Raw genomic sequence first — 121,896 nt, forward strand, 5'->3', positions numbered from 1 at the left:
TGGGTTTGCTTTATTCTTCACATGACTTGTCATTGCATGAAATATCAAGAATGCATCCTGTGTCATTCTTTACCTTCCTCAGGCCTGGCCTGTGGTCTCGGGGGCAGGCTGAGGTAGGACAGGAGGACGTATTTGGTCTCGTAGTGGAATCCTTCCGGCACATTGCTGGTGGAGCCAGGGGCAGCCATTGAAGAGAAATGTTACACTCACAGGGCACATACACTACTGAGTTCTGTGGGAGTTAAGCACACACATAAAGAAGCACATGAATTTATAATTTACACCTTGTGAGCTATTCATACAGTAAATCACAACAAATTCATACAATAAATCATAACTGCACCTAAGCTGCACATAAGCTTTCATTCATTCACTTGTCCATAGAAACGCCTGAGAGGAACTTAAGTCGAATAAAGAAGTTTAAAAAAAAAAAAAAAAATCCAAGCACGAGCAACTTGTTTATCTTACTCAAAGACACATGCAGGAGATTATTATTTATTTATTTTTTAACCTTTTAGCACTGCACTGCTCCTCTCTCCAAACTGCAGATCATTCATTAGAACCTTGTGTACAAGGGCGCGCGCTGTGATCTTCTCCCACAGACCACTCCTCCTACATTAGCATGCCTCAACACAGCTAGCTAACCACTCACTCAGTCACAGCCACATACCTTCCCGCACCGACACACTGTTCATAATAAAGTAATAAAACCAAAAGAAACGGACTTACCTTACTGTCACACACACTCCCGTTACTGAACGTGTTGTTGAAAATGTGTACCTAGCACTGTCTGCTTGTCAAGTACTCCAGTGCTAGTTAGCTACGTGGTTAGCCGCTAACTTCAGGCTGCTATGTTATGCGTGTTCCTCAGCCTGCCCCCTGTTCCGTCCCCTAATAATGTCGTGCTTCACACACACACACACACACACTCATTCACTCTCTGTAGACACGAGAACCGCTATTCTAAATGGTTACAAACTCCTAAATTTAGCGTTTTACTTCACACAGTGCCCTACAGGTGACTAGGATCATGTTTTAAAGCAACAGATACCACAATTAGTCTTCACCTGTTGATTGGTAATATTCTCACAAGTGCTTTTATATTTGAATTTTTCTTAAATTCATTTTTACTTCATTGATGTGTAAATTTGCATACTTAAAACAAAAGTCTAGTGTTTGGAGGATGTTAGAATATAACTGTTTATTTCACTGTGAATACACCCTGTTAAAAAAACAATAGAAACCCTCATACAATGGTTTTAATGGTTATAATGGAAATTGTACTGGTTTTAATGGAAACTCTAATGGTCCCTGTGGGTCTCTACTGGTAATTTGTTGCCTTCTGTTGGTGGCATGTTATGTCTAGTGGATACCATTAAGGACCAGTAATGGTAATGGTTTTAATGGTTAGCTGATGGTTTGTAATGGTTTTGTAGTGGAAACCATTATAATTTCTGTGATGGTTTCTACTGTTTTTTTTTTTTTTTTTTTTATCAGAGCAGTCTCAAGAAAAAGAAGTGTATTGAAATATCATTTCTTTCTTGTTTGATAAGTTAAACACAATAAAATGACTTTTAAATGTCATTTTCAGTATAAAATCTAACATAAATCCTACAGTAATATAACATGTTGAGACTTTCCTCTGTAATATCCTTCTGAATATGAATAGGAATAAACATATACAATTTCATGAACATCTGGAAACATCTGGTTTTAATGTTTTGTTTCCACTGTAGTTAGTAGGCTTTATAAAAGCTATAAAGGAAATTGGCATGTATATCATAATGACACATACTTTGAAATACTTCAGGCTTTTCTGGGACATGTATTTGGCCACTTTTATAGGAACAGCTGTACACTGGCTCATTCATGCACTTATTCAGGGCAGTGGTGGTTCAGTGGGCAAGGCTCTGGGTTACTCATCAGAAAGTCAGGGGTTCAGGCCCCAGCATTACCAAACCTCACTGTGGGGCCCATGAGCCCTTAACCCTCTCTGCTACAGGGCGGCTGTATCATGGCTGACCCCAACTTCCTAACAAGCTGGGATATGAAAAGAATTTCACTGTAATGTATGTGTGATAAATTAAGGCTTATGCTTTCTCTTATTCAGCCATGTGGAAGCAGCACAATGCATAAAATCACACAGATTACAGATCAAGGGCTTCAGATAATGTTCACATCAAACATGTGGGTAAGAATGGGGGAAAATGTGATCTCATTTTTGATCTCACGGGCAGGTTTTAGTATTTCAGAAACTGCTGATCTCCTGGGATTTTGACACACAACAGTCTTTAGTGTTTACACAGAATGGTGCAAAACTAAAAAAAAAATCCAGTGAGCATCAGTTCTGCAGGTGGAAACTCCTTGTTGATGAGAGAGGTCAGAGGAGAATGACCAGACTGATTCGAGCTGACAGGAAGTCTACTGTAAATCAAATAATCAGTGTTTACAACCATGGTGAGCAGAAAATCATCTCAGCATGCACAACATGTCGAGCCTTGAGGCAGATGGTCTACAACAGCAGAAGACCACATTGGGTTCCACTCTTCCAGCCAATTACAGGAATCTGAGGCCTGCTGAAGCTGAAGAGTTGAAGATTGGAAAAAGACCAGGCAACATTTGTCCATTCGTCAACTGTCCAGTTTGGTGAGCCTGTGCCCACTGTAGCCTCAGATTCCTGTTTTGGCTGACAGGACTATAACCCCCTGTGGTCTTCTGGGGTTTTGCATTCTGAGATGCCTTTCAGCTATCCATGGTTATAAAGACTGGTTATTTGAGTTACCGGAGACTTCCTGCCACCTTGAACCAGTCTGGCAGTTCTCCTCAGCTCTATCTCATCATTAACTGAAGCTCTTGACCTGTATCTACCTGATTTTATGCAATGCGCTGCTACCACATGTTTGGCCGATTGGATAACTGCATGAATGATCAGGTGTACAGCTGTTCCCATTACAGTATTTCTCAGTTGCTTTGGTGCATTTCTCAGATCACAGCTGAAATTCTCAAAACTACTTGTTCAAGGTCTACATCATCTAGTCACTTGTGCACACCATAAAAGCAATTTCTCATTCTTTTGAACAAATTGCAAATGCTTTGGTACATTCATGCAATTGATTATGTTCAAGTGTCTGCTGTTTCCAATATATAGACAGAGCACAACACAGAGTTACAATTTCTGACAATGGATGAACAACCAGGAAACGAAGAGGGTCAACAGCCGAGAGTAAGAAGAGGAGTACGGATGCATGGTGGAAGGGTGAAGAGGCAGAAGAGGCCAAGGACATAGACTCGTATCAGATGAAATAAGGGCCACTATTGTGGACCATGTTGTCAGTCATGGCCTTACAATGGCTGAAGCAGGTTGAAGGGTGCATCCGAATATTGGGAGATCGACAGTGTCCTCAATAATTCACACGTTTCATAGAGAGAACATGTATGTCCACCTGCTGATGGAATTCCTCCCACCTTATTCCCCATTCCTTTACCCAATTGAGGAGTTCTACTCAGCATGGAGGTGGAAGGTCTATGATCGCCAGCCACATTCTCAGATGACCCTGCTGGCTGCCATGGATGCAGCATGTGAGGACATCACAGAAGATGCCTGCAGAGGCTGGATAAGACATTCCAAAAGATTTTTTCCACATTGCATTGCAAGGGAAGATATCCGTTGTGATGTGGATGAGAATCTGTGGCCCGACAGACAGGGACGTCAGGAGGTGTAGACAGACTGCACTGTAATTCCTCATACAGTGCTGCATGCAAATGCTAAGTTCTTCCTAAGGGGTGTTTCCAGTGTTTACCGTTCTAATTTTGTATTTTCCCCTTTGTGCCCCTTGTCTTTTTCTTTTCTATATCACAATCACATTGTAATGTAATTTTTTTTGTCAGACCACAGGTAAAAGCGCAACTGTGAATCCTGTCCAGTCTCTTTCAATCAATATCCCACATACAGTAATGTGTAAATTTGTACTGTAGAAATTGATATATGCCATACAGAAGAAGTGCAACCTTGTGCATTTTCAATACAGTAACTGTCATCCAAACTGCAGCCTTGTGCATTTTCAATACAGTAACTGTCATCCAAACTGCAGCCATAGTTCACATCAGTACACTGTTGTATTGACAACATGACTAAGCATTTTGACTATCTTGTTTGAACAATGACGCAAGGACTTTTCATTCTGATGGCATAAATACTTACTTTTGAGAGATGAACTAAAGATTTTGAGCAAGTTACAGGCTTTTGCAGGTAATCCATTGTGTGGTGCTGTTTGTAGGAATTGTTTTGAGATATGCACATACTTCCTTGGAAATATTAAGGATGATTCGAGAAATGTACCAAAGCAACTGAGAAAAACTGTAACGTGACCAGAGCTTACGCCTTCTTTCAGATAATGCAGTGGTCGCGAGTGGATAAAAACAGTGAAATAAACATTTTCTAGGGGGATTTGACATTTTATTACTACAACTTAAGAGAACATATGTTATAGATTTTATCTAAAAAAAAAAAAAAAAAGTAAAAAAAAAAATGATGTGGCCAAAATTGTCTACCTGCCTTAATGCCACCTCATAAAACAATCAATAATTGAAAGACAAATTAATTGCCTTATTATTATTATTATTATTATTATTATTATGTTATTTTCTTTAAAAAATTAGAGGTAATTCAGAAACTGTTTCCTTGGAGAACTATTATGACTTTATTTATAGGTATTTGTCATTCATCAGGACATATATAAACATAAACAATCAACAAACCAAACCATGTGTAAGTAGACATATGAAAAAAAAATACAGAAGATAAGAAAATATAAGGGAAATGCTTGGCCTGTGTTTTGAGAGCTGGTCAGACTAAACTAGATTTTTTTTTTTCAGAGAATAATTGGCTGGCGATGATTTAATATTTGTCAAATAACTAAATTCTTTAAACAATCACAGAGAGCTTGATTAAATACAAAATAAGCATATCTCAATAATCTGTGATTACAAAAGTAGTACTAGTCTGAGTTAGTGGACACTGACCAGCTCTTTTGCTGCCCTCTAGAGGTAAAAAGCACAATAGTAGGTCACATTAGTAAAGATTTTCCTTACATACAGCATACCCATAATTTTAAATATTGAATCAAGTTTTCAGAGAAGAATCCCAGTCTTCCTAAGATCACCTTTTTTCCCCTAACCAACCTTGTTTTCTCCACTCTGCATCCCAGATTACTTTGTACTTGCTATAGGCTTCTACAGCCTATTACCCTCACTTAGTACTTTCTGCCTGAATGTTTAGAAATTAGCAAAGAATTCTTTATGAGAAATTAGCAAAACTTGCCATATCTGTTAGAGCAATAGTCTAAAATATGTGCTGTATTCTGGTGGTATGGTGCAATCTCACCCACCACCATCAGAGCACAATCATAAATATATATATAAATAGAGTAGAGATAGATCAAGATATTATTTGGTTGGTGAATCCTTCTCAGCACAGTATGAGTGTACTGTATGAGGCACAACAGCACATAGTGTCACTGCTGGATAGACAGACAGTTCACCAACCAAAAATATCCAGCTAACAGCTGTGCTGTGATCAGAGACTGACACTGGTGAAGCGTGGACGATTAACACATCTTGAATTTGGAAAAAGATGAGCTAAACCCTCTAACTTACCTTGGCCCAACAAGTCAAATAAAATGGTCAGTAGGTCAGTGCTCTTGTTTAAAAAGCTCAACAACACTCCTGCACCTGATTCACTCATATTTTGGCATGAAACTGATTTGATGCTAATTAGTGGTCATTACTTGTTTGCTACAGGATGTTAGCATCACTGGATCCAGTGCAAACCTAAAGAAGCGACATTTGGACACCAAAAACTGTCTTGGCATAAGTTAAGTGGAAGATTTGTGTAAACATCAGAATTACCCCTTATTTTACTGGGATTCTGGATAAATATCCGATCTGATCAGAATAAGAATAAAACACTCATCAGAAATGCATATACATGTAAGCTTTATTTTAAATAATGCATAGCTTGTATTTACATTTCAACATTTATAATGCTGAAGATAATCACTCTTGATACAGCACATAATAAATACATTTAATACGTTAAAAGGAACAACAAAAAGATGTTTAAAAAAAGGTGTAGGATTTCTAAGACTTTAAACCTAGTGTACATACAGATAAGTATGTTGTCTTTTAGAGTCAGGTGTTGTCGGCTATTACTTTAACCAATATCTTGAAGCCTTCAGCTCCTTTATTTCGTCCTAGTTTCTAATGATTGGTTCTAATATCAGACCCCAAAGCCTTAACTGATATGGCTAAGATTTATAAAGTATAATAGTATGTGTGCTGAATTAGGGTGCAGTTCCTCACCTGCACTGGGATAGCCCTTATGAACAATAACGCTAGTCACAAAACCTGATCCTGGATCAGTCCCGTGCTACAAAGAGATGCTTTGTGAATACCAGCATATGTCTCTCATGACTGTGGTTGACAGTGGTCATGATTGGGCTTTGCATGTGTGGACGTCCACCTCTTCGTGACAGTCTCTGCAGTGGACAGCGCAGCACCAGTGGAACTTGCACTCGCACTTAGTGGTGCGGCTCACTCGGGAAGTATCATAGCCCCGCCCACAGCACATGACCTCACAGCTGTCGGCCCCGTGTGAAGTCCGGTTGCACACACGCCCGCCCGTGCCCACTGACCCTTCAAGAGAAGAGACAGAGACACTCAACACAAGTGTGAACAATGTACAGTGTCATATTTGAACCCATTTTGATTCAAAGACTTTTTTTATGTTACTGATCTTAATTAAACACGCAGTTCAAGCCTACCACTCAAGGCATTTACATTCAACACACTTCATTATAACGTATCTCAGTAGTTAATATCAGAAGGAGTTTATGTACAGCTTGCTGGTACAGTTACTTGAGATGTGCAATGCTGGGCTGAACAATCTGGTTTTGCTGCCTGTCAGACGTCTGGCGCTCCTGAAGAAGCAGCAGAGCAGACTGTGCTGGGTAAGAAGATGACCGCTTGGTCCTTCATAAGATGAGGGACTGATGATAGGACCTATCAGCTGCAGCTGCAAGTCTTCATCGCGTGCTCATTTCAACAGCCCTAATCTAGACAACCCCGCCCGGCGTGGAGACTGGTGCGGCACTGATCGACCGCTGATATCGAAATTGTTAAAGACCTTGTATCAACCCTAGCTTTCATGTGGCATCCTGGGAAAATTCTCAGGGCTTTGTGCATGAGGGCCCTCAGACTGATGGCTCAACATAGCACTGGGAAAACAATCATGGACTATGAACACACTGATGTTAACCTTTACAAACACAACAGGAGATTAATGTCAGCTGTCTTACGTAACCCCAATTTAGCCTTTGAATTTCCAACTTGGATCATGAATAGATAGGTTTTGAAGGTTCATTTAATTGGTAGACCTGACACTGATTTGTCACTGCTGGTGTCTTGCACGCGATTGTGAGATGTGTCTGGGCATGACCCAGGAGCCACCATCCCCCATTCAACCGTCCAAATGGCTGGTATGCCAGGACGATTTTGGTTACATCATCACCTGAGGTGCATCTGCTTACTGAATTAAGATGTGAGGCGTGCCACAAGATGACTTTAGCATGTGCGGTTGCTGGAATTGATTTCACACTTTCAAAGATGAAGAGCCCTAGCTGCTGCATCTTGGGATTGCCCTCGAACAAACCTCTTCTCTGAGTCTTTCTCATGCTGAACTGCACTTAGATCAACATGAATACACTGTGCCATTTCACTTCAGCCATGATGTCTCAAAACAATCCTGCCACCATTTGTGCCAGGACACAAACTTCAAGGTGCATATGACTAATGGTACTGGAATAGCATAGAATTTCTGCATATCGGTATATCATTTGATCATGCATTTTATTTATACATGGTCCTCTATTCTTTCGGGAAAACATAATTCACAGTTCAGAAGTTTAAAAAACATGGGCCGAAAGATTTTTCAGAGAGATCATCATGCACCCTGTGGGAAGTTATGAGACATGACCTACGACTCTAAATATTTCTGCCCATTCAGGGGCAGACAGAAGAGAGGTGTGCTGGTGAGGCCAGTAATTTATAGTGGTTGAGAGCAGGGATCATGTTTCAGCTCCTGTGCTGTCCACAGATCTGTGGTAATGTGTCTTAAACGCAGTGTTACTTGATAGCCCAGGATCATCTGCAGCCTGACAGGCACCTCTACCCCTCCCGCACTCCACACAGGCACACCTGGTGCTATTCAGTACACTTCAACACACTCACACATACAAGCACGCGCACACATGAAAAGGTAGAGAGAGATAGTCTCTTGCCTTGCAGGGACACTAGCCAACTGCATTCAGATTTCTACTGAGACTACTATGACTATTGTGGATGTAATAGGCAGCTAAATGGCTTCCATTCTCTGGTTACATTCTCACTGGCTTCAGGGGCAAGACTAATGCTTTACAGATTGCTAGTAGAGCAGCACAGCTGGTGGAGGAATACGCCAGGACTAACAAGGGCGTGTGATACAGGCTGGCAAACTCGGGTTTTTCCTCAGCGGCTGTCATACTTGTGCCTTCTCTTGCAGATAAAAGAATGCATGAAATTTATACACACACAAAAAAAACTGCAGTAGGTATGCACTGGCTTGAGATATGTACAGTATGTATAGTACAGTATGCAATGCTCAGCAAAGCTCACCAGATTCATGATCCCATATGCAGTAGTCAGGTGAGTCCTCAAAGTAGACCAGATCATTCTTTGTGGGCTTCCTGAACTTCCTGTGGGCCATGGTGAAGCCTGTCCCATAGCGGTTCATCACCACCTGGGTAGCGCTGTTGTACTTCTTGCGCAGGTAATCACCCGTCTGTCTGAAGTCGCCCATGGCCAGCCAGCATGTCCGAATGTTGCAGGACCCACTCACACCATGGCATTTACATTCCAGAGTCATGAAACGTTTCACTGCCTGGATAATGAAGGAAAGAAAAAAAACTTGGATTTAGGTGGTCCATATTGTGAGTAAGTCAGTTATCATGGCAGATTTTGCACTTGTGTTTTCTTTGTCAATGGATTGCCTTAGATTAGTGTTTACTCTAAGTCATACTCAAGCTATGTTAAATGGTGCTATACCTAGCTCTTATAAAAACTGCTAGGAAGCAAAGTTAATATTGAGCTGAGACATTTGAAAGTCGCTGCTAAGGGTCTAAGAACAATAATGTAGGGAAGTGGAAGTGGTACTTTATCATCTGTTACAAGCCAGCTGAGAATCTGCATTGGCACATGCTGCTTGCCTGTTTAAAAATATGCCTTTGCAAGCTTCGTGCATATAGGAAGAGGCATGTGCAGTCTTTACAGTGACAATTCACTTCAAATCGTTTTTATTTGTATAGCACTTTTAACAATAGATATTGTCATGAAGCAGCTTTAGATCCCTAATGAGCAGGCCAGAGAAAACAATGGCAAAAATCTCCCTCAGGCAACATGAGGAAGAATCCTCAAGATTTCCTTTCTACAATTGTGTACTATAAACTGTTGAAAGAATGTTCAGCATGAACATATTGTTAATAAGAGCCCCTGAAGAATTTTTTTATGACTACATCATCAGTTCTTGGGTGAGATTATCTAGTGAAGCAAGGGTGAGACTTGAGCATGAACTGTTTTTTTGAGTGGAGAGATGAGAAACTTACTGTTTTATGATTTTCCAGGAAAAATAAAACACTGATGATACCACCAGTAGTATTGCTCGTATGAATAAAGCCATAAACAATTACCCTCCTTCCTGCACGATTGTTGTGCAGGTTCATGAGTGCTCGTGCATCCCTCTCCTTCTTCTCCTTGGCATCAACAAATGCCTGGGTGAACTTGATGGCGTGGTCCACATGGTCACTACAGCCGCCCCAATCAAAGGGTCCATTGGGATCATGTGATGAGCCCTTTTTTCCCGGGTCGCAGGAGCAAGAGTCCAGCTCGCCCTGACTACAGGCTCTGGTCAGCGTGTGGACCATGCCTGCTGAGGAGATGGCGTACACAAAGGCAGCCTCACGACTGCCTGAGCATACGCACAGATGAAACGTGAAATACAGAAGTGCAGGTAAGCATGCACATGAACTCAGCACATACAATGTAGAAAACTAGTATATTCAATTAACTGACAAATATTGGTGCTTGACAAGCACAGACACAACACTTGCCAAACAGTAGAGAAGCTTACGAAAGAACACTTGCTATTGGTTTGTCTTCAAACATGTCATGTATTTTTTTTTTTTTAGGATCAAAGACTCTCTAAATCCAAACGATCAGGATGTGGATCATGAGTGAGAGTGATCTTTGTGTGTATGTGAGAGGAACGATGGAATAAGTAACATTAATGTTTTGTGAGTGCATGAGAGAGAGAGAGTAAGAACAAAAGCAACCAATTCAGCAGAACAGCAGTGGAACAGGAGCAGGGGTTATGAGCTTTAGCTTTTCATTTGGGAGCTTTGTCAGTATAAGGGAAGATCTGTGCCAAAATCCCTGCAATTGTCCTAAATTAGTGCACTGACATTGACATTAAGTAGATTCTCACAATGCCACTGAGAAACCCTCTCTATAATGCCCTATGATGGGTCTGTGGCCTTTCTGGGAGGTCTGAATACCAAAGGGAAAGATTAAAGACAGAGATTTAACTTAACTTCAATGTGTAGACCAGCTGAAAGGGCCTGGGAGACTGGCCCTGAGTGTCTATATGGATGTTCCCATTAATATGATTTTACAACAGGAGACAAGAGAGAGAACTACTTAAACCTCATGTCATGCACCGGGTATTTTTTCATGCACACTTATAAAGAGCCGCACAGAAATTCACAAAACTCATGGATTATGGAATCAATCTACACACATTTATTTATATATACGTGCTTGACTGAGCACACTACCTTCATAAAGCGATGATTTATATCAACTATCTGTTTTCACAGGCAGAAGACTGATTAACTGAGGAGTGCTCCATGGAGCAAACAAAAGAAATTTAATCTGCTATATCAGGTGTTAGCATTTCTGTAATAGACCCATGACATGATTATGGATGAGGAATTTCACTGTGGGTGCAGAGTCAGTGCAGTCCCAATGCTATTATTTAGCTCAACAGTTTAATTAGGTGTCTTAGGAAATTCCAGAAACAGTGTAGGATATTGAAGATATGCATCTTGAATGGACACTCGTACCACCAGCATAAACAGGCATAAACATTTTTAGTGAGTTTGGTAGTCACGAAATATTCTCAGTTGGTGTTATAGCAAAATTGATGGCAATAAAATGAGAATTTAGGTTTAAAAAAAAAAAAAGCACTGCTGTGTACACTTGTGTCTGTCAACCGGGCTATTGTTAACCCTTTACTGGAACATTATTTTGCTGCTATATGACATTCTCACTCAAAATGGCTATCACGTTAGGCTACATTACAGCGTGCAATTGTAGCAAAAAAAAACCAGTTCTTTTAATATTATAAAAACACTGTATGGCTAAGTCAGTCTATTTTTTATTTTTTAAAGGTGACATTCAGTCAGACAGACTATTTCCGAAATAGCCGAATGGGTTAACTGTCCACGTCTTTACTGAGCTCGCTTATGTCATGTGAAACAAATATGGCTATATTCAATTTTATTTTATTTGCAATTCATTTCAATTCTATTATTAAAAAGTCTGCACACCTTAATTATTATTGTTTAATGTGATTCCTCCATGTATTTTTTTTTTTTACTAGAATTATTTCAAAATCACTGTGAGCAGATCACGTAATAGCTTACATACATCAACTCCAAAGAAAAGAGTATAGGGGAGAAGACATCATATTATAGAAACACATTCAATAGGTTATCCTACATAGGTTATCCACAAAAAAAAAAAAAATCAATAATCATAAAAAATGTATTAAAAAATTTATTAGTTCACTTAAATTTCATAACCTTATCAGGTAGAAGAGATCTCTTAGAAGTTGTTTTGTTGTAATTGATGTTAGTCATGAATAAGCAGCTTTAAAGGGAGTCATGAAGCAGCTTTAAATGTACAATAAATAATCTAAGATTAAGTTTGGAGGAGGTTATTTCGGCTTTATGCAAGTGAAATCCCCCCAGTAGAGATATTAAGTCTTATGGAATCACCAAGAGAGAAAAAAACCTGAGAAAAACTCATCAAGATAAAATAATTTTTTGGAAAGTTTGAAAAATCAGTGATGTTTCTTTCCAGACGTCTGCTGAATAAACACAAGAAAAGCGCACAGTTGTTTCTGGTTTCCGTTCACATGGATATTGAACTTTTGAAGCTAATTTATGTGTAAAGCGTGAGATATATCCTGAGGTGGGTTTCCTTCACCCTAATATTAGTCACAAAATGTGTATGAATTGTCTGAGAGTTGATATATAGGTAGGTGAGGAAAATTTCCTTGCTATTTGAGAATGTTATTGGAAAACAGCTCTGATCTGATTCCTCTGTAAATGCCAGACTAACTCCGTGTGAAGTCCACCTCAGAGCCTGTTGATGGAGTGGTTATGGATTTACGAGCCTCAGGTCAAAGCTGTAAAGTTCATTTTAAATTAGGCTACTAGTTTTGTTTAATGAGCTAAGACATTAGTGGCATTGAGTTGGTAAAACAATACCTAATAATGTTGATAATATTCCTGGTAAGCAAGGCTAATAAAGACTTTACACATGAGATAATGAAGGATTTATGTGTTTAAACTGATGTAGTCTAATCCAGAGCAGGACTGGAGCTCAGAACAGCTCTACATAATAGCTTTAAACAGTGGGATTGCAAATGTCTGAGCTACACAGCGGAGTTTTCTTATGGTTTGCGTGCGTGTGTGTGTGTGTGTGCGCGTGTACATGCGTGTGTATGTGTGCGCCCGTGCGTGCGCGTATGTATGTGTGTATATGTGTGCGCCCGTGCGTGCGTGTGTGTGTATGTGTGCATGTGTGTGCGTGTACGTATGTATGTGTGTATGCGTGTGCGTGCGTGTGTAAGTATATGTGTGTGTGTCTGTGTGTACCTATGTATGTGTGTGTGCGTGCGTGTGTATGTGTGTGTATGCATGTGTGCATGTGTGTGAGTGTGTGTACGTATGTATGTGTGCGTGTGTGTGTCTGTGTGTGTATCTGTGTGTATATGTATGTGTGTGTGTGCGTGTCTGTGTGTACCTACGTATGCGTGTGCGTGCGTGTGTGTATGTGTGCATGTTTGTGAGTGTGTGTACGTATGTATGTGTGTGTGCGTATATCTGTGTGTATATGTATGTGTGTGTGTGTGTGCGTGCGTGTGTGTATCTGTGTGTATGTGTGTGTGTGTGTGTGTGTGTCTGTGTCTACCTACGTATGCGTGTGCGTGAGTGTGTGTACGTATGTATGTGTGTGTGCGTGTATCTGTGTGTATATGTATGTGTGTGTGTGCGTGCGTGTGTGTATCTGTGTGTATATGTGTGTATGTGTGTGTGTGTGTGTGTGTGTGTGTGTTTACTCACTGCGGTGCAGGAGTTTGCCGAACACACTATGGTCTCTGGCCACAGTGTTGCAGTTCCAGCGGTGATGGCGGAACTGGTGCTGGCACTCGCTGATCCACTCGTTCACTCCGCCGCTGATCGCCTGCATGACCCCGGGATGCTGCCTGCACATCTGCCGCTGTTTACTCACCAGCCCCGGGATGTTGTCGCACATCACCTGCGAGCCCAGCGTGCCCATGTACCTGCGAGCAAAATGCACATTATACACCCATATCTTCCTAAAAAGCCAGTGTTGAAATAAGTGCTCCATACTGGCAAATGATAACAACACAAGAGCACAATCCCAAGACTCTGTAAGTGATAGAAACACTTTACTATTACAGTAAGGACTTTACAGGAATGAAAGGGCATTACTCTAAAACACAATCACGCTCCACATCTGCAGATGAAAGAGACAGTAAAGATGAAGGTAGTACACTAGACCCCAGACACAGGGAAAGGTGGATTAGGGGACAGTTTTGCATGCAGAGAGTAAAATTTACAGTAAGAGTAAAGAATTTGCTGCTCTTCCTGAGATACCCACCACCAGGATGAGTCGACCCTTGATGTGAACCAGCAGGTTGCCACAGACAGATATAAACATATTCCACTTGGCAGAAAGTTCATATTACTAACTCCGGATTGGTGTGCTCATTCGTTCACACGCTCGCCTTCAGCAGAACAGAAAAGGAGAAGAGGTGATGACTGAGAAGTGCGCTGGAGCTGGTCCACTAATCCTTCATCCGCAGACCATCCTGAAATCAGACATGTCCCGGGTAGAGACGCTGAAGTGGCGAGATCAGGTCGCTGATGGTGCGCTATCAGGTCTGAGACTGCTGAGGAGTAGAGAAGGGGAGGGAGCAGCGCGCTGGAGGGTGTGAAGGGCAGCAGTGAGATGGCTGAGTGGAAGCGGGTTATCTGTTCAGGCTGGTTTTACACACACACATACACGCCCGCGTGCGTGCACACACACACACACACACACACACACACACACACACACAGACACAAACCTCATTTCCAACCCTAGATGTGCAGAATGCAGTCTAACGGGATTATGGCTGTCCGGATGATTTTAAAAAGCAGGGTTTAAGCTACTGGAGAACTGAAGAGTTCTCTACTGAAGAGTTCTCTACTATACTAACTGAAGAGTTCTCTGCTGATGAGCTCTCTACTATACTAACTGAAGAGTTCTCTACTATACTAACTGAAGAGTTCTCTACTATACTAACTGAAGAGTTCTCTACTATACTAACTGAAGAGTTCTCTGCTGATGAGCTCTCTACTATACTAACTGAAGAGTTCTCTACTATACTAACTGAAGAGTTCTCTACTATACTAACTGAAGAGTTCTCTGCTGATGAGCTCTCTGCTGATGAGCTCTCTACTATACTAACTGATGAGCTCTCTGCTGATGAGCTCTCTACTGAAGAGTTCTCTACTGAAGAGCTCTCTACTATACTAACTGAAGAGTTCTCTACTGAAGAGCTCTCTACTATACTAACTGATGAGTTCTCTGCTGAAGAGTTCTCTACTGAAGAGTTCTCTACTATACTAACTGAAGAGTTCTCTACTATACTAACTGAAGAGTTCTCTGCTGATGAGCTCTCTACTATACTAACTGAAGAGTTCTCTACTATACTAACTGAAGAGTTCTCTACTATACTAACTGAAGAGTTCTCTACTATACTAACTGAAGAGTTCTCTGCTGATGAGCTCTCTACTATACTAACTGAAGAGTTCTCTACTATACTAACTGAAGAGTTCTCTACTATACTAACTGAAGAGTTCTCTGCTGATGAGCTCTCTGCTGATGAGCTCTCTACTATACTAACTGATGAGCTCTCTGCTGATGAGCTCTCTACTGAAGAGTTCTCTACTGAAGAGCTCTCTACTATACTAACTGAAGAGTTCTCTACTGAAGAGCTCTCTACTATACTAACTGATGAGTTCTCTGCTGAAGAGTTCTCTACTGAAGAGTTCTCTACTATACTAACTGAAGAGTTCTCTACTATACTAACTGAAGAGTTCTCTACTATACTAACTGAAGAGTTCTCTGCTGATGAGCTCTCTGCTGATGAGCTCTCTACTATACTAACTGATGAGCTCTCTGCTGATGAGCTCTCTACTGAAGAGCTCTCTACTATACTAACTGAAGAGTTCTCTACTGAAGAGTTCTCTACTGAAGAGCGCTCTACTATACTAACTGAAGAGTTCTCTACTGAAGAGTTCTCTACTGAAGAGCGCTCTACTATACTAACTGAAGAGTTCTCTACTGAAGAGTTCTCTACTGAAGAGCGCTCTACTATACTAACTGAAGAGTTCTCTACTGAAGAGTTCTCTACTGAAGAGCGCTCTACTATACTAACTGAAGAGTTCTCTACTGAAGAGTTCTCTACTGAAGAGCGCTCTACTATACTAACTGAAGAGTTCTCTACTGAAGAGTTCTCTACTAACTGAAGAGTTCTCTACTAACTGAAGAGTTCTCTACTAACTGAAGAGTTCTCTGCTGATGAGCTCTCTACTGAAGAGTTCTCTACTGAAGAGTTCTCTACTAATGAGCTCTCTACTGAAGAGCTCTCTACTATACTAACTGAAGAGTTCTCTACTGAAGAGTTCTCTACTGAAGAGCTCTCTACTATACTAACTGAAGAGTTCTCTGCTGAAGAGTTCTCTACTAACTGATGAGTTCTCTACTAATGAGCTCTCTACTGAAGAGTTCTCTACTGAAGAGTTCTCTACTAATGAGCTCTCTACTGAAGAGTTCTCTGCTGAAGAGTTCTCTACTGAAGAGTTCTCTGCTGAAGAGTTCTCTACTGTACTAACTGATGGTCCACTAACCAACTAACCAGTCCACTAACCAGTAGAGAACTCCACTGATAAATCCTCTGCTGATGAGTTCTCTACTACCAATTTCAGATAAAAAAGATCTTTGAAGTTCAATTTACTGAAGAGCTCAATCATTATTGTGAGCCCACATGTGTTCTCACTACTCCACAGTTTTAAAACAGAAATTTTGTCTTTCTTGGTGATATGCTCCAGGGTTATTACAGCAGGAAGAAAACATTGCACCAATAATTTAAACAAATCGTTCCTCTTTTGGCTGCTCCTGTTAGGGGTCGCCACTGCAGCTCATTGGGCCATGTATTTGATTTTAGAACAGTTTATATATATATATATATATATATATATATATATATATATATATATATATATATATAATTATAATTCCCTTCAGGGACCCAAAAAATTAAACAAATATAAAACCTAAATTGCAATCACACTGACACTCTGCCAAGATCCTTCACTAGCAATAAATTAGTTATAACATTCACAAAAATCATATGCTGCATGCCTACTACAGTAATGCCTACTCCATGGAAAAGCATAGAGAGCTTTCATGCTGCTGTACACCCTGCTATTAATGAGTCCTCATTAGCCAGAAAGACTGTTTTATTGATGTTTATAGCCTGCAAAATGAAAAGTCTATTTCATCTACTTGGTTACCTGCATTTTCAACAGAAATTGAATCATAATATACTATTAACAAGTTTCAACTTTTAGCAAAACCTCAAAAACTGAAAAGAGAATAATTCTCAGAGAGAGGCTTTAAAGTGTGTTGCTTGTGAGAACTTTAGCAGTAATCCTGCTCCAAGCACAGCCGTGAGCTGGTGTGGGAACTGAGCAAAGGAGGATAGAAGGTGTAATGAGTGGGATCCGTCTATAGGGCAGCATCACAAGGTTAAAATGGTCAGTCACAATCACTGGTCTGTTTTCATCAGTTGGTTTTCAGAAAGGTACCAAAAAAAAAGTTTTCACACTTAGCTAAACCTACTGACTCTCTGTGCACACGGCACTGGACTTGAAAAAGAGCTTAAATATGTAAACAGCCAAGTGTCCTATGCAATGCATTTTTGTTTTACCAGACAGTCTGTTTCCCAGAAGTACAGCATAATGAATTACAATCTGTTTATATTCCTCAATATTTATCATTCCATTGTTTTTAACAGGACCCTCTACATCACTGACAGGAATTCACACTTAGACAATGCCAGAACAGTCACCGTGGACTACACACAGGCAGACTTTACTTCTTGTTCTGACAAAAAGAAATGTGTATTCTAACAGGCTATAGGATTTTTCTGTAAAACCCTTAGATATGGCCATATAACACCAGAAATATGAGGCAACTGACAAACAGAAATGGTGACATTGTCGTATCTCACTTCCTGAAAGGGACCGTACTGATCAGAACTACACCTAAATTGTCAGACAACACAGATCACAGGTTCTCAACCGTGGTCCTGGAGTACCCCCTATCCTGCATATCTCAGTGTTTTCTCTACTTCCAAAACATTCAACTAATCAGATGAATGACGTATATTATTGGGCTTTGTTACTTAGATTGTCAATGTGTTCAGTTAACACTCATGTAAGCTGAATTAGTAGATTAGTTTTTATTGTATCTGTGGTTAAATAGGACATAGTTAGCACCACCACTAACCCAGACAAGCCAATCAACACCATCGTTGCACAACGTACTGCCTCCGTGAGAGCAGGGTGCTAATGGTAGACTTTAAGCTAAAACAAGGTGACGTAGTGTTGCTAATTATTTCTGGCGTTATACCTCCATCCTGACCTATTTAATGGTGAAGCATTGCTGTATTTGTAGTAACTGAGACTGCTGAACAAGTGTACAGAGAGTATAGAAAGCTTTTCTCAGAAAGGCCATGAGAAAAGCTATATGGTGAAGCTAGACTTAAGTGTGGCGCTGATTACAGACATTTTAAATGACAATGCCGATGATGGGGCATGAACACTCTACGCTGTGAAGATGTCCCTCTGCTTAGTTGTGTTTTTACACATGATGAAGTTGGTAAATTGCTTACTCATGAGCTTTATCATCCTCAGTGGTTACTTGACTTGTACCAGAGAGCTCTACAAGTATATACATAAATAAATTTCCATCACAGGCACTTTACTATATTTTAAAATAAAGCAAAAAATAAAACTTTAGATAGAAGTAGGCAAAAGTAATGGAGGGAGAGGTGTGTGAAGACGACGATGATGGATTAGAGAAATCAAACATATTTTTAGTCAACCAATAAAAGGCATTTCAGCACCATAGACAGCAGCTTGTATGTGCAATCGCTACTACTTCACAGAAAACAAAAACAAACAAACATGATTTAATGACTATTACACCCACACAGCAGTGCCTATAAAGTTTATGAAAGTAAGGACAGATTTGAGTCTATCTATTATTGCAACATTTAGTGGAAAGAATTTTAATGAGGTGGTGCAAAATGGTTATACAGAACGAAAAGCCTGTGATCTTGATCAGCTGCATTTTCAACATAAAGCAAGCCATCACAAAATACCAACTTTGAACTTTGAGGAAAAACACTGAAATGAGTTAATGACAAAAGAAATAAAAGGAAGGGAAAACACTGATGGCAACAAAACTGAAAACAGAATAATTCTCAGATGTAGGCTTTGAAGTGTCTTGCTTGTGACAACAGTAGCAGCAATCCTGCTCCAAGCACAGCCACTGCAAGCTTCTTTATAACTCGTCTCCGCATGCTGCTGTGGGAACTGGGCAGAGGAGGATGGAAGGTGTAATCAGTGGGATCCAACTAAAGGAGAGCATCACAACGTTAAAATGGTCAGTCACAATCACTGGTCTAATGTTTTCATCAACATTTATTAGTAGGGTTTGTGAAATGTTTTCATGGTTAACTGAATGCAGCTCTTAATGCAAATGGCAATGGCAATATATATATATATATAAACAGCATGTTCTATGCAATGTATTTGGGTGACAGTTGTAATGCTGACAGCAAGGTTTTAGCAGATGTCTGTTTTCCAAAAGTACAGCATAATGAATTACAATCTGTTTACATCCCTCAGTATTTATCATTCCATTGTTTCTGACACGATCCCATGCATCACTGACTGGAATGCACCAGCCAATGCCAGAACAGTCACCGTGGGCTACAGACACACTGAATATACTTCTTGTCAGCTCTACTCGTTATACATTGGTGACTTTAAGAATTAAGAATCTGAAATGTAGACTCATCGTTACTCATTGGACCTCCATCCTTCAGTCGCTGCACCAAGGTTTATAGTATTTAGCGTACTGGAATCTTTGCTTATTGCCGTTCTTAGCCACGACTCATCCTACAAGGCGACTTTTTTTATAAGACGACTTCTCACAGCAGAAGCAATGACTTTGGGGTAAGACGATGCTGAGCAAGCTTTTGAAGGCAGCTCTTTATGTCTCACAAGGAAATGACCTTCAAGATGTTTTGAATATTCCACTGCATTTTCTATCCTGTATGTTTTCTTCTGTTTTCGTGAATTTTGTTCTCCCAGTTTGGCCATTTCCCGCCCACTAGCCGGTTCTTCCAGATCACACAACAGCTACCAGCCAGGCAGGGTGAGGACAAACATGCGCTTTCCCCAAGACATGAGCAGCAGTGCCAGGTATCTTTTTTCTCATGCAACATCATAGGGCAGGTGAACTTGGCGGGGATGCTACTTGCCCTGACAGATGAGCTGGCTAGTGTTCCTCTAACCAACAGGGCTGAGAGTAATGCTATACTTTTCACTAGAAGAGCAGCACCAATTATGCTCTCCCAACCATAAACGACTGTGGGATCTGCAAGATTCAAACTAGCCATCTCCCAACAACCAGGCAAATGCCATCATGTGCCATCTTTACGATAGTTTTACAGCACTCTCTGAAAGTCTACTTTGGGCTTTGGAATGGCTCAACAGAAAAGCGCTCACCCTCTCGCCGAGAGATCGCAAGTTCGGATCTCAAAAATGCCACAGCCATCCAAGGTCCGGGAGTCCAAGTAGCATGTGAAGCAGCATGAGCAGCTGTTTGGAAAAAAAATATTAGCTGGCTTCATGTGCTAGACTTCACCCTCTCCTGTTTGGTAGCTGTTGTGTGATAGGTGAGAGCTAGCTAGTGGTTGGGAAGTTTGCGAAATGACCAAATTGTGAGAAAACTGGGCAGAAATCCCCTGGACATAATTACTCTATGCTCTGTGTCAAAGTGTGTCAGCCATTTACAAACCTTTTCTGAAAACGCCTGGTTTTTGTAATTACAATCCTGTTTGCTAAACTCCACATTGGAACACTTGGTTTAGCTAATGAAGGTCTAAGCTGAATCAGATATGCTGGTAGGAGAAGTTAAAGGATACGCAGGAATGGAATAACCCAGAAGCTTCAAAAAAGGGAATAACAAGGAGCTTCACAGCGAGATTTGAAATCCAAGTCTATATTCAGTCTATATTTATCAGTCACAAAATAGCAATAACCATTCAAAAACTTGAAAAAATGTTACTTTTATTGTAGTAATCAAGTTTTTTGGATGGTCTAATCTTTGAAAACTACTGCACATGCAGCTGACTAAATAACGAAGTTAATTAAGTCAATCAATAAGGAACATCAAGTTCCTCATACATCAACCACCTTGTGGTTTTTTTCCTATACCAATTCAACTGTGGTGTGATTAGGGAGACCTGTAGAAATGCTTGGCTCTCTCCCTGAAGAGCGTTAAAAGATAAGATAAACCACATCGGTTGGGTCTTCCCTCAGCACATGGCCTCCATTCACTGTCAGATTCCAGCCTGACACAGAGGGCACGCTGGCTGCCCTCTACGCTCCAATCCTCTACACGAGACTGCACTGCTTCTGAGTTATGAGCTGCGAAAGTTTCTGCCGTCATACTCTGTCCTGAGTGGATTCTCAATTTAGGCAGATTATACAAAGAAACGTGAAAATGCTGCTGACCTTGCTGAGGAGGTCCCTGAGACAGACCACTTCTTTCTGCAGGTCTCCGGTCTGAGCCACTAGCTCTGTGCATATGGCCTGAGCCTCCTTCTTTGGATCCCATGTCAGAACAAGCTGCCGGAACAAATAAACTTTGAAAAAGTGGTTCAACATCGGAAAACTGTCTTTAGTTTTGGTTTGGTATTTTAGAATCTATATGGCAAAAAAATAATAATAATTTTTTTTTTTTTTTTTTTTTTTTTTTTTAAATAGGATAGCTATTAAGCCGGAAGTTGGAGTGATGTACTGAAAAAAAAAACTCAGAAAATACTAAGCAGCAAAAAAAATTTGCTTCAGTATTATTCCATGTGAAAACACCGCTTAGCAATGTAGGAAACTACAACAAAATAATTCAATTACAACACAATTCAGTTACATTATTTATGAAGAGAATTTTTGTTGTTGATCATTTAAGAGAGATGCAAGTCCGTTTGATTTAGGAATGCATAAAAATATCAGAACTACATCAGAACTACATCAGAACTACATTACTCACAGGCAAAGATGCACCTTTCCTGTAGTGGGTCAATATTCAGTATTAGAATTTAATGCTTACCTAATGTTAAACCTTTAAAGCAAGTTCCAGATAATTTTTTTGTTCCCATTTTGTGCTATGAATTAGAAAGGTTTGTTTTTGACTGCAGTGCTTAGGCTATACAATGGGCTTGGTAATCAGTCATGATGTGGGAAGTGGAAGTCTTAAGGGAGTCTTAAGGGAGTATGTGTATGCAAACCTGTGAGGTGCTGCGGGGGAACCTGCTGATGACATCCTGCACCATCTCAGTTAGGTAACAGCACTGCTGCCTCAGGCTGATCAGAAAGTTATATAGCTCCTCACTCCTGCAAAACAAAAACACAGTAGCAAAAACTGGCACAAGTTCCTGTGAATAAAACAGGATGAGACTCAAATGAAGAGGGATGGAATGTGCACAGAAATTCTCATTTTTAGTATTATGTATTATTATTAAGTATTATGAGGATTACAGAATATATTATGAGGATTACGGAAGTCATTACAACAATATCAAGCAATATAAAACAGTAATCTTGCAATCTATGCAAATACTTTCTCAATGATTCGTAGCATTGTTTGGTGATAGAATTCTTGAAGCACTTCTTCCATCACTTAGCATGTCAAACTCCTGTAATGGCTGACAGACCAAGTAATGCTGATAGTGCTATCTTAACAGAGAATCTCTCCAAGCAGCCGTTTTCTTCTCCTAACAGTCTGTCAGAGGCTGTGGTAAACACTGTCAGACTCTCTGGAGTTACTATCTCTGCCAGAATGAAGAGATGGATCAGAGTGTTGCTTTGTTAGTTTTTCTTTGACCAGATGAGTGATAGGCTTGTGCTGGACGACTAAGTGGCTGGTAAGAGCCACTGTGCCAACACACACCACGAGCAGATCCATCATCTTACAGTCAGGCAATAATCCAAAATCCACCTATCATAGCAATGTTCCTGAATTCAATCCATCAAGTAAATGTTTTTGCTCTGGCATCATTTCACATATTTTCTACCTATTCTTCATCATTTTTTAGCTTTTAAAAATTAATTACAGAATTAAATATTCTAAATTACTGCAGGGAAATGACATGTCCAATCATGCATTGTACAAACTTAAAATGACAAAGTATGTGTTCCTGCACATCCCATTAGCCAGGAAATCAAGCGTTGCCATGGATTTCTGTCTAACCCGACATCCCTTTAGTGTGTGTTTATACACTACCTATCAGGACAGGATTAAATGTGGAATTTACTGGATGACCCCATGCCCTCAGGGAAGCCCCTTAGCTCTGAATAAAGAAAATCACAGACTGATCAGCTTTGTTAAGGTAAGACATGGCATATGAGCAAACTGCTCAGAACCATCCGTCAAAACATGAGCATGGAGAAACCGCACTCACTCATTCCTCACTTCACAAATCATTATTAGAGCTTAAACCATTAAGACAGGTTTGTCTGGAAACCTTGTGGACACAGCGGGTCGTCCTACTTCAAACAATGGTAATCTTACTAGATGCCATAAAGGTGGAGTTCAAGTCTGTGAGTACATTTTCCTTTTGGTCTGAAGAAAGACACTGAGTGTCTCAGCCTCAGATTAAATGCAGAGAGATCTCTCTCTTTTTTTTTTTTTTTAAGTCACAGTGATCACATTTTTTCTTCATTCTGATGTTTGACGTGATCGATAATTGAAGCTTTTGACCTGTATCTGCATGATTTTATGCATTGTGCTGCTGCCTCATGATTGGCTGATTGGATAAATGCATAAACGAGCAGGTGTACACGTGTTCCTATTAAAGTGGATGATGAGTGTATTTCACAAGTACAAAATCTGCTAGTGGGTTTTTTGATGAGTTGACTAATTAAGGCTTGTATAAAGACCTGTATAAGTAATTAGTCATGTAACGCTGACCAGACAGATTTTAAACTTTTTTTTGTGTGTGTGGTCGCAACAGACAGCCTTTTAATAACTAGCACAGACTGGACGCCTCACAGCTCAAGAATACTCAGTTCAATTCTGAGCTCATGTTACTGTCTGTGTAGCAAAGATGAAATCATCTCTTACTAAAGATGAATTAATGAATGAAATATAAACTTCTACTGCACCAAAAACATCAGTAATTATATGGTCAATTATATGACTAAACTAACTGTGGCTGCTTTGTGAGATCTAAAAGGTGTTTAAAAATCCAACTTACAGTTTCCTCTGAAATTAATTACAAGAGCAAAATGAGATATAAGTAACTGCTTACAAGACTGCTTTATTTTGTGATCATGATTTAAGTTATTTAACACAATGATCCTTAAATCCTTTTGCTGTGTACAGTGCTGCTTGTCTGCTTGTCTGACATTTACCCTACCATCACCTGACAGATCCATGCCATGATCAAAGTCACAGAGATCACACTTTTTCCTTCATTCAACTCAAACTTAGAAAATGACTAATCCACTGCTGGACAACTAATCACAGAACCCATGATTCATAACTCTCTCTTAAAAAAAATAAAAAATAAAATAATAAAAAAAACCTTACCCACTGTCTATGTTATCAAGCTGGCTCAAGGTGTCCAGATCCACTCTGTCAAGGTGAATCTCCTGAACTGCATTAAGAATCTTCTTTTGGTCTTCAGGGTCTGTTACTCCAATCTACACAGATTCATTGGGACACCAGGATTAGTCCTTATTCATCATAGCTGTGTAAAACTATGGTATAAGCTGTGATTTGAGCTGCATGAAATAAGCTCCTGCCCATTAGTCCCTTATTTCCATGTCATATGCATACAGCGCATTCCTATTATCCCTCTTATACAGCTAATGTACATGAAATGTCCTAATTATGTAGTTATTGCGATAGTGAGCCAATTAAAAATAAAAAAATAAAAAAATGCATTCAGCAGCCTACATTCAGAGACAGAGTGGAGAAAAGTCAATACATTTCAGTGAAGCTGAGTTAGTGCTTGTGTCCAGAGGTTGTTGAAAATAAAGATAAATAAAGATTCTTGGTATAATAAATGTTCCTCAAAATGGCATAAATGGTGTGCACAAAATGAAAACTAAAACCTACTATTAACACAGTTTAAGGAAAGGAAGAAAGAATGGTCCAATAGGTTTCTCTTTTGCAATCATTTGATTTTATTGAAATTAATATAAGCGTACTGTATATAGACAGTTTTTTTATAATGCGGTTTAAGGTCAAATGTTTAAGGTATGCATATGTGTCTATTAGTCAAATGAACGACTAATGAGCCGAAAAAGTTCCATGTCTGTGGAATTCGGATTCACGTGAACCAGAGTGGACCCTTCTTAATAACAGAGTATCACAACTAGCATACCCTCAAGACAGTTAAACTTAATATAAATATAAACCCAGAGGGCAGAGCTACAGAAAATGCTGGAAAAGCACAAACTGAAAAGACCGTACAATTACAGTGGGTGCCTTAGTCACCCCCATTATTGTAACGCTCCATCAAGGAGCCCGCATAACAGCAGGTCTTTGCACTGGCTTTGTCCCAGAAACTTTTTAGGGCAGTTCATAACATGCATTATTATATGGCATGAGCTATTTTGCCAACTATTTTTAAATGTTTAAGTGTTAGCGATGAGCTATTTATCTTCTGTTTAGGCATCATCTCATTCATTTTAATGTTACCTTTACTAAGTCTTCTTTTTCAATCGTCAACAAGTGGCTCCAGGTGATGTCATTTTCCTGATCAACATATACAGAAATGAGAAACTCTTTTAGAATAAACTCCATACCACCAAACCATAATACCCTGCAGGTCAACTACATTTGTTCATGTATCTACACACCGTGCCTCACCTGTTTTAAGTGTAAAATAGGCTAAAAATTCTGAACTGTTTAAGTCTGCTGACATGATCTGTGATCCAGTCTGTATATGAAAGTTTCCTCACCATTATGATATCAGAGAGGTACTCCAGATTCAGCCCGTGTAGTAGTAGCTCAATATCACATAGTTTAGCAGAACTGCAAGCAAAACCAAATTTTTGTGTATCCATGTTACATTATAACATTATATATATTATAGCACCAGTTTTCCTCATCACCACTAGAGGGCATGCTAGCCACAGTCTGCGAGAACTAGGCTGGAATGTACCTCTTCTTTGAGACAGATAGAGGCTCAGGGTTTTGGTTGAGAAGTTTAAACACTGTTTCAGCTTTGGAGGGCAGTGGACCATTAACAATGGAGTCACTTGGAGAGTTGAGAATCCTGCAGATCTGTGGAGAGATTGGTTTAATATGAAATTGAACCACTTTCAAAATTCTGAACAGTAACAATAATGCTCATGTCTAAATATCTTACACCTTCAGAAACATACAATACTGCAAACCGCTGCCAGACACCTACAGCCCTGGTTCTCAAACTGGGCTTCATGAAGAAAAGGCATGATTTTTCAATTTTGATACAATGGTGCAACCACAATAAAGCCATCATATTTTCTGAGTTCTTATTTGACTGCTCACTTGAATTGAAGGAGTTTAATCCAAACCTCAAAAACAAGTACGTCTATAAATAATCTTGAATTTAATGACAATCTCAATAAAAATGTGCACTGTGAACGAAACATACAGGAATATGAAGCTCTATGCATCCAAAAAAATAACAAAAATGTTATTGCGCACATTTAAATAATGAGCTAAAATTTGATTACGTTCATAAAAATAAAAATATACTGATGGAGCCCACATAATTTATTTTAGAATTAAAGGGTTCTCTGGTTGCAAACATGTTTGAGACCCCCTGACGTACAATATAAATCCCCAAACGTGTCACAAGAAAGAATAACACCATCTTAAATAACTCCACTTCACAAGTGCCTCATACAATGTTGCACATCTGTGACGATTCTTTAAACACGAAACATACAGCAGAGTTTTTGTTTGTCCTTCTGTGGTAATGGCTGATAATGGGTAATTCCTTACATGTAAAACCCCACATGACTGATAAGGTCTTTAACATCTGAGGTCATAGGTCACATACCTGCAGGTGTTTGAATGATTTGGCCAGGTCAGCTGCTGTATTCCCTGCCTTGCTTTTAATGGACTTGTCGGCTCCGAGCTGTAGTAGTTTCAGAACTGCAGCTTCATGCCCATACTGCACAGCTAACATGAGTGCCTAATTTTACCAGAGAGTCGCATTTGTTATTCCTGCAAGCACCACAATCCTGGCCTTATATTTCTAAAGAAAGGTGCTTGTCAAGTGTGACACCACTTAGACCTGCTGGCAGACATGAGGCATATTGTGTTTAAATCACTCCATATACGAATGACTGACCTGCTAGGCAAACTTGAAACATTTAATTTACTTTAGAGACAAGAATTCAAAAGTTGATTGGGAACCGTGACTGATGTGTGAAGAGTACCGTGTGGCCGCTGTCATTCTGAAAGTTCAGCTCTGCTCCATGGGACACCAGCAGATTGATCACCTGAGAGTAACCGTCCCTGGCAGCCAGCATGAGGCACGTCATACGACTCCTGGGCAAAAGGAAAAATGGCGCAAGTCAAAGCATTCTTGCGTTTACTGTTTTGCTGACTTTCACAGTAGAATGGTAGTTCATGGGTTAAGTCCAAGTCCGTTCAGGTACAATTTAACACAAAGTTAAACTATAAACTAGTGACAAATAGTCTGACCTGTGAAAGGTGCTGTACTGAAAGAAAAGGTTAACAGGGTGAGACTGTTTAAAATCATTTTGGTAAAATATTTGACATACTCTGACATAAATGCCTATAATCTAGCTGAAACCTTTTATTGTATTGTATTTAGAGCAAACTGAGAAAAACATTGAACTGATGAACACAGATGGTGAGAAAGAAAGTACTACTGTCTCATCTTGCTTCACCTGGCACCTCAAGTTCCATCACAGGGAAAGTATATTAGCTAATCTCATTGCTCGTGTGGTCACTGAAACCAGAATGTGACTCATATTTATGGAACTGCAACGGAAAGCAGAAGCTCTTGTCAAACATTACACAGCATGGTGAGGTGTGTGTGTGAGATTGCAGCATGGGTTTATGGGAAAATCCTTAAGCCATTTATCACAATACCTGACATTTCCCAGAGAACTGGGATCCAAACTTCAGCACTACAACGTCATGTACAGGTGACGGAGGCCACATTTATTCCTCAACATGACACTATCTACGCATGTTCTCGTGACAAACTGTGTGATGGCTTACATCCACCTTTTCCCAGGGTAGCATAACAATAATCAGGAAGTTTGCTGAATCAATTCAGGAAGTTTGCTGAATCAGATCAATCAAATGATTCAAAAACATTACTGCCAATATTGGCGAAGTTAAAAATTGACCTTCGCCAACTTTTTTTGGCGAAGGTAATAGTGAATGATGTGTTACAGTTACTGGAGAATGTAAAAGCCGTTTATCTAGAGAAATTTTACTTCATGAAATAGCCCATTAATTATGTCCAAAACACTCAACGGTTATTTTTACTCATCTTGATTTTGATGAGATTTTTCCACAGTTTACTATAACAAAATATTTATCAAAATAGGATGGGTTCGAGTCTTTTGTCCCTTGCAGACAGGCATTTAGTCCAGAACAGTTAGTTCTGGTCCACTAATTTGATTGGGCTAGTGGTCCAAGAGAGCTGATATTTAGCATCATGTGATAAGTATAAAAGCAATGGTGCGTTGTGAATTGCTCACACGGCGCTGCAAAGTACATTTACTCTGTTTATTCATTAATTTCTAGTAAATGCTTTACTCTGCTCAGGGTGGTTTAAATGAACAATTTGTGTATACTTTGGGAAAACATTGACTAAATTCATTAGAAAATATCGTGGTCAGGTACAAACAACAAATAAAAACTGCGAGAGAGGATGGAATTAGTCAAACTTTCTGTGGAAGCAGGGCGCAGTGGGATTTCAAAAAAAAAGAAGAAGAGAGGAGAAAAAAAAAAAAAAAAAAAAAAAAAAAAACACCTCTATGCCAAATTGTCTGTATGAGATATGTAAAACCATCATGATCAGCCAGCCAATCTTCATACAATCCAAGACATAGTTTTGTATAGCTTTAAAAATATTTGTGTCCCCCTATATGTTTAAGGCCAAAATATCACTAAAAATCAATTGTGTTATTCTCCTGAAGGGTACAAATAATTCTGGAGTTAATTGCACAGCCCGTTCCTGGGTTACTGGAACAGCAAGTAGAACAAGGGTGAGTAGAACAGCTTGTGCAAAGTAGTTAAAAAGTGCACTAGGGTTAACTCTCATTCTCCTCGATAGAACTGTCAATGAGCCATGGGAGGGTGTTTTAATTTCACACAATCCCCCAAGCCTACTAAATACAGAATAGTACAGAATACACACTTCAACGTAATTAGAAACATTGCAATCCATTAATGGAAAAAACTGATTTTTTAGAGGATTATGCACTGTCTGAACAATAGTGACTTCAATGTGCATACACAACCTCATTTTAGATTTTCATCCCCCAGAGTGGCACAAAAATCAAAAACATTTGCAAAGCTGGTGTATGAGCGCAACTCTAAGACTTCGTTCCCCACAATCCCTAAGTTGTGTGTTATGTGTACACTTCAGATTTCCACCATTTATGGAAGAAAATCCTACAGGAAATGCTACAGACATGCAGCATATCAGTAATGTCGTGACTACGTATTTGGTTTACTAAACCTGTTATTGGTATGCAGCTGTCAAGTGCCAGTCAAGTTCAGGCTTCAAAAGACTAAGAAGAAGGGCAGTGCTTCACAACTGTCATCTCATAGCCACTTCCCTCTGCATCTTGTTACCACTTTTCAAATATTGTGTCTGGACAGGATACAACCACTTTCATACCAGTCAACACAGCAAAGTGCTTGTTGATACTGGGTCGTGTGCACAGCTTGGGCTGCAGATGATGTGCAGCTGGGGGCCGGTGGACGAGCTACTTAGTGCCTGTGGTTGCAGTACAAGTGCACAATCACCACCCTGACTCCTACATCAAGCAGTGTTTCCATCCTAATGTTTCCGAAAAGTCAGCAAAAGAAAGTGCAAATCATTGTGAGTTTCCACTGCATATCGGTATGTGAATACATTGTTTAGGGTGCAATAAAATTACATATTATGACAGCCAAATATAAACACTTACGGGTTACGACTAAAGCCAAACTGAATGGCATTTCAAAACAGTCGCCCACTTGAACATACGTGATTGTCCAAGAAGTTATGGCACACATTTTAACCAGCAATTTGTCCTGACAAATTGTGTCTGTGGTGTGATATTTACATAGCTTTCAAACAAATTGTGCAGTTCAACCTAAAATAGCCCCCCGAAAACCCAATGATAATCAAGGTGCAAACTGCATGTGGCTGTTAATCACTCCAAACTGGCAATTCAAGAGTATGGCAGGAAGTTCATCAGTCATGACCTTGCACCACTCTTCATTATCAGGTCAGTTGAATTTTCCTGAACAAAAATACTGATCAGAAGCATTTATTCAATTACTTCTTCAAAGCCAAATGCACACTACATGATTTTAGCCATGATTTCCCTGTCACAATTTTGAGGATCTGCAACAAGTTTCTTCTCTTGAATTTCTTTTCACCATACCTCCAGTTCTCTTTGCACAACAGACAATCCTTACTGCTCCTGTCTTCGCAACCAATACTTCCTGCACAGTTTTCTCTTATTTATCTTTTCTCTTGTTTCTAAACAAAATAGCGCAAATAGACATGACAGACAGCTCTCACATTCATTTTTGTGAGATTTAAGGATCGGGTGCCTCATCTGAAGACCCACCTCTTCAACAAGCACTTGATTTAGCACTTATGTCATTTATTTTTGAAAGTCCTTTGACTTGTGTCCTTTCTTTCATGCTGTTCTAACTGCCTTCTAACAGGGTTTTATGTCGATGGACTACTTTAAGAATTACTATAAGTCACTCTGAATAAGATGCTGTAGGTGTAAATATAAAATGTAAATGAATTGAAAAGAGCGTTGGGAAATGCTTGTTGACAATGAACAAGAACATTGTGTTGGTTTGAGCTTAGTTTTGTGGAAAATAAGAATTTTGAAAACATTATGCCAGAACTTTCTAGACCTTATACAAAGCATTTTTAGCTGGCTAGAGAAGCATTTAGCAATAACAAACCATTTCATGTTACCATGTCAACTGACCACTGCTTGTGGTTATATCCAAAATGGCATTCTGTCCTAATTGTAAAATAGTTCACCACCATAAGATAGTTATTAAAGGGAGCATACTGTTGTGAAGGTTAGTAACAAGATTAAATAATATGCTTGGAAAACAAACACTCATAGGCTATGTTTGAAATGTTGGCATGCACTTTGGCATTGTTTACTTGAAAAAATTTGTATCTGTATTTCACTTAATATCATCTTCACAAATTATTTAGGCATTTCTGGCATCTCTGTTTGGGAATTTTAACCATAAATTTAAAATCTATGATTCCATATTTCTCTTAAATGGGCTTTTGACAAACGTTAAAAAAGAATCTTCATTAAAGCATTTCATGCATGCATATATGCACACAGGTATATCTTACAATCCTTCTGACATAATTATTAATGCAGCTAGTTAATACTATGCCTACATCAAAATCTAACCTAAACCTCAGTAACAAAAAGGAAATCTTTTAGTTCTTTTTAGGTTTTTAAATAAAAGCAGTTTTTCTATTTAAAAAAAAAATGCTGTTTTTCTTATGGGGAACACAAAACTATCAGATATTCCTATCCTTGTAGGGACATCTGATCCCATCCACAAATAAAAAAAAAAACACACACACACACACACACACACACACACTTTACCTGTTGTAGACATTTGGGTCAGCGTTGCGACTCAGCAGTAGAGCCACACACTTGCTGATGTTCTCTTCAGTGGTAGAATTTGCAGTGCAAGCTGCCATTAGCACAGTATAATGATCTGAGTGCAAGCAAAAAAGAGAGAGGTAGGGAAAACAAGCTCAAGATAATAGTCTGCAAACTGTGGCAGTAACAGAGTACTTAAAGTCCTTTTGATAGTACAGTTGAGGTAACAACTGTATGTTTTGCAATAACATTGAATATGATATCATGAAGAAACAGCAACCATGGAACTCCATTAACAATAACTAACATGATCGCATTTGCATTAAGTGTGAAATCCACTTGAAAGCGCTTTTCCAAAGGCCCAACTGTGTACACAGTTGTGTGCCAATGCAGTGTGTACACACAGTCGTGTTGCAGACGTACTTGCTCTGATTAGAGGCAGGTTTAGGCTACATGAGCAAGTCTGGTTGAGGGTAGGATGCAGACTTAGAATGGTTGTGTCTGCAGTGGAGCAGGAAAATAAATAAAGCACCGGTGTTGGGCCAGCGCAATGACGCCAGCATCACGCTCTGTGTACTGGCATTATCCATCACTGCTGCATTCTTCTCCCTCTAAGCAGAACATAAGCTACGAAGCAGCGGCTGGTTACACATTTAATTATTTCCTTCCAGAGCCCCCAAACACACAGACATTCATATACACACACAGACTGGACATGGCGGAAATGTCTAAATTACTTCACTCATTCTTCCCACCAGCGTGTAAACTCAACCCACACCAGCAGATTAATTGGATGTTTTCAATAACCCTGTTTCTGCGTCACAACTATTAAGTAAAGTCAAATGAAACAAGCTGAAAAAGCTCTGGGCTAAAATTAAAAGATATACATACACACAGCTCAATATAAATTGAAATGATTCATTCTAGCCTTAGAAGCATTAGAAGTAGCTATAAACAGTTAAAATGTGTCACTCACGCTTGTCACTCACGAAGATGACACATAGCCTACACTATATGGCCAAAAGTTTGTGGACACCCAACCATTACACCCATATGCGCTTGTTGAACATCCCATTCCAGATTTAGTCCCACTCTGCTGTTATAATAACCTCCACTCTTCTGGAAAGGCTTTCCACTAGATTTTGGAAGGTGGCTGTGGCCATTTGTGATCGTTCAGCATCAACAGGATCAGTGATGTCGGAAGAGGCAACCTGGGGTGCATTTGGCGCTTAAGTTCATCATGTTCAGTGGAGTTGAGGTCAGAGATCTGTGCACGCTACTCACGTTCTTCCACACCAACCTTGTCTTTCTGAACAAACCATGTCTTTATCGATGTCGCTTGTGCACAGAGGCATGGTCAGAGTCAGTATACAAAGACATTCTATACAACTGCATACTTCCAACTTTGTGGCAACAATTTGAGGAAGATGCACATATGGGTGTGATGGTCAGCTGTCCACAAACTTTTGGCTATATAGTGTATATGGGCCATGTGACCCATGGATCGATGTAAAGCTTGTCACTGCATTCTCCAGAAACATATCCTCAGTCTTTACTTCTAAGTCAATTTCTTCCACCTCAGTACTGGATTCCTTGGGGTTACTGCCGGCCTCAGAGTGACATCTTGGACATAATTTCATTCCAGGTTTCAGAGCTGTGTCCATTCTTTTCGCCAAGAGATCAGCCAGCTCAATTGTAACAGCACCAGCTCTTACAGGTTGTTGTTTTTTTTTTTTTGTGTTGAAGGGATCACAACATTTTCTCTGGTATTCTTCAAATCAGTCGAGACAAGCCTTTTTATGATGAACACAAATATAATCTTTGGCACCACGTCCACATAAAAACTCTGTTCTCCATGGAAGAGAAACCCATTCAGTGTTAAGTGCTATGGGTTTTGCCCTTAAAAGTGTTTAATTGTTCCAACCTTATGATTATGGTTTAATTTGTGGCAGTCTGCTTCAGAATATAAGAGCACACAAACAGAGCAAGGCAAAATGGATGCCATAATGACTACTGCACTAAACAAAAAGATAATTTTTTTATAGGCTTTTATATGCACACAAGAATGAGCAATCCCAAAATCACTGTGACATCAGATTTTTAATTAAACAATACTTCTAGAGAGCAGAACATTTTACTGATAATTGGCCTGTGGAGCATTCTAGGAACCCAGGCTTCCATATTGATGTTGTCAGCAATACTTTAGATATATGGTTTTACTCAAGTAAAGACACATGAAGACAGCCCTGTTGGTACATGGCATAAAAGTAGAAACAATATCTGGTGTCCACAATGGTGTTACTGTCCAGCAATCTTGAAGCATCTGAAAAGTGCTTCAGAATGACTGTTTTGTGCACGTAGTGACTTCCGGCCATTTTGAAGAGGGGGAAAAAAGTCAGATACAGCCTTGCTATAATCTGGACTGCCTGAGAAGTACACTGACACTGGCCAGAAATATTTACGAGATCACAACTTTGTAGGGTTATCAGAATTGAAGCAAACAAAAATGAAGAAAGATTAATTTGTTCAAAACAACTGTTAACGTAATTTTATTATTAATTTATATTATTAAAACTGATGTCCAGATCACTATAATATTTGAGATTTGTCAGTCCTTTGTACCAAACTTTATCTATTAAAAGTTTGAGCAAATTCTGAGATCATGGTGCAACCACCTCCGAGTTGATATGGAATGATATAGTAACAGTGTGTGGTTTAGGACGCATCCACAGTGAAATGATGACAGGACATTGACCACGAGGTTGCTTATGACCCTGTTCGAACTTGGTTTTAACATCTGTCTCCGGATAGACCACAGCATCATTATCACACCATCATCAGTGTGATGGTTATAAAAACCACAATGCCAACTGACAGACTGCATGGTATTCACACTACAAAAAATGATATCTTAGCAAGTGAAAATAGCTTAATATAGTCCAATTTATCTAGTATTTTCTGTTGGTAGATTACAAGAACCCAAATATAAGATTATGAAAACCTATTTCTAGACATTTTACTCATTTCTAACTTCACATTTTCTTGTTCCACAGGCAGATAATTTTGCTTCTTTCTAGAAATAAATGCTTAAAATTAGCAAACTTATCTGCCAATAGAACAAGACTATTTCAAGCTTGAAATCAGTAAACAAAAAAGTCTAGAAATAAGTAATCTTATATTTGGTTTGCTGCAATCTTGTAATAGGAAATACTAGATATATTTGAATATATTCAAAATATTTTTTGCATTGCAGTGCAGCTTTAGCTTAACCATATCTGCTTCATGTGCTTTTACACAATCACAGCTCTTCATTTACAGAGAGAGATATAGAAACTGAAGTAAAATGCGTCTTGGGGCTATGTGTCAGTGATTAGTGAGAGCGGGTCTTGTCGAGAGTTTGGAGATTAAAACAAAAACAGTCCCTTGTAAATATCTGCAACAAAATAATGATCACAAAAACAAACGAATGAACTCGGCTCACAGTCCATGCCAAAGTCACCATTACAAAGGAGCTTTCAAAATCCCTGAAGTAGACAGTGAAAACTCAGTCTTGTTCTATTTTTCCATTTAAATGATTGCTGTTACACGTCTTCAAGAAGGATCAGATTTGGTAAAGCATACAGCTACAGATTCCTCTTCAAACTCTGTCTAAATATAATGAAAGTGTTTCTGTATTGTAGCTGTACACGTACACACACACACACACTTGTGTGTACACGTACACACACACACACACACTTGTGTGTACACGTACACACACACACACACACACTTGTGTGTACACGTACACACACACACACACACTTGTGTGTACACGTACACGTATACACACACACACACACACACACACACACACTTTTGTATACACAGACACACCCATTGGCAGACAGAATGTTTCTGTAGACTTCTGAATTCATTCTGCTACCATCATGAGTTACATCATCAGTGAGCCTGTTCAAGAAGCAGCCATGCAAGCCCAAGCCATGACACTACCTCCACCATGACTGAATGATGAACTCGTATGTTTTGGATCATGAGCAGATCCTTTCTTTCTCCACACTTTGGCCTTTCCATCACTTTGGAAGAGGTTAATCTCGGTTCCAGAACGTTTGTGTCTCATCACTGTATTTCTTTGCGAATTCCAAACTAGCCTTCTGATGAGTGGTTTGCATCTTATGGCAAAACAATGAGCAAATGGTGTATAGTGTAGATGGGGTACACTCACCGACCATTCTATCATTCATGCAATCATCCAATCAGCCAAGCAGGTGGTAGATACTGCTCGAGAGCTTCAATGATTTTTTTCAAGCCAGTCTAGCAATTTTTTATCTGACTTCTCTCATCAAAAAGGCATTTCCACCCACAGAGCTGCTGCTTACTGGATGGTTTTTTTTTTTGTTTGTTTTTGCCCTATTCTGTGTTAACTCTATAGACTGTTGTGCATGAAAATCCCAGATGAACAGGAGTTTCAGAAATACTTAAACCAGCCCATCTGACATCAAACACGGTCAGAGTCAGTGACATTTTCCCTATTCTGATGTTTGATGTGAACATTAACTAAAGCTATACCTTGACCTTGACCTATACCTGCATGAACTGCATGAACGAGCATCATGCTACCGCCACATGAATGGCAGACTGGAAAACTGCATGAATGAGGTAGAGGTGTAGCTAATAAAATGGTTGGTTAGTGCATAGTTGTGCAATACTACCATGCTTCCTTATTAGTCTTGGGCGTTCCTAATCTCCATGTAATAATTAATAGAGGATTGATTTTTAATTTACACAGAGTTTGGCATACTCTTGAGTGACTTTCTGCACTGATGAATTGCTGGAATAGGATAGGTCAGTGTATAGAGCCAGGGTAAATAAAGTACAGTAGTGTGAAGATTAGAGGTGCCTTTTATGGTGCACCATTAGTGTCCATTTAAGCGCTTATTGAAAAGATGAGTCTTGAGCCTGCTTTGAAGACTCTTCTGTTCAGACAGTATCCCACTCCCAGGTGTAAGTGAAGAGTGTAAGTGACTTCTCCCAGTGGACTGCTGCTTTTTGATGTAGCACACATTAAACAGAGAAAAATTCGATTAATAAGAATATTTTACTAATTAATGTACACAAACGTGTACAACTCATCATTTAAATTTGAATATATAAACATCATTGAAAATGCACCACTATTTGGTACATTTGTCTAAGCAAGTGCTTATAGTAAACTGTGTTCAGGCAGTTGTTTCCAGCTGTACAAGAGCAGGGTTCTATCTAACTGAATGGGGAGTCCCATAAACCTGAAACAAATCTGATCTGAAATCAATGTTAAAATATGACAAAAACTGTTTAATAACTTGGGTTTTTTGTTGCCATTAATGCCACAAGAGGATTAGTAAGGACAGACACTGATGTCTGGTGAGGAGGCCTGGAGCGTAGTCGGTGTTCCAGTTCATCCCAGTTGTGTTCAGTGGAGTTGAGGTCAGGGCTCTGGGCAGGCCACTAGAGTTCTTCCACCCCAACTTTGGCAAACCATGTCTTCATGGAGCTCGCTTTGTGCACGGGGGCATTGTCATGCTGGAACAGGTTTGGGCCTCTTAGTTCCAGAGAAGGGAAATCTTAAATCTACAGTGTACAAAGACATCCTATACAGTTGTGTGCTTCCAACTATGTGGCAACAGTTTCTATACTTTTACACATACCTTTGGCCATATAGAGTATGTGTACTACAGATGGAAAAACATATTGTCTTCTGCTCCCTTGAACATTAGCTAGTCCGGCTTTTATGGTTTAGTTTCTTTACAAATAAAAAATTTTCACTTTTTAGGGATGAAGCTAAAGATGTAATAGCAATGTATTAGCCAGTAATGTATTGCCTTATATATTGAGGAATCAGGCTCTTATTTATAGCTCCTCAGTTTTTATAGATATGTCCATGTAGCTAATCGACAATAAACGTACAGCTGAATTGCATTCTGAAACACTGAATTCAATGTGTGTTAACTCCACTACCCCTATACTGGATTTCACGTTAATATGACATTATACATTGCTGGAATATGGACAATGAGAAAAGAAGTTTTTGCTCTTGTTGTCTCTAGTTTTTCCCCTGCCACATCAGCACTACAGACAACCTGCAACTTCTTACAGGAACAACAAAAATACAGCACCAACCAACAAATGAATATCAGAGACATTTCAATATATATTTCAGGTGGAAGTCATGATCATTAAAGGCCATCTGAACTTAAAGAGACAGCTGCCTGACACCTTTACTTTCCAAAAAGCAAAATTAGAAGTGGCATGAAATAATATTTGGATTTTAGATTGAATTTTAGGGGCAGTGGTGGCTCAGTGGTTAAGGCTGTGGGTTACTGATCAGAAGGTCAAGCCCCAGCACTGCCAAGCTGCCACTGTTGGGCCCTTGAGCAAGGCCCTTAACCCTCTCTGCTCCAGGGGCGCTGTATCATGGCTGACCCTGTGCTCTGACCCCAGCTTCCTAACAAGCTGCGATATGCAAAGAAAAGAATTTCACTGTGCTGTAACGTACAGTACTGTGCAAAAGTCTTAGGCACATGCAAAGAAATGCTGTATAGTAAACATGCCTTCAAAAATAATGAAACTAAATGTTTCTACATTAAAAAATACTATAAAGAGCAGTGAACAGTAATAAATAAAACAAAGTCAATATTTGGTGTGACGATCCTTCACATAAAAAAAAAATAGTAGTCTCAGGTACAGTGTGTGCAGTTTTATAAGGAAATGAGCTGTAAGTGTTACTGAGCATCCTGCAGAAGCAGCCACAGTTCTTCTGGAGACTTTGACTGTCGCACTCGCTTCTTATTTTTGCAGCAAAACCCAGCAGCCTTCATTATGTTTTTTTGTCTGAAAAGTGTCTCTTATGTAATATGCTGCTTTCTTTACTGACATACAAACATTTTTCTGTAACATTTAATTTTGTGCTGAAAAACTAATGTTTTGAATATAAAATGTTTTTGTACGGAATCAGTAATGTAGAAGTCGTAAAATAAAAATCTATAACAAAGTTTGTACTAAAAAAAATAAAAATAAATAAAAAATGGGTGTCTAAGACTTTTGTACAGTACTGTATATGTGACAAATAAAAGGCTTCGGCTTCTTCTTTCCTAGGTTTCGAGCTTTTCAACCTTCCTCTTTACCTCTGCTGAAGTTGGCACTGGCTCCGCGGTCCAGCAGCAGCTCGGCCAGCTCACAGTGACCAACATGGACAGCACACATGAGAGGAGTCCACTCAAAGCCCAGATATGTCTCTACGTCCACACCTAAACACAGAAACAGAAACTGAGACACTCCTGGCTTTCAGGAAACCCAAATATGCAACATACAGTACCTCCTTCACATCAAATACAGCACTGGCCTCAGTTTATTCCAAATAAAGCTAGCAAAGCTACACACCACTGTCCAGCAACTGGCGCACGAGATCGACGTCCCCTGCTGTAATGGCTCTTTTCAGGACAGACACATTGTCTTTAGGGGGGAATGATGTCGCCTTCGACACCTGCCAAACAAAACCAGCATTAGATAACTAATACATGCTCTACAAGTGGATATTCACATAAAAGCGGGTTTTAAAGACAGTATGTGGGGAGAGAGAACTGAAAAAAACACAGCTTAGCTACCGCTAGTTATTTAGCTAGCGTGTTTTTAAATGTAATTTTACCTCAGGCTCGAGTTTCTTGCTATCACTAGCATACCCAACATCCCATTCGTCACTACTTCCATCACTTTCATCTCCAGCAGGAAAGGCATAGTCAATGTTATCCAGCATGGCTGTGTCCGTGTGCTGTACCTGTTCAATTCACTAACACCTACAAACACATCAGCTAGCATTACAGCACAAACATGTCCGCTGCGCGCTGGGATTACACACAGCAACAGTTCAACATGGCTCTTACAAATGAACGAAGGCGTCTTCTCGTTTTAGCTCTTATTTCCTCGACTTGTATACAATTCATTAGCATTACCATGTACAAAACAATTGCTTGAACTTCTACGCCTCCCCAGCACGTTTTGGTGAGTTTCAGTAGCGCCCCCATGCGGCCAAAAGATAAGCTACATTTAAAAAGGCATACAAGCGGAGAAAGGTCTATCGGCGTCCTGCAAGAGTACAAACCACGCCCATTGCAAACCACGCCCACTACAAGGAATGCCTACTAGGAAATCAAACTACACAACATTTCCACGCCCACTACACAACATTTCCACGCCCACTACACAACATTGCCCGTTTAACCCTAACCCTAATCCTATGTTTACTGTATTTGTTGAGGGCGTAACTTCTAATAGTGGGCGTGGTTTGTAATACTGCAGGACGCAGACAGATATACTTGGATTAGCAATTGGAATATTTTCTGACATCTGTCTTATTCCAGTATAAACTTAACACATTCAGTCCACAAGATGGACCTTTCTAAAATCCCTAAGAAGTTTACTAATCACATAAAAAGATCAAATGTAGGTATCTCACTCAGAGGACCTATATCTTACAGTTTTAGTATTTGTGTATTTGATAATTTGGGAAAACGCACTTCAATATGTGGGACATGTTTATTAGGTTTAGAATATTATGAATGCTGATAAATCACCCTAACTTGTGCAGCCCAGGCCTCTCTGACCAAACAAAAGTAAATGGATGTCAATTAAATTTTTTTTAATTATTGTTTTGTATAATAAAATATTATTTTACTTTATATTTTATTTAAAAGTTATTACGTGTCTTATTTCTCACTGGTTCAGATAACGTAAGCATAATTTTAAAAATAATAAAACCATATTTTTCAATAGAGATCCTCTGAATGCATAGAGTAGCATGTGGGAGAAGCAGGTAGCAGCGCTGCTTTACAGGTCCAGGGTCCCCGGCTTGATCCTGAGCTTGGTCTGGGTGTAGTTTCATATGTTCTGTCCATGGGTTTCTTGCAGGTTTTTCCTCCTATCTAACAAAAAACATGCCCATAGGTGGATTGGCTATGCTTTTCCCTAGGTGTGAATGTGTGTACATGGTGTCCTCGCATTGTGCCCAGTGTTCCTGGCATAGACTCCGGATCTTCTGCAACCCTGACTAGGGTAAAGTGGATATTAAGGATAAATGATCGAATAATTCAGCATAAGAATAGTGTTACATGTATTAGTGTATACACACTGAACATTAGAACCAGGCTAAATATAAGTGAATCAGGCTAAACATAAGTCTCACAGATTAACCCTTCCTAAGAAAAAAAAGCTAGAGATATATTGAATCATTGATCACACCATTAACCTCTGCACATGTTTTGTGAAACCAATCCCTGATCCACTGATTTAACTTCCTAGCTGTCTCTGTTATCTTTTTCCCACTTTGTCAATCTCTTTGTAACCTTCTCTTTGAATTACCCTTTGTTCCCACTCTACTCTGCAATTCATTTCAGCGAGTTATTACAAGTTGTGTATATTTTCATCAGTATTTGGTGGCCAATAACAGGTTTTATGCACAGAATGCACTGTTATTTAAAATGAATATGAATATTGAATGAATATTGCTTTTGTTTGACTAGGAAATCTAGCTAGGCATTCTGGCTAAAAAATATTTTGAAGAAGTGAAGATACTATATTAAGTTACACTCTTAAAAAAGATCCTTAAGTGAGTCTTCTGTTGTAGGGTTCTACATAGAACAACCAAAGAGCCCTTAAGGGTTGTACATTTTCTAAGAGTTTATTAACTGAGGATTCAATTATCAATCAATCAGGTTTGAAGCTTCAGGATTTCACTAAATGCATACTACCCGCAAACAACCTCTATGACAGTCCCAGAAATCAAATAGTTTTAAAAAGTGGGACAGAGCACTTTGTCCCACTTTTTAAAACTATTTGATAAAGTGGGACAATAAAAAACAAAAATACTTTCACACCTTGAATGCATACTTTGTTGCCTGAATATGTCACAATGTTGTTTTATTCATACAGAATTTATATTATATCGTGGTCAAAAGCTATGCATGCACCTTTTCTGGGGAGCTTCCTGTGTAAGGATTCGCCTGCCCTCCAATGTGACATGACACTCACGAAATCATGTGAATTCAGTCACATAACAACTCTGCTAGATTGTTTAGCAATGTAGTTGATTATAGCTTTCGAACAAGAATAAACACACCAGATCCTAGGTGTCCCACTTTACCAAATGTCACCAGATTACCATAATTCACACTTTGTGAAAGTAGCGTAGGTGAAAAATGCTCTGTTTTAATTTTGTTTTGACATCTATTAAAGACCAGACTGTAGCACTTAAACTCTACCAAACTATATGTATATAGCCTTTATAATTACTTTTGACCAGAAGTTGAATTCTAAGCAATTGATTCACTTATAAACATCCTTCTTTATCCTGTAATCCAGTGTCAATCACAGTTAAAATGAAACAACGATTCCAGTACAAATGTATAATTAATTTGATTTGTAAGAATGATCAATCCTGACAACAGACATGCCAGTATGGGCTCATTTAAAGTGTTGTGTAAAATGTTGAAATTGTTGTAACTTGGACCTTATTCATAACTCTCAGAACGAACTTTCAGTTGTTTCATCTGCATTTGCAGTTGTTTATGTATACCATCCTATGAATATCTACTACGAAGATCTCGTGCATACTGTAGCTATAATTTTACGTGGACCTATTAGAATGATGGACAGGTGGTGCAGCAGGTAGCGTTGCACCATCACAGCTCCAGGGTCTCTGGTTCTACTCTGAGCTTGGGTTAGTGCCCGTGTGATGTTTCACATGTTCTCTTTGTGTCCATGGAAGTTTCCTCCAGGTTCTCTGATTTCCTCTCACCTCCCGAAAACATAGCAGTATGTAGACTGGCATGCCATCCAGGATGTATTCCCACCTCATACCTTATGTATCCAGGATCTGCTCTGGATCCACTGTGACCCTGAAAGCATTTACTGAATGAATGAGTGAATGAATGAGTGAATAATACTGATATGCTGTTGGTCACTACCAGGGGGCACGGTGTCTTAGTGGTTAGTATGCTTGCCTCACACCTCTAGGGCTGGGGGCTCGATTCCCACCTTCGACCTTTGTGTGCAAAGCTTGCTGCGGTGGTTTCCTCCCCCAGTCCAAAGTGTTGTAGGATTGGCATTTCCAAATTGTTCGTGAATGTGTGTGCAATTGTGCCTTGGATGGCACCCCATCCAGGGTGTTCCCTGCCTTCTGCCATGAGTTTCCTGGGTTAGGCTCCCCTATGACCCTGTGTAGGACAGGCAGTACAGAAGATACATGGATGGATGTTGTTTACTGCCCATTTGCATTTGAAGCTCCTGCTTATATACAGTTAACATTTTCTTAGTCTTAAGAGACTTAAGCCTCAGGGGCCTTAATATTCAGAGCACCAAACATTGCATGCCTTGCCTGTCCTGTCCATCGCCTCAGCTAAGGTGTGTTATATTTTGAAACTCATACATATGAAGTTTACATTATTAATCATATGAGGTGGCTCATATTTACTTATTTTTTCAAATTATTTTTAAAGTTGTTGTCTACCTAAATTCCTAAATTCATTCCTAATCCCATGATTAAATTCATCTCTGATGGATTTGGACAGGATTTAAGAATGAACTTGCATGTAGCCTACAATATATCCATGATGCAAAATATTCATCTCGTCCATGCTTTGCTTTTTTGATATTCATAATGCATAAGAGTGAATATCCTCACGTGTACGATGCCTCACGTGTTTGTCTACAGTTTTCCCACAATATAATCAGCCACCCCCCACCCCACACACACACACACAAACACACACACACACACACTTTTTTTTTTTTTTTTTTTTTTTTGTGGTGGTCACCTCTTTATAAGCTGCCCGTGTAGGAGTGACATGACAGTAGGATGTGTGACTGAGAGCTGGAGAGTGTGAACCTCTCACTAGCTCCTGGGACTCAAGCGCGCGCGCTCACTCGACGACGCTGCTCAGTGTGGTGACGGACGCGATCCTCGCGCGCGCGCGCTCGCTTTCGCCTCATTCACGCAAGTGATTGCTCGGCGAAGAGCTCTTTAATAACACACTCAATCTGAAAGTGGACAGTTTGTGAAGGCATTCCTCATGCATAAGCGGCACGGCTTCCATGGTTAGCAGACGCGCTCCCGGGCTTGTTTTAGGATGCAGAGATCACCTGTGGATGATGCCGGCTTCCTTTCGAGATACTTTTTCTGGTAAGGACCAACTGCAATGTTCACACAGCAGCACAAAGTGTCGACTTCTTTTAATGCCTACAGTATTTCATTAACATCTACTGTCTCATTGGACACTCGAACACATGCTCTTAGTCTACACACTCTCAGAAAAAAGACTACTGTACAATACACTGTAAAGTCAGTGTGTATCCTTTACCTAAACAAGATGCATGTGCTGTACCTTTAAAACTGGCCTCTATAAACTACTGACTAAAAGACTACTGTACAATACACTGTAAAGTCAGTGTGTATCCTTTACCTAAACAAGATGCATGTGCTGTACCTTTAAAACTGGCCTCTATAAACTACTGACTAAAAGACTACTGTACAATACACTGTAAAGTCAGTGTGTATCCTTTACCTAAACAAGATGCATGTGCTGTACCTTTAAAACTGGCCTCTATAAACTAATTATATCTGTCTAATTATATCTGAATCTATTCACCTCCCTTAACTTTTAAATACCTAAAGGTACAAGATATCCACATTTCCAGGTGAAAGATAACAAGGAAACAAGCAAAGTACAATTTAGTACTAGGTCTTGTCAGGAAGAAATTTTCTATCAGTTTGTTGTATCAATAACCTGCTAAAAACAACCCTTTCACATTCATTCATCAGCTCACATCAAATGTAGTGTAACCACATCATCATTAAACCACACTGAATTAGACTTCATGTGAGTGTTTTAAGAGAGCTGGTGCACAGAGAAGTTGCCAGTGTTAGATTAAAAAAAATGTTCAACTGAACATGAGGATTAATTCAACACTTTCATGTTGCTGTGCGAAAAAAAAAATCGTGTAACAGATTTAGAGTCCGGACAGCAGAATCTGTCACTATCTTCAAAAAATGGCTAAAGACTCACCTTTACACTTAACTAACCTCTAACTTGTATGGTAGCACTATTTATTGTATTGTTCTCTGCTTGATATATTGCTTTGCTTATTTCAAGAGTTTCCTCATTTGTAAGTCGCTTTGGATAAAAATGTCTGCTAAATGAATAAAAGTAAATGTTTTTGTGTTTGTAAATGTAAATGCGAGTTTTGCACTCAGGTGTCCATCAGTGGACAGTGGATAGGAAACTGTAATGAATTTACTGGTTGCATAACTGCACTATTTGTCCATATAGTACACAGTCATAAAAGGGATTTATTTATAATTGCACTATCCGTTATCACCCAGATAAGAATGGGTTCCATTTTGAATCTGGTTCCTGTCAAGGTTTCTTCCTCATATTGTCTCAGGGAGTTTTTCCTTACCATCACCTCTGGCTTGCTCATTAGGGATAAATTCACATATTTACAATTTATTCTGATTTAATTTAACTTGAATGTATTTATTTCTGTAAAGCTGCTTTGTGACAGTGTCCACTGTTAAAAGTGCTATACAAATAAAATTGAATTGAATTGAATTAAATGTAGAGTTTAATGTCTGAATGATACATAAACAAACCTCACCGAAGCAGCTACAGTTATCAATAATGATGACGTTGAGAAACTAGTGTGAAAAAATGGGCCTTGTTGTAAATAACGGACTCTTCTGGCTGTTTGCAGGTGGACAAGCCGTATTATGCGAAAGGGTTTTAGGGAAAAGCTGAAGCCATCAGATGTGTATCAGGCTCCATCGCAGGATGCTGCGGACGTGCTTGCAGAACGTCTGGAAAAGTTTGTATTCTCAACACACCATGCTTGCATGCCGGGCTCATTTAAATGTGGGGAAAAGTGCACTAAAGTGCACTGCATATATAATGTATAGATCATTGACTATGTGTAGCATGTGTTCAACACCTTCATATCTAATTCTCATTAGAGTAAACCACAACACCTTCTTTGCAGTTGTAATTGGATCAAGCACAGGCTGAATAGTACATATTAACCTCTTAGAAAAATTAAATGTGCACTAAGAGGACAAAAGTGGGATTTCATGGTACAAACAAACATTTGTTACTGGGGTGGTTCCTATAACAGCTAGAGGAACAAAACTGTAGCAGAACAGCGTTAAGGTACATTACAGGACCTTGTGAATCACTGTTGTACCTTTGAGGGTACATGTATGATGGTTTCAGGCATAGTAGTGCAACAGACAGCATTGCCACCTCACAATCCCAGAGTTCTCGGCTCGGTTACCATTTGTGTGGGAAAAAATGTGTTTTTGAAAGTTTTGTCTGAAAAATTTTTAAACATAAAAGTGCTCTTTTTCCATACACATTGTTATTAAGACACTCCGACTCTAAGAAGGGGTTTTGTGTGAAATATTATTCTGTAATTTGCAACCTTTAGTGTCGAGGTGCTGTTAGTATCCTTAGTGCCTCTTCATTCAGTGATGGGATGAATGACTGGAGGTGTGACTCAAAACTTAAACATGACCATATTTACACCACGAAGAGCTGCTAACAGGCCACATTGCACCAGTTCCTATTGTCTACCCCAGAGGTATAAAGGCTTAAATGTCACGCCTTTGAGTCAAAGTATTAATGTGGTGTTTCAGGGTAACAGGGTAAATGCCACCTTGCTTCTTCCAGTAAAACCCATTGCATGCCATGTTTCACATAGCCAACAATATGTTTGCTTGGGTTGGGGTGCCAATTTAACGGGCATCAAACATGACCTTTTAAAGTGCCAGGCCCCTAGTGGGTGATAGATGGTGTGCAGTATTTTTAAGTCCTCAAACACACGTGTCTTCTGGGAATTTGAACTTTTTCTACAATGAAGAGCTTGGAGCAGTCTCCTGTTTGTGAAGGGCTCTTTGCCTTGTTTAATAAGTGAGCAAAATCACCGTGGTTATATACGAGTGTCCTGAACAATGTGGACTCCACCATTTTTACAGTGGATGGGAGGATGTGGAGAGCTGTTTAATTGTTCTTTTTGGGCTTGCTCTATCTTCACACACAGAGAATGGGACAGAGAAGTTGTATCTGCAAAGAAAAAACCCAGTCTCCTACGAGCACTTTCCCGATGCTTCATTCGACCCTTTATCTTATTTGGAGTCCTCCTCTATTTTGGGGTAAGTGTCTAAAGGTCTAATTATGCACAAATTTGTGCTTAATATTTTTGCCCTGTCACTTTCTGTCTGAAATGCAGCAACTTGTGCATGTGCTTGTACATGTGCTAAAACAAAAAAGACTAGAAGTCTGAATATATCTACATATTATGAGTGCTAGCTTGTGGCTGGCAACCTGCTGCTCCTCTGTGGTTACATCAGAGTAGTCGGGCTATTGATGGTGCAGCTCACATGCATGTGTGACTCTGCTCTTGTGTCTAACATTAACTTCAATGGGGTGATCCTGCTGTTGTCATTGGTCATGTAGAAAATGCCACAGTTTGTGTAAAAATACAGTAGCAATATATTCACTGTTCAGCACATAATGATATGTATGTATTCTGGTAGTGGAGTATCCACTAGATATCCTGTGTGTAAAGTTTGTGTTATATTGTCTAATTGTTTATTGTAGAAGCATTATGTGGTTAGCTATCACAACACATGTATTTTGTTATGCATTATGAGAATTAGCTCATTATGTGGAATCAGGTTGATATTAGTCTCACGTTCCCGTATTTCTTGCACAGGAAGCCACAAAAACTGTGCAGCCACAACTCCTGGGCCGAATCATCGCCTCATTCGACCCCTACCATGAGCCAGAGCGAGAACAGGGCTACTTCCTGGCCTTAGGCCTAGGCCTGCTGTTTATCACCCGCTTCCTCCTGCTGCAGCCCGCCGTGTTTGGGCTGCACCACCTGGGCATGCAGATCCGCATTGCCCTTTTCAGCTTAATTTATAAAAAGGTGTGCTGCAGTAAGCAGAAATGTTGTTGAATATAAGTATGTATTTGTATTTAGGATTTGCTGATTCATTGTTAAGAAAGTATGTTGTTAGGTTAAAGTCTAAAAGATTTTTCTTTATTCTTGGTCCTAAGACACTAAAGCTATCCAGCAGAGTGTTGGACAAGATCAGTACAGGGCAGCTGGTCAGCCTGATGTCAGCCAACTTGGGCAAGTTTGATCAGGCAAGTAGCATTTTTTTCTGTTTATATACATATATAACACTTATGCAATCACTTTTGTGCCCTGCTTCATTTATATTCTTATATACATACACACACACACACACACACACACACACACACACACACATATATATATATATATATATATATATATATATATATATATATATATATATATATATATATAAACACTTATGCAATCACTTTTGTGCCCTGCTTCACTATAGTCAACAACTACCACACATTTTGACTCCTGAAAGCTTCTTTTATCTTATTTAAAAGTCAATAGGTACAACATTTCCTATCAGATTTTCCTGTGGTGGCTGAGCATCACTGTGCAAGTGAAGCAAAGGAGCTTGAACTTTAGAACCCTTCAGGAAAGTTGAGCCAGGGTGATGAATTCTGATACACTTTGCAAGTTCTCTGAGGCAATTATCACCCGTATTAAATGTGGTGGGTGTGAAACATTTTGTCTCAGAGAACATACGCAAATTCTGCCTTCTTTAAGTGTGGCTCTATGGGAGGCCAAATGCCCCACCATTCCCCTAATGATGTACTGAATGTGACGGGAGTGTCATTTTTGTAGATTTGTGTGTTTTCTTCTTGCTAACGACCACTCTGACCTGTCCTTGCTTGTGTGTATTTATGTGTCTAAAAGGTAATTGTGTTGCACTAAGGTGCATTGTGAAGTCACAGATAGACAATCTTTTCTTTTGTATTTTAATTTTGTGGCAGCCAACAAAATGGAATAAAGCCACAGGTGCTTTATTACACACTATATTTCTCTGTACATAATATTCTCAGTCATGTGACCATTATATGATTTGACTATTTAAACTGTTTTTGAGCTTCAAATACAATTATGCACTTACCAGCGAAATAAACTGAACAAGTAATTATATTTCATAATTCTGTTCACTTATTTATTTCTCACTTGAACTGTGTTTTAGACATACTTCTGGTAAATTTGAATGCAACTTACTGTTCCCTTACTTTTGCCCGTGAGACTGTATTGACTCTTATATGTGTGAAATTATATAACCTACCTCAAAGTATGATGAAAATTAACCAGAAACTGTGTTTGCTGTACAGAGCCTGGGCATGGCCCACTTTGTATGGATTTCACCTTTGCAGTGTATCCTGTGTGTGGGACTAATTTGGGAGCTCATTCAATTCAACAGCTTCTGTGCCCTTGCTGCAATCTCCCTGCTAGGAGTCATCCAGGCCTGTCTTTCTCATAAAATGGGACCTTACAAGTAGGTTTTTGCCTTTTCATATTTGCAGTACCGCATAGATTCGTGCTTTGAATTTGTACATTTTTTCCTCTACCTCAATATATCACTCCCACCAAAACCCACATTCCACCCGAGTCTGCTGCTTGGGCTTTTTGATGAGTTAGAACAGGTAGCTCAGATCTTGCGCTCTAATCAGGACCTTGGTTTGCCTTGTGCTTTTGAGAAATGTAAACATAGCTGGGAAGAGCTTGTGCTGGCATCTTTTCAGCTTTGCTCAATTCAGACAGCATGCTTCCTGTATTTATAATCGCATATGAATTTCCCATGTTCCCAAGTTTCCCATCTCTGTGCAATCTCAGTTCAATCTCTGTGCCCAGCCAGATGACCAAAAAAAAAAAAATCATTTATCCTCTCCATCCTGAATGTATTCTCTCTTTGTGTCTTTTTAAAAAAGAGCACAAAGGATACTGCTTACTAATAAGCGTCTTGCCCTGACCTCGGAGATTATGGAGAATCTGCACTCAGTGAAAGCCTATGGCTGGGAGGAGATCATGGAGACCATCATCAAGAATATCAGACAGTAAGATACAATGTGACCAGAACAGTATTTCCTACACTGCAAAGGAGATGTTTTAGAATATGAAAATGCCTTGTAAGCAAGAAACTATTTCTTTTGCTGACATAGTTGCAGCCTTTGTTTATTACACCATGGTATAATTATTGTATTTTTTTTCAACTCTGCACCTACTATGCCTTTGTACTTTTATTATCGGTTGTGAAAAATATGATGCCATGTGGCTCATTTCCTGTTAAACAGGATGCTAGCTCTCTTTTCATACTCATTTTTTGAAATTTAAAGCATTTAGTTTTGCTTTCATCCTGGCTGGCTTTCAGAGATGAGGTCAAGCTGACCAGGAAGATCGGCTCCCTGCGCTACTTCTACAGCTCTGCCTACTTCTTTTCTGCTATATGGGTGATCACGGCAGCAGTGGTGCCCCAAGCCCTCACAACGGGCATCACCTTGCGACGCATCTTTACCACTCTCTCATACTGCATGGTGCTGCGCATGACCGTCACACGCCAGCTACCTGCTTCCATCCAGATGTGGTACGACACCATCAGGCTTATATGGAAAATTGAGGTAAAGAATTTTCATCTAATATGACATGTATGTCAAGCTCAATTATCCGTGCTTTAGCTGTGGCATGGTTGGTATGAATAGCATTGGTTTATGGTTGTTGTTTGAGGCCTAACTTATGAGATGTTGTGGAATAAATACATCAAAGAAGTAAGCAGTTGTTTTCAATATGCACTGTCTTCATAGTGTAAGGCTACCTATCAAAATGAGAACACAGAAAAAGGGATAGTTATAAGGATTTCTGCAGTGATTCCAAGACCAAGCAAAACTTATAAAAGCCATCTTAGCTTGGAATGTCTGACAATGCGTTTTCAAAAGTGCCTAAACTGGCAGCTGTTATTCACACCACAACCCTTTAACCAAAAAGACATGAACTGTTGTGCTGTGGTTCAGCACTGCTCGAAACTGCACGGCATGGTGGATTCTTTGTATCATTGTATAACTGTTTGTACTGTCCTGAAACAAGGCCCAAGGTAACTGTTTCTATCTCAGAATGTATCCAAAAATGTGCCTCAAAACTTATTGACTTTTCTTTGTTTTTGTCCACTGTGGCTTTTAGGATTTTCTTAGCAAAGAAGAATACAAACTGATGGAGTATGACCTCAGCATTACAGACATGGAACTTGAAAACATTACAGCTTCCTGGGATGAGGTAGACTTTTCAGTGAACTGTTCTCTCCATCTGCATATTTAAAAACACTTTAATATTTTGCGGGCCTTATGCCATCCCTGAATCTGATGCTTTTGTGGATAGTGTTTTTTTTTTTTTTTTAAAATATATATTAATCGACAAGCCTTGAATGTCATAAATTAGTCTGGAAATTTAAAAAGAAATGGAAATCCAAATACTTTGGAATTTTTTTAATGACAAAATCAGACATTTATTAAAAATATGACTCCATGTGTTATTTTACACATGCCTTTGTAGTGAAAATAACTTTGGTCTGAGTGACAATGTGAATGGTGGGGGTCTAATTCTCAGACTGTCTGCCTGTAAGCAGTGCGAGCAGGTCCTCACTGAAACTCAGTTTAAATGGTGGGAAGAGACGGTTAATTGCTGTGTCCTTTTGTCAGCTGTTTTCTCACTCCATTTGAATAAGAAATGCATGCAGAAATTAATCAGCGAGCTGCTGTCCAACAAAGCCTGACAGAAGTGAATGATTAAACCAGAGTCACACCCACTTCTCTATTCCAGGGCAGTTCTCACTCCCCTGCTCCAGTGAAAATACACAGAGCAATAGCACAAGCTTTTTGTGTGCTTTTGTAGGATGTTCCTCCTTGCCTGCGACAATAAAAATGAAATAAACAGTTCAATCTATCCATGACTATCACAAACCATCATATTTAACATGATCTTTTTACAGTTGCTGTAGCAATCCTGTTATATTTGTCAGATAAGCTTTCAGTATGACTCAGTCACAGGTTGGGATAACAGCTTAATTAGTTAGTTAGTAAATCTCATTTGTCAGTCCTGGACGTGACATGCTGTGCCATGGTCTCATTGACTCCTTTTAACACCCTATGAAAAAAATTCCGCTGGTTTTAACTACAGTAAAAGCAATCTCTGTCAGCTGGACACAGAATTATAATAATCACAAAGATATTATAGGGACATACATATTAGAGTGCTGTGATTGAGAGACTTTCTGTTATGGCAGGGAATTGGCGAGCTCTTTGAGAAGATTAAGCAAGAGAACAAAGCGAATGGCTATCCAAACGGAGATGGACTCTTCTTCACCAACCTCTACATAACACCTGTGCTTAGGAATATCAGCTTGCACTTGGAGAAGGGTGAAATGCTGGCAGTGGCTGGATCCACAGGATCCGGAAAGGTAAGATTACACTCTTGATTCATTTTTTTTTTATTATTAAATAGTCTAAGTAAGACACTAGATGCTTTATGCAGAGACAGAAACACTACACCTACTTCATGAGTGTTCTACTGTCTGAGGTGACCAAGTAAAACACCTCAATCTTTGACCTGTCCTGTACTGTCTTCTGTATGGGTAGAGCTCTCTGTTAATGACCATCCTGGGCGAGCTGGTCCCTTCCTCAGGAAAAATCCGACACAGTGGCCGTGTCTCCTACTCCTCCCAGACTGCCTGGATCATGCCTGGTACCATCCGAGACAACATCCTGTTCGGGCTGACCTATGAAGAATACCGCTATAGCAGAGTGGTTAAAGCATGCCAACTAGAGGAGGTAATTCATATCTTTTGATTAATTCGCTTAGTTTTAACTTTCTGTCTTTTTATTTCTCTTACTCCCACTCTTTCTCATATATTCGTCCTTGTGTCTGTTATGTTATCCCTGCTCGTAATTCTCTTTTCGAACCTCCCACTTTCTGTCTATTTGGTTACGTTTTTTAAAGCCTTCACTCTCTGTCTGTCTCTCTCACTCTGTCTCACTAATCTCATGCCACTCGGAATGTTCAGCTGGCAGTTGAACTGAGAATCTTTGTTAGATACAATGCTGCATTACTGTGTCATATTACTCAATATGGCTCACCCCCCTCACCTGCAATCTCTTGATACCAAAACAGCCAATCATATGCAGCCAACAGCCATGTTGAGTGACAGCGCCCCAGTTTAATCGCGTCTCTTGTGAAAAGAGGCTCACAGATCTGAAATGCTTCATAGGCTGCATAGTCACATTCAGTCCTCGACAAGCTGCTTATCTCACACCAAAATCTATGTGACCGTCGCGACCAAATTTCCATAGGGGAAAAAAAACCCTGTTCGTTTTGTTTTACTCTTTTTATTAAAGTGTTACAATTTTGGAGGAGCAAGAACTTCACTAATACAATTATTTAGGTTGTATCACTATGGTGTATGGTGTGTATGATGTACACATGTATGTTCTCTTTAATTTTTTTAAGTTCATCTCATAATAAATGATAGACAGATAATAATACACATCACTCTTGGAAATTGAAACTTTTGGCTCAGAAATGCAATATGAAATGTAAGGAAAACTGGATATATACTGTATATACACTAACTGGGGATGAAACTGACGAGACAGAAATGAATAGTAGGTTGGATGGTAGGTTAAATGACTCTAGTGTAGCTTCCTTGCAGTGCAGGTGCATTCTGTTGTTTAGATATGTAATCAATGATGAGGTGGTGTGATTCCAACAAAAGTACATTCAGAAGTGTTTTATTCCTTGTATACATTGCAATTTGCCAACGATTAGAATTTTTAATTTGTTAATGAATGACATCATGCCTTTTATCCTTTTATAGTTACATTTAATAAAACAAGGTAGTTCGTCTAACCACTTACATTATAGCTGTTATAAACCGTTTTTTTATTCACTGCATGCATGTCATGTTACCGAGAAACCGGAGAGCTCAAAGTCCTCTGTTCTGAAGACTCTCCCATGGCGGAAAACACACTGACCGTTGCAAAGTAGTGACACTCGAGACTCCTTCCATAAATGCTAAATAAATGTCTATTACTAAATGCTTTACAGAAAGCTTCTCCATATCAAAATTATAATTTTTTTGTTAAATAAGAACACTTTTTTGTGTTTGTCTATTATTAGGCATAGATTATATGGAGCATCTGCCATACAGATTCCTGTGACTAAGCTGTTGCTATTAAAACAGTAACCTATTATAACAAGCACATTAATATAAACCTACCATTTGAATTATACAGCAATATTATACATAGAGCTGCAGTTATAGAAAATTAGTGGTTGGAAAATTGTGGTATAAAAGAAGTTTTCCTTCCAGGAAAAGTGAGGCAGGTTAACGTATAATGAGTGCAATATTTACACTTTCTTGTTAATGACACTGTTTTAACAGTACTACTGAGATGACAGTGGCTCATGCTACCATATTGCCAAAGCCGTCTTTTATTCATTGTTTCATTTTGACAAATTTCTAAAGAAAGATGGTTTCTCTGTATGCTAAACGAAGGGAATCCACATCATGGCATTTTCACAATGCTACACTTAAAGTTCTATATATTAATGATCTGGTGTTGACAACCTCATAAACATATTTGTGGCTTCTTTAAACCGTAAAAACAAACATCCATTAACTCAATTCGCTTTTTCACAGCTGACTTTAGTGGGTTTGTGTTGGGTAGTCCATCTCACTTTTATTGTCACACAACATTTCAGACTTTATACATGTCATGTCTGAAAGTTTCCGCCTAAACTACAGCAAAATTACTATTCCAGGCAAAATCAGTTCATTGTCTCAATGAAGCTCTTTTACAACTACTGATATATTTATTTCCCCTGATGCTCCAAAATTGGACAAAAGTTGTCAAGGAGGTAAGATAACTCTTTATTAATCGTTACAATGTCATAACTGTATTTACTTATTCCTTATTTGTGTCTCTATTTTCATGATCTGTTTTATTTGCTGAGAAGCAAAACTGCCAAGACAATTTTCATATTATCTTTATATCACATGTAATGTTGAATAAAAGTGAATCTAAGTCAGATTTATCTGTGTGTAGAGATTTTGCCTTACCTCTGTGTCTTATTATCTCTGTGTCTGTGTGGAATGTTTACAGTTTGAGCTAATAGTGTGTGTTTGCATATCCTAAAGTAAGATCATCATTCATGGTGGTATTTTATGACATATTTTGCCTCATCGTGTGTGATGTCTCTGTACAGTATATTGTGTCCCATTCATATGTCAGGTGGTCATACGTCAGTGTTCTTTTCCCTGAATCAATGAATTATTTTTCCCAGTGTCAAGTGTGTTCTTCTGAGCTTGTCAGAACTAATCATGAGATTAAATGAATTACGCACTATGCTCAGCTGAATAGAAATTAATACAGCTTTCTCTTGTGCTTTGATCTTTAGGACCTGGCTGCGCTTCCTGAGAAGGATAGGACGCCTTTGGCAGAGGGGGGACTGAACCTGAGTGGGGGACAGAAAGCACGGGTCGCCCTAGCCAGGTACATGCACAAAAAAGGAAAATATTCCTAATTTTACAGTATATCTGCAAAGAAATAAAATTCTAAGATTTGTAATGTGAATAATGTAATTCTAAGAATGTAATATGGTTGTATCTTATCCGTGACGGGATTAAAAACAAGACAAAAGTTCTACAATGACCATCTTGGTATATAGATCTGATGTGAATATATTTCAAGAATTTTTCAAGAATTATTTAACAATTTCAATATTTCAAGGATAACGAGGGTGAGCAGTTGGACTATTATAACCAAGGGGATCCAAAAGCTGTTTAGAGGGCAAACAAGTTATTAGAGAATATTTAGAAATCGTTCAGAAATGGAAATGCAGACTTTTAAACTGGTATCCAGTTTTTCAGTAGTTATATCTTAACATGCACTATTGGCTACTGGTGATAGAGACAGAACATCAAACATGAAACCTAACAAACTAAATATCTGGTCGCTATATAAAATATAATATATATAAAATTTTTGTCTTCTTTATTTTCTCATAAGTTTATGTAATCTTTTGTTTTTATCACTTTTTGCATTACTATGAAATTGTTTATAAAGAGTAAATATGCTTTGAGTGAAAATGTATTTTTCTTGGATTATGTTTGTGTACAAGATACACTGACAGATTCTCCACTTGTGTCTAATGTAAAGATTAATTTACAAAACTGAAAGTTATGTTTTGTTTTAATCTCTTAGGGCTGTGTACAGAGATGCTGATACCTACCTGCTGGATGCACCTTTCACACATTTGGATATTGCTACAGAGAAAGAGATATTTGACAAGTACGTATATCAAATATGAAAACTGTCACATGCAGTATGAAGTGATTATGGTGGTCCTTTCATGAGTTGACTGCTGTACTATATGACCTGAAATATTGTGTCATATTTCATTGAGTTTATTAAGTATCTGTTTAGTTTTAAACCACTTGTCTTTCTCCCAGGTGTCTGTGCAGGCTCATGGCCTCCAAGACCCGCGTTGTGGTCACCAACAAGATTGAACACCTAAAGCGGGCCGACAAGATCCTGCTGCTGCACAACGGTGAGTGTTTTTTTTATGGCACGTTCTCAGAGCTGCAGTCACGACGGCCTGACTTCAGCTCTTTGTTGCTGGGTCTGGAGGCCTATGACAACGTTACTGCCGAACGCCGCTGCTCCATCCTCACTGAGACACTACGCAGAGTATCTGTGGATGAAACCTCAGGGATACGTCCCGATCGTCCGTCCTACCGGCAGGTGGCTCCTCCCACCTACAAAGACGAGAGGAAGGCGTCAGTGATCGTCAACCCACTGGCGGCCGACCGTAAGGCTTCCTTCATCCAAGTGATCGAAGAGGAGACCAAGCGGCCACTGCCTGACCGCAAGTTCTCCCTGGTGCCTGAGAATGAGCTGGTGGACGAGTCGTTCATGGGGAATGATATGTATCACAACCACGGCGTGCACATGGCAGGCCAGAGAAGGCAGTCTGTGCTGGCCTTTATGACCAACACACAGGGTCTAGGTAGACGTGACCAGCTCCAGACCTCCTTCCACAGACGCCTGTCCATTGTGCCCCAGAGTGAGCTGGCCTCCGAGCTGGACATCTATACCCGAAGACTGTCCAAAGACAGTATCTACATCACCGGAGAAATGGAGGACGAGAATATTGAGGTAAAAGATGTCAGACACGATGGTACTTTCATAGTTCCATAGGCCTCGGAAACTAGCCCTTCTCTTGATTCCCCCTGTTTACAGTTTACAGTTTAAAGCCTAAGCTTAAAGACACAAATCATATGATCTTAATAAAATGCCTAACCCAAGGGTCATCAACTATTTTCATAAACCCAGCTGAAAAATACTGTAGCAGAGCTGTTCAGTGTATGAAAAAATGGAATGAGATTCTAGTTTTCTAAACATCAGCCAGCACAACTTCTTATCCTATTATCCAGTCACATGCATTTTTGTAAATTGAGTAACCTTTACATAACTCAGATGTAAAACTCATTGGACAAGAGACATTAAGTCAGAAAGGGAAGAATTTTCACAGATTTTCTTTTTCCATTTCATTTATTTTCGCCAGTCTGGTTAGTGAGGTTAAAAAAAAAAAACACAGAATTGGACAGTGAAGTATGTGTTTATTCTCTGCTTTAAGGTCAAAACAGATGTATCTCCATGGCACTAGTCAAAAGTGGTAACATGAACTACTTGATGTCTTATTTAAAGCCACAAACTAACAATCATTGGATAAGCATTAAAATGTAACTATTGTCACCATTCAGTCAGGTTAGTTGCATATCCGGATTTTTGTAAGGGAAGAATTTTATGAAACTGGACCTTCACACACTACACAAGAATACTATACTATGTAGAGCAATAGGAATTTAGTGCTTAGTGATAATGACAGGAAGGTGAGTTTAAATTGCCAGATCTGTCAGGTACTCAGTAGTAGCACTATGCCAGTCCGTATGGGAACCATGCTCACTCATTCAGACCTCACGGCAATTTAGCATAACCAGGAGTAAGAGGGTGGAGGAAACACACATACAGACACAGGGAGAAAATGCAAAACTCCTCACAGTCAGTAACCCAAGCTCAGGATTGAACTGGGGGATGCTGGAGCTGTGAGGTGACAAAGCTACGCACTGTACCACCATATAAGACTTAATATCTTAGAAAAGAGTGAACATGCTTAATTGTGACACCTACATAATTTCAAATCCATGCTGTTGTTGAATAATTAGCACTGTGTTTTTCACAGGCATGCTTTGCAGATGAACAAATAGAGGATACTTTTGAAACCACAAAATGGAACACGTATGTCAGATATGTGTCGACCAACAAAAGTCTCACATATGTTCTGATCTTCATCCTCATCATTTATGCTATTGAGGTAATCATTGCTAATCATTATTCATCTTTGCAGTGTTTATCTTATTGAACTCGGATTATCAATCAGTGTTTATCTTATTGAACTCAGATCTTCCAAAAAAAAAAAAAAAAAAAAAAGTGAATGTAATCACTCACCACTAGTTAGCTGTGGGTAGAATTCAAATGTCATATTGAATATAACACTTTTTGAAATTTGAAAAGCTGGGTTTTGTCTCTCTGTCGGTTGTTTGACTACCTAACTGAGGCCAGCTGTGATGATGGGCACAACAAAATTATTTACAAACATGAAACTGGTCTATTTGGCAGAAACACTTGAAAGAAGTTCAGTGGTTCAAAGCCCTGAAAAAGAATCAAGAGTCTTTTCCTCAATCTGAAGATTGCTTAAATTTCTGTTTATAGGTGGCTGGATCTGTTGTTGGGATTTTTCTGATAACTGAGTGAGTGTAAACTAAAGCCCTCCTACTTTATCATATACAGATCTTCTTTTTTCCCAACAAATCTCTATTTATTTAGAAAAAAAAGCTCTATTTATTTATTTATTTATTATGCTTAATGTATTTCTTTCTTTCTTTCTTTCTTTTTTTTTTTTTACTTTTTTAGCAAAATATACTAAATTATGTATGGTGGTCTAACAGTAGTCTTTACTCTAAATAGTCTTAACCCATGCATCCTCCCCATTCTTTTTCAGTGAGATCTGGAAAGAGGAGCATCCTAGCCCAAATGCCACCAAGCAAACCAACTTATCACTATCTGGTACACAGTATGCTATCACTGCCCAACCCAACAGCAGCTATTACATCATTTACATCTATGTAGCAACGTCGGAGAGCATCTTAGCTCTGGGCTTTTTTCGGGGTCTACCTCTGGTCCACACCATGATCACCATATCCAAGAAACTGCATCAGAAAATGCTGAGCTCTGTGTTAAGGGCACCAATGTCTGTCCTCAACACCATGAAGACAGGTGTGTGAGATACAAACGCAGCAGCAGTATGCTTATATTTTCATGTGATGCAGTGCGTGTTGTCAAACTTTGCACTCTGTTTTCATTTTCAAAGGTTGCATCATGAACAGATTCACTAAGGACATGGCTACTATAGATGACATGTTGCCTCTGCTGATGTTTGACCTTGTCCAGGTTTGTAGCCACAATGAGTTTCAAAACTTGTGTGCCAAAATATTAAAAAATAAAAAAGAGCTACAGCACTGAGAAGTATGACAAACCAATTAGTCCGTCCTTGATTTCACCTGCCTGAATTAAACATTTTCTATCCTCTATACAGCTGACCCTGGTGGTGCTGGGATGCATTCTGGTGGTGTCCATCATGCGGCCATACATATTCCTTGCAGCTACACCCTTGGCCTTAGTCTTTATTGTGATGAGGAAGTACTTCCTGCGCACAGGTCAACAGCTGAAACAAATGGAGACAGAAGGTGAGAAGTAACAGATACTGTATGTGGGTGCCAATCTTTGCATATACACATTGTCAATCAGGGGCAAAAGTGTTACAGTTTCCTTGACGTGTTCCCTCACTTGAGCAATGTGTTTATATAATAACCAGTGGTGCCAGCTTTGTATCAGAGGCAGACACACAATGATGGTTAGGAACAATGTAAGGATCAGAAAGAATCCTAAGAATGAGCACTGCATTCCAGCAGAGGTTATAGGGATGGCTAGAGGGGAAGCCTAGGGCTCATAGTTTAAGACAGATCTCTGACTGTACATGGATCAGGCTGGGATGTGACACTCTTTCAGGGGAGAGCCAGAAATTTTGACAAGGCCCTGGCAGAAGGTCAGCAGCACGGCAGAAAACAGGAGAGGAGGAGAGGATGAATGAGTCAGGCAGGAGGAGATGGGATATCTCAGAGGAAGCAGCATGGGCAGAAGACAGAATTTGGCCTCTTTGTTTGTCTTTGTTATTCTGCAGTGTGATATGTCCCAAGTGACGCTGTAACCCCACTGCTGACCCAGTCTGTCCAGATCACTTCTCACCCTGCTTCATGAACAGGAAGCAGAAATGTGTTATCCTCAAACGCTGATGGCTAGTTTTTATGCCAGTCTTTATAAGGTCACCCAGAGAGCAGATGAGGATTTTCCACACTGAACTGGTACAGTTTTGGAACAACTCAACAAGAGATTTCCTCCTGACTCTGCTATCATCATTCATTGAATTGGGCAAACTAAGCAGGACAGGGTTAGTGTTTGTGAAAGGGAATTAGGAATGTTTGCATGCTCTAATGAATGTTGATAATGTGATGATTAATGAATCGTTTGGGAATGGCTCATGCTACACACAGTTCTTTTGTATATGTGCTGGTGAGGCTGGCATGTTCATGAGTAGGGGACTGATAACACAAGGGCAGAGGACAGACTTTTATTTCTTCCTTCCTTTTCCTGGCTTCCTTCTTGGTGGGGCCAGGTGTGATAGGTTGTATAAAAAGACTCAGACCTTTTAGGAGCACAAGGTTATATTTAAGAATGCAACCAATCAAGAGTCAGTATGCTTGATTCTACTGTTGTGTCAGATTCACAAGCAATAATGGAATATATAATAGATCCTTACATTTGAAGGGATGAAGGAAGGATATTCTAGAGGCAGCATTGTATAATAATCAGCATTGTCCTGACTAAAAGCTTGAACAATAATTACTTTTAAAATTAATACTCTCTCTCTCTGTCTCTCTCTCTCTCTTCTTCCAGCTCGAAGTCCCATCTTCTCCCATCTCATCATCTCACTAAAAGGACTGTGGACGATCCGGGCCTTTGACCGGCAGGCATACTTTGAAACTCTGTTCCATAAAGTCCTCAACACACACACAGCCATCTGGTTCCTCTACCTTTCCACCCTGCGCTGGTTCCTCTTCCGCGCTGACATCATCTATTTCTTCTTCTTCACGCTCGCTGCCTGGATTGCAGTAGGAACCAACCGTAAGCACTCTCTTCTATTTTCTACTCTAAAGCTATCCTGACTGCATCCAGATTATTGCTTATGCACCCTCTAGAGTGCACTCTATGTGAACTAGTGAGCTTTATGTATGTGGCCATGCTAGTTGGAGCTGAATGCTGGAAGTTGCAGAGGTTGTAGACAGTGAGCAGATGCTTGAATGCTTGATTTGGCTGGTTTCACAGACAATTTCACTGAGAGGTAATTGCTAGCAGTGTTTGGGAAAATGCCTTTGAAGTGCATTTAGAGGTCATTGTATGCACTGTTGTGCTTGATGTTTACTCATGTGCTTGTGTGTTATTCCACAGAGGACAAACCGGGTGAGGTTGGTATCATTATAGCTCTGGCGATGCTCATTCTAGGCACCTTCCAGTGGTGTGTTGTCACCAGCATTGCAGTGGATGGAATGGTATGTCCCCCCTCAGTCTCTCTCTCTCTCTCTCTCTCTCGCTCAGATACACACACACACACACCAAAACACACATATTCATTCATATTCATTCATTCATCTTTGTAACTTTACTTATTCTTGCCATTCCCTTATGTAAAGTTGCACCCTATTTTGTCTTTGACTGTGGCTGAAAAGCAGAAGTTGTCCTGTTTTGTAATGGTGTGGAAGAGTTTGTGTGTGAAGTTGAAAATGCAGAGATTTTTTTTCTGCACAAAGTCTGTGTTATTAGTCTTATCAGGGTGAAGAACATTATGTTCTTCCACAGCTCTTCAGAGCAAGTGGTGAAATGTGTTGTTGATATTCATAAAACGTCTGCCCATACAAACGTCTGCACATTTGCAGATATTCACCCTGAAAGTCATGGATACAATTAGACTTACCTCCTTTAGCCTGCACTCAATCAAAAGTACAAGACATTCAAGCATCATTTGGAAGCTAAACAAACCAACATTCATGTTTAGGCAATTACCTGACTTGCTTACATCATTGCTCTTATTCTCACCTCCAGATGCGTTCTGTGGAGCGCGTCTTTAAGTTCATCGACCTGCCGTCTGAGGAGCCCAAACCTAGGCTGGGCAAGAGAAAAGCCTCGACCCTGGTCATTGAGAACCCGGAGGCCTGCACTGACACTTGCTGGCCCATCCATGGGCAGATGGACATACGCAACTTAACAGTCAAATACACTGAGGCGGGACATGCCGTGCTCAAGAACCTCTCTTTCAGCGTGGAGGGTGGACAGAAGGTATGTGTAGGGGCCAGTGCAGTTGATCATTAGAGTTCACAAACCAAAATTTCTCATAAGGTGATGGTAGTTTAAGAAAGGGTTCTGTTAGACCCCTTTATGAAGCTCAAGCCATCCAATGAACCCTTGAGGAATGCTATTTTCTACAGCTGGAATACCTAAGACAATATTATGAAAAGCTTTAAATATTTTCTACTGCAGCACTTTGATTTCCTATTTAGTTTTTTAAGTTAAATTAAATTAAATTCAACCCCCAAATTCAACGCTTTTTCTTAACAAAATGTCTCCATGCTTCCAGCAACTGACACTGAAAAAATCTACTGGTAAAGCACAGAACAAACAAAATTATGTAGGTCACTAAAGCTTTTTCTGAATCCTGGCCAGACCACTATTTTAAGCCTCAAAAAGAGAACATGTCTGACGAAAAGGACATTGGGTCATCCTACTGTAAATCTGTTATTGTGTGTCTCACTTTAATGGCAGTCTCCACCTTTTTTCTAATTTTAGAGGATCTGTCTCAGGATACAGTGAACAATTATGTCCCATCAAACAAATATCTTGTTAGTGGGAGTATCAATGACCAAAAAAAAAAAAAGTGTCATGGAAACAATTTCTGTTATTGTATTTCTATTATTCTACTATTGTTTTAGCCAGAGGAGATTCTTTTTCAAACATGGCAGTAAGCAATAAGATAAGAGCAATATCAGTTTCTTATCAAAAACAATAACTAAAGTAACAAATGATACTTTTCTGATGATCAAATTCATTCAGGCCTTATAATCAATGAGTCCTCAAATTTTCCAAAAAAGGAAAAACACATCATAAAGTTTATCATTCAGCAGCGATTCGTTTAAGCAATATTGAACGAACAAGCATGCTGTTGTAGTGAATGTTAGCACAGCTGTGATTACTTGCGGCCTCGTCTCTATGGCACAATCACAGCCATGCTGATATTTAGTACACCACCATGATTGCGAGTGTGATATTTCTTTTATACAGTTCTTTAAACAAGAAATTAATATTGAGGAACTGACATTTCAGACACAATATGGCCAAATATTTTGTTTGTTTATCCGTCAGTGAAAATACTTTCCAAAGAAGCCACAGCTGGATAGGGCATTGTGTGACAGCACGTAGTGAGTGTAGTAACGGTTTTAATTTTGTAGCAAACACAGACAAGCGGAGTGATACAAACAGTGAAATGTCCCAGGGCTGTTATACTAAATATCAGCACTCTTGGAACACCACTTTTCCAATCAGAATAGTGGACTGGAACTAACTGTTGTATATTATGGATTAATACAGCTTTAGGACTGTTGTGTTGTGAAAAAATCTAATCTAATTTTGGAGAAAGTTGTTCCCCAGCAGCTCTGTTCTTTTATTTAAGTAGGAATAAGCATTATGTATTGTTTACTTAAGCATCATATTATAGTATCAGCATATGCTAAAGTAGTTAATGACCAACTGCTGGCCTCAGATAGTGGATATGTTTTGGCACTGTTGGACTTGAGTGCAGCCTTAAACAAGTTTTCAAGTTTAGGAGGAAACTGCCTTCCTAGTTTAGTTATTACTTGACAGAGCTTTAGCAATTTATTAGCATTATTTTTCAAAATTTGCAAAATGGTGTCCTGCAAGGTTCTGTTTAAGGCCTTCTATTTTCCCCTTTATATACAGCACCTTGAACATGTTTTTCACATCACACACTGCACACCTATACTAAACTTAAGACTTTGCTAAAGACATAACATCTTGGATGAACAGACGTTTCCTCCTCCTCAATTCTGATGAAAAAGGAGCACAGATATTAGGTACTATGTCTGCTCAAAATAAGGATTCTGATTTTACCACATACCTTGATGACTATACTACAACACCAAAACCTACAGTTAATAAACATGGTGGTGTCACATTTGATGGTGGTCTATTATTTGGGTCCCACATATGTAACATCTGTCAAATTACATATTATCTTTTAATAAACAAATAAAGAAACAAATTTTTAAAAAAAAATGTTGCTATCAGAGCTTTCAGCTAGTTCAGAATATGTGTTCTTAATAAGATCTGTGTTCTTAATAAGAAAAGAAAACCAGAGGGAATTACCCCAGTTGGCTACTTTTTAAGTTTTGCTTTAACTACAAAGTCCAGCTTGTGATGTTTAAAGCCCTATATGGTTTAGCCATAGCTTAACTCTTGAAGCAGTATAACCCATTACGACCACTCTGCTCAGCCAAGACAGGCTTACTGTTAATCCCAGGGATCACTTACAGCTCAGCCTCTAGAAGATGTTTTTCTTATATCATCCCTGAATTCAGGAATAGTGTTCTTTTAGCAGCAAGGGACCCCTTCAGTATAGATGTATTTTCTGAACATATTTCTGTTCAATATTCAACTATTCAAATACACTCAGTATTTAAACGTGTCCAATAATATTTTGGCTATTTGTTGGAGCCTTAGAGCAATTCTTTCTGACCTTTATATTCACAGAACACAGTTTCATTAAAAGTGCTATTAGATCTACCTTAACATTATTTATAGGCATTATTGACATTATTTATTACATGACATTATGTATATGTTTGAGTTATTGAGATTCAACTCATTCATTTCAAGTGACCAGTCAAACAGGCTAATAATTCTAAAAATTAAATAGTAATAACTTTGTTAATGGTAGATTTTGATTTTCACCACAGTAACAAAATAGAAAAATTCACACTCCCCCTGCCTATGCTTCACCCCTGGGGTCCTCAGACCCCATTTTGAGAACCACTGCTCTAGAGAATATGAGGAACATAATGTTTATAGGTGTTTTTATAACAGATTGAAACATACTTGTTCAGCCTTTTATTTTATTACAATTTTATTTTCTATAATTTTTTATAATTTCTATAATTTTTCATAATTTCATAATCTTCATAGATTATTAGTTATTTTTGTTAATGGAGAGTATTGAAGGGTATTATATTTATGTTTTATCGTGATTTTTTTAATGTAAATCATTTGCAAAATGCATGGTAATTATTATTATTATTATTATTATTATTATTATTATTATTATTATTATAGCAATGGAATGCACTAACAAGCTTGTGTATAAATGTAAATAACTGAATTAAGAACTTTTTTTTGGTTTTTAGGTGGGCATACTGGGCAGGACAGGTTCTGGGAAAAGCACACTATTCAATGCGCTCCTGCGTCTGGCCTACACAGATGGAGACATGTCTATTGACGGCGTCTCTTGCTATAACATGTCCCTGCAAAAATGGAGGAAGGCTTTTGGTGTGGTGCCTCAGGTACGTCCACAGCTCTGAATGACACAAATTTGTATTGTTCTTACAGAATTATATAAGCCCTCTCATTTTGGCTTTGTAACTCCTCGGCTGCTACAGAAAGTTTTCATCTTTACTGGGACATTTCGGATGAACCTGGACCCATGTGGATGCCACAGTGACAAGGAGCTGTGGAGGGTTGCTGAGGAGGTAAGTCTCATTGCTGTAACACTCACTATGAACAATTTGTTCATAGTGCACTTTAAAGACACATCCTAATTGCTTGTCAAATAACAGGCAAGTCTGCATTGTCCATCAATCGACCAACATTCAAGTTTTTGTTTTTTACCATTCTTGTATACTTGAATAATTGGTAATGGAAAGTATGTAATTTTGTTAAAATATGCTACATGGATATAAGTGTGAGTTACGGATGTGCTTCTTACTGTTATTTGCAATGAGAAATGTCAAATTCTGAGAAATGTGTAATTCCTGTGTGGATAGTTTTAATTTGTTTTTTTTTTTCAGGTGGGGCTTAAGTCAGTGATTGAGCAATTTCCAGATAAACTGGATTTCCAGCTGGAATACGGGGGTCATGTGCTCAGCTACGGCCACAAGCAGCTGATGTGTCTGGCTCGATCCATCCTCAGTAGGGCCCGAATCTTGCTGCTGGATGAACCCAGTGCCCACCTTGACCCCATGTAGGTGAACCACCATCATAACCATAGCACATAGAAGATGGCTAACATTGTTCTGTGATCTGTGCTAAGAGAAATCCTTGTTGGTAGAAACAAGAACTTCAATTTGAGATTAAATTGCTACACTGGTTTTTGTTATGGTAACTGATGAGTTGTGTTATGCTAACTGTGATGGATTACAGAACTGTGAAGGTACTGAAGAAGACGCTCAGGCAGTCCTTCTCCTCCTGCACTATCTTACTGTGTGAACACAAAGTGGAACCGCTGCTTGAGTGCCAGTGCTTCCTGGTAAAGCTCTCTCTGTCATCACTTTTATTTCACCAATTAGGAAACCCAGCAGCCATGCTACTGAAGTTGGCCCCAATATAAAAATCAATTATATAAAACTTAAATAAGTCATTTTTTTGTGCTGTGAAATGATAGTGTGTATTGGTTTTGTTTTTGAGATATTATAGCATTATATGTAATGAATAAAACATGCTGTTATAAGAAAATCAGCAACAAGGGGGTCTGATGTGGCCAGACACAAAGTGGTGTTACTGTTACCACTGTGAAGTTTCCAAATAACGGCATTTTGTACGTTTTAACAGATTGTAGTTATATTTAATGTTGTGGAATGTCTGTGGTTTTAAGTTAGTTCCTGTTATCACTTGTCACAGCATGCTATTAACAGTTGCTCCCTCACCAGCTCTTTTTTCACTCTCTTGAAGACAAAAAAAACATAGCTTGTCATGTTAAAGAAGAAACAGAAAGTGCAAAGCCCTCTGTTCTGTGAAGGAAAAGTTTACCTCTTAACTGTTACAAAGTGCTAACACTGGACACTCCTTCCAAACATGTTACATAAATGTCTCCAGACAGAAAACTTCATCATACCAACAAGTACACATTTTTTTTAATCTGTTTATGTGGAGTATGTGCCATACAAGTCCCTATTTAAGTTGTTACTATGAAATGATTATGGATTAGAATGAGCACATTAATATAAACCTTACAGCCAGAACTACTGTCTGAGCTGCTGTTATAGAAAATTAATCAACACCTTTTGGTCTAAATTAAAGTCAGTGAATTGAACCCGTAATATGTGGAAAAACTTAAATGTGCTGTTTTTGTACAGAAAAAACAACAACATATATTAATAACAGTAATTTGGTTGGATTTTTTAAAGTAAAAAGCGTCTCTGAAGTAACTATAACATCTGTATTTAAAGTGAAATACAGCTGTTGAAATATCTCAGCAATCAAACCAGCACAAACAATCATTTTTGCAGCACAGCACAAATACATTACTTAAGTGTTATTCCATTTCTTTGTCATTTGGGGTGCCAGTTGCAAGTAGGTTATTTAGACATACTGTCATGATTATCAGCAATAATGTCATATTAGCATTCACAAATTTGTAAGATAGCATTCATAATATGAGCTAGATAATAAAATAACCTGTTTGCACAAAACCTGCTTTGCAACAGATGGCATTCATTTCAGTGCTGACTATTGAACTGAGCCTAATTGTTGGAAACTTGGGCAAAGTGGGAGGATGTTGGCTAATGTAAATGCATGATGAGACAGAAATGATCAGTGGTGGATTTTTGTCACAGTGAACTCCTATGCAAACATTACATTTGGGCCCAACTCATGTTACCTTTAAAAAAAAGCATGTACACACTCCCACATACAGTCAGGTCCATAAATATTGGGACAGTGACACAGTTTTGGTAATTTTGCCTCTGTACACCACCACAGTGGATTTGAAATGAAGCAGTCAAGATGTGACTGAAGCGTAGACTTTCAGCTTTAATTCAAGGGGTTTAACAAAAATATTGCATTAACCGTTTAGGAATTACAGCCATTTTTTACAGAGTTCCTCCATTTTCACAGGCTCAAAAGTAATGGGACAAACTAATATAATCATAAATATTAGGATTATTTTTATTACTTGGAGGTAAATCCTTTGCAGTCAATGACTACCTGAAGTCTGGACCCCATGGACATCACCAAATGCTGAGTTTCCTCCCTTGAGATGATTTGCCAGGTCTTTACTGCAGCAATCTTCAGTTGCTGCTTGTTTGTGGGTCATTCTGCCTTCAGATTTGTCTTCAGTAAGTGAAAAGCAGCTCAGTTGGGTTGAGGTCAGGTGACTGACTCGGTCATTTAAGAACATTTAATTTCCAAGCTCTTGGGCTGCTTTCACAGTATGTTTTGGGGTGTTATCCATCTGTACTGTGAAGCGCTGTCCTATCAGTTTTGCAGCATTTGACTGAATCTGAGCAGAAAGTATAGCTCTGTACACTTCAGAATTCATCCTGCTACTTCTATCAACAGTCACATTATCAATAAACCCCAGTGACCCAGTTCCATTGGCAGCCAAACATGCCCATGCCATAACACTGCCTCCACATGTTTGACGGATGATGTGGTATGCTTTGGATCATGAGCCCTTCCTTTCCTTCTCCATACTTTTCTCTTCCCATCATTCTGGTACAAGTTAATCTTGCATCAGAACTGGTCAGGCTTTTTTTAGAGGTTTTTTAGCAAAGTCTAATCTGGCCTTTGTGTTCTTGAGTGTTACCAGCGGTTTGTATCTTGAGGTAAACCGTCTGTATTTACATTCATGAAGGTGGCTCTTGATTGTAGACTTTGACAATGATAGGCCTACCTCCTCCAGAGTGTTCCTGACTTGGCTAGATGTTGTGAAGGGGTTGTTCTTCAATAAGAAAAGAATTCTGCAATCATCCACTTTAGTTGTTTTCTGCGGTCTCCCAGGCCTTTTGGTGTTTCTGAGCTCGCCAGTGCATTCCTTCTTTTCAAGAATGTACCAAATTGTTGATTTGGCCCTCCTAAAGTTTCTGCTATCTCTCTGATAGGTCTGTTTTGGTTTTTCAGCCTAATGATGGCCTCCTTCACTTGCATCAACACCTCTTTGGACGGCATATTGAGAGTTCCCATGAACAGCTACCAAATGTAAATTCAACACTTGGAATCAGCTCCAGACCTTTTATCTCCTTAATTTATCATGATATAAGGAGGAAACAGGCCACAGCTGGCCATGAAACTGCTTATCAGTCAATTGTCCCATTACTTTTGAGCCTGTGAAAATGGAGGAACTCTGTAAAAAATGGCTGTAATTCCTAAACGGTTAATGCAATATTTTTGTTAAACCCCTTGAATTAAAGCTGAAAGTCTACGCTTCAGTCACATCTTGACTGCTTCATTTCAAATCCACTGTGGTGGTGTACAGAGGCAAAATTACCAAAATTGTGTCACTGTCCCAATATTTATGGACCTGACTGTACTTAATATAACATGAACAGTCAGTAACCTGGTAGCCCTGTTATGCCATGTAGTACTGTCTATACCTGCTTAACTGCTTAAAACAAGCATGGCTTCTAAGTCATTTACATCCACTGCAGTATTTTGGCACTGCTGCCTGAATTCACAGCTTTTATCTGTGATAATCACAGCATTATATGCAAATACTGAGATGGCAGCCATGACCAAATAACAACAAAGCCAGATAGGTTGCTCACTCATTCTGGTGAGAATTTGACAGGCTTTCATTTCAGCAAATAGGTGAATTTGAATACACTACAAGACAGATCAATATGCCATAACTTGCAGCTGTTAGCTAACTATATAGTATGTGCATTAAAAAGTACCAAACCATTAGCATTTGCTAATGTGGTTATGACGTTTACCACTTAACAGTGGTAAGCTGTTAAGTTTGTTGTTAGTTGTTAAGGAAGGAGACAAGCTGCCATAAAGACCACATGTAAAAATGGATCCAATCCATTTACCTTTACCTTTGCACTACGTGGCCAAAGGTATGTGGAAACCTGATCAATCGCATCCATATGTACTTATTGAACATCCCATTATAGATTATAATGGGTCTGAACCTCACTTTGTGCACAGGGACATTGTTCTGCTGGAAAAGTAAAGGGAAATCCTTATGTTAAAGCATACAAAGGCATTCTAGACAATTGTGTACTTCCAACATTGTGGCAACAGTTTGGGGAAGACCAATATACGAGTATGATGGTGAGGCGTCCACATACTTTTGGCCATATAGTATATGTAAGCAAAGCGATGTAACCTGATCAATCATTAGTGACTTCTTATACATTCCCTATTACATACAATACACATTTTCAAGATCTCCCAGATCTTTAAAAGTTGGGAAAACCATGGATTATCTTTCAAATTCCACAAAATTAGCACAAAATAATGCATTAATATTGTATAGTATTAGATGTAATAGAAAAGCAAATTGTAACAGTGAAACATCTTTCATTGTCTACTTCCAAAAGGCGGAAGGCGTGAGTGTACTTTAGCTTGAATTAACTTGGATGTTATTCATGCTTTCACAATTATTCATGCTTTCACAGTTTGAACACAGTGATATCAGCAGCTGGGTCCATCTGGATCACGGTCCTCAGTGGGGCAGACCCCTCAAGCTATTATTATGATCAGTCATATTGGAGATTAACAATGTCATTTTGTTATACTAGCTATATTTAATATGAGCAGTCATATTGGAGATTAACAATGTCATTTTGTTATACTAGCTATATTTAATAAGAGCAGTCATATTGGAGATTAACAATGTCATTTTGTTATACTAGCTATATTTAATAAGAGCAGTCATATTGGAGATTAACAATGTCATTTTGTTATACTAGCTATATTTAATAAGAGCAGTCATATTGGAGATTAATAATGTCATTTTGTTATACTAGCTATATTTAATAAGAGCAGCCATATTGGAGATTAACAATGTCATTTTGTTATACTAGCTATATTTAATATGAGCAGTCATATTGGAGATTAACAATATCATTCTGTCATACTAGTTATATTTGATATTATGATATTATGTTTGAGATTAACAATACAGTTAATTAGAGTGGTACTAAAGTTTTTCTGTGATGTATGTTCACCCTCTTGCTATAGATGATGGAGCAGGGCAAGGTAAAGACTTATGAGTCAATCCAGCGCCTGCTGAACGAGACCAGCCAGCTGAAACAGGCCATGAGTCCAGCCGAGCGCCTCAAACTGTTCCCACGCCGCAACTCTAGCATGCGTGTGCCGCAGCCCAAACTGAGTTCCGTCACACTTACACTACAGGAGGAGACTGAGGACGACATCCAAGACACTCGTCTCTAAGCCCCAGGCAATCAGACACTAACAGAGACTCTGCCTTCATGAGCTCCTGCTAACTTAGGACTACTCATGTCCTATACAATATGTCCTCATTTTACACACTCATTCTGAACTGTACTTTTTCATCATGTGCTGATGATCTGGAATACGATTGTGGTACAATAAATGAACATCTTTTTTATACATGCAATAAATATAATTTAAGGTACTTTATAGACTTTCATAACAGGAGACAGTGGGACCAGGAAATGATCATCCCACTGTAAAAAGTCAAAAAGACACTTTTATCATGTTCTTCTTCTTGGTGGCCTTCACAGATCATTTTTCAGAACAGTTGTAAATCTTCTCAACTTATTTATTGAATTGTCAGTCCACAAGCCTCAAACTTGTTCCTGTAAAAGTACTGCAAAATGTGCTTTTGTAAAATGCATGCACAACTTTTACTTTTATTTTTTTTATTTAGGAATTTTATTTAACTACTAACAAATTAGGCCCGAAATGAAATGCAAAGTGTTAGTACTATGGATTTTTTTTTTTTTTACACTACCGGTCAGAGGTTTGAAAACAAAGCTAACTTTGTGAAAAAATAAACATGAAAAATTTATTTTTTCAAGAGATAATGAATTGTAAATCTTTATTGTGTCAAAACTTACATTCTCTATTCATCAAACTATTCTATTGTAGCTTTAATTCAAGGCACCTTTTCAAGAAGTTTCAGCAGATATGTTGCTGAAATGCCTTTTATAACGTACAGTGTGTGCATAATTATTTGGCAAGTCTGTATTCTGATCATATATTATTTCTAGACACATTTTTCCAACTCTAAACCACGAACGTGAATTTACTGGGTAGAATCATTTTCAGGGGTTATTTAGTTGCATCATGAGGGAGGGCATGGCTTAAAGCGATTAAAATCTTACATCCAGGTGTGCAAAAATTGTAAGATGTCTATCAGCAGGAAGCAACACTCGAGATTGGCAAACTACTGAGGCGTGACAACGTGACAATCAAATGCTTTGCTGATAATCATCAGCAGGTTTGCTGCAAAACTAACTTCAAAAGACTTGCGAAGAATGAAACATGAAACCACCAGAAACCTGTTAGCCTCCAGCGCCACCATTTTCCAGAACTGCAACCTACCTGGAGTCTTCCAAAGTAGAAAGTGTCAGGTGCTTACATGCATTACTAAAGTAAAGTGATTTTTCAAAAGTTTTAAGGACAGATGATATGATAGCAACTCTTGATGGACCAGATGCGTGGGCCTGAGGCTGGATTGCTAATGGAGATGGTGCAGCAGTTCGAGTCCGGTGCCAGCAAGGTGGGGGAAGGGTAATAGCGTGGGTTGCTATCATTAAGGATACGCTAATTGGACCTTTTCAGGTTGAAGATGGACTGAAATTCAGCTCCCAAAACTATCGCCAGCTTGTGGAAGATACTTTCTTCAAACAGTGGTACAGGATGAAGTTATCAGCATTCAAGAAGACCATGAACTTTATGCAGGACAATGCTCCATTGCATGCATCCAAGTACTCCACTGCTTGGCTAGACAGAAAAGGCTTTGAAAATCACCTGATTTAAGTCCAACTGAGAATGTGTGGGAAGGAAGGAAGACACCTCTCTCGCATCTGGGAGGCTGGGGTGGCATGCAGTGGTTCACTGGGGCGGCATGCAGTGGTTCATTAGGGCGGTAGGGGTTTTGACACTACGTGGTCAAGGTCACTTCTGTTTTTAATTTTGCCTACATTTCCACCTGGATTAATAACACTGGAGTATATGAATGGATGTGTGAGAGGAAATAAAATCAAGGGCTTGCGGTAATGGTTAGGGTAACAGTGCATTTTTAATCATTGTGCTTGGAGGAAACAGGACAATTCTGTGAACCTCATCAGACACCTATCTCACAATTCAACATCAGTGGTTGACTATAAGCTCTTCTGTACATATGAACAATGGTGAGTTTAAAATAATACTTGATTATCCTAAGTGTTTATTAGAGAACAACAAATCAAAAATTAATCTTGCTTTAAATTTCAGCAGTGGCTTCTGCACAAGGGTCAAAGTTCAAGCAAGTCCTGACTCAGCACACATTCCATGGGCAACTAAAACTACTCATTATGGCTTTACAGACAAAAGAAAAGGACTTGTGTTGCAATGACGTTACTTATTGCCACATTCAGTTCACTTTGAAACAAGTGAGAAAAATCGACCAAAATGTAATATTAGAAACACTATGTACAGTTCTTTTTTTTAAGCTCTTCATTATACAAGCGCATCACCACATCCACTAGTCTATATATAACATTTAAGTTCCTGTTTTTTTTTTTATTTACACATATTTGGTAAAACCCTGATTAATTTTAACAATATGTAGAACCAATCTTGCAACTATTTAAACATAAAATACTTATCCGAAAATACTTATTGGCAAAAAAAGACTAAGTTTTTCCTTTGATCACCTAAAAGCTCACAAAGCACTTCTTTTATTAGTCTTCCCAGGCTAATTCCTCAGTTTTTTTCTTTCTTTCAAACTCAATACTTCAACACTGAAATATAATAAAACTATGGTCCCAAAGTACACAAGATAATATAGTGTAACAAGTATGGACAACATTTATTATAAATACTAAAAAGCTGTCAATAACACACTTTGGAAGAAGTTTACAGAGTGGGGATATAGGGTTTGAAACGGGGATCTATTCACGGTTGCTGTAGTTTTTGTGGAAGTTGGAGTTAAGAATCCAGATCTCCTCTTCTGGTTGTTTGTTTCTGTTGTTGGGTTGTGTCTGCCTTGTTCTGCTGCTCATGTGGGCTCTGCTGCTGTGCGTTTGGGAGGGACGGATGCTGCTGCTGATAGCGGGGTTGGAGGTATTGGTGGCTCGGTGGGAGCTGCTGGGAGTTTGCTGATGCCCCTTGCTGCTGGGGATTGGCAGCTGAGATTTGGGCCTGGCCACTCGGCGTGGGGAGGTGTGGACATTTTCTGAATGACTGCTGTTAATCTGTCAACGATCCACAATTCATGTATTAAACAGAACTAGATTCATGCACACTGCATAGTATTGGCTCATAGCAAATACAATCAGATCACTTCAGTGGTAGTTGTAATGTGTTTGAATGTGAATAAAACACCAGATTAGGGTTGTTACAGTGTCACAGTGGAAAGGATATTTACCTCACTGTTGATTTCTTCAAAATACCACACTTCCTTCTATTACTGTCTACTCTAATTTTATTCTACCCAATCAAGTTCCTTAATCTAGAGGTTCTCATCCTTTTTGTGGCAAATGACTCCCCAAAAATGTAGGCTGGATTTTAGAACCCTCTCCTTCGGGATTCCTCCTACATAACACTGGATGCACACTGAATCAAGAACCTTTGCAATCTGCTACTGTTGTAAGCACGTTACACTTCTACCCCTGCTGCCCCTCCTAGTATATTCATAACCTTATCATTCATGAAGGCTATCAAACACGCTACATCACGCTGCACACTGTTGTGCTAGTTAGATTTATTTATTTTTTTCGAGGTCGCCTTTCTTCACAGCTGCTTTCTCTTTCATCTTATAGCTACAATGTGATAAATACTGACAGTGTAAGAGATTTTATGGGAAAGTCCTTCTCAAAAATAAGAAAAGAAAAACAATTAGGTGTCAGATGCTTCTATTCTTAGATGTTTTAAATAAGTATAGTAACCTATAAGCTAATAAGCTGTATGTATTTGCCTATATATAGAGATTCATTATTACCCTAGCAAAATTCTCTTTCAAGTATTTTCATGTCTGTAATCATTTTATCAGCCATTATACAGCATGCATACTGTTAAGGCATACCTGCAGTGGCTGAAGTAGACTGAATTTCTGAAGCGCTGTATTGTGTTTGGGTCAAGGTATTGTGCTAAATTGTTTGTACTGCTTCTTTTAGGAGCAAAGGTTTTATTGCAACTACAGTACCAATATTTCTGTTCTCTCAGTCATTCATACTCTGTAGGTGAACAACTAAAGGTAAGAGTATGTGTTGTGTGTGAAACTACTGTGTAACCCACATACCTTGAGAGAGAGAGAGAGAGAGAGTGTGTGAGAGTGAGAGAGAGAGAGAGAGAGAGAGAGAGAGAGCACAAGTGAGACATATATGCAGCATAAGGCTTTGTGGCCTTCATGTAAATTCCAGCTGTAGAACCATTAATGTTTGACCTTATCAGTACTGCAGGTTTTAATCATTTGGAATCAGTTCCTCAGGGAACCATGCTTGGAAATGAACTTATGCAGGGTTAGGTTGTAGCTGATGAATTGAATCAGAGGTGTTAAATCAGTAAAACACACTGGAGTTCTCAGGCAATGATCTGCTTATCCTGTGGAGTCATGCTGGTTTTACCTGCTGCACTGGAGGCTGGGTGCTGTCCAAACTGCTGTCTTCTCTGCTGGCTTGTGCTTGGAGTCCACTGTAGCTGTGCTCCAACTTTCTCCGATGAGCATCTTGACTTGGGCCAGGGAGCATAATGAAGTCCTCTTGGGACACAGCAATCTGCAGTAGACGATAAGTACATGTCTTAAACAGATATCTAGATAAGAGCGATAACAATGCTGAGTGTTACATGTTTTTGAGCAGAAAAGGTTTCTATGATGTTAAAATGTTAGTAAAATGCTGTTTTACCAATAATGCATTTTGGTCAGGACTGAAGCAATTGAAAAACTGAAACAACTACAGGACACCATATAACACCAATTCTCTGTTCACTGGGTACAACAGGATACAGACTTGAAGATTTGCACTGAATGGAATTTTGGATTACCTTGCTTATATCTGGCTCAGATTTGCTGGAGCACAAAGTCTGTAGTTCCCTGATCAGGTCGCTCTCATCATCAGAGTAGAGTGTGAGACCAGCCGAATCCCCATCACTGACTCTGGAGAAGCACATTCAAAAGTCACACAGGCTCATAATCTAAATAACCCAAAATGCTTCCATAATGATGTAGTGTGTCTATGAGTGAACAGTGCCCACTGCTGGTGATACAGCAGAGAAACAGACCTGGGATGACTGGCGTTTGTCATTAGGTGAACTTCTGAATTGGACACAGACCCTGAAGAAAAAAAAAAAAGACAGAAATGTGTTACTCTAATGAATTAATATGTAGTGAGTCTAAATAGGGCTGCCAACAGATTTTCCCTGACCTTCTTGTAAAGAGCTGTTCGAGCCTATTCCAGATGCAGGACTTGTTTTTTTTCTTGGACTGGTGTTGGATCGTCTCCATGCAGCGCTATCACGCCCTTTCCTCCCACCTTTCCTGTAGGAGTAGCTAATGGAGGAGAGTGGAAAACATCCACCCCGGAACTCTGGCAAGAGCTGGTTGATCTCTGAATAACATTTACACACAGAAAGAGGCAACTGTAAAATTCTGCATTAGTACCCCACCTTATGTGTGTTATTGTGACTGATGCGGTTCTGCGCCGCTATTCAGCAGGTGACCAACAGGTTTATCATGTTAGAAACGAACAGATTTATTTGTAAATCGTTCACAATAGCATTTACACAAGAACTGCAGTATTCCTGAAAATCCATTTAGTTCCGAAAAATGTTTGTATCTTACAAGAACTCTTGAGATTGTATCTGTTACATATAAGGAGACTCTCTAATGAGGACCTTGACTGATAAGCTTCAAAACATTTGTACTGTACTTTTATATATGGATTACGCTGTCAAGATACAATCATTTTTTCTCAATTAAACACAAATATAATGAAGATTTCATGAAACAGTGGTTTCATAACTTGAATAAACCATTTAGCAACGGATGCATGCTAGTATAAAGAAGATCAGTGTTACAGAAATTATAATACGGTGGGAAAAACACACAGCTTTACTAAAAGATTAATAAATGAGTCACAACATGTGTTACCGTACCTGACATTTCAGGACATGATGTCTGTAACTTCCAATGATGTGTGTAACTGCATCTCAGAGTGTGTAAACACTGCACCCAGTGTGTGTTACTGCACCTCAGTGTCTTAATACTGCACCTGATCTGTCCAGTGGGCAGCTGTGCAGCACGGCTTTATTCAGGACAATGTTGAGAGCTGCTCGCACTACCGCCCTCTGCCCTGGACTTAGGCCCTTGTTGCTAGGAGACCGTCGCTGCAAAGGAGAGTGCTTGGCTGTTACCCTAGAGATGACAGCATCCTCAATGCGTGGGACCACCAGCACATTCCACAGACGCGCCAACCACCTGCGAGGAAGCACAAACAGTGAAACAGAGACCATAGGCAATCATGGACATAGAAATGCGACCTCAAGTAAAAGATCAAAGTGTGTAAGTCTGCTGCACTCACTTCAAGATGGCATGTCTCTGTTCTGGCAGGACTGGGCATGAGAGAAAAACGTAAGGGCCAAGCAGGGCCTCAGGGGTTCCTAGGCGAGAGAGGCAGCTGTTGAGCTGCTGCCAGACTGAACACACCCAGGACAGAGTTCTGTGCACAGGATCGTCAGGGGTCCAGGGCTGGCCCTGAGACTGCAACCAGCACAAAAATGTTAAAATTCAAAAGAACGACAAAGATGCTCCTCGCAATATTAATTGCTACAACAATGATTTAACACTTGACTGAATTAATCTGCTGTGTTTTTGTCTCTACTGCTTTCAGTATTTTTTTTTACTTATAGTAGCACACAGTACAGCTGGTTTAAGAAATATAATTCAAGAAAACTAAAAGTTTTTCCTACCTGATTAAATTTAACAGTTATATAGTGGACACAATGTGCAGTGGATCCAATGACAAATGAAAGCTCGTATAACTAGGACAAGGATGAGGAAAATAAAAAGAGGGCAAACCTTGTGGAGAAGTTTCCTGCGAAGGTGGCGTCCCAGCATGCTGCTGAGTGGCTCGGTGTCCCAGCGCAGTTGCACCCAGCGGAAGTGCTGCTGTAGTCGCAACTCAGCACCCTGCAGCCGTGGCTTGGCCAGTGTGCCAATCAGAAAACTGCCCTCTTGGAAGTAGTACAGTCCTTCCACACCTACTGGCCAAAAGATGGCGAGTCAGAAGTGCCTTACATAGCAAAGATTAAAAGGTTATACTCAACGTATTCTACGATTACTACAAATCATGAAATATACTTATGTATACAAATATACTACATGAATACATGAAGTTTAACAAATGTTTTTAGAATCACTTGCATGTGTTGCATTCCTAATATGCTTGGAACAAAATTCTAGAGGAAGATGAAGTTGAGATAAGTGCTCAAAGTGCTTGTTTTAGGCTATACTGTTTCAGGAGATCAGCAGGATATGCTGGGGCTAAATCATTTATAAATTTAAGCATCACAAGCAGGACGCGCGTCAGTGCGGAACCTAATAGCCAGCCGATGTAAATTGAATAAGAATGCGTCACTCTGACGTTCTTTTCCTGGTAAGGACACAGGCTGATGCTTTAGGTATTTAAAAATAAATTTTTATAAATTGTTGCTACAAATGTATTATGAGACAGAACATTGCTGACTAGTGAACAGAACAAGAGAGTTAAAGCAGTGTTTCATCTCATTCTCATTTATTTCCACATTTTGCTTTTACTGTTAGCTACCAATTCTACTACATGTCCATGAAAGGAAGCATGAGAGTCTCACTGTGGTTTAGAGAGAGGGAGTAGAGCGAGCCGCGGTTCTCCAGCGCCTCACATAGATTCTCCAGCATGTGACTAAGGGAGTGAGCTCTCTCCAGCCCTTCTAGCACCACCACCACACACCGGCCTACAGCAGCCTCCTGAACACACACCAGGAACCCTGACACAGCACAACACAACACAGTACCCTGATTTTATTATATATACAACAACAATCTGATGCTTATAGTGACCGGTATAATATTAATAAATCTAGCAGAGTTATAAAGAAGGTCCTACCACAATTGATGAAGGTTTCCAGCAGGTGATCTTTAGACAGACCCTCCTCTATCTCCACATGGATAACATCACAGCCTATTCCCATGGCCTCCTGCCTGTGCTGAGCAGTGTGTACACATACACAGGCAAAAAAACAAAAAAAAAAACCCTGAATAACAGATTGGAGTAACAGAACGAGTGCAGATGTTTCCAAATAGAGGTACTGTCTGATACAGTAAAATAATAAACAAGCTACTGTGTTCTGTGGCATGTATTAAAATGCTGAGCAGGCCCAGCTGACCTTAATTTTAGATCTAGATGGCATAAGGAAAAAATGACTTTTAAAGAGGGTTTATTATTTAGCCACAGATGGCAGACGCTTCAGCCACAAAGACTGCTCACTCTACCGTGACACAGTGACTAAAGTACTTAGATCTGTGGGAAAGACATCAGTAAATAGGGTTGAATATAGAATGGTCAGAAGCACACATTCAATGACTGTAATGCTTGTGCAGTAGTATAATATGTAAAGAAAAATCAGAGCAAGAAGAGCAACTGTTCTTCAGGTGACTGACAATGTCAATGCAGGACATGGCCAAACTGTCAGCAAGAACAGTAAGGTGGCCCAATATCTTACTAATGCACTTTATGTTGTTCCTTCCTTTTATTTGATGCCTGTCTGTAATACATTATTACCAACATAAATTCATATATCACATATTTAGCTGCAAACTGTTCCTAGAGAGACATGCATGTTTTTATTAATTAATTAATTTAAAAAATCAGCACATAGTAACCATTTTTGTTCTTTCTCTTACCTTGATGTGGTGAGAGATCTGGTTGGCGATGTACTCCTGAAAACTTCCCTCCAGTCCATGGAAAATGACATTACGATATTGTTCAACCTAGCCAAAAGACGGGGCAAACAAAGAAGTGTTGAGTAATTTAATGAATCAACATGTATCCTGAACTAACTAGTCTTTTGCACAGGCTACACACTGCTGTGTGTGGGGTGGGCACTCCATATCTAAAAACAGGACCCTTGTCCTGAGATAAGGAACATTTTCTACCAAATCCACGTGTGTGTAAAATGCAGCGTACCAGGCGCACATAATTCTGCAGCAGCGGGAGTGGGATCAACGAGTCGTAGGTCATCTCATCCAGAGCACACTCTGACAGACCTGATACAAAGGGAAAAGAATGGCAGCCGCTGTAAATCAGCATCCCAAGGATCTGGGATCTCACTCTGATGAAACACTTGACTAGACTGCCTTAATGTGCTTTCAAACAAGACAGAACATTCTGGAGTCGGGTGCTATAAATAACACGGCTAGGGATCAGATATCTTACGAGCTCATAATGCAGTATATTAGAGAAGCGTGTCATGTGCTTTAAAGCAATCATCATCTCTGAGATTTGAATAATTCTTTATAGATGCTTTATTTTATGGAGCTTGGAAGCTGAAAAAGTATCTGAATATGAATTTCTGTGGTATTTAATTTTATATTTTTATCTATTTTTTTTCTTTGATTTGCACTTGCTTGGGGTAAGATTTCAGATTAAAAAAAAAAAAAAATCAGAACCCTAAGGGGTGAAACCTTTTGAGATGTTTGAGATTTGAAGTTTGGGATTTGTATTTGGAATCTGAAAATGTAGGGTTTTGATTTTTAAAAAAATCTGAAATCTTACCCCTAGCAATTTCAAAACAACAGAAAAAACAGATGAAAATGCATTAAATACACCACAGAAAAAATGAAATTTTATTTAATATGTCTTGCAGTGGTCTTCGGTTTCTGCTTGTTCCTGGGGCATTTTGCCCTCAGTTTTGCCTTCAGCAAGTGAAATGCAGCTCAGTTGGATTCAGGTCAGTTGATGGACTTGGCCATTGCAGAACATTCCACTTCTTTGCCTTAAAAAAGTCTGCTTCGGGTCATTGTCCATCTGTACTGTGACGCGCCCTCCAATGGGTTCTGAAGCATTTGGCTGAATCAGAGAAGATACTTTAGCCCTATACACTTCAGAATCCCTTTTTCTGCTTTTGTCCTCAGTCACATCATCAATAAATACAAGGGAGCCAGTTCCATTAGCAGCCATATATGCCCACGCTATAACACTCCTTCCACCATGCTTGACAGATGAAGTGGTATGCTTTCAATCACGAGCACTTCTTCCCTTTCTCCATACTCTTCTCTTCTCATCATTCTGGTACAAGTTGGCCTTTAGGTCCTCTGTCCATGGGATGTTGTTCCAGAACTTTACAGGCTTTTTTTTTAGATGTTTCTGGCAAACTCTAATCTTGTCTTCCCATTTTCGAGGCTTACCAATGGTTTATAGGTTGTGTTAAACATTATGTATTTACTCTAGTGAAGACTTCTCTTGATTGTTTACTTTGACACAGATAATCCTAGCTCCTGGAGGGAGTTCCTGATCTGGAGAACTGTTGTAAAGGGGTTTTCTTCACCAGGGAAAGTACTTTTTGTAATCAACCAGAGTTGTTTCCATGGTCTACGGTCCCTCTGGTGTTCCTGAGCTCACTAGTGCATTCTTTATTTTTAAGAATGCACCAAATAGTTGATTTGGCCACACCTAATTTTTCTGCTATCTCTCTGATGCATTTGTTTGTTTATGTTTGCAGCCTAATGATGGCTTGCTTCATTGGCTGTACCAGTTCTTTGGACTTCATATTAAGAGACTCCAAATGCAAATGCCACACTTGATCAACTCTAGGCCTGACTTGTAAGTGAAATAATTCCTACATTGTTCACCCGATTTGGATGTAAATACCCTCAAATTAAAGTCTGCACCCATTATTCAATATACTGTGGTAGACAACTAAATTGACAAGGACTTTTATATACATAACTCATACTTAAATCAATATCAGGTTGAGACTGATAAAAGAATAAGGAAGCTTTTGCAATAAAGTACCTTTGAGGCGGATAGAAATCCGCTGGCTCAAACGCTTACGGATCAGGTCCCAAGGGGACTGGGCCAGCTCCTGTCCAGGTAGCCAGACAGCGTCACCTGCAGTACACACACAGCAAGCATTAAATGTAGGTGTGCAACAGGCAACATGGAAATATAATCCTCAGTGACAGCTGAGCTTTCATCTTGTATGTTGACAGAGACAACAGTGCTGCATTTCTCTAATCCGCACCAGCTGACTGTTCAGAATTTCCCCTCTCCTGAATAAACCCCATCCTCTTATTTGATATCATGCTTTTGTATGTTATTTTTAATATTGCTATTTCATTTTCTAAAGTGTCATTACTGACTGATTCCTGACCTCTCCTCATTCACTCAACATAAACTGCCTATAAACCCTCTAAATATGAGGAAACTGAAATAAGAAAAACTAAGAATGTGTAAACAAAAACAAAATCAACCAAGCTGTGAGATAGAGAAGGCCTGATAGATGAAAAGGGATAGGTGAGAAGTTGGGTTTATTTTCAGAAGCCATGCATGACAACCATAAGGCCAGGCCAAGCTCAATTAGACCTTAATGCCAACTCCTTCCCTACTTGGCCCAGAGTGGCTTTGGATAGCACCCAGGGAACAGAGCCATTTTAAAGAGTCAGCCTGTGTGTGTCTAATTATATTAAAAGTGTGCACGCTTGGAAGGGCAAATGTTTTTGTTTATTTTGCGAGTGAGTGTGTACACACACACACACACACACACACACAAACACACACACACGTGTGTGTGTGGATTAACCCTTTATAAACCAGCTCTAACTAATGGTAGTTCATCATACAATATAATAATAACAATCAACATACAGTCAAATGCAAAAGACTGCATGGTTTTTAAGTTGAAAAAGTAAAATGTAAAAATCTCTATTTTACAATTTATTTAAAAAAAAAAAAAAAAACATAATTCAAAATGAAATAGTGGTTTATCCTGCAAAAACAGAAAAATATTCCGGTTTTGTTGTATATGATACCTGGCAGAGTTATAACTGATTTGTGAAGAGGAATGGGTGGGGGTAAGCTATAGAAGACTGAATCTAACAACTCTGAGGTTCCAAAAACTGTTATAAAGGGAAAATATGGGCATAGCAGTTATCAGAAAGTTTAACATTTTAAAAAAGAGAAAATTACATTTTAAAGAGATACAAGCATTTAAACTCATGCATTTTGTCACTTTTGTAAACGATATCCCTTGTTGCTATATATTACATTTGTCCGTCTTCTTTGCTTTGTCTAAAGATTTGCAAACTTTGATTGGAAAGATTGTACAGACGTAAGTTGCTCCCATAAGAAAACAATATGCAAATACATTTGTTTCATCTAGTTTATTTCACTGTCTTGACATTACACAAGTGAAAATGCTGAGGTGGGGAAATTAAAACTTGATAAATGACCAAGAAACAATTTTCAGGAAGCAGCAGCTGTTTACAAGGCTGAGGCACCTTAGAATAGCAGGCTGCCCAACCACAAACATGCTTTTGGTTTTCAGATCGCTTACCACAGGCCATACTTAACTATTTAGCAATACACACCACACACAGAGGAGCAGCTGTTTCTGCACTCAACATGGCACTACATAATTATCCCGCTTCAAGTGATTTCATTAACTATAACCGAGGTTTTGAAAGGTTCCTGAACACTTGACTGTTGGTTTCAGAAGATTCATTTGAAGTGCGACAGGAGAAGAATAAAGCAAAGCAATTTGTACCAATGATTACATCTGATAGAATTTAATATTGTTTGGAAAGAGAACTGAGGGTGGTTATGCTGTTGTGATAAATTCTGAATTAAATGGACATGCTGATTCATGCTGATGTCATTTTCCCAATTACCTACAGTACAACATTTGAAAGAAATGAAACTGAATGGAAGGTAAAATCTTCTGCAACAGCTACCAAATAATGGTGGAAATCTAGAGCAATGGAAATGCAGGTTGCGCTTTTAAAAAGTTTCTGGGGCTCACCTATCTTCACTGAGGCCACACTGTCTGAGGAAAGACCCAGAGGTATGTCCGTTCCTCCCAGGCCCTCCTGCAGCTCCCAGCTCCCACACACCAGTTCCAGGTGATCGGTTAGCAGCTGACTCAGGATTCGCCACAACTCTGGCCAGCTGGTGCGACGCTGGATGCTAACTGTGCCGATAGTAGCGCCATCCTCCAATACATCGACAGGACACAGGTGCTCATGTGAGCCCATGTATACCTGCACCACCACTCTGTAGCAGTCTGACAGAGTGGGCATCAGAAGAGTTCATCAGTAAGGTAGTTCAAGTTGTTTACTTTATATTTACTATACAAAAGCTTCAATACAGCTTGCTTCAAGAGTCTTTCAGGGTTAGCCTATCATCAGGATTCTCAAAGTCTCCAATGCCACAATGCTGTGTGGATAACTTAGCTAAATCATGTTGATTTACAGCTTAAAATTTGCATCCAGGGATTTGACATGCTTAACACATTTGAACGTTAATGAGCTTACATTCTGCCATAGAAAGCATGAACACTTAACAGCACTACACTATGCACATACTGAAAAAAACTACAGAAGGTGACCTGACATCTGCAACTAACAAATAGTTTTATTTTTTGATTGGTTAAGCTCTTTCTACAGACAAGTCAAATCCCAAATGTCTTTTTTTTTCCACTATATATGCTCAATGCATGAAGTATAACATAATGGCATTTTAGACAGTTCACTTGCATAAAAGATTAGCATTTGAGGTTCAGCCACAGAGAAAAAGTATACTACATGCATTATCACTTTCAAAACACATACTTTGTTCATTATATATATATATATTAATAACATGAAGTAAGCCATTTGTCAATGACAAGAAGCATTTGTCCAAATGTTTAGGAAATGCATGATTTGACAGACTAGCTTAAGATAGTAAAACAGGATTTAAGTGTTGTTAGATTTTTTTCACCATTTAATATATTAAATACTACAAAAAATTCTAACAGTATTCAAACAGAGAAATTCGTTCTGTGTGAAGGCTACTTAAGGCCAATTATCCACTACAGGACTGCTGAAGCATATGCAAGAGCACTCAGTTCTGTATATGTCCTATCATTTAAGTGTATATATGGCTTACTTTGAGTAACTAATCACATAAATGCACATGCGAACACACACGCACACAAACACACACACACCTAGGTTCTCCAGCAGGTCTTTGCAATCATCTGTAGCCACATCATGTATAGTGCGGTTGCATTTGTCCCGCTTCTCAATGTCCTGTTGGCTGTGGCTACATAATACTTCCAGGCATTTCTGAAAGCACACCAGTGAGATGTGTACACACAAAGGTCATTCACATAGCAATAGGAGGAGACTCAAAAGAACTGTGACAGCTTGAATTACAGACAGATAACAAATTAAAGGAAAAAATGGTGGCTCTGTTATGCTGTGTGAGGCATTTTGCTGGCATAGTAGTTTGGGTCCACTTGTCTCCTTAGGAGGAAGAGCCAGTGCAATACAAAGTTATTCTGACTGATCAGCTTTATCCAATGATCCAGTGACACATTTCTATCCAGAGGGAAGTGAACTCTTCCTGGATGACAACGTCCCCATCCACAAAATAATGTAAATCATAAGCTATGGTCATTCCAGTCACCAGATCTCAACTGATCACCTAGGAGATTCTGGACTGCATGTGTTAGATAGCATCCTCTACCACTATCATCAAAACACCAACTGAGGGATCTATAGAATCTATATCATGGTGCAGGGAAGCTGTTCTGCCAGCTTGTGGTGGTCCAACACCTTATGACACTCTCTGTTAGTTGTTCCTTTAACACTTCACTAATTTGTAGATGAACAAAAGAGTCTCCATAGAAGCCTGAAGTTTTTTGTCAATCAGAGTGGCAGAGCTACACATCCCTAAAACTTGATACTTTTCAGTGTGTGTACTGATAGGTGTGTGCGAGTTTCCATGTGTATATGTAAGTTTCCATCACCTTGTAGCCTCTGGAAGCAGCAATATGGGCAGCAGTCCATCCATCCTGGTTGGGAAGGTTGAGGGTATGGCGGGTCATGACTGGTCTAGGGTGTGTGTGCTGGGCGTCTATGCTGTCCACTGAGCCACCCGTCTCAGCCTGAGGAGACGGATGGTAGAGCAGAAGCTTCAGGGCATCCACATGGCCTGAACTAACGGCGGCGTGAAGTGCAGTGCAGCTATCCTGTGTGCAAGAAACCCACTGATGAAGGCAAATGTGTAGTTCACAGACTGGAACAAAGACTCAAATAAAACATGCAGAACATTCAAACACATGCAAAGCATGCAAAATAAAAAAAAAACATCAGTGTTTAGTTGACAGAGATAAAATAAGAACTCATTAGCCAAAGAGAATGTACTAAGAGCATAATTAAGCTCTATTAAAACAGGAAGCACATTCTACAATATATTCTTCAATAACCTTCAATTATGATCACTCACTGCTTCTCTGCGAGTGTGATAAAAACTCACAGCAGTAATGTGTGAACGGTTTGCTCCAGCATCCAGCAGGGCTCTCACACACTCTGCGCTGCCATGCTCAGCGGCCAGGATCAGTGCAGTCTGACCCCCTACACATTCACGCTCCACCTCCGTGCCATGTTCCAGCAGAGCCCTCACACACCTGCAAGTATGCATCCAGTTGCAGTGATGGCTGCTTCTAATCTAGTTTCACTTTGAAATAGATTATGTTAGGGTCTAAGAGCGGAACACAAAAACACCAAGGCCTGATAGTAATTTTCCAATGTTGTGTCATGCCTGTCCGTATTTATATCACAGAAGGACATGCCTGAATCGTGATTGATAAAGCCCTGAGTTAAATCTACACAAGATCAGCAGAGAGTGGACATTGGAACAAGAGTTTGCTGAATTCCAAATAACATGAGCTCTGTCACAGTTTTTTAGAGACACACTTGCCTTTTCCCTTACAAAAATGTGACAATATATTACCATCCAGTATGCTGGCTGTATATTATATTGACAATATATTGTAAATATATTAGGCTCCAGATCCACCGTGACCCTGACTAGGATAAAGCAGTTAATGAAGATGAATGAACGAATGTACATATAGATTATTGTCACATTTTATATATGGGAGAATATAGAGATTACAGGAACAATCACATATATTATGATTTAGATGGGTCATTTGGATGTACTGAGAACATGTTATAATATACACTCTTCGGCCCCTTTTTAGGAACATCAGTACATCTACTCATGCAATTATTGAACCAGGCAATCATGTAGGAGGAGCGCAATGCATAAAAGCATGCAGATACAGGTCAAGACATTCAGTAAATGTTCAAATCAAACATTAGAATGTGGAAAAAATGTCAGTGACTTTGACTGTGGCATGGTTGTTGGCGCCAGACGGGCTGCTTTCAGTATCTCAGATACTCAGTCGCATCTCCTTGTGTTTTTGATGCACAACAGTCAGAGTTGACACAGTGTGAAAAACAAAAAAACATCCAGTGAGCAGCAGCTCTGTGGGTGGAAACGCCTTGTTGATGAGAGAGGGCAGTGGAGAATAGCCAGATTGGTTTGAGTTGACAGGAAGGCTACAGTAACTAATAACCACTCTGTGGCATGTTTTTGGAAGGTGGAGGAAACCCAAAAAGACACAGGGAGAACATGCCAAAAGAGATTAACCTGAGCCAGGATCAAACCAGGAACCCTGGAGCTGTATGCTTTGTATGGTTTTAAAGATATATGTATGATTAAGATGTATGGTTGCAAAGATTAAAGCAGGGAGATCTGCTCACCCATGGTGGCCATTAGCAGCAGCAATGTGTAAGGAGGTAAATCCATTTTCATCAGGAGCATCAGCAGACACCCCCAAACTCAGCAGCAGATTCAAGCATTCTACAGGAGAGAAATATTCATTATGTACACACACACACACACACAAACATAGTGGATATACAGTGCAACTCTGTGGTGCTTAGAATATGTTCACTCATAAATACAATTCGATCTTTGACTCTTTTCATTAGAATGACTCCTAAAAACCAAGGGTACCAGACTGCACCCGCTCGTTTGAATTATACAGTTTTAGCAGAGTATGCCAGTGAATCCATACCTGTGTGTCCATTTTGAGCAGCAGAAAACAAGGCAGAGGTTAGGTCTTGTTGGAGGTGACTAACATCCATTGATGGATCTTGATTAAGCAGCATAGACAATAAAGTGACATTTCCCTGGGAAGCAGCTTGGAGCAAAAGGGTGTGCCCGTCGTCCAGGGGGACGGGTTCACCGCAGGTTAACGGGGGGACTATGGAGGGACACCAGCCTGGGAGGGGCAAGCGACAGCAGTTACTAAAGGGAGTATATCAAGAGGTTGCACCAAAATGTGCTCCACAACTGTAACAGTCACGCAGTTCTGTCCTGCTGACATTGAGGAACTGAAAAAACTGGACCATCTACAAGACATGGTTAGAGAAAAAGACATGAATGAGGAACTACTGAAAAATAAGTGTTTTGAATAAGGGTAAACTGAGTCAGCTTTGCTCCATTTTACAAGTGACTGTTTCAGTAGGGCCCACATTTTGGCATGATACCAGAAACATTGTACTCTAATAGATTAAAATTTTTGTCTATCCTAACTCTCACATTTTGTTGGTGAAATTATTTATCTGCTTTCAAGACAAAGTACTTGAGTAGTAAATAAGTAAACTGAAATATGTATGATTGTAAATAACTGTCTAGAGAGATGCTTTTATCTCTGTTAGTGAGAAGGGAGCAAGTGCAAGACTGAAAAAAGAAACAAAGAGATATATAAAATTTTTTAAGGTAAGAGGATTTAAACAAGGCATATAAGCTTTGACGTCTATGCTTGTGCCTTAGACACTACAATGAGAAGTGCACTTAAACAAGTGCAGTATCATGCAGTGAATGGTAGTGAATTTTAAGGTACTGTGAAATATATAAATCATTAAATTAATCCATTTGCTTAACCTATTTATGGTTTTTACCAATTTTTACCAATTTCTCTTTTAGTGCGTTTGTGCAATTGCAGGGGAGCATCACTAACAGTTACAATGGTGTTTAAAAGGAAAAAAAAAATTAAACATCTCTACCATAAGGGATCACAGCTTTGATTCTGGATTATTTTTAATATATTTTTTTATATTGCTCACAGATTTTGTAATTTTGTTTAACACTCAAGGCACAACATTAACTTCATACTAGAGACTATCACTGCCAAGATAGATGCCTTAGCAAAAACATCTTTTTACATGCATGTATTGTTGTTTTGAAGCTTTAATATTTGGTATCTTTGTTTATATGGACATATGCATGTGAGATTTTCACTGTCAGCAAAGTTTTACCAAGGTTTGTTTAACAAAATTGGGTTTTTTTGTGTTACAAAAAACATCCCAGAAGGAAAAACCCTACAAGCCAGCATTCTGACATCTCTATTTAGATATAAGCTAAACCCACTAACGCAGAAACATCCTTACTAATTTAGTGTGTGTATAGTAGTGAAACAATTCATTTTTTATATATTGTATAAATAATCTATTTTCGTGACCACTTGAACACATCTAGTTAGTTAGTTTATGTGTAATAGGAAATCTCATGCAGGGAAAAAAAAACATACACAGTCTCAATCTGAGTTTCTACATATGAAGGAAACAAACAAATGACAATGAGCCGAGTGCACAGACGAGTGACAGGCACTGCAGGTGATTGGGTTAATGGTAGAGCAGACAGGAACAGGCACATGCTGTAGACAGATGAAAGTGGAGGGAACGAAAGGGAAAGAGCAGCATCTGGCATCAGCTTCAGAGTGGAGTAGGTTACAGCGAAGTGTCCTCAAGACCCAGCTGTTCATGTGAAGATTGAAGCTTCAACCCCAAACCCATTCACACATTGCTATTACAAGCAATGTGATAAGGTTATTGGGTTGCTACTTATAGGAGCTTGGTTTTACCGATTTTCCTATTTAAGAGAAACCCATGATTGCTTGATATACAGTACATCTTGCTGGCTATGGAATTTTTGGAAGTAAGCCTAAGTGGTACACACTGGGCTTGGAAAGAAAGCATTGCACAGGAGTGGAGAGGTAGTAAAAGGGTGGGTGGGGGACCTGAATATCTGTTTACCTGATGCTGCTGCCAGGGGGCTGCCTGGGTGCTGGGGGCTATGGGATGGAACACTAGCAGGGTTTACAGAAGGGCTACTGATAATGGTAGCGATGGTGGAGGACGTGGTGGTAACAGGGGAACAATCCACACATGCTGCCGCCGTCTGCGGCTCCCGCTGCCTGCCAGGGCAGTGCTCACCCACCTGAGATGCAGTCAAGGCTGGCACCGCACCCCCCAGATCCAAGGAGGGTTTGGGCGGAAGCTGGGGGGTGCTGGCCGACTTAGGTGGTCCTACCCCAAGCCCAATCGCTGGGGACCTGCTGGCTTCACCCACTACTTTGATTGGTGGGTGAGGAGGGGATGGTGTCTGAGATAGTCCAGGTTTTTTTGGTGGGATGGGAGGTGGATTGCCTCTGTCGATACGTGCCACTGTGGGTGACTTAATACCAATCTGTGGATGACCAAGGCGACCAGCAAAAGGTCCTCCCTCTGAGGCAGAATGGGACAACCCAGGCCGAAGGGCTGTGGGGGGGCCTGCTGTTGGTGGACTGGTAAAACGCGACAGAACTTGTGTGACTGTGTGACGTGCCTGCTGCTTGGCAGCAAAGTTGTCTCGGTTGGTTGGGGACAGGTCTCGTGATGGGGGTCCTTGGTTGGACATGCCGTTTTGGTCCTGCTCTGAAGCCGAGGGTTGGAATTTATAGCGGGCTGCCTGGACACGGGACCCTGTAGGTAGAGCAGTGGCAGTGCCAGGTGAATGTAAACTGTGAGCAGAGTTCAGTGCCATCTGGCCCTCCGCTCCATTCTCTGCCTGAGCGCTTCCATGGTGGAGACCTCTCACAGTAGTAGGGGTCTTGGGGAGGTTCATGCTAGTATAGTTGGTGCCCGTGGGCTTGACAGGGATGCTCAGTGGCAGTTTCTTAGGCATTTCATTCTCAGCCAGTGGTTCTGTCTGTGAGGCGGCTGCTCGGCAGCTGGCTGCCTCCGTGCCCACAGCAACTGATGTTATGCTCTTGGGTTTGACTGGTGTGGCTACGGGTGCAGAGACCGCTGCTGGGGGCAAAGTCGGAGCATCTTTGCCCCGCTCAGTCCTGAGCTGTTTTACCTGTTGGCGCAGACTGTCGCTTTCAGCACGTAGCTCAGCGGCGCGACTCTCCTCACGGCTCAGCCGTGCTCGGAGCTGCTCACGCTCTGTGTCAAACTCGGCCAGCTGCTTCTCCATTTCCGCTTCCATCTGCTGGCTGCGTTTGCGCTCAGTGGCCAGCTCCTCTTCAAGGCGGCTTGAGGTACGGCCCTCTTGCTCAGAGGATGATGAGAGCTCCTCAACTCGCTGGCTCTCCTCCACCACACGTGCTGCCAGCTGCTTGCACTCACGCACCAGCATCATCACCACGTGTTTGTTCTTCTCGCGCTCGTCCTTCAGCTGCGCTGAAAGCTTGCGATGCTCCTGCTCTAGACTCTGCAGCTGCATTTTCTCCAACTCCAACTAGACAGAGCAGCAATACAGCACATAGTCAGACATGCTTATTCAGATTATACTTATTAAAGACAGTATGAGAGTTAAAACAAATAGCTAGCATGGGCGTAAAGGGACAAACAGACTACGTGTCTAGACTAGTAGTTTTTATTTGTAGTTGTCCAGTGGACAAGTACATTCAGTGGGCTGCCAGTATAGCAGTCACCAGAGGTTCTTCTCTATGAATGTTTAAACATGTACTTCAAAGTGGCGCACCCTAAAGCTGTAACTATAACTACACACACTACTCCTTCCAAAACCCACCGCTTGCTGCATTACACACATCAGCGTAGGCGCAATCTGAGTGTTGGTAGAAGGATTTTTATTACACAGATGACAGAGAATCTTTTCAGAAATAGGAACATAGGTAAGTAGAAACAGTGATGAAACTGAGCAAACTAAAGTGCAGTGAAAAGCTGTCATATAGCCCTACTGTTAGCACAACACGCAGTCACTTCACAGTTAATTATCTCATAGCTGAAATGTTTGTGAATGACTTGCTGTGTGGAGGATGCAAACTTGATATGCTATGATAGAAAAAGAAAAGTTGTGCAGGACTATACTTGGTAGAGGTGACGTCAGGTCTATTAAAGTACCAATCAGAGTTTGCCATTTGCTTATATAACTTTACCCCTACCACCGAGACAAAAGTAACTTTCCTGCTCACAGCCACCTTGTATGTTAAGCATGAGCATACGCTATTTTAGTGTAGTAGTTTGTGTGTGATAATGTTGAGTCACAGAAACAATTTTTTTCAAATTAACACATTTTTATACAATTATTATTTATGCATGGGCACATATGTATTCACAACATGAAGCATTTCTGGCAATGTTCTTGTTTGTATGATAAAATCTCAACTTTATAAATGTAAAAACAGAACAAATTTGATCTTGCTGGCAAAAACCACAACCCTAAACTGTTAATAAGGGAGTCACTGTGACCTGATAGTAGGTGGTTAAATGAGAGGACAGTAAGTCTCATTTTAATCTCTCTCTCTCTCTCTCTCTTTTTTTTTTTTAACCAGACGCAATATGCATGCTGCTTCAGCCTGCTGCAATGCAATACTCTGCTGATTAGTGTTGTTTTTTAAACTAGATGGAAGGGGGACGTAGCACTGGCATGCACACAAGCCACAATCAATCAGGCTTGTTGCAAGCACTATGCTGCTAGAAATATGTACAAAATACACCAACACACCACACGAAATTCATGACTCGCGTGTAAAAACGAAAGTGTCACAGAAGTTCCTCTCTGTCTTTCCTACATGCTTTAGCATTAGCACTTCCATTTGTTTACATTGCCAGGGAGACGCCACTGTCAATCAGAATGCAACACATGCACACAGGTGAAAAACAGGAGTTTTTGTAGCTTTTTGTTATAATTAAACTGTATACACACACACACACACACACACACACACACACACTGATCAGCCATAACATTAAAACCACTGACAGGTGAAGTGAATAACAATTGGCAGGATATAGAATAATAAGAATATATACAAGAATAATAAATTGGAAAACTTAAGGCTCTGAGTGAATTTGACAAGGCCAAATTGTGATGGCTAGACGACTGGGTCAGAACATCTCCAAAACGGCAGGTTTTGTGTGATGTTCCCGGTATGCAGTGGTTACCTACCAAAAGTGGTCCAAGGAAGGACAACCAATGTACCAGCGACAGGGTCATGGACGCCCAAGGCTCATTGATGCGCGTGGGGAGCGAAGGCTAGCCCGTCTGGTCCGGTCCCACAGAAGAGCTACTGTAGCACTACTATAACTGAAGACCGGTCAGAGTGCCCATGCTGACCCCTGTCCACTGCCGGCGGAGGCAGTGTGAGGCACTGGGCAAAGTTCTGCTGGGAAACCTTGGGTCCCTGCATTCAAGTGGATGTTACTTTGAAACATACCACGTACCTAAACACTGTTGCAGCCCAAGTACACCCCTTCATGGCAACGGTATTCCCTAATGGCAGTGGCCTCCTTTAGCAGGATAATGCGCCCTGCCACACTGCAAAAATTGTTCAGGAATTGTTTGAGACACATAACAATGACTTGAAGGTGTTGACTTGGCCTCCAATTTCCCCAGATCTCAAATCAATTGAGCATCTGTGGGATGTGCTGGACAAAGAAGTCCAAACCATGGAGGCCCCACCTCGCAACTTACAGGACTTAAAGGATCTGCTGCTAAAGTCTTAGTGCCAGATACCACAGCACACCTTCAGAGGTCTTATGGAGTCCATGCCTTGACGGGTCAGTGCTACACAGTATTAGGCCTTTGGTTTTAAAGTTATGGCTGATCATATACACACACACACACACACACACACACACATATATATATATACATATATATGTACATATGAGTCAGGTCCATAAGTATTTGGATAATTACACAATTTTTGTAATTTTGCCTCTGTACACCATCCCAACAGATTTGAAATGAAGCAATCAAGATGAGCTTTAATTCAAGGTGATTAACAAAAAAAAATTACATTAACTGGTTAGGAATTACAGTCATTTTTTGCAGAGTTCCTCCATTTCCACAGGCTCAAAAGTAACTGGACAACTGACTGATAAGCAGTTTCATGGCCAGGTGTGGCCTGTTTCCTCTTTTCATGACAAATTAAGGAGACAAAAGGTCTGGAATTGATTCCAAGCATTGAATTTGTATTTGGTAGCTGTTCATGGGAACTCTCAATATGTGGTCCAAAGAGGTGTCGATGCAAGTGAAAGCCATCATTAGGCTGAAAAAACAAAACAGACCTATCAGAGAGATAGCAAAACCTTTAGGAGTGGCCAAATCAACAATTTGGTACATTCTTAAAAAGAAGGAATTAGTGAGCTCAGCAACACCAAAACGCCTGGAAGACCACAAAAGACAACTACAGCGGATGAAAGCAAAATTCTTTCCTTGTAGAAGAAAAACCCCTTCTAGCCAACAACATCTAGCCAAGTCAGGAACACTCTGGACGAGGTGGGCATATCATTGTCAAAGTCTACAAAGAAGAGTCACCTTCATGAATGTAAATACAGACGGTTTAGGTCAAGATGCAAACCACTGGTAACACTCAAGAACAGAAAGGCCAGATTAGACCTTGCTAAAAACCTTTTTTTAAAAAAAAAAAAAAAAAAAAAAAAAAAAAGGGCTGACTAGTTCTGATGCAAGATTAACTTGTACCAGAATGAGGGGAAGAGAAAAGTATGGAGAAGGAAAGGAAGGGCTCATGATCCAAAGCATACCACATCGTCTGTCAAACATGTCAAACAAGTGTTATGGCATGGGCATGTATGGCTGCCGATGGAACTGGGTCACTGGTGTTTATTGATGATGTGACTGCTGATAGAAGCAGCAGGATGAATTCTGAAGTGTTTAGAGCTATACTTTCTGCTCAGATTCAGTGAAACACTGCAAAACTGATAGGACGGCACTTCACAGTACAGATGGATAATGACCCAAAGCTTACTGCGAAAGCAACCCAAGGGCTTCTTAAGGCAAAGAAATGTTCTTAAATGTCCGATGACTTCAACCCAATTTGAGCAAGCTTTTCACTTACTGAAGACACAACTGAAGGCAGAAAGACCCACAAACAAGCAGCAACTGAAGCCAGCTGCAGCAAAGGCCTGACAAAGTATCTCAAGGGAGGAAACTCAGCAATTGTTGATGTCCATTGGTTCTAGACTTCAGGCAGTCATTGACTGCAAAGGATTTGCATCCAAGTATTAGAAATAATCCTAATATTTATGATTGTTAATTTGTCTAATTACTTTTGAGCCTTAGAAAAATGGAGGGACTCTGCAAAAAATGGTTGTAATTCCTAAACGGTTAATGCAATATTTTTGTTAAACACCTTGAATTAAAGCTGAAATTGTATATATATCTGGGGGCATGGTGTCTTAGTGGTTAGCACGTTTGCCTCACACCTTCTGGGTTGGGAGTTTGATTCCAGCCTCTGGCCCGTGTGCACGGAGCTTGCTACATAATTCATAATAATGAATGGGCAGGCTTTCAGAGTGAGGACCAAACAAGCACATGGCACCTCTTCTCATAAATATATTAACAATGTCACAATGGACAAAACTGTAGTCATAATCCAAAACAGCAGTAAGTCTAAAGTCTCAGCACAGCAACTCCACAATAATGAGGGTTATTAAATTCATATTATTCATCAGAGAGACTGGCATATGAGTGCATCACAGTTAACCAGCTATGAAACAAGTGATCTGTCACCATAACAACCAAGTGTGAATGTTTATTCTTGGAAGAGAGGGAAATCTCGTCGTCTCGGTTTCAGACACAAGGCTGAGCTTGAAGGCAGTAAAGATAAATGACATGTGTGAAGGAAAAAAAACAGTCTTTTATTTGCTAAGGCATTGCATTACACCTAAAACCAGCACCGGTTTTATATCAAGAGCTGGAACCTGACTTCTCATAAAGCTAGTGAGCTAACGGAGAAAGGCACTCATGGTGTTGGAACTGGTATACGCTCTACTCAGAACCCAAAATGATTAGCTCATACTGATGGAGTAAAAAGGTGATACAGTGAAACTATCACTTAGGAAGGTTAGATAATTGTTAATAGCAAATACTGTGTAGGTGTGGTTATTATTGAGGTATTTCTATTACTAGCAATTTTACCATTCAAACAACAAAAAATTTAAAGTTATGTTAAGATTATTTGTATTAATATGTTACTACACTCTCCAAATTCTGACAGCTGGATATGCATCAACTAAAGAGCATGTTTGTCAATGGGGAGGGGAGCGGGTGGGCTGCAAAGAGCTCTGGCTCTAGCAGGAGAAAAAAAGCTTCAAACATGAGCATGAACAGCCTCTAGGCAAGATACAGTTCTGATGTGCATACAGTGGATGTAAAAAGTCTACACACCCCTGTTGAAATGGCAGGTTTTTGTGAAGTAAAAGAATGAAACTAAGATAAATCATGTCATGTCTTTTCCCACCTTTAATGTAATGCTTCACTGGAATGTTTCCTTTACGCAGAATGAACAGAATATCAAAACCACACACTAATGTATCCATGATGATGGACTACACAAAGCAGGACAGTTCAACAGCAAGGCATGTGTTTTTACAAGGTAATGTGATTTACTAACTGATAAGATGTAAGATGAATAACCACCAAATGGTATTTGTCAGAATATACACTATATTACCAAAAGTATTCGGTCACCTGCCTTGACTCACATATGAACTTAAGTGCCATCCCATTCCTAACCCATAGGGTTCAATATGATGTCGGTCCACCTTTTGCAGCTATTACAGCTTCAACTCTTCTGGGAAGGCTGTCCACAAGGTTGAGAAGTGTGTTTATAGGAAGTTTTGACCATTCTTCCAAAAGCGCATTGGTGAGGTCACACACTGATGTTGGTCGAGAAGGCCTGGCTCTCAGTCTCCGCTCTAATTCATCCCAATGGTGTTCTATCGGGTTCAGGTCAGGACTCTGTGCAGGCCAGTCAAGTTCATCCACACCAGACTCTGTCATCCATGTCTTTATGGACCTTGCTTTGTGCACTGGTGCACAGTCATGTTGGAAGAGGAAGGGGCCATCCCCAAACTGTTCCCACAAAGTTGGGAGCATGAAATTGTCCAAAATGTCTTGGTATCCTGAAGCATTCAAAGTTCCTTTCACTGGAACTAAGGAGCCAAGCCCAACTCCTGAAAAACAACCCCACACCATAATTCCTCCTCCACCAAATTTGACACTAGGCACAATGCAGTCCGAAATGTACCGTTCTCCTGGCAACCTCCAAACCCAGACTCGTCCATCAGATTGCCAGATGGAAAAGCGTGATTCATCACTCCAGAGAATGCGTCTCCACTGTTCTAGAGTCCAGTGGCGGCGTGCTTTACACCACTGCATCCGACGCTTTGCATTGCACTTGGTGATGTGTGGCTTGGATGCAGCTGCTCGGGCCATGGAAACCCATTCCATGAAGCTCTCTGCGTACTGTACTTGGGCTAATCTGAAGGTCACATGAAGTTTGGAGCTCTGTAGCAATTGACTGTGAAGAAAGTCGACAACCTCTTTGCACTACGCGCTTCAGCATCCGCTGACCCCTCTCCATCAGTTTACGTGGCCTACCACTTCGTGGCTGAGTTGCTGTTGTTCCCAAACTCTTCCATTTTGTTATGATAAAGCTGACAGTTGACTGTGGAATATTTAGGAGCGAGGAAATTTCACGACTGGATTTGTTGCACAGGTGGCATCCTATGACAGTTCCACACTGGAATTCACTGAGCTCCTGAGAGCGGCCCATTCTTTCACAAATGTTTGTAAAAACAGTCTGCATGCCTAAGTGCTTGATTTTATACACCTGTGGCCAGGCCAAGTGATTAGGACACCTGATTCTGATCATTTGGATGGGTGACCGAATACTTTTGGTAATATAGTGTAGGTGCAACAAATGTGCAATCACAGCTTCTCAAGTTCTACTCTTTTGATATGGCTGCTATGATGATGTGAATTTTTCAAATGTCTAACTGGCTTTTGAGTAAGAACTAGTAGCCAATAGTAGCACATGAGGCAGGTCTTGTGGAAATATGAGCTGGAAAAAAAAAAAAAAAAAAACATGATCTCCCCCAGAAAAGGAAAACCCAGAGATACATTATATGGCCAAAAGTTTGTGGTCACCTTGCGATCACACCCATACATGCGTTCTGAACATCCCATTAAAGATGCAGATCCTCTTTGATGTTATAATAACATTCACTCTTCTGGGAAGGCTTTCCACTAGATTTTGGAGAGTATCTGTGGGTATTTGTGCCCATTCAGCCATAAGATCCTTAATGAGGTTGGGCACTGATGTTGGGGAGGAGGCCTGGGTTGCAGTCGGCATTCCAATTCATCCCAAATGTGTTCAGTAGGGTTCGAGGCTGAAGCAAACCATGTCTTCAATGATCTTGCATTGTAAACAGGGACACTGTCTTACCGCAACATGTTTGGGCCCCTTAGTCCCAGTGAAGGGAAATGTTAATGCTACAGCATACAAAGTGGCAACAGTTTGGGGAAAGCCCACATATGGGTGTGATGGTCAGTTGTCCACAAACTTTTGGCCATATAGTGTACAACAGTAATACAGTTACAGCACTAAACCTAAATAGGCTTTCTCTCCCTGGTTATGTGCCTCTCTAAACTTCCAAACTGGGAGTCTTATATTCACCCACTTGGCTTGCAGAGGACATAAGTAGAGTGTGTGGTGATCTGGGTGGGTGTGTGGCCAGCTCCTGAATCACGTAGCTCATATTACCTGTGAGTAAACAGGTGGCCTGAGAATTAGATGCATTTGACACTACTCTTTTCTTGTACCAGCAGCTAATGATTACTCACCTCTCCCTCTGCCTGCATGCATTTGTAGGCTTTAATCTGCTGCTATTAAAAGCTATTAGAAAACTTAAGCTATTAAAAAAAAAGTAAACTAAGTAAAACTGTCAGTAGTCACCCTGAGAGATGTAGAGAAAAGGTACTTACCAACTTTACAGTGTTACACATGTAGAAATATGTTATGACACCAGGATTTTGTTTTGACTGTACAGTAAATTTGATAAATTTGAAATATACTACGGTGTAGATTTTACACAGACTGGAATACATGTACAATTTGTATACTAGATCAGTACTATCAGTAATAGGACTGAGCCAGCAACATGTCTGACTATTCACAATCAGATATGTTCCAAATATACAAACCACATACACCTAAAACATAATAATTCAAGTAAACCAAGACATATAACAAACATAATAAGCAAATAGTTTTTCTGTTTGACAGACACACATACACGCACACACAGCCATACCCTCTTTTGTCTGTTCTCAGCGGCAGCTAGCTGCGCAGACATTCTCTCCTGCATCTTGCGGCAGTGGGCCATGACGGCCTCAAGTACAGTGATGGGGCTGGCGCTGACAGCCCGGCGCTCTTTGTGCCCACCCCCAGACTCAAAGTCCCTCTGCAGGGCCAGGAATGGGTCGGTCATGCTGAAATGGCCATAACGCTCCTGCAGGAACACCTCCTTCCTCCGAGCCTGTAGGGGGAGACACATAGAGAGAGAGACATCACTATACACACTCAGATGGTTCCATAACAGACCGGCAATGGTCAATATAGTATGAGATGTAGTGCAATGTTTAAAACGCACAGGTACACAGACATACAGGGCAGGTTAGCACTTCTCCAGAAGGGATCCATTAAGTGCAGTGTCTAGTTAGACTCTGTGTAAAGACCAGCTGGTCTGCTCAGCAGGAACGGCACAGGGCCAGCTCTCACTTTCCCACACTACCACGGTTTCTCAGCTACTGTCCTTTTCATTTTATCATAATCAACATTTAAAAATGTGTATTTTAACCTCAAACATGAAGGCAAACTGAATCAGTCAATATTTCTTGCTCACAAAGCCATATTGGGGCAATCTAAGATGTGAGTGCACTTGGGCTTACTGTAAAGAAGAGGGTTATACAATACTGTCTTTTGTGACTAATGTATCAGAGGACAGTAATGGTCTTTTGTCTAATGAGTGTTTTTCAAATCAAGAATGTACTATCTGTAGGCAATAAAAAAGGGGGAAAAAATCATACAGATTGACATGTCATATCAAGTGTTCACCATTGTGTGTTGACAATTCCTTGCCAAAAGTATATAGATCCAGATGACTCCATATTTAGTGCAGAAAGAAGAGTAACACCTAGCCTGAGAGTGGGAGGAACAGAACTAAGGGATACAAGAATGCCCGAGGTTACTGCCTCACCAAAGAAGGAAAAGACTAAACAGCAAATGCACACTTGTGCTTACTCTCTCTCTCTCTCTCTCTCTCTCTCACTCACACACACACGCACGCACACACTCACTCACAGACTTGATTAGTTTGTCTATTTAAGCATGTCTTTTTCTTTGTCTAGTTCCAAGGTCTTATCATGCTTCATGTCTTATCATGCTTCATGTCTGTAAATTAAGATAAACTAATGTTTACTAAGTAAAAAAAAATAAAGTCCACTGATCGGCATTTTTAAAAACTAGATTTGTTTTTAACTAGTGTTGTTTTGGGGAGCTGTTTTTTTTTTTTTATTTTGTTTTGTTTTCTTTTTTTATTACTTCCTTGTGTCATGTAACAATCCTAAACTGTGTAATTTTTTTTATGTTTATATTTTCTAATATTTTTGTCTTCAACATTACATATTTAGACCTGAATGTTAAAAATTATGGACATTCAAATATTTAATTTTTTTATTATTATTTCAGGCAGACTGTGTTAGCATTTTTTTTATTCATGGACAATCCATTTACATTTTAATATAAGTAATATTTAGACAGTATCAGAATTCATATCTCAAAATTTTGAGGGAAAAAATATAAAAGATATATAAAAGAATCTGGATATGCACATAAATATTTTATGCATAAAAGGGTTAAGTTCTGAGCCATGTTCTTCCTGCATTTCCAGTTCTGTGTTCTTGTTTCTTGTCATTTCCTGGTTTTTGAGCTGTGCCTATGCCTCGACTATGATTATGGATTATTCTAGTTTGTCTCTTCCTGTCTGTGTTTTGAACCATGTCTGGAATAATGCTGACGTTAATATTTGAATTGGCCTAAATAAAATCCATGTTGATCTCGCGCAACTGCGTCTTGCCTGATCACCTCCACCACACAGGTTACATACACCAACTAGGGCTGCAACTGTCAATTATTTTGCTGAATACTGTCTAGGATGTTTAAGTATTCTATAAGGATAAGTTAAATACTTTAAATTTAATAACTTCATAATACAAAATCTGCAGTAGAAATCATATGAAAGATTCTTCTGTGGGATATCATCACCCTATTCATTGTGAATAAAACTTAAAACATATACTTTACCCCTTCTTTACCCCTACTTTACCCCTGAGACCTTGTTGTGGTGAAAAGGCAATGCCAATCAGGTGGCAAGCAAGTGATGGACAGTCTTAGAGGGAATAGACCCTTGCAATGGAAATCAGCATTGGGAACATGGTGAGAAAAAAACATGACTTAGTATGTGAGATGGAAAGGCATGGACTAGCCATAGCCAGCCTTACATCGACACATAGTAAGGGTTCCACTACCGCATTTCATGACCAAGGCAGTGTCTCTCCTAGTCAAGAGTTCCCACAGGAGTTCAGGCAGATGTGGGGATACTCACCAGTGCCAGCCGGTGGGCATCACAGTTTTCCCCCAGTGTATAAGAGGGTTGCCTTTGTGGGATTTTGAGTATCATTAAGGAACACTCTGACAGATGTTTCTGCATATTCGCCAAATAGCAGTGTTGGAGAAGTGAAGAAGGTGTGACTCCATAGTGCTCCTGGGGGCTTCAATGGTCATGGCGGGACTGAAGGAGATACTTGAAAGGGCATGACTGGGAGTAATGGCCTCCTGGAGGTCAATGAATTGAGGCCACACCTTTTTCAGGTAAAGAGAGGAGCACAGCTGTCAACTGATTACCACTTGATGGCGGGTTGGATTCATTGCACAGGGACAGATTTACCTTGTAATCTTAGGAGAGCTTTCTGAGTTGCTTGGGAGCGTCAGGTAGAAGCTTCACTGAGAGAAAAATTTAACTCATACCACTGAAAAGACAGAATGAGGTTAGGGACATTGAGTCTGAATGGACCATGATCGAGGCCTCAATAATAAAGGCAGCTGCAAGAAGCTGTGACTGGAAGGCTGTCAGTGGCAGTCATGGCCATAACAATAGGACACACTAGTAGACTCTAGTGGTGTGGGAAGCCATCAAGTTAAATAAGGAAGCCTTCAAATTACTTATCATAGTGGGCTCTCCTGATTGAGGTGAGAGCTTTATAGAAGAAGGAGGCCCTTTTTTGTTACATATACAGTACAGCAAAATTCTTCTCTTAGCATATCCCAGCTTGTTAGGAAATTGGGGTCACAATGCAGGGTCATTCATGGTGCCCGTGGAGCAGACAGAGTTAAGGTACTTGCTCAAGGTGGCAGCTTGGCCGTGTTGGGCTTTGAACCCCCAAACTTCTGATCAGTAAACCAGTGCCTTAACCACTGTGCCAAAAGAAAGGCTTCGGCAAGAGCAGCTGCAGAAGTGAAAGCTCTGGCATGAGAGGAGCCTGGAGAGGCCAAGACTTTCTGGTGGCTCCAAAGATGTTCTGGCAAACTATTCAGTGCCTCAGGAGGAGGAGGAAACAAGACCATGCACACGCTACTGGGGATATTCTTGAGTGATGGAACGAGTACTTTGAGGAACATGCTTTCCCTTCAGGAGGCACTGCTAGAATTCTCTAGCTTACTGGGGTCCATCTCTGTGATTAAGGTCATGTTGGCAGTTTGAAACCTTCATATTAGCATGGGTGCAGGGGTGGATGAGATTCGGCATGAGATGTTCAAAGCACTAGACAAGGTTGGGGTGTGTGTGTGTGTGTGTGTGTGTTGTGTGTCTGTGGCTTCAGTGCTGTATAGAGATTTGGGGTAATGCCTTTACACTAGCAAACTGGGATGGTGGTCTGCTTTTTTAAATAAGGGGACCAAAGGTGTGTTCCAATAAGGAAATCACACTCCTCAGCCTTCCAAGAAAAGTCTATGTCAGGGTTCAGTATAAAAAAAAAAACAAAAACAAAACAAAAAAAAAAAAAAACTCTGTTCTATAGTTGAAAACATAGGATTCAGGAGGAACAATGCAGGCTCTGCCCAGGCCATGGAACAGCGGACCAGTTCTACTCTTATACATCTTTGTAAGGAGCCAGTGGTGTATACAGTCAACATTTTTGTGAATTTGGATAAGGCCTATAATCATGTGCCAGTTGTTCTGGTACTGCAGGACTATGGGCTATCTGGGTCACCATTTATGCAATCTGGTAGGTTGTGCCCTCATTCTTGCCATTGTAAGTTGTGGGTGTTAGGCTCTGTCAAAGGTTGTGTCTTGTCCCCATTCCTATCAAGACTCAGCCAGGGTTGTAGAGGTATCCAGTACATTTGGCTAGGGATAACAGCCCTGTTATTTACAGGTGATGTTGTTCTCTTGGCACCATACATAGAGGATCTCCGAAATGCACTTGAACATTTTGCTGCCAAGTGTGAAGCAGCTGGGTTGAAAATCAGCATCTCCAAGTCAGAGGCCATAGTTCTCTTCTGGGTAAGAGTGGAATACTCCCTACAGGTGAGAGGAAATACTTTTAAGTATCTTAGGATCGTATTCATGTTTGATGAAAAAAGAGAGAGGGAGGATCACAAACAGATCAGGAGAGCAGCAGTAGTGTTACAGTACCTGCACCGGGCTATGGCAGTGTAGCAGGAGCTTGCGGACAAAGCTTTCTCTTTACTGGTCAATCTACATATTCTATAGAGTATCCTCAAACATAGTCATAAGCTGTGGGTAGTGAGTGAAAGAATAAGTAAGTATAGGTGGTGGAAATGAGGTTCCTCCATAGGGTTGTTAATCCATAAGTCTTACTCTCCATGTTATGGTGAGGAACTCAACTATCCGGAAGAGTCTTTTAGTAGAGCTAATGCTCCTCTGAATTGAGAGGAGCCCACTGAGATGGTTTAGGCAGCTTACAAGTATGTCCCTTAATCGGATCTTGCTAGAGATGTATCTGGCACATTCCACTTGACGGAGATCCCAAGGCAGACCCCAAAACTGCTGGAGAGTTTATTTCAGCCTCTTAGCAGATATTTTTCTGTATTGATGTACTTAACTAACTAGCTGTCATATGTTATTATATTAGGTTAGCTACGATTTTTTAGCTTAGTCATTTAGGTTTCTGGTCCACCAAGACATGGGACATAGAATTTATCATTTATCCAGCTCACCTCCATATTTCACAGGAATACATAGGAATGCTTGTCTTAAGTTCGATATGGCTGTTTCTTAACTTTGCAAGATATTTTTCTTTGACTAAAAGCACCTAGTTTACTTCAGAGTCTAAACAAATACAAAGCAAATAATGCAAAATGCACAAAGAACCATTGGTTACAGTAGCAGGGTCTAAGCAATTTCTGAAAGTGCTAAATTTCTACTGTTACTTTTACCGTCAACTGCAAAGGTGCAAGTAAACAGAGAGACACACAGACAGAGAGTCAGTCAGTAAAAGTAAACAGATGGAGAGCAAGTGCAAAATGCATGTGTGGCTGTGACATACAGCACTCGGCACTTTAAGAACCATAGCCATCTGCTGCTTTTCAGTGGGCTTTCACAAATCCCTTTTCTAATCAGTGTCTCTACCTCCTCTTGTCCTGCTACTCTTTATCCACTACAGAGGTTGCATGTCACAATTTGTTCTTCTGTGCAAACCCAATTTACTGTCTCTTTGAGTTTGGTTATGAGGAATGAGGCAGGTCCTAGATCAACTTCTGCAAACAGCAACCAGTGGGTTTGTCTGTTTACCATCAGCCTGAAGAAAGCTTCTCATGCTTGTGCTAATGCTAATTATAAAGCTAAAGAGATCATCCTTATTTCACTGATGCACTACTGGATTACTTCAAAATCACAGGATCAACTCCAACATTAATTGGAATCTGTTCTGGTTTTGACAGCAGTGGCAACATTCTTGCATTTGTTTTGTGGCAGCTTAAGGATTTAGGTACTATATAGAGATATGCCAAATTTTGTCTCTGAGTTTAGATATTTAAATGAACCAGTATGGCATGAAATCAAAACACCTGAACCTTGATTGAAAGTGTACTTAGAAATTATTCTTGTCTCTTGCAAATCAAGTTTGTCAAAATTGCAAATACCAAAAAGAGGCTACATTTGCAAATGTTATACTAAAAGGTTTTAAGGGCTTGCAAAAGCACAAAGCAACATCAAATTCTTTAACCAAACTGCTCCTCGGATGTACTGCTGTAGTTATCAGACTTATTGGGGGCTGCAGAGGGGACAGAGGAGGCAGGAGTGCCAGTGCTGGGCTTCCTTGGGTCACACACTCTGGGACTCCATGAGTAGCCTGATTTTAACCAGTAGCATTCAGGCCTATGTTATTATTAGCATTAACCTTTATAGGCACGCACTGGCAGGACTGATGATTCAGGCAACCTGCCAAAGAGACAGAGAGCAAAGAGACGAGCAGAGAATAGAGGCTCTCAGGGTACAGAGAGCTATCCTGCTTAATAAATAGGGGTATTTGAAATTGTTTCTACATTTGAAAACATTACTTACATCAGTCTGTCTGGGGGGCATCAAACTAGTCCAAGCAAGATGCAATTAAAGGACTTTGCATAGCACTCCTTGCATGGCACTGCTTTTAAACACACCAATTTTTATGCAACACTTGATATCAAATAGATAATTATCTTTGCTTCCATTCTTGGATGGATTTGGAAGTCCTCTCTACAGATAGGTCAAGCAGTATAAAGCTTGTTCAAGGTTTGTTCAGATAGGAAAGGGGGTGAAATGTCCAAGGGAGAAACCTGAGACAGCAGACCCTCAGGGTGCAACTTTATCTTTCCCTGCCAAAGATTCCAGTCATGAGTCTCTGTCCATACATTCTGGACAATATGTATAGGAAAAGCTGACCTACAGATGAGAAACCTCTCTCATTTGCCAAATTTAAGAGATCACTTCGGTGCACTTGTGTATATGGGCAGAAAAGGAACAGAAGGAATGAAGGAAAAGGTGATTTCACTTCAATATCATGCCAAGAGAAAGACCAGCTGGAATATAGTCTATGCAGTAGACGTTGAGAAAGACACCACCTCAGGTTTGTGTAGAAGACTGTGCCAAACACCGATGGAAAATATATTTTGCTCCTGCTACAGCAAGAGTCCTCAGACATTTCCCTTGGTTAAGTAATGAGTAAGCCTTTTGTGTGCATGTGTGTCCTCAGTCCCTGACAAGGACCCTTTCAATTAGATCACACAGCTCGCTTTGTGAGCCAAAGACTTCGGCAGATCCTGTCGCTTAACCCATATGTGCACTGTGAATCTCACAGACTGACATAAAATGAGAGCAAAGGAATGTATATCAGCAAGAGTGACACATTATTGAAAAAGAAAGCAATATGTGAAACGTAGTGTAGGCTGCTTCATTATGCATTTGTTATGTGAATTTTACTTTTGCATTTTCAGGACATTTACTTAAGATCATAGATCATATTCCTAGTAAAGGGCCTTAGAATGCGTTGAGTAGTGGATAGGAAAACAGTCCAGGGATGTGTGCTGACTATCTGCAAAAATATAGTGGAAGTTGAAGTGGGCACATGGCCAGGACAAGGAAATGACAGGATGATGGAGCAGAGACCTTAGGGGGAAGAGGGAAGGCTCCAACCCAAGCAAGTCCCACAGTCCTTTGAGACCTCCTCCCACTCCATGATGCCATCTGTTATCCATTCTTCACAATACAGTCCCTGTCTTGAGCACTTATTACAGTGACCTGCTCTGCTAGAACTATACTGTTCCCAAATCACCAATACCACAGGGTAATCACTCTACCATTACAGCTTGAGCACCAGCACTGACCAAAGGATCAAGAAGCCATAAAACCAGCTTGAATATCAAGGTGTAGGATATCAATGCCAAGACTTTCCTGTGAGAAGGAGCTTTCAGCACAACTTTGCGATCAAAGACAGTCAATGGCACAGTTCCAGCAGTATCAGTAATTTTTGATTAAAATCAGAGCTCATCTAAAATCCACCAATAGGAGTATGGCATAGGATGATGCAAAACTCATGGGAAAACTACAAATAAGGTTTAATTAATTAATATAAAACCACATTAAATCTACCACACATGCTAATGGACAGATAAAATATCCTTATTACTTCAAGCTTAATGCGAAGGATGGGCATCCCATGTTGTCCTCTTTTACTCAGGCTTCTGAAATGTGTTTTGTCCAAGCATAACGTTGCTAATATTATAACGAGCTGTTTCTGTTTATTTTGCTGCACAAGCTCAGATCATGCTGGTTGATGACATAAGCAAAATGTAGTCATTTTCTTTAATCGCAGATCTATAATTAGAAAATCTTCCTTATACAATCTGGCATGGAGAACACATTATCTGTCTGTTATTGAATTCTGCCAAGATTTTATTGGGATCATCTCGTACAGTGTGATAATGATAGTGATAATCTTAAAAGACTGTTGTAACCGTACAGTCTAAAACTGAGGTCATGGCAAGTCGAAAAGTCAAGTGGTGAATCACTTTGTCCCACCATCTCATCATTCCTTCTGTTTGACTGTAAGTTTAGCAGCAACAGTGTGCTGCAAGAAGCACTTACATAAGCAAACATACTGGTATTTACAACAGCCCGTGCAAAGCACCATACCAAGCTTTAGAGAAAAACTACACATCTTGTCAAAGGCACTGCTCCTGCAAACAGTCTCAAATAGGGATAAAAAAAAAACAATCCACACAGAAGAACCAGTAAGCTCACCATGCATGCTTTAGAAAGATTAGCCATTGGCAAAGGTCTGCAAAAGCAAACTGTAGGTAATTGTGAATCTCTCTCTCTCTCACACACACACACTCACAACTAACCAATGCCCTACAGCTAGCCCCATAACTATCTGTTTGTTTTTTTTTCTTTAGAGAAAGAGTAATGCCAAAACCAAGTTCCCAACCCCCGGTATATGCACTCTCCAAGACTCCAGGGACAGTTTGTTTATAAAGAAAAATATATGGTTTAATTATTTGTCACTGCTTCACAAGTGGAATTATTATTTTTACAACAAACCATAGGAGGTAGACTGAGAAGGTTTCAGTGTATTTCCTGCATTAGAGCGACAGCCACTGCTGCAAGGCTAAAACTGGTCCTGGATAATGATGCTAGTGGCCTATTTTAATGACCCTCTCAAATGAACTACATTTCAGTGTGGCACACCATGGAGCATCTAGTCTTAAAAATCCGCCGTTCTGACATACCAGCTGCTCTACAGACACATACATAAATAGACTCAACACACAAGACACACAATACTTTAGTGCCGACACTTGATTTTCATCTCTCACAAGTTACAACATGATTTGTGTGATATCTGAAAATCAGGCACACCAAAAACTATAATTTCAATAAATTATGTTCATGTCCAGACCAAAACATAATGTCAGTGCCTCAAATTATATAGCTTAAATATAAGATGACCATGTACTCTTGAAGTTTTAAATGTGCATTAATACTAGGGTGGTGAGTTAATGCCTAAAATCATAATTACAGTTATTTTTCAATTACTTTTCACAATTATTCAGCCAGTTTGGGGAGATTCCATCTCATTTATCTCTGATCTCTATAGTATACTGAAACAAATAACCATTGTGTTTTTGCATATTTATCCTGAGTGTAGATATTCTAATCCACTTACACGTTTGTCATTTTATGAATAATCTTTGCCTACAGCAACATGAAAACAATAGAGAGCTGCACATATAGATGATGGGAACGGCTTAACTCACTGCATAATGCCATTTTGATTGTCTGAGGCTACAGAATGCAGTATTTACCCCCTTGTTCTAAAATGGATGCAATGGTGGGTTAAGTATCCTGTTACAAAATAAAATAGCAGTCTCCTTAGGTCATCTCTGTATTTACATAAGCAGACACTGTCAACAATCAGTAGCTGTCACACACATACCTAACATCCAACTCTCTCCCCTCAAAAACAGCTTACTTCTAAGTTTTTGCATCCAGTCCTGATAGCACAATAAATGACATCTGATGATCATTTTATACTGCTATACATGCCACACTACAATACCATTCCCTGCTCCTTTTAATGTAAAGGTCACAAAGCTCTGCAGAACCACTGGGCACAGACTTGTTGCTATGCTAACATGCTTGACAGAGCCGTGACAGAGCTAAACATAGTATACTGCTATTAATAGCTCAGGGAAGAATAATAGGCTAATGAAAACAAGACTGCAAATAACAGAGGTGCCGGCAAAATATAACCAGAGGTCCAGGACACCACGGCAATAAAACATGACTGCTGTGAGTGGTAACTCTTTTAATGACATGACACAAAATGAACAGGGGTGCTCATTACATTGATCGTGAGCGACCAGTCGATTGGGAGACAACCACTGGTCGATCTTCTTAATAGGTCAATGTAGAACCCTGGTGTGTGAGAGTGTGTTGGAAGACTCTGAAGACAGGTAGAATTTTTGTTGAGCTCCAGGCTCGTGTATATTCAGTCCCTGCTTTTCAGGGCACTTTCAAATACTCAAACCCAAAACAACTCGACCGAAACGGGTCCATCCCGGACTTGCAGTTTTCACTCCGTCAAGTTCAAATTCACGCTTCACAGCATGTGGGTGTGTGTGCATGCGTTCATGCCTGTCTCGCAAGCTCCGCCAACTATATCACACTGTCTCTCTTTCTCTGGTTACGGCAGTTACTGAACGCACAAAGAGACACAAATAAGCAGACAGGTGGTAATAAGACACAGGTGAGAATCATCACGCATTACCTGCCAGGTCGACCCACCTCCTCTCCGTCCACTGCTGACGCTCTACCATGCCCCCCAATGCTTTATATTACTGTTGTGATTTCTCTGAATGAAAGTTGATTGCATAACATTATTTGAATAAAAACATATCTCTCAAAATAATTTATCAAACTCCAAATTTAGAGTGCACATGCATATTTTACATATCTTACCATAATAATAACATGGTCTTCCTTTAAAAGGTAGGCATGCATTAAATTACTGCAGACTTACATATATTACTCACTAGCTATGAATAGTGATCACATTTCCTTCAAGTACTTTGGATTTAGCTGGTTGATATGCACCTAAATGGCTAAAGCTCTGTTCTCTTGTGCACACATTCTGACACCTCAGTATGCAAATATCACTGGATTATGGCAAAGAGGCATGTGCTGAAGAAAGCTAGCAGATATGGCTATAGCATAACTGGATTCTTAGCAGTAATCAGTTGTAACAAGAGAAAGCTAGTTCTGCAGACTGGAAAATAAAGCCAACTGCTTACTTTTTTCCCTCGTTCTCTAAATGCATTCTAGACCGCCTATAGGTAAGTAACATCACCATGGAAACTGAACAAAACTGATTCGTATCTGAACTGATTATATTATCGAGGTTATTTAATTAATTTCTTTACTGTAAGGACTAATTCTGCTGTAAAATCATCACTATTTATTATGTTTATATAACAGCAGTAACAAGTAACAGGGTGATTTATTTGAATTTGCTTATAGTTTGACTTCTTTAGACCTTTTTTGTTTTTTAGGGTAGGACAAATGCCCTATGCAAACCCCCACCAGATATAGTAAATCACATAACATAGTGCAATGTGTAACACTGCACAATATGCACAGCACTAATGCTACAATCGTGTTTCAGATAAGTTGGGACAGTGTGTATTCACTGTCACCAAAGACATTTCTTGGTACCGTTCCAAAGCACTGTCTGGGATTTTCAGCTTTATCAGTGTGCATGGAAATTTTAGGGCTAAGTCAAGAACCAATTTTTTGTTCTTCTATCAAAGGACAGCCAAGTAAGCCAGGTTCTTCAGAGCTTGAGTCTGGCTGCATCCACAGTGAGTTGGGACCACGACTCTTCCCACGGCCATGCAAAGAGAACAAAGAAGCCTCTATAGTATCATGCAGCAACACAAGATGAAGTATAGTGCAATGCACTCTGGGCTGTAGACTGCAGAACACTGTCAGCAGCGTTGTTTTTAACTTCACTCTCTGCTAATATTGGGACACTATCTCCTCAGATTATTTTCCTTCCACTGAAAGTAGGATGACTTCATTTATGAGGTGTTAACATAGAGCTAGGCAATGTGGACAAAAACATTATCACTATAAATTTTTTTATATTGGTTGCCTGGAAATCTAATTGACTTGGCTAATAATTGGTAAATGACTTAACGTAATAATGTATGCTGAGCTACTTACCTAGTTAAGTGCATTAATACAGGGTTTTTTTTTCCTGTCTGTTCCATGTTTGTCAGTGTCAGTGTAGTGGTGTGTCTCTTGTCTTCCCGGAGAACCGGAGAACACGCGAAACACATAAACAATAAAATATTGATTTCCTTCAAAAAATTTGTTTGGGTAAAACCGTAAGACTGATTAATTCTCAGAGATTCCACAACATTTGATTAAGTGTAGTTGAATCTCTGAGAATTAATCGGTGTTAAGGATGAACGAATATTAGAGTATTTACTATGCTGAAACTAACTTGGCTGAAATTAATATGAGTTGCTGAGTCTTGTCTGACTATAGTGCTTTCTGGTTCTCAATTGTCAGTCTCACTAATAATTAGAATCTCACTTAAAATGTCAGTCACTCACTTTAGTCAAAGTGATTTCCAGTCAGGCATCTTATTGAAAATACTACTGTTATTTTTAAGGCTTTTATGATTCAGGGCAGTGGCTGACATGCTATGGAGGCAGAGCCATATCTAAACTAAAGGGTAATACTATATATAAAAAAGAAAGAGAGAGAGATAAAGATATAGGCAGATAAACTAACAAAAAAACACTTCCCCTCATCTACTTTCTGAGTGAGTAGCAGCCTGAGGTTCTGCTTTTTGACACTGCGCTGTTCACCATGGTGCTGCATGCTGTCAGGTAAGCCAGTCTGAAGAGGCTGTTTTAAAGCAGAAAAATGACAAATGGGATGAAGGGAAAAGAAGTAGAGGGAAAATGAGTTGAGCAAAGTGCACTAAGAGCTCTGATATGCAGTGCACAGTCAGCAGGACCCCTGTTCTCACTAATAGCCTGAGCCTGCAAAATATATACCACTCCTGGATGTTCAATGGCTGACATAACATACTCAATTCATCTACACCTACAACAAAAATGTCTTGGCCTGAGTGGTTTAAATGATGAATATTGAGATGCAAACAGTGAGACAATATTCCCACAATATGTCCCACTGTGTAAAAGTAAAACAGTCACTTTTACAATAATGCAAAGCACAAGCAAGGTCTAGCATCCTTTTAGCTTAAACCTGACACACGAAAATAAAAATAGCCATGCATAGCTCAAGAGCTAAATATGTCTGCTTGTACTCTCTCTCTCTCCTGCTGTAACACATATACATGCACGCAGCATTTATTTCGGAGCCTGCTGCCAGTTTGGCCTAGTGATGGCCCTGCCACCAGGTCACGTGGTAGTCGCAGTGAACACATTCATGGCATGCTGAACGGCTCCATCTGAACAGAGTAACAGCTGCACAGCAACACTGGTGCCTTGTTACTGATGAGCCATCAAAGAAACGGACAGGAAATGACCAAAAGGCTGAATCCGATTCATGTTCAAGCTTCCTCCTGCACGTTCACAAAGACCTTAATTATTGACGTAAGCTTTTTTAAAAGTAATTTAAAAATTGTCACAAAGCTTTAGCAAACCTAAACATCAACTTTTCATTTTTGTGAAAGGTGCTATAAAAATAATATTACATGACTTGATATATGCAAAAGCAAGCTGATTATTCAGTCATGATACACTAAGCTGATACTGAGTATCAGTATTGAGGCCGATACTGGCCTGAAATGCTGTACTGGTAGCGAATTGGATGTGACATATTTATCGACCCAATCCACAGATTTATTTTACGCTGTGAACATGAGTCATGTAGACTGGAACATCACAGATTTTGCACCTGAACACAGAACACAAACTGTGTTCAAGAATGTTTCCATCATGACTCTGATGCTCTGTGGAAGCTGGTCAACCTGCTTCTATTGTACCATTCAAATTACTATAGTTTAAGCTAGGTAGCAACAAACTCCTATATTTTGTCTCTATTGGCTTTTTTTTCAGCTGCCAACACATGCAATGAAGGATGAGGTTAAAGAAACTTGTTTTGTTAGTACATTCAATACTGTCCACTTCACATGACTACATTCAGATCACTAAGCAAAGGCCACAAAAATAGTGCCCTATTATTTTCATGTGACCTACACTTATTAACATTGACTGCCTCTGAAACCAAGCATGAAAATGTCATCAAGCATGTGACTCAGCGCCAATTTGTTTCATCTGCTGATGAAAAGTGATACAACAGTCAGTTCGCTAATTAATCACACAGTTGAGGACCTCTTAATAATGCATGGAGCGGCCGCTTTGATCCACGAAACTCCAATTTTCCATAAAATTCCCCAACTAATAGACTCGTTGGATTTATCCAGCTTTATATTCTCCCTACTTATTCTGGCCCATTTCCCCCATTAGAAAGAACAAATGGTACTTTCAGCTTATGATTCCTATGATGGAGGAAAGTGGGATGAAGGACAACAGAGAATTACAGAAATGGAATATCCACAGGGAAGAGCTGACTGGGGAACACTGGGAGCCAAGGGAACAAACAGAGGGAGTGCAATGAAAGGCATTACAGAGAAAAGAGGCAATGAAAGAGGGAACACAGAGTGCAGGAGAAAATAAAATTGACAGCTGCCCTGTTATGCTTAAATATGAAGAAAATTATATCTATAGGCCATCTTACAAACATAACCATTTTGAGACACGCTGTACTAGAACACTCAAAAATAGTGTCATTTCTGACCTTGATGTTGGAAATGTTGCAAGTAGCTTGACTTTTCATTCCACAGCAAGACACTGGATGCAAACATGAACACTGGACCGTAACTATTCTGGGGAGATTTGAGGTTTTTCATAGCTCTTTCTCTACTATTTCCCATCATTCTATCTTACCACTTTAGGAACATTGCCTTAACATACCAAATCTAACAAGCTTGTCATCTTACTGTTCAAGCATGCATACACACATACAGTACGTACATAAACAAGGTACAAAACCATACATTACTAACCAAATTTAGACATATTTGGTTATCTAATAGATTAGCAAAGACTGCAAATTTGGTCTAGTTTAATATACCTTTTGCACTATTAACCCATTTTCACTCATTCACTCATATCTTAGCATATAGTTCAACAGACTAGCATTTCAGACAATCAGGACTGGCAATGACAAGGTCAACACAACAGACTGTTTTTAATGTGATTTTATCTGGATTGTGTCTGGACCGTATCTGGACTGTATCTCTATGCACCTTAATGCACTCTTTGGCAAAGCCGGCATCAAAGCAGACTAAAAATCAGTCTCTTACCCAAAACCCAATATGATTGTTAGCAAGGACTGATCATGTCACATAGGATGCAGCAGCATTAAAGCCATCAACAGAGAAAGTGTCTTATGTGCAGGCAGGTTTAGTGACTGTTCACATTCAGTAACCGTAGTTCAATTCTAACCATCAAATTCCCACTGAAAGCTCACTGGCCAAGGGAAGCCATGTTGTTTAAGTAATCAATTCATCATTACTGCCAAGATACATAGAACGGTAAAGAGACCATAGGTGAATACAACTTATCAGCTTTTGTAACGGTACCTGGTGTATAATATCTGCTGAGATCTGACTGGCTGAAGGCAGGCATGTTTCAGCTTAAAATGTCTGTTTGCACCTAATCACCCCTCCAACCTTTGCAGACATCCTCAGAACCTTGTACTGAACAAGTCTTTCATGTTCGGTTCAAATCCATATAACCAATCATGAATTATAGCTGTGAGTAAACCAGCTCTGCCTTCTTAGAACTGATTGATGTATGGTGACCATACTGTTTACAAAATGATTTTGATCACACTCTACTGAGTGTGAAGATAGACTAAAAATCCTAGGACTAGTTTGAAAATGTATGTTTCACATATTATGCAAATTATCACAAATTTTGAGCAAAAAAGAACCTAAAAAAATACTTTTCACTGTACACGTTATTTTCCAAGAGATATGTTTGTTTGTGTATCTACAAAAATGAATAGACAGTAGTGGGTCCGTACCCAAACCTACCATTCAAGTTTCATACTACTGCTCAATGTTAACCCTGTCAAATGCCTGCTGAAAGCTGATTGGCTGATGGTGGCCATCTTTTCTAAGTAATTAGGTCATCATCAAAAATCCACTTACAGATTAGCACATAGATGCAGCATACCAAATTTCAGCTCAGTTGGATTCCTGAGAAACAGTTATCTGGCTTTAGCTCCACCCCTATGTATGATCATGCCCCAACCTTTGCATATGACCTCAGAATTTTGTCCTGTATGTGGCTTTCTTGCCAAGGTTCGTGCAAGAAAATCCATGCAAGAAATCAGTATGAGTAACAGCAATGAGTTACTGCTGTTTGAGTAAATTAGGTTCTGCCTCATTAGAATTGACTGACATGCGGCAGCCATATTGCTTACAAATGTAACATGTTTTTGATAATTAAGAAAGAAAGAAAGAAAGAAAGAAAGAAAAATCCTAACAATTATAATAGGGTTCCAGCACCTTCAGTGCTTGGACTGCTTAAAAAATAAATAAATAAAAAATAACAAAAATTTAAAAATCACCAATTGTCAGCAAGTGTGTGTATACTGGAATACTGGGTGTTTTGTATATCAGGCAAAAAGTCACTTACCCTAAGAGCCTCAATGACCAGGTCTCTGGCCTCCAGCTCTCCCTCCATGATGCTCAGGAGGGTGAGGAGCTCTGGCTTGCTCAGGTTGTCCATGTTCAGCTCACATTTCTGAAACATACAGACACAGAAATGTGGGCACTTCAGCAAGTTTTGGACAGCCGCTAAGATTCTCGATGGTGATGTGTTAGTGCTGCGTGGTCAGAGCAGAGACAGCTGACAATTACAGACTTTTACAGAATGAAATACAACAAAGGCATTACAACCTCAACTTTGAGTAGAATTGTAAAAAGACAACCATTACTTAAAGGTGAAGAGAGCAGATTCACACTGCCTAAAGCTGTATAGTGATTAATTCAACCACAAGCCAATGCTTTCAAAGACAACCTCCTTCTCCTGCATATCACTCTTTAGCCTGCTGATAGCGCTTTCAGGAGAAGTTACAGGTTTCTAAATAAGCTAATTAGAAGATGCTTTCATCAGATTTTTTTTTTGTCATTGCAGAGTGGAAGCATAATTGTGCCCCAAACAGTCTTTGAGTGACAGAATAATCTATCGGCTATAGTGCAACATCCTTTTTCAGTTCAGTTCAATGTGCTTTCTTGGCATGACAATGTTACATTCATGTTTCCGATGCTTGTGTTGAGTGAGTAAACAAAGTAAAGACATCATATTACATCACCGCAAGCTTAATTTTTTTTTGGCTAATGCCAGTGTGTTGCAGTTTTTGTTGAACACAAGCCAATTTTTTTTTTAGTTTGCATTCTGTTGCTATTTTCATGGTCATAAATTAATGCTGCACTGACATGGGTGGAACGCAAAAGGGGTATGATATTCAAATTCCACCAAGACCCTCTCTTAGCACGGATGCAGGGATGATAATAATAAGATATTTAATAGTGTTTATAGTGGGAAACCAGTGGACAAACTGCGATCTGGTGAACTATATGCCATTATTGTAGATCGTGGCATTCAGAATAAAAATGTGTGCACTTGTATCCAAGTCTCTATGTTTGTGATGCTACTAAAATATCAACATAAAATATAGTGAAGATGGAAAATTTATTTGCTGTAAGTTTTGCCAGTCAGTTGGTTATTTCTACCACTAAAAATCAATATACAGTAAAATCTCTAAGTGAAATCTAATTGTGCGTCTTTACAAAAACTGTCTCGTTGTGCTTCACTGCATACACTCGGTTCTTAAAGAGAAGGAGAGTTGCTGATTTGATCTCAGCAGCACACCTAACCACACCACATGTAATGTATTCATTTAACCCCAGCCCCTGTTTTTCCATCTGCACTGCCCTGCACCACGTACTATCAAAAATACAAAACACGCCAGTCTTGTTTCTGTATATGCATTATGATCACAAAAACAAAATAAAAAATGGCTATATTTCCTGATACAGTATTGCTTACCTAAATTCAGTGAATGAATATGAATTACTGTGTACATTACATTGTATTGCATATTCATTTTATCTAATACCACTACTGCTGTTAATGTCATTTTTTTCACTGAAGAGATGTCTTACTCCTCATTGGAAAAAGTCATTTTGCCTGCTATATTTTAATTTAATAGGGTCAACACTTTAGGCTGTTCATTTCCAAATATATTACATAAACAAAATCAACAGCTGCAAGAACAAAATGGCAGTTACTAGTTTATAGCAGCAGGCAGTTAATATTTAATATACTGCAACCTGTTCTGATTTTACATGTACACTGATTTGGAACCTGCATTCATCATATAAAACTGACATAAAATGTACTATAACTTGCTGAATATTCGGTGAGCCCTTCTAAAAGCAGAGAAAGAGTCTTGACCCTTTTCATTGTCCTTAACCCTTTCATTACATATGACATAAAACAGTCCTAAAACATACAATCAATAAGCTTTCTGCCTGCAAATAGCATTTTCTAGCCTGGTGCTCTGGGAATATTACTGTGTTCCAGGAAAACGACTGAGTCGGTGCCTTTAAACAGGACTTACTGGCAATCTAGTGTGCGTGGGGGTAGGAACAATCAAATGTTTTTGACTTGAAGGTTTGTTACTTGAACAGTGATATCATAAGCTGTAGGGAATGAAAGCTATGTTGACACCTGAATAAATAGTGCATAGTCTTTTACTTTAGAAGTATAATGTTTGTGCAGACATGACTGCAGCAGGATATGTTTAAGATCACTATAGTCTGGTAGCTTTTGTCACTCAGTATAGCTGAGAACCACCTACACTGACAGGAAGAGGCCATTTGAATTGACATTAAAAATGATCAACCATAGGCCATTGTTTTATTGTGTAACACATAGAGAGAAGCAATTATGAACATAGTGCTACCAAAGCCCACCCATAGACAACAAGCTGTAGTTGTTTCCCAGCCTGACTGGAAAAATGGGACCAGAAGGGATGTGCACAGGTACAGCCTCAATCAAATTCATTCAAATTATCCCACACTCATATTCTTTTCCATTGTGATCACATTTTAAAGACTAAGGACTTAACTAAATTTAGATAAATACATGTCTGTAGTAATTAATTTCTTGCTTAAAGTCACCTAAATACCAACCACATTTTTCTATATTAAATAATAATTACTGGCATGGCAAATCTACAAAAAAGGTCCAACAAAAGAGGCACAGAATCCTGCCTACAGTTTTATCCCATTAGGAAAAGGTTTTATAAATATGAAAATTGAAAATGCCCCAACACCTACACACATATACCCCCTTCCCCTGCTAAACAGGTGCTAAATGATGATAGGCTCTAACAGATATGTGTGCTCACTCAAATTTTCATCTTCCATGAAAAGATTTAATCGTAAAAACAAGATTTATAAACATTTCTGGTGACTAAGTTTTAATGTTCATGAAAATATCCTTTTTTAGCTTTAATTAAGTTGTCAGCAAACTACATTCTGTCAGAACTCTTTCTCTAACCAGATGGAACACCCACCCAGCATGTTCTTGTCAAAAGATACTCCTTCTGTGAATCAGATCCTACTGAGAATAAACAAAAGAAGTTCCTGCGTGGGCACAGAGAATAAATGACTTCAAATACACACACGCAGTACTGCCATACCCTTGCAAGCCCTTGAGAGGAGCTGGGATGAACCCACGAAACAGAGATTTATGGCTGACACAGCGCAACCAAGGGATAGCGGTATAGCCAGAGCACCTGTTCTGTCTAACGGTACACGTAAACGAGCCTCTGGCTGTTAAAACAGCTCAGATTGGCTGTATGACATGCTACTATGTCAGCTGAGTCACTGAAATTCAGACCAATTTAGAAACATCTCCAGTGAACATACCCCAACAAGCCCACCACCCCCACCCTCCTCGTCTATTCTCTTCTCGGCCCTGCTCACGGCCTTCCTTGATTTCTTTTACCTATTCGTTACCATATATCTAAACACATACAGAGTTTAACACACTGTAATTGCAAATCTATTGAAAGATGCAACCGTGTCACTGTCAATGGTATCCTGAATGACAAGTCAGGAAAACGGCGTTTATGTTAACGTCGAATTAAATAACAAGGTGATCAAGTGTATAGACAGACCCTAATGAATATTATGGATGAATCTGTATAATCTGAAGACAAAATTAATCAGTATTTACACAGGCTCCTTTGCTGTTCTCTTGGGGCCAAGACCCATTTTCATAAGAGCTGATCAGCAGGATTATGGCATGCAGGTTGATCATTTTTTGAACTGAATGCCAACAAAATTCCAGTAGGTTAATGATCAGAAGGTCTGTAATCAAAATTTGTATGGATTACATGGATATCAAGCAAAAATCATTCACTCCAAGGTAAAGGCCTACTGATGGCTACATATCTCTAAATATAGGTCATAGTTTGCAAAGATGACAAGCAGGTTATTGACCTTAATATAATTCTACTGGAACTAACACATTGTCATGTTAATTTATTCTAATTCATCCTTGACGAGCAACAGTTCATTCTGTCATTATTCATTATATCATGTCAAAAATATTTTCATCCTTCAAAGACAATCATAAACCGTGACCAAGCTACTTCGAGATGCTGACGTAAAAAAAAATGCAATTGTGACTAATCTATTAATGGGAAGACGATGGAAAAAGCCCTTCAAGCTTCATTATGACTGTAAAAATAAATAAATAAAAAAAATCACTGCGCCGCTGTCTACTGAGGATAACGTTACACTGTGGCTTTGAGTGAGCTTTTCTTATTTAAAAAAAAATAATAACAATAATGTGTTATAACCTACAAAACAGTGCAACATAGTCACAGTATCATTCAAGGACGTGAAGTGTTTATTTTGATACTGGAACAAGCGACAGCTCTTATTCAGACCAGCAGTCAACCCATAGGCTCACTAGGATTCTGGAGGAGTTGAGCAATAGCGCGGTGATAAATATGCAAAACAATCTCTTATTTGAAGCCCATTCTTGCACGTGCATGCTTATTATTGAGGAGAAAAGCGTGAAGTGCGCGCGTGCTCTCTCACCGTCTCGACGCTTCCATGGCCAGCGGTTAGCAGTGTTTGCAGCGGAGGCGGCTGCTCCCCTTTCGCTCCTTCCGACGCCATGTTCTTCTCTCTGTAGCGGTCCGTTGGAGTGAGCGCGCCACACACACCGTCAACACACGCATCCGGCACGGATTTAACCACAAGCGAATCGCTCACGGAGGAAAAAAAAAACGAAACACGGTTCGTATTCACACGAAAGGGAAACGGGTGGTCAATACAGGCCAGACAGTTTCAGGAACAGGTCGCGGTTTTCAGCGTAGGCGTGAAGCGAGCCGTATTCCAGCTGCTAGTTGTTTCTATGTGTGTGTGCGCGTGTGTGTGTGCGCGCGCGCTGAACCTGACAGAGCTCTACACACCGGGGGGAGTGACGTGAGCGCGCGCCATTCTGGGCGGGCCTTTTTGAACCTGTCACTCGCCGACATTTTTATGTCATGCAGCCTTACTGTGGCTTAAGATGACTGGTTTTATATCAGAGACCACACAGTGAGAGCAGTGGTACACCACAGAGTCACTACATTGTCTAGGGTTTAGCATCAAGCACACACAGCTAGCCTTGCCACCTCATCTCTGACCTCAAATCACATCCTGTATAGTGCCTTGTACAATCCAACCCCTTCAACTTTCACACATTTGGTAGTGTTACCACCTGGAACTGACAGGATTTTTTTGGAGGGGGGATTATATGCCATAAATCAACACAAAATAGCCTATAATATTGAAATGTGGGAAATGATCAATATGCACTCACTGGCTAGTTTAATAGGAATACATATACACCTGGTCCTTCATGCAATTATCCATTAAGCAGCCAATCAGGTGACGGCAACACAATGCATAAAATCATGCAGATACAGGTCAAGAGTTTCATTTAATGTTCATCAAAATGGGAAAAATATGATCTCAGTGACTTTGACTGGGACTATGTCTTTGGTTGTTGGTGCCAGATGGGCTAGTTTGAGTATTTCAGGTAACTCATCTCCAAAAAAAGTGGGCACATACCCACAACCGGTTAGTTAAAGATGGGAGAAATATCCCCTGGTCTTTTTCCAGTCTTCAGATGTCCAGTTTTGGTTAGCTTGTGACCACTGTAGCTTCAGATTCCTGTTCTTGGCTGACAGGAGTGGTCTTCTGCTGTTGTAGCCCATCTGCCTCAAGGTTCAATATGTGTGTTCTGAGATGCTTTTCTGCACACCATGGTTGTAGAGAGTAGTTATTTGAGTTACTGTATCCATTCTGTCAGCTCAAACT

The 121,896-nt window shown here is 39.7% G+C and overlaps 5 protein-coding genes across 12 annotated transcripts in view; 1 reads left to right on the plus strand and 4 right to left on the minus strand.

Annotated features, from left to right (window-relative positions):
• The window catches only part of bcl2l13 (BCL2 like 13), an 18,145-nt gene extending 17,152 nt beyond the window's left edge, over positions 1-993 (minus strand). The window contains exons 1-2 of one of the 3 annotated variants that reach the window (XM_026927358.3): positions 730-993; positions 74-232 (exon numbers count right to left, since the gene is read on the minus strand). In XM_026927358.3, the coding sequence (XP_026783159.2) occupies positions 74-188 (115 nt within the window). In that variant the 5' untranslated portion in view covers positions 189-232; positions 730-993. Of the gene's footprint in view, positions 1-73; positions 233-511; positions 644-729 lie in introns of those variants that run through there. The other 2 variants (XM_053234883.1, XM_026927359.3) reach the window with 2 other exon arrangements.
• Positions 994-5,461: 4,468 nt separating this feature from the next.
• On the minus strand, positions 5,462-14,406 carry wnt2 (wingless-type MMTV integration site family member 2). Its single transcript, XM_026927008.3, has 5 exons — positions 14,062-14,406; positions 13,500-13,720; positions 9,780-10,057; positions 8,710-8,974; positions 5,462-6,693 (listed from the first exon to the last, which is right to left on the minus strand). The coding sequence occupies exons 1-5, from the start codon at positions 14,142-14,144 to the stop codon at positions 6,488-6,490; spliced, it is 1,053 nt and encodes a 350-aa protein (XP_026782809.1). The 5' UTR covers positions 14,145-14,406; the 3' UTR covers positions 5,462-6,487.
• Positions 14,407-18,776: 4,370 nt separating this feature from the next.
• asz1 (ankyrin repeat, SAM and basic leucine zipper domain containing 1) lies at positions 18,777-39,747 on the minus strand. 3 transcript variants are annotated; one of them, XM_026927052.3, is made up of 14 exons: positions 39,593-39,747; positions 39,358-39,505; positions 39,093-39,195; positions 38,837-38,959; positions 31,674-31,788; positions 27,249-27,360; positions 26,867-27,001; positions 25,982-26,103; positions 25,779-25,851; positions 25,516-25,572; positions 24,400-24,512; positions 22,097-22,202; positions 21,324-21,437; positions 18,777-19,112 (listed from the first exon to the last, which is right to left on the minus strand). In XM_026927052.3, the coding sequence occupies exons 2-14, from the start codon at positions 39,463-39,465 to the stop codon at positions 18,888-18,890; spliced, it is 1,506 nt and encodes a 501-aa protein (XP_026782853.3). In that variant the 5' UTR covers positions 39,466-39,505; positions 39,593-39,747; the 3' UTR covers positions 18,777-18,887. The 3 variants fall into 3 exon arrangements, with proteins under 3 accessions (XP_026782853.3, XP_026782852.3, XP_026782855.3); XM_026927051.3 differs by having other exon boundaries at positions 39,358-39,747; XM_026927054.3 differs by having other exon boundaries at positions 18,777-19,153; positions 39,358-39,744.
• A 3,823-nt stretch (positions 39,748-43,570) lies between these two features.
• On the plus strand, positions 43,571-71,961 carry cftr (CF transmembrane conductance regulator). The gene is made up of 27 exons (XM_034305411.2): positions 43,571-43,884; positions 45,456-45,566; positions 46,794-46,905; positions 47,469-47,684; positions 47,816-47,905; positions 48,998-49,161; positions 49,595-49,720; positions 50,035-50,281; positions 50,838-50,930; positions 51,937-52,110; positions 52,289-52,480; positions 55,107-55,201; positions 55,913-55,999; positions 56,161-56,866; positions 57,954-58,085; positions 58,484-58,521; positions 58,773-59,047; positions 59,142-59,221; positions 59,367-59,517; positions 60,785-61,012; positions 61,337-61,437; positions 61,988-62,221; positions 65,356-65,511; positions 65,608-65,697; positions 66,016-66,188; positions 66,368-66,473; positions 71,132-71,961. The coding sequence occupies exons 1-27, from the start codon at positions 43,832-43,834 to the stop codon at positions 71,342-71,344; spliced, it is 4,443 nt and encodes a 1,480-aa protein (XP_034161302.2). The 5' UTR covers positions 43,571-43,831; the 3' UTR covers positions 71,345-71,961.
• cttnbp2 (cortactin binding protein 2) lies at positions 59,360-120,986 on the minus strand. Of its 4 annotated transcripts, none has more exons than XM_053234732.1 (23): positions 120,628-120,984; positions 116,141-116,248; positions 99,591-99,815; positions 90,273-91,740; positions 88,250-88,456; positions 87,933-88,032; positions 86,638-86,788; positions 86,129-86,350; positions 85,325-85,442; positions 84,137-84,397; positions 82,132-82,227; positions 80,305-80,384; positions 80,022-80,108; positions 79,225-79,324; positions 78,950-79,105; positions 78,159-78,343; positions 77,662-77,840; positions 77,353-77,558; positions 76,507-76,689; positions 76,364-76,415; positions 76,127-76,238; positions 75,709-75,858; positions 59,360-59,495 (listed from the first exon to the last, which is right to left on the minus strand). In XM_053234732.1, the coding sequence occupies exons 1-23, from the start codon at positions 120,706-120,708 to the stop codon at positions 59,448-59,450; spliced, it is 4,575 nt and encodes a 1,524-aa protein (XP_053090707.1). In that variant the 5' UTR covers positions 120,709-120,984; the 3' UTR covers positions 59,360-59,447. The 4 variants fall into 4 exon arrangements, 3 of the variants coding, with proteins under 3 accessions (XP_053090707.1, XP_026783142.3, XP_026783143.3); XM_026927341.3 differs by lacking the exon at positions 59,360-59,495 and adding an exon at positions 73,163-74,337 and having other exon boundaries at positions 120,628-120,981; XM_026927342.3 differs by lacking the exon at positions 59,360-59,495 and adding an exon at positions 73,163-74,337 and having other exon boundaries at positions 78,159-78,340; positions 120,628-120,979.
• Between the last annotated feature and the right edge of the window lie 910 nt (positions 120,987-121,896).

This window comes from Pangasianodon hypophthalmus, chromosome 6, assembly GCF_027358585.1.
Source record: "Pangasianodon hypophthalmus isolate fPanHyp1 chromosome 6, fPanHyp1.pri, whole genome shotgun sequence".
Classification (NCBI taxonomy): Eukaryota; Metazoa; Chordata; class Actinopteri; order Siluriformes; family Pangasiidae; genus Pangasianodon; species Pangasianodon hypophthalmus.

Excerpts from the sequence above, each read along its gene's own strand:
- cftr (XM_034305411.2), top strand. The coding sequence starts at position 43,832 with ATGCAGAGATCACCTGTGGATGATGCCGGCTTCCTTTCGAGATACTTT. Across the intron at positions 59,518-60,784 it reads GAAACAAATGGAGACAGAAG|CTCGAAGTCCCATCTTCTCC; the intron begins GTGAGAAGTAAC and ends CTCTTCTTCCAG. Across the intron at positions 65,512-65,607 it reads CTTTTGGTGTGGTGCCTCAG|AAAGTTTTCATCTTTACTGG; the intron begins GTACGTCCACAG and ends CGGCTGCTACAG.
- wnt2 (XM_026927008.3), bottom strand. The coding sequence starts at position 14,144 with ATGAACTTTCTGCCAAGTGGAATATGTTTATATCTGTCTGTGGCAACC. Across the intron at positions 10,058-13,499 it reads CGGCAAACTCCTGCACCGCA|GCAGTCGTGAGGCTGCCTTT; the intron begins GTGAGTAAACAC and ends GCGTATGCTCAG. Across the intron at positions 6,694-8,709 it reads CATATGGGATCATGAATCTG|GGTCAGTGGGCACGGGCGGG; the intron begins GTGAGCTTTGCT and ends CTTCTCTTGAAG.
- asz1 (XM_026927052.3), bottom strand. The coding sequence starts at position 39,465 with ATGCTGGATAACATTGACTATGCCTTTCCTGCTGGAGATGAAAGTGAT. Across the intron at positions 31,789-38,836 it reads CAGTGCCAACTTCAGCAGAG|ATCATTATACTGTGCTAATG; the intron begins GTAAAGAGGAAG and ends GCTTGCACTCAG. Across the intron at positions 19,113-21,323 it reads TCAGGGACCTCCTCAGCAAG|TTCCCACAGCAGCATGCGGA; the intron begins GTCAGCAGCATT and ends TCCTCTGCCCAG.
- cttnbp2 (XM_026927341.3), bottom strand. The coding sequence starts at position 120,708 with ATGGCGTCGGAAGGAGCGAAAGGGGAGCAGCCGCCTCCGCTGCAAACA. Across the intron at positions 76,416-76,506 it reads GAACAGCTCTTTACAAGAAG|GGTCTGTGTCCAATTCAGAA; the intron begins GTCAGGGAAAAT and ends TTTTTTCTTCAG. Across the intron at positions 74,338-75,708 it reads CCCAGCCTCCAGTGCAGCAG|ATTAACAGCAGTCATTCAGA; the intron begins GTAAAACCAGCA and ends GATCGTTGACAG.